At 37.5% G+C, this 113111-nt stretch overlaps 1 protein-coding gene across 2 annotated transcripts; it reads left to right on the top strand.

Moving 5' to 3' along the window:
* Positions 1-19126: 19126 nt before the first annotated feature.
* Positions 19127-111465, top strand: CDK17 (cyclin dependent kinase 17). 2 transcript variants are annotated; one of them, XM_065670858.1, is made up of 18 exons: positions 19127-19614; positions 55203-55351; positions 59873-59911; positions 69554-69718; positions 76425-76558; positions 92687-92812; positions 96670-96726; positions 99329-99443; positions 99966-100060; positions 100486-100548; positions 103261-103384; positions 104354-104474; positions 104998-105095; positions 105381-105486; positions 106264-106306; positions 107512-107602; positions 107823-107900; positions 108268-111465. In XM_065670858.1, the coding sequence occupies exons 2-18, from the start codon at positions 55234-55236 to the stop codon at positions 108303-108305; spliced, it is 1611 nt and encodes a 536-aa protein (XP_065526930.1). In that variant the 5' UTR covers positions 19127-19614; positions 55203-55233; the 3' UTR covers positions 108306-111465. The 2 variants fall into 2 exon arrangements, with proteins under 2 accessions (XP_065526930.1, XP_065526941.1); XM_065670869.1 differs by lacking the exon at positions 59873-59911 and having other exon boundaries at positions 19129-19614.
* Positions 111466-113111: the final 1646 nt, after the last annotated feature.

The raw sequence follows: 113111 nt of genomic DNA, 5'->3' as shown, positions 1-113111 counted from the left end.
GAAGCAGAGATGGAGCATAGAAGTGAATTCTATTTTAGCTGCATTCAGCTTAAGCTGATTGCTATGCATCTAAGTAGTTAAGATTTGATTTTGGAAAAAAAAAAAAGTAGTGCCATGTTTTGTATAAAAAAACGTCATGCATTTTCTTCATTTCATAAAGATTCTCAAGACAAACTTTAAATGAGGGGAAGTATCGCCTATTCCAAGAAATAAATTAGTTCTGAAGACCTTCCCAAATCTCTCTTGAATGTGACAGTGCATTTTTATTCATATTCTGCTGATGCACATCCGCTGTTTTAATTTTGAGCTGCTACAAACGTTGTAGATACAAATCAGCTTGGGGAAATAACACTATTGTTTTGATATATAACTCCTGAGTAGCCAAATGCATCCTTATCACAACACTTTCTCTGTGGTGCATTCAGTCTGGGAGTGCTCACAGGATCAAAATAGACTCTTCTAGGAATTAACACTGGCAACAAACAAAGGGAGACCTAAAATAACCAGGTGATGATGTCCAGTATTTTTAGATCAATGCATTTCTCTTCAGGCCATCTCTTATTGCACTACAATATGAATATTGAAACTTTCCAAAATCATACTTCAATTTTCCATTCTTATTAGCTTCTCACCCACTTGCCAGAATTTTCCACTCCAGGTTCAAAGTATCTGCTGATTGAGGTTTGTTCAAGCAGCTGACAGAAATTGTTTGGGCAATAACCTGACCTTGGACTAAGAGATTTCGCAGTTGGGAAGTCAGCAGTATGAAATTATGGAATGGGGAAGAGTAGGTATTAGTTATTAAGCCTTGCTTATTCAAGAAAGTAGAAAAAAAAAATCTTTCTCTTCACATAGTTATTTGGACATTTCTTATTTTTCAACAATAATTTTAATAATTCTATGTAATTACATTTTCTAAATTATTCTTTCCAATATATAACATTTTTAGCTTTTGGTATATATTATTTCTAATGACTACATATGTAATTATGTAATTGTGAGTTTTTATCTCAATACTTTAGAATTTTAGAAAATTAATGTTTAAGAACAAGTAATTCCTTCACATTCCACATACATGTCTAATTTCTAGAACAGTAAAACATGGGCATGTTTGCTTTATTTCAGTTTAAGTAAAAATTAGAATAATTTGTTTTTAGAGCAATTGCTGCTGTTGACTGATTATATTTTAATAAATAAAAACTATCCAGAAACAGGATTATATGTTTAACAGTATAGCTATAGAAATGCAGACACGGGCTCATTAAATCCCTAGTAGGGCTATAAGAAAAGTTACAATACCAAAAAGTACAATGACAATAAAGAAGAATAAATAGCTGGTAGAAGTAATATTAAAATCCCCGACTCACTTCTAACAAGCAGCTAACAAGAATGGGTAGAAGTGCAGGTGTTTCCCACAGGGACTCTGACTTCTTTTGGTGGTAAACCAGTGATTGCCACTGATATGTAAGCCTTCAGAAATCAAGCTGGAGATCGGAAACAGACATTAGGGCTAATATTGTTGAAGTAAGCCTTCCTTTAGTCTTTTTTTCCTAAACACTTTAAAGGACAGACCATTATTTTCATCATTAGTATACAAATAGTAGTATGCAAATGCTTAATGGGAGTGGAGTGCATTTATTAGATTAAAAAAATTACTCTTCCTAGTGTTTGGTCTGCACCTCATCATCAAGTTGTTTCTTTACTAGAAGTTTTGGCTAGGGGTTATATTTAGCAACATTTAGTCTACTGTAAAAGTTCTTTAGAGTTTCATAATACTTTATCAAAATTACATTAAATGTCAATAGAGTAACCTGGAAACACTGTTTCAGCAATCAGAATGAGATAGTTTAATCCTTATTCCTCAGACCGAAAAACCCTTTACAAAGTTTTAAACATACCTCTCATAATAGGCAAACTAAGTGAAGTTTATTGGCTATACATTTGAACTTCTCCCTAACTCAGTGAGAGCTTGAATGGAGTAGTATTCTAGGGCTGAGCTGGACTCACGAAACTTTAGGCTGAGAGCTTTCTCTTTTGAGATGAACAAAAAGGAATGCAGAGAAAAGGAAGCAGTAAAAGATACATACCTACATGAAATACCAACCCAATAATGGAATAAAGGTCTTAGTTAATTGTAATTTGATAAAGTTTAGCTTGTGTGCCTTAACACAATTTTATCTAGCATCAAAGTGTAACAAAGAAAAAAATTAATAAAACAGTATCAGTAAATCACAGAATCACAGAATCCCAAGGGTTGGAAGGGACCTAAAAAGATCATCTAGTCCAACCCCCCTGCAAGAGCAGGGTAACCTACAGTACATCACACAGGAACTTGTCCAGGCGGGCCTTGAATATCTCCAGTGTAGGAGACTCCACAACCCCCCGGGGCAACCTGTTCCAGTGCTCTGTCACTCTTACAGTTTTCTCCCCGCCCAACTCTCCAGCCTGTCCAGGTCTCACTGAATGGCAGCACAGTCCTCTGGTGTGTCAGCCACTCCTCCCAGTTTTGTGTCATCAGCAAACTTGCTGATGGTGCACTCAGTTCCCTCATCCAGGTCATTGATGAAAATATTAAACAGCACCGGTCCCAGCACCAACCCCTGAGGAACTCCACTAGTCACAGACCTCCAGCTAGAATCTGCGCCATTGACCACAACACTCTGCCTTCTTCCTCTCAACCAGTTCTCGATCCACCTCACTACTTGATCGTCAAGCCCACACTTCCTTAGTTTATCTGTGAGGATGCTGTGGGAGACAGTATCAAATGCCTTACTGAAATCAAGAAAAACTACATCTACCGCTCTACCATCATCCCTCCACCTAGTCACTTCCTCATAGAAGGCTATAAGGTTGGTCATACATGACTTCCCCCTCATAAAACCATGTTGGCTGTTCTTAATGACCCCCTCATCCTTGATATGCCTAGTGATGGAGTCAAGAATAAGTTGTTCCATCACCTTTCCAGGGATGGAGGTAAGGCTGACCGGTCTATAATTACCCGGGTCCTCCTTCTTGCCCTTCTTATAGATTGGTGTGACCTTTGCCATCCGCCAATCCTCAGGCACCTCGCCCGTTTCCCACGACTTACCAAAGATGATGGAGAGTGGCCTAGCAATGACCTCCGCCAGCTCCCTCAGCACAAGCTGTAATATAGTCTGTTGGGAATCCCTGATAGACAAACAGTGATATGATTTTTGGAAAGTTATGTACATGAAGAATCAACCATCTTATTAATTTGAAATCTTACATATGCAATTTTTCAGATTTGTTTTCAATGTCCCCACTACAGTTTTTTAGGGAAAAAAGGCAATAGGTCTTAATTCTTACAGTTCCATCATTCTGTTAAAGTCTTAAACCACGAAGCTGAAAACTCTTACAGTATCCATGTACAAGAGACTTCCCATTCTCCAAAGATTACTCTGAACCCATGCAGCCCCTTACAATTATATCAATATTACTATCTAGTCCTTTAGCATAGCAATTCGTATTGCCATTTTATAGAACACAAAAGACAATTATATACATTATATATACAACTACGCATATTTCTGGTCACCATATTATCAATCTGTTTTTTACAGTTTGTTTTCATCCAAAAGATATTCTGAATAATACTGTAATCGTTACCCTTTTCTGCCTCATAATTTCAAATTATAAAGATTGAACTATTGCCTTTTCTCTACATGATGGCACTTCAGGAAAAATAGAAATTGCTATCAGCACTCTGCCATGTTTAATTGATGCAATAATAAAATGCATGCAGACTGTGGCCATAAAAATGTAGATAAAACTTAGTTAGCAAGTTTTGAAAATTTTGCTAAAATGCTTTCCTAAGTGGACATATGGCTCTTCATCTATTACTTATGGATATATTAGAATGGTTGGTTTTCACTCAGTGGATCTACGTTATATACTCTGACATATCGATTACATTTAGAGACAAAAGCATGGTATTTACCTTTGCAGAATCAAAGTAAGCAAGGTAGATTTTATTCCTTCTTCTGTATTGTTAGCAATAGATTTGCTTAACAAATTATCCCTAATGGCGCAAATTTTGTTATGTTGTACCTGTACAATTCCATTATAAGACTGACAGAATGATTCCTTAGAGAAGGTAGACACAACCTCACTGAAATAAAGCATTATACTTCCATCTGAGTTAGTATGAAGGGAACTTAAATACAATTTAGTCATCAATCACTAGGTATCAAACATGAATAAAAAAATAAAACAAGCTAATTTGTAGGTCTGAGATTATGGCTGCATCTACATTAGCAATTTGGTTGTGATCAAGAGCGCACTTTTGAAGCTTCCTGCAAGCTGCCTCCCTAACTCCTGCTCCTGTTTCATGTAATGGAGTTACCTTGAGTGTACAGGTTGAACTCCTCCTGAATGGCACTAAACTAAAATGGGCACCCCATGAACACACCTGACATCCTCCAAATGGTGCTGGAGATTCAGTCTCTAGGAACAGACTAGAACAAGTTCAAAGTAAAAACCTCAAAATGTTCATTATATGAACTTGTGCTTCACAGTACATATCTGTGCTGACTGCACTGCTTTCCTTTTTAATATAGCCATAGCCTACTTTGCTAATTAGGAAGAAAATTTTTTTAAGCAATATGAAAAGCACTCCATTTCTGGAGTGTTGCTTTTTAAAATATCTATACTTGAAGAAAAAGCCTTCTACAACACCACTGCTACCTCCACTTTTCTTTGCAAAGTGAAGAGAAAGAAATTGCTTACAGACTTTGACACAAGTTAAACATTTCTTATTTGTCACAGAACTATATCTTCTGACTGTCTTAAAGAGCTAGAGAAGATTTTCAGTATCTCCTCAGGGATATTTGCATCAATGACAAAAGTGTGGTGATTAAAAACACCTAACAAAACATGCCAGCACACTGCATATTGTATAGTCTCTGTCTCAAGGTTAAAGTTTACAAATATGGCCTATGCCCCTGGTTTGCGGTTTGTCTCATGATGTAGTTAAGAAAAATGGACCACGTCATTAAGCTGTGCTACAAAAAGTGTTCTGCAGCTCTGGAACAAAAAGGTTGTTTTCTTTAGATCTTTGGTTTATTTCCTTAAAATAACAAACAACGCATCATGTACTTTTCTAGGAGCCTCCGTTTTTTTCAGGCTACTCTCCATCATCCATCTTCATGTAAATGCTGTCCCTAACCCAGAGATCACTTGTCTGTGCAGCTCAGTTGGTAGGCGGCAAATCAGTCACAGACTGGAAGATTCATTGTGATGGCTCTGTTCACACTGCTTTACTACTATCATTTGCAGGGACTGAAAGAACAGAGAGCCCATGCTGCTGATATGCATGTTTTCTCTAGAGAACATACAATAATTTCCTAAAACACATATGAAGAAGAAAGTCTAAGGAGTAATGTCTGCCCTACAATAACACTGCTCCTGTCGTTCTTTCAGATATCCCAGCAATACCCACTTAGCCCTCACTCAGCAACAAGCACATGCCAAAGAACGTGCTCTCCTATGTGACTTTTTAGCACCTTTATGGTTGCCAGAGCCTTATAGTTCAGGGAGAGTGAAAACTGGTGTGTTTTCAGGGAAATACAAGAAAAGGAAATTGGTTGACCAGTGCCATAATGCCAAATCCCAATTTCAGTTACAAGTCAGATGATTCTCTTGCCAGTCTGATCTGACATGAGATGCAGCATCTGAGCCAGCTCTAAACAGGCTTAGCCACTTGGCATCATGCTGTGCTGTGTGGAAATACCAAAACAATGTAATTACAGCAGAAGGATGTACCGGAACAGTCTGTCTCTGAAGTTAGTGTATCTAGGATCACGCTGTATATTTTCTGATAGGGTGCTACTTTGCATAGTGTGGGTGCACACTGAATGGCTAGTATTCATAGTGCCACAGGTGCACAGAGCGAGGGTTCTGGGAACATAAAAATATGGAGATAACAAGAATGGAGAGAGTGCTGCTGGTGAGATGCAGTAAGACACTAATTTGCCTTGGAAGGCTCAAGGGCTGTAAGATGTGGCATCTGGCCTACAGGGAGAAGGAAGTGTAGTAGATGATAGTACAAGCACTGTTGTAGTTGTAGGGGACGGAAAAGAGGATGTGAGTTATATTCCCTTTGGGGGGGAAGAAGAGGAGGGAGCCCAGCTAGAATATAGGAATCCACAGAAAACACTGGGCAAGGAGGCAAAGACAGAACAAAGGAGTGAAGGGGAGAAGTCACAAGGAACAAAAGTGGAAAGGAAATAGGCTGCAGCATCCTAAGTGCCTATGATGTTTAAGAGTAGGGTCTCAGGAGGAGAGTCTTCCCTTAAGAGAAAATAAATCATGCCTTAAACACAGATGGAAGTACATCTCTCAAATACAGCCATGGAGGCTGCTCAGAATAGTGAAAGAGAGTCTGGACAGAAGAGGGAAAGACATAAAAAAAAAAATAATAAAATACCTTCTTCAGAATTCTTCCTAAAATATATATATATACTTTCAGTTTCACATATATGTTTGCTGTGATTTGGGTTTCTGGTCAAGAAACAAGACCAAGTTAGCTGTGGCAGACCCTAGGCCTCGGTTTCTCATATCTGAAATACAGCAAGCTTCCCTTTGATGACAGCAACACTGACTAGCATCTAGCTCCAGCTCCCTGTGTGATAGTGATCCTGGCTGCTTTCAGACATTAAAAGTGGGGTTTCAGTTTCATTTTCTAGGAAAAAGAGCCTTAATTTATTATTGTGAAGAATATGACATCAGTAGCATCCTGAAGTGTTGGAGGGTTTTTTTGTCTTTGGAAAAACTTTTACACCATTTAAAAAACAACTGAGATTTTCAGCAGATGCAAAGGTGGCTAATGGTCCTGCTCCTAAAATCTGCATTATCTAAGATGTTTTTAAGAGAAGCAGTTGCAGTACAAGACAGAGAGTGGGAGTGCTGAATGAGAAGGTGAGGGGGTCGGGCAGATCATCAGAGCGGGTGGAGCTCCCTCAAGCCTCTGACTTACATTTTCTGAGTCAAAGAGTTCAGGGTTGATGGTGGCAATTATGTATGCTGGGTGCAGCAGAGATCTGAGATAATGGTCTTCCTTAGGAGCAGAGAAAGGCAGTAGCTGAGAGCAACAGATGAGAGTAAGAAGAAAGGAAAGCCTTGAAGTGGGAGTATGTCAAGCCATGTGTTTTAGCAATGGTGCTGGAATTTCAGGTCTATAAACCTCTTCAGCAGGTGATACTTCCTCTCTGGGGCTCTGTAGCTATTAATATGGAAGACAGATATTAACATGTAGAGAGACAGTCTGGCGCTTAGTCCCTGAGAAGTTTTCAGACAGGGAGCTGTGGGAAACTTCCTCGAGGAAAAGTGTTTTGCCCTGGGGGTACAAATGATGGAGCATTTTTTCAGGGTTGCTCCTAAGCAAAGGGAGCTAGGGAGATTCAGGCCAAGACAATCTTTTCATTAGTGAGCTGTAAGAGATCCCAGTGTGTTTTGGAAGGCTTGAAGAGATGTCTGTTGGTGAGTGTCATGGGATGACTTTTCAGGTTCACCCTGTTGTACCCTGAATGATTTGATAATGCCTTGTCTACATTTCACTTCTCTGACAGTCTAGGAATGTCTCTGTACTGTGGTAATTTTCTTGGTAATACATTTGTTACCCAGCTTTGCTCTGGTGACTTCATTTTGATTCCTTGTTTAATTTAATTTAATTTTACCTTTTTTTTTTATTTTGTTATCTAATGTAAGGTGATTACTGCATTTTAATAACTGAAATCATTGCAGCGTTTTTGGAAGTAAACAGCTGATCACTAGCTGGGCTGAATGCAGTTCCCTTTAAAAGGCTGGTTACCCAGTGACAGGTCACATGTGGAGTTAAAGACTATCAGCAGCCACCTGAAGTTCAATAAGTAGATAAGCTAGTTAGATTTCAATACTAATATTTTCTCAGGCATAATCCAACCTTAACCATTTTATGGTCATTATTATATAGGAATTTATTAATCTCTTTTTTCCTGTTCTATGCTTTTCTGTAGCACTTTTATTGTTACCACAATTTAGTATACCTCTGTCATTTCCTTTAACTACTATTTTCAGTAGAGAAAACCTGAAAAGTGGACACAGACTACTAAATAATGCAAACCACAAGAGAGATTTACAGAAAAGAAAAATAAAATACAAGCTAATGGCTAGTTCAACCCTCACTAAATACAAAATGTAACATTTATGATAAGGTTTCTAAATTCCTTAAGCATCTTGCATAGCCTTTAGCCTTTGTTTCAACTCTGGAGCTGTGCATCCCCTCCATTTAAAATGCACAATGACTGTTCAGAGGAAAGAGTTTTGCATTTGCAGATGCATATGCATTCAGTAGAATAGTTTCCAGTAACTGGTGAATAAAATTCCAGGTCCCTAGGTCATTTCTACTGCAGCGGGACCCACAGAGCTTAGAAACACACCAATTTCTGAATCCCCTTCTGAAACCCACTTTGATGTCAGAAAAAAATGTCAGATGCTTTTTCTTTATCTCAACTCAATTTATCCCGATCAGCACCTCAGCCGTCTTCCTTTTAGTGGTTATTTGACATCCATCATTATTAGCACAGGTGTGTGTATGCTAATTAGAAGACCTGGTGCAAAGGAAGATCTGGTGCAAAGCACTAAAAATCATTATGGTGAATGTTTGTGTCACTCCAGAAGGTGTTATGATTTTAAAGACTGGACCTAATAGGTAAAAAAAAAAAAAAAAAAAAAAAAGAATGCTGCTTCACTGTATGCATAAGGAGAATTATATTAGTGTGTGGAGAATCAAGCTCTACAATCATGCTATTTCCTGATATGCATCTCTTCATAGCACACCACATGAGTATGCTTTAACAGGATAAACCGAAGCAAAATAAATACCTGATTTTTACTTTTCTGGGTTTTGAGAGAAACAGGAAATAAAAAAAGGAAGTTAATACAGCCAGCACTCCTGGGTAATAATTATCATAAGAGTTTGAAAAACAGTCACACAGAGAAGAATATATGCACAGTCAGAGACCGCAGTGACCTCCCACACTGTGAAGTTCTTTAGAATTACTGAAATCATAAACAAAGTAAAAGCTCTTCTTTCCCAAACAGCCGCCTCAGTGTTACTTGTTTCCACATTCTGGCTTCTGTCATTGCATCCCACACTCTCTCTGTTGCTAAGTGCTTTAAGCTTCTACAGTATGTTCCAGCAGCTCCTTGTTTCTCTCAGATCTCCAAACTTGCTATCATCTGAGAGCAGAATGTCTAGGTTTATCTGACATGGCAAGAAAAAAAGATTAAACTATACAAATTACATGAGAATTTTCCATATGAAAAAGTGTCTTTGTAATCTTGCATGCCCTTTCATAACATTTTGTTAGAACATGTTTTCAATTCACAGTAGGATATGTGAGGGATGGGGGCACGTTATTACTCCTGGGAGCCACTGTAACCAAATCTTGACCGTAAGTGACAATAACAGCACAGAGCACAGAGGTAGTTGGGTAAGCTTAGATCAGTGCTGTCACTGTGCTATGCAAATAATGGAAATCATAGGAAAAGTGGAAAAAAAAAAAAAGACAATACAACAGTTAATTTATATAATTTTGTAACTATATTAGTAAGTATTGACTGTTGCATCTATTCATCATTCTGGATTAAACGTTGTTTGGTTTCTTCTACCTTTCTAGCAGGCACATATGATATTGTCACAGTTTTCAGCCCATGCGCCTTTAATCGATCCTGGGGTACAGTTCCACAGCACTCTCTGCATCCTCGGCTATGGTACCAGCATACCTACTACTGTGACTGCTGGCAGGTTTTGCTTTATCTCTTCCATTCCAGTTACAATGAGCAACATTAACAATGATTAATGAGCTGTCTCAGAAGCTAATATATGCAGTTAAACTGGGTGCACATCCCCCCTATCGGATACAATAAATGTTCTTCGTACATATTTATGTTAGATTCGCCATACGCCAAAGCCAGCTAAAGGTACAGGCAAAGTAAGCAGTATTTTCATGAGAAAGTAATTCAGCACATTAGGAGCGGATCAGCAGAACAAAACAGTTGATACTGAGGCACCCCATTTTTCCATTATATGTGTTTTGGGGGTTTATGCAGCATTATTTTTAGCCTAGTCCCCAGAACCAAACACCTCTGCTACACATGTGATTCAAAGCTTTCTGAGGAGAAGAAGTGTTAGGTATGTGCTAGAGGACTTTGCAGTGATGCAGCTCACATGCTACTCTGGAACCTACTGTCCCCATTAGCACTAGGGTGCATGTGGAGCAGATTCAAAGCAGAGCTTCTGCTTTCTTTTCCTCCTTAAGGAGTTTAGTTTGTATGCACCAAAACCACTCTGAGAACCAAAACAACACATGGTAAATTGAGACAATGATAGGATTTTTTCATCCAAACTGTGCTATTGCTTTGAAACAAATTGCTATTGTAGACACAGGCTATGACAGCTGCTGAGGGCAGCAATCTGCCAGCTCCGTTAGGGCCCAGGAGAGGAAAACAGCTGCTTTAGGTTGCATCTCTTCCCTCCATATAGACCACCCTTCAGCATCACTGCATGCCTCCTGCTCTCCTATCAGTGCTATGTCTTCTTCCTTTTCACACGTCCATTATCACCACCAGGAAAATATCCCTGGCCTGTCTCATTACCACCTATGCGGAAGGTAAGGGAAGCAAACTGCAGCTGCAGAAAGATGATGCAGGCTGTAGACTGGGAACTGACAACTGCATGAGACCTCATGAAGCCATAGCCAAAGAGAACTGAGGGAAGGGTGTCTCTAGGGTAAGAAACAGGTGTTAAAACACCCATGGCTTCTAAAACTTTGCTGCTTTTTTGACACCTCAGCCTCCTTCCATCCTCACTCAGTTTCCTAAAACATCACTGGTAGCTCATAGTACCCCAATGTTCTCCTGAAATAACAAAAAAAGACCCCTCCCAGCGTCCCAATTTCTTATTTTGAAATAGCTCACCCTTTAGTGCTGCAAACGCAGACAAATGTGGAATTTTTAAAACCATGTTTCAGCAGATGCTTTCTTCCTGCCTCATTCTCCCCACACAGAGGGAAATAGAGTTTATTTTTAAATGTGCCTGGTTTCTCCTGGTTCCTAGGCCTCTCTCTTGCCTCCAGACATGTTCCTTTAATAACTGCATGCCAATGAGAGGTATCTTGACTCTGTCTTCATTCCCTCAGTTAGTCTGGACCTGAAACTAAACCTGATAACCAGTCTTGCCCTTAATCAGAACCCTGGATAAGATGTTCTGTTGGGTGACAACTTAAAAAGCCTCTGTGGGGGGAGAGACAACAATTTAACAATATTAGGTGCCAGAGAACAAACAGGTGCCTTACAGCAACCACAGGAGGGCAAAAAGGAGAGGCAAAGCAGTAAGAGGGCTGATAAAACTAGGGTCATCTGGAGCTGTCCAGCTGGTCTGTGGACATGGTGGAAAAGCAGTGCCCAACAGAGCAACTACAGACCTGCATGAGGTGACATCAGCAATTAGATTTTCAAGATTTTTCTACATAGACAGAAGGGGGGGGGGGGGGGGGGGCAAAAAACCCCACCAAACCCCAAAAAACCAACAAAAAAGAAAACAGGGCAGTAGCCAAAACAGATTTGAATTCATCTTACAATGGCCAAAAGCAAAAAGAGCTTGTGTAGCTCACTGGCTAGCAGCCAATTAAAACCAAAACATAAAACCAGACAGCAGTTTGCATCTTTGCTGATATGTGTCTATGAAGGCCGAGGAATAACGCAGATAGAAGTGACCTGTATCTCATGTGTAAGGAGGTCAATCTAGGAAGCACCGAGCCATGTTGTACTGAAGTCATGTTCCTGCTCAACTGCAGAAAGACAATTCTCATATTCCCTTTAACAACGACAAATGTCTCTTTAAGGGTAGCATATACAGATGCAGTGTATTCCCTGAACTCTATTCTTGTTATGTTACTAAGATACAACTGTTTCTATGGAGAGCTTATTGGTGGGCAAAACAAACTGTTTTGATGAATTATAAAAAAGGTAAATTAATTTTTAAAACAAAGTATTGCCTGAGCATGCTAATGATATGAAATCACACTAATACAGAATTTCAAGAACATACCTCCCTCCTCTTTTTTATTGTTTTTAATTTCTAGTAGACATTTATCCTAATTTCTGTATGGTATACGAACGGTTATAAATAAATGTCCTGCAAAATACCTAACTGTAACAGCCACCTAGGCAGTGGCTACAAAAGCTCCAACTGAATATTTGTTTGTTTTTAAAAGCCAAGAATAATTATACAGCAATTTATTGTGGATTATAAGTATCTACATGACCATGAATATGCCATGTTGTGAAGTGAACGAAGAGCTTTGAAATAAGAACGGTAAAGGCAAAGAAGGAGAGAACAAATAAGTATGTTAAATAGAGCTCAGCATTTAATCTTAACATGCTTCTGTGGTAACAGCTAGACTCTACACATGGCAAGTAATAGATTTGTGGGGGTTTGTGGCATTCCTGCTTCTTTTTTGTTTATAGCTCTAATTACTTTATACTGTGCTGAAACAGACCTAGAAAAATGCCATGCTTGACTTAGAGAACAGCTTAGTTGATCAATCAACAATTTGGCAAAGTAAGTAATAAGAAGCTACAGAAAAAGAAGAAAAGAAATCAGTGGGGAATTCTACAATTAAACCAATTTGAATTTACATGTGACATCTTTTTCTGTCTTTACATTTGTAGAAATTATTCATCTCATCTGAAGATGCACCTTGATATTTTCAGTGTCAGAAATATTAATCAATTGTCCTTTTTCTGGGGTTCTTCATAAGAAAGCCAGCCCAAGACAAAAATTCAACCTTAAATGCACATGCAGAAATGTGAAGTTTCTCACTGGCACCTAAGAGGAAACATTTTTTTCCGTGAGCATAGAAGCTGCCATATAAACCCTTCTGGTTTTATGCCACCCTTTTTCTGTCTCACTTGGTTGCAGTCTTCCAAATCTAGCACCAACGTATGAATATACACACGGATGCCTAAAGCAGGAGGATTCACAGGACAGCAAAAACTAGTTGAGAGAAGCCTGACTGATCTGGCTGTGCTTATTTAAGACAGAATTACAGACTACACCACTTTGTCACTCCCATCTGCCAGAAGGTACTGTCCTTGTAGGAGTCGTGGCAGAAGAAACTACAGGCATCTGACTCACCTGCCTCAATGTCCTCACTGGTGGTTAAAGCTAATTGCCACGCTATACAGGGAAACAGGTATGATTCCTGTCTCCTCTCCCTCAGGGTGTAACAACTATCAGCAGAAGGGTAGGGCAACTAGCTGGGGCAGTAATGCATTAAACAGTAACATCTTAATTCCACCTATCTACCTAGCATAGTTAGTGTTGATAAGATTATAAGATAGTAAAAGCCTTTGGCCTAGACTGCCAAGTAAAGCCCTACATCTACATAACACCTAATTTCCTGCATTCTTTTTTCAGATCATCATGCATTCTCTTTCATCCATCCCAGGTTTCCTCCTGTCCCACTTCTCTTTCCTTACTGCTTGTTTTGCATAGACTGTCTCTCACTGACATCTCAAAAGCTACCATTATAAATTTACAAGCAATCCTGACAGCCAGCTGCCAGTACAAAAGCTCAAAAATATAGTTGATGTTAGCACAGAATACATAAGGAACATTCTGCACATCAACAACATGTCATACACCCTTGACCTATGGTGCACAGAGCAATGTGTGAAGCACTCAGTCCTTCCTACAGTAGCCTATGTTCCCCTCAACCCATTTCATTCAGATTTCCTGTATTTCCTTTAATCTCCAACATCCACTATGCATACTGGTTCCATTTTCATGTGCCCTTTCTTACACTCTTTGTATTCTCTACATTGGATTTTAGCTCTGGTCCCACTTATTTTATTCCTGTGTCTCTCCACACCTTCCTGTCTAGCCTTAAAAACATAAATTTGAGAATCATCTGGTTTCACCTTTGCTGGAACAGATACCATCTTTTGTAGAACAAACTTCATTTTTATGTAAAAGGATTACAGATAAGTAACCAGCTGTCATGACTGAAAGCAATTTCACTTAAGTCCTAAAACTCTCTGGAGAGAGCAACCATTACAATAAGGAAAAAACCATAAGTGTGACGCCTATAATCTTGTAACTGCAGGAGTCTGTGTATTTTGTGCTTTATTTTCAAATCCACTAAGTACTTTGAATTGGCAGTCATACAAATGTTCTGAGACTCACTGATGGCATTTCTAATCAATTCAGTGAGTAATGACTGCAAATTTCTATGCAGCAATTTACTTGCAATGAAGAAGAGATGCTTGCTGTTCTGTCCAAGACACTGAGCCTGCATGAAAGAATCAGAGAAGAATAGGAGCCTCTTCCCCTGCCATTTCAGATCTCTCTTTCATGAAGGGATAAATGTATCCCTGAATGGTACTTGAAAAGGAGAAGCAGCAGACGTGTGCATACACAAGTGACCTGCTTTCACTACCTGCAGATCTTCACAGTTTCTCTCAAATTCTTTTAATCTGTTTTAGTCTCCAACACAAAATGTAAGCAAAATATAAAAAAATCTTTCACTAGGCTAGAGTTTCATAGTGAAACTCTATCGTCTACTGTAGAAAGCTCATTTTTAGACAATCTATAGAAAGTACTTCACCATTTCCTATCTGACTATGATAACTGTACTGGGTTGGGGTAGGCCTAGTATCTTTGGTTTTGAAAAGCAGGATGCCCTACCTTTCAGAGCAGCAGCAGAGAAATAAAGGAGTGTCTGGCCATTTGTTTGCAAACCTGGGCAGAAATGTACAGAAAGTCTCTCTCCATGCTATTAACTTCCTTCTAAAAGGATTAACCTGACTCTTGCTGAAGTCAATGGAGACATTATTTATACTAGAATTGAAGCAATCAAACTAGATTTCCCACTAAACCAATGACACATATCCAGAAAATATGCACAACCAGTAGACACTTTGTATGTCCAAGGCTCAGAAATGCTGGATATAAATAAAAGCATCGACTGAGACATTGTAAAGACATAAATTCTTATCTACATGAATGATAAAATAATACTCAAAATTTAGTGATACAACATGTAGGGAAGCGAGAAATAATATTAGAGTATAATTTTGATGTTATGAAGTTACAGAAGGGAACTGAAAGGTTAAGCAACATAAAGAAAACAGGAAGAAGAAAAGAATGACAATAGTACGTCATACATGACTGTACGTATGTCATGTGATATATAATAAATATATATATGCTATAAAATGAGAGAGAGAAAGGAAAAGCACAGGATTACACTGTAATAGTACTTTCTCCAGCAGTTAATCAGTCTCCAAACACCAGTGTAACTACACAAATGCAAATCTCAAGTGCAGATAATGAACACCCCAGTGTTTGCACTTCGGGAACTCTTTCTGCTTGCCAAACAAGCAAGGTTAACAAGAACAAATAGTTGCTTTCCCTGTTTCTATTTGAAATATACAGTGCAACTAAGACAATGACCAGTTATCAGTTTCTCAACACATGGCTACAGTTCATGTTAGGAGAAGTAGCATATCACTCTTTGTTTCTCGCAAGAGTGACCTTGTTGCTACTTCCTGCTTCCATTCATTCAAAGAGGAAGGGGTTTGTTCCTGCAGTGACATTAAGAGAATTATTATTTTTTTTAGCCTAAGGGCCTCAGGAGTTACTTTGTACTAAATCTAAGCAACCTGGAAAATACTTCATGTGAATACTAGCTTGGTATAAGAAAGCAAGAAAGTATCTTAATTTGATTATTTTAAATGGATTGGAGTTTTGTGTAGGTGGTAGCTGACCATCACAGAAAGGAGTGCTACACAGACTAGTATATAAATAGCTCGTGCTGTAAGCAGAACAATAGCTCTGTTTCTGCTCTCAGAGCACAGATACAATTAGTTAGAGGATATTGCATTCTTCGGAAATTTTTGGCATCCAATAGAAAAAAAAAATTGTGTTTCAAAACAAAATATTGTATTTTAAAATCACTTCCTCTTAATTACCTGCCAAGTCTTTCAGTCTTTCCCCTGCAAAGGAATACATCCTTCATAGTGGGGCACATTGCTTTCCCACATTGCAGCCCGGTTGAGTGGTTGCTGACTCTGGCTGCTGTGACACAGAATCCTGAACTTGGATCTTGGCAGGAAAGTAACTGCTTTCCACATACATTGGGTTAAAAATACATAAACTCCTGTAAAATTTCCATCATTATGTGAACTCCACTGATTTAACTTCTATACGTTCACTGTCACAAAATAACTATGTCTTTCTGTTCAATAAATGCAGAGGCAAAGCCAGTGTATTCATATTCAAAGCAGGAAATCTTGGTCCCCTGACAGCACTCTATTCCTACTGCATGGCTGATGTAGATTTCATCAGATTGTCCAGTGGCAATAACTCATTCCATGTAACCTGGCATACTCCGTTTTTGCTGGCTTAGAGAGCAAACCTACTGCACTCAGCAGCCAATATATCTTAAAACTACTTTAAAATATTAATAATCATGGTTAGCTAGATGGAAGTGTGATTGATTGCTACATATTCCACTAAATAATAAAACAAATCAATAGCTATAGTAATAAAACCAGACTCATGGGATAAATTAATCAAAATTGGTGCTTATGTTTCAAACTTATGTCTGTCACTCTATCCTGCTTCTGCACTGTTTTTTACCCAGATGTGGTAAATACAAAGGCCAAATGGGTGTCAAGTGTTACAATATTATCAAATGTTTTCCCTCTTAACAACTCACTATTCTCCCCACTGAAGATGGAAAAACTTAAAGTACTCTTATTGCACCACAGTCAGTGTTGACCCCTTATTTCCCGGGCCAGTTAGTCATCCTAAAGGTTCATTTTTTAGTTTCTTCTTTTGTCATGATTACTTTTCCTACCATAACAGAAGTATCAATGGCAGACATGAATATGTCTAAACCAAGCATATTTTACCGCTATTTTTAATACTTGAAGATTCATAAACTTTCAACTCAGTTTCTCTCTATACCTCATTTATGGATTATAATTTACTTGGATATGCTACAGTAAGTGGGCTCACTGCTGCACCATCTCAAGAACTTGTTTTACAAATCATGTATGTAATAACATAGTTGCACACAATCATTTATCATGATATTACTTACCCAGAATAGCCTTCAAATTGAGTAAGATAAAACAAAACACACATCATCTTGTTAGCATTAAACGATCAGGAGAACTGGTAGGTCTAGCAAGAACTGGGAGGTCCTGAGCTTTAAAGGAGATCTGTAAGGGATTTCTTTGCATTACCAGGAGGTTAAAAGCTGGAGTGTCTGCTTTTTGTATTAGAAATCCCACAAGTTTTGCAAAAATAATATGTAGCTATCCTGCATCTCAAAAACATTCAAAAAGACCTCAGTAATGACATTTTGTCTCTATAAACAGCATGTTTGGTTTTGAGTCATATTTACTCATTTTTATCCTAAACTGATTTCAACAAAAGTCTATATCAGCATGACCAAAATCAATTTGTGTGTGTGTAAGAAGTGGTTTCATGCTTGCACCCCTTTTTTAGGCAAGCACAAGTGATTTGTGTTTACTTTTCTGTTTACTTGTGCTGCTGGAATGGTGCAATGGAGCTGGAAGAAGGGGAATTCTCAGCTGGCACTGCTCCTGCAAAGGCAGCTCCCACTTGGCCCTACCGTGGCTAAGGACTGGCTAGAATGAGCTAAACGTGCAGTTCCTCAAGATCAGGAGCTTGTCGCTGCTCCTATAAATTAAAACACACTCTGGTCTCCACCCAGACACAGCATAGCACAGACCCATGTGCAGAATGGTGAAGCCTTGGCCTCCCTCAAGCAAATACACGAGTTCAGCAAAGCAAAGACTTGAAAGACCTGTTAAGTTCCTCTTTATGAGCCCATGACATAGGCTGGCATATTCAGCCAGTAGCCCTGCCCTGCACAATGATGGGGAGACCCATTTGGATGGAAGTCCTGGTGCTTGTGATAAACTTCAGCTGATAAACTGAAAGAGAAAGCAAACAGGAGGAGCCATGTCTAAAAGGGGGGAAAAAAAAACCCAAACCAAACCAAAAACAATTTGCCAAATTCCACCCTAAGTGTATTTTTGACTGGTACCTGAAGCTCAAACTCATGTCACTAAAATCACTTAACATTTGGCCTGTTATATTTTGTCCTTTGTGTGGTGGAAATACAAAAATGAAGATAGTGCAGAATAACTGGCTCCTAAGACTAGCTTTTAGGGGGTTTGGTTGGTTGGTTTTTTGATTTGGTTTTGGTTGTTTTTTGTTGTGGGTTTTGTTTTGGTTTGGTTTTGTTTTTCCCCCAGTAACACACTACAGCTAATAAATTTATGGGTGGAAGGGGCTGAGAAGCAAGAGAGCACAAACCAGATCACTGCGAGAGGAAAAGGATTCTAAGCACAGGAAGCATGGCTGTGCCCGCACAGCCATCACAGAGTGGGATGGTACACAGGGTGAATGCAGGAGACAAAGAAAGAAAACACCGCAAGAATAAACATGGAAGGGATGAGTTAGAAATCGACCTCAAAAGCCACACAGCTTCCCTTAGCTTCAATTACTGACTTGCCAGCCGGAGGGTGGGGGACAGCAGACGTATGCTACTTCATAGATCAGATAAATCACCAGCAAACCCAAGGGAAAACACTGCCAGGAGCCGGAACACATGAGGCGAACAAACGCCCCCTCCCACAGTGCTCTCCCCGAAACCGTCCAGGGAGACCCCTCAAGACACCGCCTGCGGGCAGGGCCTCGGGGCGTCCTGCCGAGCCTCGCCGCCCTCCGCTGACCAGGTCAGCTTCCTCCCGCGAGAGGCGGCGGCGGCGAGGCGCCGCTGAGGAGGGTGCCGCAGCGCCCCCCTCGGCTCGGCTCGGTTCGGTTCCCCGTCCGCGGGGCGGGCAGCCCAAGGAGAGGCTGCGCCACGAGCCCCCCCGCCGCCGCCCAAGGCATTCCCCACGGCTGGCTGCACGCTCCGCCTCCAACTCCCCGCACCCCCGGCCGGGCCGCCCCGCTCCTTCCGCAGCCGCAGGCTCAGCTTGTGGCGGAGCCGCTGCGGCCGCTAGGTGTCGCCGGTGCCCGGGCCTCCCGGCCGGCCCCTCCTGCGCTCCGGCGGGGCTGGCTCAGAGCGAGCCTCCGCGCTGCGAACGGGCGGAGGCGGCAGCCCGCGGCGGAGACGCGCAGCGCGGCCCGGCCCGGCTTGGCTCGGCCCGGCCAGGCCCGGCCTTTCCTCGCGCACCCCCGCAGCCCGACCCGGCTGACTCGAGGCCACCCGGACAGCTCTCAGTACCGCCAGCGGCTCCCGAGCACGGCCTGCGGCCGCTTTCCGTCGGCGGGGAGCCGCGGCAAGGCGAAGGCTGCGGCGGCGGGGGGAGCAGCCATGTTGGAGCGGGGAATAAAGTGACTTTCCTCCGGAGGGAGCGTGGCCGGGGCCCGGCGGAGGCTCTCGGGGCAGCGAGGGACAGCGGGGCTCGGCTCCCTGCGGCCGGATACTTCTCCTGGGCGGAGGAGGAGGGGAAGAGAAGGGGGTGAGGAACCGCCCCCGGACCCACGGAGCTCCGGCGCTGCTGGTGAGTTGTAGCTGCTCATTGTCTCCCAGCCCCGGGGTGGGGGTCCGGCCGGCAGGGCCGAGGGGGGCCTCGGCCTGCGAGTGCGTGGGACTCCGCGTTGGTGTGAGGTGAACCGCTGTACCGGGGGCAGGGGGAGGGTGATGGGAGCTGGGGCGGGAGGCGCCCTGCTGGAGCGCCGGAGGGTACCAGGGGAGCCCTCTTGGGAAGAGGGTCGGGACTGGCTGGGCCGCTCTGCCGCTCCGAGCTGGGCTGTGGGGATTTCCGTTGCCCGGTGGCGGCTGGGAGCGGCTCCGCCGGGCCGGTGCCGCGGCTGGGAGCGGCTGGGGGCTGAGCTCGGTCTGCGGAGGGAGCCGAGGGAAGCCAGGTCTGAGCCGTGACCCGGCGCTGGTAGCCGGTGGGCACCGCGGGGTTTTTTGGTGATCCGGTATTTTTGGTGATCCGGTGTTGGTAACCGTCCTTTCCCCACTGCTTCCTCGCCTTCAAACGAGGCTGCTTTCTCCTGACAGCTCTTCTCGCAGCCTCCGCAAGTATGACACACTCGCTCTTATCGCAGGTCTCCCCTCCTCCCTCTGCAAACCTAAAATGTGTAGGTTTCTGTGCGTGGCATAAGAGTTTTTGTGCCCCGAGCTTCGAGTTCGTAGATGACAGGATATGTGAGCATTTGCTGACCCTGAACTTCTGTGAACTCCTCCCTCCCCTTCCTCTCTCAGATATGTAATGGCTTGAGTCCAGAGAGAGGAAAATGGTTCTTCTCTCCAAAGGACAGGAGGAATTAGGTGGCATTGGATATATTTTCTATTTCGTGGAAACTTTCACGCCCACCAGTTCCAGTACCGTGTTCAGAGGAGTGAATTAGCTGCTGCGTTAGAGGAATGCTGACCTTGATCCCCTTTGTCTTTACTGCAACAGTTTCGGTAGCTGGCTTGAGTTGTTCTAAACTCATTGCCTGTCTCTGGCACTTCGCTAATGGTGGTAACAGTATTATGGGTGTTGTAAGGGAAGCAGGGATGAGGTATATCATAATCCAAACTCAGGAATTTAAAAAGCATCAGTTTCAATTTTTATATATTTTTTTAAATTTTGGTGAATATGTGTTTTCTTTTTTGTAATTTAACAGGTCAGTAGCAATTTTCTCATAGCAATCATGGCATAGATAAGAGAAGAGAAAGTCTTTTTTGACATTCTTCCATTCCCCCCATCCTACTTCCTTTTTTAATTGTATTAATTGAACTGGATAGTAGATGACCAAAGGTTAAATACGTAGAAGATGTGGGTCAGAATAATGTATTTGTGAAATTAGACTTGGTACCAAATTCAGTTTGTTTTCTTGCTAGAATTGGGTAAAAGTGAAGTAGGTGATCTGGTCTTTTAAGTACTTAAGATGTTAAATTGCCATATTGCTTTGTTGTAGGAATTCTGTATCCTCATATGCAGCTCTTGTTATTTATATCTGCACTTAAGTAAATGATGTGAAACTTGTTTTAAGTAATTAACACAGAAGTAACAGATCTGAAAACATAAAAACATATGTTTGAAATGCATAGTGAAAAATTTCCTTAGAAATGATTTATACTTGAAAGAAGAAACTGAATTTACTTCTCCAACATAGAGAAACCATTATAATATTAACTTGGCATTAAAAGGACCACTTAAATTTGAAAGATGAAAGCATCTTCATGGTGTTATTTAAATACTGCTTTGACTGTAATGAGTCTTTAGGAAGGATCTTTAATAAGGATAACGCAGTGAAGTTCGTGCTTTACATTTGCATATTGTGTGGTGTACCCTGTCTTTACTGGGGCTGGAGCTCTAAACAGATCAGTAGGTGGGGTCTGCCTACATCTATACTGAAGAGTTTGCAAATTGGAGCCTGTGCTGTCTGTAGAAAATTACAATTTGAAAATGGCGAGTCATTTATTTTAAGCTTGGCTAAGGATGTAGCGCATTAATTGATCTTTTTAATGTGTAAAATGCCTGTAATGTGTAGTGGAATACTGGATTTATGATTCCAAATATAATTAGATTGAGAATAACTGAAAACTAGAACAGGGCTGTTTTTCTGCCCTGCATGGCTCTGGCTTCAATTTTAGTCTAACGCTGTAGTGTGAAAATATGATACAGCTTATGACATGGATGTTAAGATATTCTCTATGCCTGTGTTATTTTTACAATGTGGAGCTCTTACAGTAAAACTGTGCAGAATGTTTTTGGATGGCTTACTAACATACAAAGTCTTCCTCTTTCTTAAATGCCTATGTGCCGTTGGAAAAAAAAAATAAGAATGTTTCACTAGTCTTTAGTTTTGGTTCAGTACTGTATATTTGAGCAATTGCACCTAAAAACTGCTATTAGGAAAGGCTTCATTGGAAGCTGATTCCATGAACAGTCTGCATTAAAACCTTTCCAGGAGTTTGCTCTTTACCCTTTTTACGTTTAATGGAAGCTGTTGATATTTCACATAATGATCAGCTTTTATTTGTTGGCCTAAGGTTGTGTCTTTATTGAATGCATAATCTAGTGCGCAGTGAAGATGGACTAGATCATGTCTAAAAATCAAGCTAGAAAAGCTTTGTTATTATTCAGCATAAACTCCATTTGTGAACTAAGTGTTGCTTATAGGTCTTAAGTTATGGGCATCTTCAGCTCTTAGCTACATGCTTTTCAATACCTGCTTTTTTATTTTTTACAGCAAGCTCTGAATGTGTATCAGATACAGCGGCTGGACACCAGTCTAATCAGCGGCACTTCAGAATTTGATATAAAACAATACTCAACCACTTTAGCATGTAAAAAAATGCTTTTAAAATGCTAAATGTTTCCCTGACATGCTTCATGGCTAAAGACCAGACTAAAACAGTGTATTGCTAGTGATCATTGTCTTTTTTGCAATGCACATAATTATTACTATGGATTTTTCCTTCTGCATGTAAGAATTGGATTCCCCCCCTCCCCCGTTCACATGCTGATGTAGAGATTATCTTACTTGGATGTTAGAGGTAAAAGCGTTTTATATTTATATATTTTGATCACTAGACAATAATTTTCATTTACTTTTTAAAAACCTTTAAAAATTCTACGTCTGAGGGATTTTTAATAAACATATTAAATGTTTTATATCCTGCTGTAGATACTTCTTGGGGTGTAGGAATGCTTTTTCCCATGAAGCGGGAGAAAACAGATACTGCTTCCTTCAGAAATATTAGACAACTAGAAATGCTCACTAATGGTGTGGGGTGTTTTCTGATGTGTATTTTGTGAAGAGTCATGAAACACTCTTGACAGCCTTTTTCTGAAAAGTGGGAGTTAATGCTTGTTCAGGCAAATGACTATTTATAATTCTGTATTGAATACAAATCCAACACATATGCACTCTTAACTGACCCGATGGATTGGCAATTCTTCCACAGTTGGTGGTTTCCTGAATTCGTTTTAGTTCTAACGTCAGCTTCAGAGTTCAGTAGAATTGGCCAATTAGAACATCTACAAACAGCGATTCAAACCTTGTGCATTTAACTACTGATGTTGATAGCCACAAGGAGTGAACAAAACTGGAACTTGAGCTAGTTTGCAAACTTGGAGCATAAGAACATAGATGCATAGATCAGGTAATTTGCATCAGACTAGCTTTTCATACATCCATCAGTCCTTGGATAATAAGGCATTTGCCACTTCCTTGGAGATCATTGTACTCTATATCTGACTGTATTATAAAGTAACTGTAGACACACTGATACTGGAAATCATTGAAACTGTGTTTTACTGGCATGTTTAGGCTCTTGTGGTCTAGTGCCTGTTTTTTAAGGATTATAAATTTCCTTCAGGAGGGAACATCAGGTTATCGGGGGTGCTATATATAAGCATGAATGTTGGAGAAAAAAGAAACGTGAGTAGCATTGTCAAAAAATGCAGCAGCAGAAGAAATAACTGTCAAATCATGTTTTAATTTTTCATGTGGGGCGGCAGATTTAGGCATAATGGTTTTAAGAACAGTGAAAATACTAACTTCATAATGTTTTTAAATAAACACTCAAAGGCTTTGAATTTCAGCCCAATTTTCTGTTTTTTTCTGTAATACCTTGACAATACAGTAAGCTGAAGAACAGTTTCATCCTAGGTTTTGATTGGGACTTTTTTTTTTCCTTATTTTTTTTATTCATCTTTTCTGGAACAAATAGTTGTGCATATATTATGATGAACAAGGCTGTGTTATACCAGAACAAACAAATGACATATCTTTCATTTACATTCCTAGCTACAGTTCTTGCCTGACTTGGTATTTTAGGTTGATCTTGCTAAATAGCTTGTATAAGTGAACGTTACTCTGTGCCCTCTCATCATATTTTAATTATAATCTGTACCTCTTAATTGTACTCTTTCTCTGACTGCTGCTGTTTTCAAGGCTCGATAGAGTTGCATGATGGTCTCTGATTTTTAACATCTGTGCTTTGTCAGCTTCACTGAGGGTACTTGCATGCTTTCAGTTTTTGTTAAAGTTGTCAGGATCAAGACTTTGTGCTCAGTGGATTAGGGCATTTTGCTGGCATGTAGCTGTACTGATATGCTTATATGATAGTGAATGGGCATAAACTCCATAGTCTTCTTTCAGAAATGTCTCTTTCCAAGTATTTCTGACTTCCTACTTTTACCTTACCTATATGAAAGTATATTAATTTATTTGCATTTTGTTCCAATGTATGTAAGACTTTTTTAATGCAGAAGTCATTAAAGGTAACATTTAATGTGGCATACAGTAATGGGTGCTAAATGATGTTCACTAAAATAGAAATCATTGGAAAATATGGATTACTGAGAATTATTGAAGAATATTACTTACTAGTAAACCCGTTGTCCTGTAATTGAGAAAAAAACGGGTGCAAAAGCTACAGTGGCCTATAGGATTAAAGAAGCCAATTTTTTTTAAATTTAAGAAGTTAAAATTAAGTGAATATGATTGATAAGGGAAGCTAAAGAGGAAAACACATGCTGTCACAGACTATGACAATAAGGCAAGGCGTATTTTAAGAGGAAAAGGAATTCTAACAGAGCCATTAGCCTGTTAGATGTGTTAAAGAAAATGTTAGAATTTGGTGATCTTCAGAAGAGGCTAATGTTCAGTAAGTACTTCTCTATTCAGAAGTAGACCAGATGATAGTCATATGTGATGCTCCTGAGACTCCTCCTTAAGGGAACCTGAGGGTGTTAAACAGCTGCCACTGAAATTGTATGGTAGGAATTGTCAAAGTCGATAGGGTGCTTTTTGGGTTGTTAATGCTGATGGAGCTTTTCAGTATGTCTCAGAACAATGAGAAATAATTTAATTTTAGCACAATTTAAGGTTTCTTTCCATGGTTTTGAACGTTATTAATATGCATAGAAATGGATATTGAGAGAGCAGGACTCTGAAAGCAATAACTGTTGTTCAGTATATATTTATAGAAGACTGATCTTACAAAGTGAACTTATGGGTTCTCTTGATAAGGTTAAAAAAAAAGTTGGTGTAATGATGTTGCAGATAGGCTTCTTTGAAACCTTTTACTTGGCTGTTATATGACATTTTGATTAAAGAACTAAAATGGTAGATCAAGTGTCTACACATGAAATGGTTTAAAACCTGGCAGATAATATGGATCAAGTGGTTAGCTATAAATAGTTACCGTTACGTAACTGGGTGTGATGAGGGCTTCTCCTCGTCAAAGTACATTCACGAAGAGGCACTGTGAAACCTGTGGCATTCCCACTCAGGAAGTGAAAGCCACTGGAAGTTGCTGATCATTTCTGTAGCTTACAGAAAATTAGGAAAACAATAGATACTGCAGGACGGGTCATTAGCGCAGGTGGATGCTTGGACAAATGGCAGTTTTGATGTGGCATTTTATATCACAGTTTACGAGATTGAATACATATTAACCTTTTTAAATAATTAATGATATTTTGTAATTAAATCAAATATAAGCAGCTATTAATACTAGCTTTTAGTTTGGGAATTTATTTTGCAAAGCTTTGGAATAGTTTGTCATTTATAATACAGAACAGATACTGAGTGTTTGCATTTGATATGTGGGGTTTAGGTATAGCTTTTATTTTAAAAATATAATATAATTAATAATTTATTTGTGATATAAAGAAGGAGAATCAGTTATAAAGTAATAGATTACATTTTATTATCTTTCCACCAGTTTTCTGTATATCTTGATGCAAAGTTTAATTTCTATATGTAGAATTCATAAACATTATGTGTAGGCCCAAAAAGTTGTGATCATATATATGTTAAACTGGGGAAAATGAAAAGCCATTTTTTTCAGTTTGGCCTTAGTTTATTGCCAGAACTGCTTCCTCTGTTCTTTCTCTGCTCCTCAGATCTGTTTGTCATAAACAGCAGTAGAGTATTTACATTTGTAGGGAGCTTGTTTCCCTCTTAACTACTGTTCAGTCTGAAAGCTTCATCGTAAATATCTTACTAAATTGTTTAAGTGTCTGCTTGTAAAATGTGAAACTATTTCATAATTCACCTTATTTATGTTTGCTCTGAAAACTAAATATAAAACTTAACTCTTCCAGTACAACCGTGAGAAATTAAGGTTGGGCTGGTGCTGCCTGTGAATGACTTTGCTGCTCCATGAAGGGTTTGAACTGGTGTAACTTCGGCACTGTTGCTTAAAGCCCTGTAGCAGCGGGTGTTCTATGACCATTTGACTATGTCAGAGAACTGATGGAGGTTATAATGGGCATTTGTGTTAAACTTTACTTTCATTTTATGTGCGAATAATAGTCACTTTCTGTACAATCAATGGAAAAACAACAGTTTGTGATATTTTTTTATTTATTTTTTTTAAAGTATCCTGAGCAGATGGGAGTGGAAACTTCCTGTTGTACAGAAAGGAAAGGAGGTCCTCAACTGCTAAATATATCAGCCATATATGCTGTACTCAAGTCTTTAAAAAATGATGTGTAAAACAGGAGCTTGGAAACTTTTTTGGTACTGAATAAGAAGGGACAGTGGGAAAATAATTAAGAATATATCTTATAAAATGCATTCTTAAATATGGATAGGTCTTTGAGGTTGGAGTTATGAAAGGAAATGGTATTTTTGGTCTGGAAATTAGTAGTGTTTGAGGAAAGAAATGTAAGGAAACTGAAGATAGTATTTTTTTCTTTAAAATAATATCAGAAAACTGAACTACATAGCTGAAATAGGGCTGTGGTAGGAGTTGAAAAATATTTGGAATAGACAACAACAAAAAAAAGCCCATTTTTTTTTTAATAACTATAGTGGTCGTATTTTGGAGGGGCCCTGTTAAATGAGTTGTGCAAGGTCCTTCTTTCTTCTGAAGAAGTAATCACCTCTAGAGAGACAAGATGAGATCTTTGGCTTCATTGAAGCTACAATTTGGATTTAAATCACTGAAATGTACACTGAGTGTTCTTGAGAATAATGTCCTGAACAGTACTCAGGTAAAACAATTTCAACGGCAGTTCCTAAAGTTTAAGATTCTCCATAGTACTTCATAACCTTTGTTAACAGGATTCAGTAGGTTATGGCAAAGAAGCAAAATATTTTAAAGCTTATGCTGTTTGCCTTTAGGATTAAACAAGATAAACAGCTTACAGTGTTCCTATTTGCACGAGTCGCAGTATTTTTAAACCTGCTGCTTGTAATTCTGGGTTGTTTATCAGGGAATGCAGTTAACTTAAATGTTCTATTGTGGCTTGTTCCTGATATATCTCAATACAGTTCTTGAAAGTAAAATGTTTGCTCCATAAGCCAAAAAAATAGCTTTGAAATGTATTTAGGCAGAAGTGGCCTTTTGTTATTAAGCATACACTTTTGGGTTTTTTTCTGGACAGTAGAGGAGGAACATAATGGTTTGTAGCAATTAGTTTGCTCAGTAGGTACGTGCTTTTCTTCTTGCATTATGCAATTTTAGTATTTAGGAGCAATATGAAGTAGAATATGAGTTCTGAAAAAATAGATCTGATATGCTTTGGTAGTAAGCTTTGTTACTGCATTTTAAAATGTGTTTGGTTTTAGTTTGCTAACACTCAATGATTTGCATTTTATACACAAAGTGTTCTGAAGCTGCTTCCTCTAAAATGGACCTTTTTTATTTTTTCCTTATGGTCTTATATAGCAGAACTTTTGGTTCCCTTGTATGTGTGAATATTTGTGATAGTGGAAGAGGTAAAAATTACTTGAAGGATTCAAGTTGAAAGTTGTTTGTCATTATTAGAAGTTATTTTGGGGATTGATGGATAACCAGTGATGATACCTACATTCTTTTTAAATCATCTGTTTCCAGGAGTGGGTAGATGAAACCTGGATTTTTTAAAATTTTTTTCCAGCAAATAATTTGTTCACATCTAAAATATGTATTGTGCCGCATTAACTGATTTGGGGTTTGGCCTTTTTTTTTTTTTTTTTTAATGCTTATTTCTATAATCAGTAGTGAGAAAGAGGTTCAGAGGGTAATCTAAAGATCTTAATATGAAGCTGCTTCTCTTTCCATATCTACCTTTGAGAGAGCCCATCATAGTCATCGTTTTTGCATTACAACATTACAGTTTGAGCTGAATTAGATGCTTGCTTCAGAATAATTTTTCTGCATCAGTAAACTGAATAGAATGGGTTTTCACTACTAGTGGAGGGAAGAAAGAGGGCAGGAATTGGATGGTTGATGGTGAAGAAGGAAGAAAGGGTGTCTGGCGGATGGAGCCAAGCATTTTCTTACTGGTGGCAGGAAACTGTTAATTGACCTGAAAACTGTTATGAAACTTTCTCTTAAGTGCCTCAGATGCATAAAGATGAATAGTGTGAATCCCTCCCCCCCCCCCCCCGCTGTAATCTAGGCAATTCATTTTATTATGTAAGCAAGAAAACATGCAGATTTTTCTTTATTCTTCACTTCTGCTTGCAGGTGCATTGCGTGACTTAAAATTCCAGTCATGAGTAGTAACTATAGTAAATTTTAATATCAGAATAAGTTGCTGAATGATCTGTTTTCGTTTTATGTTTCATGGCAATTTAAGACTAGAGTTGTGAGGACAAATAAAAATCACCTGTTTTTTTTGTTTTTTTTTTTTGTATTATGAGAACCTGCTTCTTAGAATATATTCACTCCATGACAGAATAAGCCTAGTGAAGATTTGAGCATACACACTTGCAGTTGATGTTCATTATTGACTTTTTAATGACATTACACCACATTTAGTCATAAAGTTACATTTGTACATGATTGGATTGTCATATTTGCTCTTGGTAACTAAAATGGTATCCTAATTCAGAGATTTTTTGGTTTTGCTTGGCAGATAGGATATGAAATCTCTGTTTTTGCTTTTTGAGAATTATTTCCTTGGATTGATTAATATTATTTGCCAAGTCTTATGCTAGTTTAGATAACCTGTTGAAGACATTACTTTAGATATAATTGCCTTTTGGGTAATGGCATTGGCCACTTCTTGTGTTAGGTATTTCATCACTAGTTAAAGAAGTCTGTAGGGATGGATTATGTCAAATTTTGATTGCTTAACTTGAGGCTTTATGATACTAATCTTCAGGGTGTCAGTGCTGAGGATGTTTTGAAAATCAGCCTTAACAGAGACCTGTTAACAAAAATAATAGCCCAACAGTGTCGGAAAACCTAGCTGTGTAGATTCTGGTAAAGATTTCTAAAAAACAACTGAAAGAGAAGGTGGTGCACTTATAAAATACTGGTAATCCATCTTTATACTGACATAGTATGATAGCTATTCTGTGACTAGGCGGTATCTTGCACCTCAGTCTTTTTATACCAATGTAAATGAATCTGTCCTGGGCTATAACCTACATTAATGCTTTACAACTCAGTCTAGTTAATTGCACTGGGCCTTTTCCAGTGGTACTTCAGACAGAACTAACACATCATACGTAACCTTTCTGCTTCCAGGCAAGCCTGAAACACACACTTGGAAAACAGTCCTGTTGACTGTCTTCTACAGAGAATATTCTCTCTTAACTACATTGGGTATACAGAGCTTCCAGTACTAGATTAGTAAAAAACAAAACAAAAAACAACAAACAAAGGTCTTTGTCAACTAAGGAGGGAAAAAACCTCAAACCTTTGTTAAAGCACAGGAAGCAAAATTGTTGACAGAGAAAATTCCTTTTCTGTATAGTCACTTTTATGAGAAAAGCCACACCCCAAAGGTAATATGTTTAACTGTTAGTGGATCCTAGTGACATAATGAATTTTTCCCCTTATATTCAGAAGTTTAAAAGGGATAAATAAAATTATCTGAGTTAATATCCTTTCAAAGTTATTTGTGGTAGTTGCCACATTATTTGTGTTGCATTCCAATTTAAGAATACTTGCCTCTCTATGATGGTAAGAGGCTTTAGAAATATAGCATGTTCTGTTTTGTACAAAAGTGGGAGACATTTATAATGGTCCTTTCATCTTGTTTAACTCCTGCTAAAGCTCCTTCAAACAGTGTCCATAAGCCTTGCTTTTTCTGCTAGGCAGTCACATTATTCCAGTTAGATTGATTTATCATGGCTCTTTATCATAAAGTCTAGGAAGCTGTTTGATTAAGCTGTCTGAAATACAGAGAAGCTGCACTCTTTTACAGCACAGGGTTGAATTTTTATTTTTAATAACGACCTTTTCGCCTTCTTAGATGAGTAGCTCTGCTGTATTTTTGAACTAAACCTTAGGGTAAGTAGTGGTTTTTGTTGGACGGCAAAGGGGATGAACTGAGGTGTTAGAAGTGAGGGAAAGAGTACATAGCTGGGACAAAAGGTGAGCTTTGCAGGCAGGGCATGGCTTTCTGGCATGCTGTGTCCAGAATCAGGTATTACTGGAGTGCATTCTTGTGAAATACTAGGAATCTAGTGGGGGTTTTTTATTGTGTTTTTAAGCCACAGGAAGGCCTAGGGGTTGTCTTAGGGCTTTGCTGTTTGTGCTATCAACAGTATTTTGATCTGAAAAGTCAGACATCCGTGCTTATATAGTGCAACACAGCATATGTAAATGTGCTCTTAGATCCTGTACTGCAGGTTTTCTTTGAGAGACGCTGTGTACAGTATTATTCACATGATACACATGGATTATGTATTCTAAGGATAATTAAATTTTTTGAACTTTTGTAGGCCATAGGGCTGTATACTGGTATCTTAATTAATTAATTAATTAAAATTCCTGACATGAAACACTGTAGATTGAATAATATAATTTTTGTTTGATTTATTTTAAATTACTCATTTTAAAAGGATAGTGACATTTCAGTAAACAATAATACAGTATTTAGGGGTATTTGTTTTCCTACAGTGTAACACAGTGTATAATGTGGGCTTTAATTCATTCCATAGGTCCTGTTTGGAGCTCTGCTCATGTGTGTGCTTTTAATAGTATTGATGAAGGCTGGAGTCTTCATCTGAAAATTACGTATTTTAAACTTAACTTTAACATTTATTATGTGTATCTCTTGCACCTTATATAATTTCCTGGAATGGGAAAATGATGTTTGAAAAAAATAGAGCAGTATTTAGAATTATTTAATTCTGTGTCATTTTGAGGCACTACTTAGAGACAGCCATTTGTTATATTGAAGGGATTTTTTTAATTTTTTTTTTTTTGTGTTTTTTTTTTTTTTAAAGCGGTGTGTAACCTAACTCTGAATGCAAACCAAAAGAGAAAACATAATCTGTATTAAATGTTAGTTAAACTGAGAAAATAGAAAGGCAGTTGATGAATAGGACATTATGACCTTGTAGAAAACAGAAGGTATTTAGGATTATAATAAGCATTACTAGGCTTTCTGCACCATAGGCCTTTGTATATTTTGTTTAAGAGATCTGGAAGTAACTTGCATATGTGTAACCTATTTTTTAGATTTAGTTTGTTTTCTGGGCTACAGAAAATCCTGTTTATGAACTACTTGAAACCATTCTTACTTGAAAGGTTCAGGTATTTCTTTAGTAAAGCATTCATATATATTGAGAAGAGGAGATTAAAAGTACAATTTTATGGGTGAGTGAAATTTGTATATAGCAAATGAGATGTAAAGAAATGTAACCACATTTTCTTTACACATGTGAGAGCACGTTCTCTAAGCAATTTCTGCAGTTACTTTTGTTGAGCATTTAATGATTATTTAATGTACATTGGGCATGTTAAAAATGCATGTCTGCCATATCAGAGTATGATTTATATTGTGTAAGTCATAAATACTTCATTCGGTATTTTTACTACTCATTACACAGAATTGTCTAGCAGCACTTGAGAGAGTAAATGAATTCTCTTAAGACCTAAATGCTGTCATCAGCAGTATCTGTGTGTTTATAGTCTCGATGGCATGGGCCATACAGGGGCCACTTTCTGAAATCCACTGTGTGAATAAAGACTACTCAAGTCATGCTAAACTGAATAATTACAAAGAGCTGTTAAAAAAGCAATTTTCTATTTTAACTCTACTAAATGATTAACACTGTTGTTTTGCGACAGGATGTCTAAATTTGAGAGACAGTTTCACTATCAAGAAGAACAGTATTTTTAATATAGTGCTTATATTAAAATTTCAAAGTTAAATGTTTAAGCTTTCTTTGTATGAAATGATGTACAGTACTAAAAATTAACCTGATCTGTGGCACGTGATGTACTGTTTATCAAAATGATGCACTCTAATTTAGGATTGTTTAATAATAATAGCAGTATCTTCAAGGTGTTTTATTTATACAATCAGATCAGCATAAAAAATTTGAATTAAAACCAACAGTTTGAAGATTTTTTACAAAGGTTTTGCCTCTCTAGGAGTACAGGGAGCTGGAAGTGGCATTCCTGTCCTGAGGTGTGTAAGGCTGGCAGGGGTCAGGACATGGCAGGGACTGGGCTCTTGGTAGCCTGGCTGTGCGAGGGAGAGTGGCATGGACACCAATGCTCCCTTTTTGATGGCTCTAGCAGGTGCATTCTGTAATCATAAAACTAGCTTGCTATCTCAAAGCTCAGAAAAGTATTAAGCTGTGTTAATCCTCTTTACAAGAGCAATATTTGGTCAATTCCTGTCTTCTCTTGTCTATATTCTCACTAACTTTGTCATTTGGTGGTCTTAGTTGGCATACATACACTATAAAAAAATTCATGTTGGTACCAAGATAGAGGTTTCTGTCTGTAGAGAAGAGATTAGGTTGAGAATATTGTGAGCTACATGAACATTCATTTGCAGGCTATTTTACCTGTTTGTGTCATATCTTTTTAAGGATAAAAAGAATTTGTGGCTTAAGAGTAAAAAAGCTTTGAAATGAATATGTATTTACTGTCAACTCCAAAAGTCATTACTGACTAGATTATCTGCCAATATGGACAGGATCCTTTTGTGGTAAAATATTTCCTTAGTTAACTGTACCTGTTCATATAAAAGTGTGTTCTTCTGACATTTGTTTTAGTTCATAAAGTTGTAATGTGAAACAAAACAGAAACAAAAATTTAGCTTTGATACTCTAAAAAGGGTTCTTGAACTGAGGATTTGTGGCTGGCATTATCCCCTGCTGTTCTACAGATCCAGCAGAAAAACTGATTGTAAGCCAGCTCTGGTTTTTATAATATGAAGTCTGGAGAGGTTTGTGTGTGTTCAGTGCCAGACAGTTCTGAAGCTGAACCTATTTGAGTAAACTCTATTTTCCCCCATGTTGCACTGTACATGAGGTTGAAAATAAAGGCAGACTTTTTAAGCAGAAAAAATACACTGGAAATGGGCATGCGTAACAGTAACTCCAGTTGCTTTGGCTGTGTCCCCAACCTGTGTTTTCTATGCAATATGGTGGTCATGAGGATGGGGTAAAAAGATGGCTTTTCCCATTACCTGGTGCTCCAGGGCAGCTTTCCTGCCCTGCAGACTTCACCACAGGAGGATTCTGACAATAGGGCTGCCAACAGGGTGGTAAATAAGGAGTGCTTTTCTCTCTCTCTCTGGCTTAATTTAATGCCACTTAGAGGAGTTTGTGATTAGTCATCTCTTCTCTTATGTCAGTTATTTGCTGTGAAGCTATTTGCTGTAGATGCTTGTTGACCTAAACATTAATGTGGTGAAGTGCTGTTCATCAAACATGAACATTCCAAAAAGTTGCACATTTTCACTTTGGCCTCCATGATGCTCTGCAAAGTACATGTAGTGTTAACATAATGAAGGGAGATGGTTAGGGCTTTCAGTTGACTCAGTGACTAAATTAGGTAGTTATCACAGAGGATACTTGGACACTGGTTATAAATTAAGTGATCACATGAAACCTGGTCATTACAACCTTAATTAAGAAGAAACATTTATTTTACACTTACACTCATATCCTCATCATGTCTTATTAAATGTCATTTAGGATAATACATAGTTAAAACACTTTGAACAATTTCTCAAGTATCATAATAAATTGTGAAACAAATTACGTCAATCCTGTAAGTCATAACAAAACAAGCTGCTTTTTGAGCTTCAATACATTCAATAAGATTTTTTGTTGGTGGTTTGGAAAACATCAACTGCAGTAGAAGTGGTGTTCCAGAAGTTTGTTGAACAGTAGATAGAATAATACCGTTTTGACTGTACTAGAAAGACTTTGATCCTTACTCTTGCTTTTATTTTATTGTGAAGACTGAGTGGTTGAGTACAAGGGGTTCAGCACGGTACTTACTACAACCAGATGTGGTTTTGCTACGCCTGAGAATGGAAGGTTTAGCAGGGCTTCTTTCTAGTATAAAAGGCAGTATTTGTGTTTCAGTTCTTTGCCTCCCCTTATTTTTCGATGTTCCCTTTGCTCTGTATTACTGTGAAGAAACTATAATACGTATTTTAAAGAGGTGATACAAGATGTGGAGAATATTTCAAGTGCTCAGAAATCAGTAGATTTGGCTTATAAAGTGTACTTGGCCTCTGCTTATACCAGTTGCATTGGGATGCCACATGTATGTAGCTTAGTTTAGATTACAGTTTGGTTTTTCCCTCAAAAGTTGTGTCGCTTCTATCAAATAAAAGAATTAGTTTAACCTACTATATTTTGATATTTTACATCTTTCTAGGTTACACATGAGCCTTTAAAAGGTTAATTTTCTTTATATTGGAATTTCTGATCAACTAAAAGTCTCTTCTGCTTGGCTTTCCTATTTGTCTCTTATGCTGTCCTGTTTGAATGGTAAGCAAGAGCTAGCCTAGTCTTGAAGGAAGCAGGATACCTCATTTATGTGACTGTTGTAATAAGTTTGTGCAACATACAGAGAGTATGTGTAGCAAGAATAGGCGTAAAATCATTGGTCCCAACTTTTCTTTGTTTTGTAAATCAGATTTGAATTTTTAACATACCAGTTAAATGATAATATATATATGAAAACCAAATCAATGTTAATTTAATAAACCTGTAAATCGGAGATGTTTTAATAGGGTGGTAGTTTTTATTATGGAGCCTTGTTAGACTAGTAGCTAAGCATGGAATGCGGACGTGGGAAAAAGGACAGCTCTCATATAGACGTCAGTCTCATCCCTAGGGCACCCCTACTGAGTGTGTGACATGCAGCATATGAACTTTGAATTTTTTTCCCCTCTGATGTCTAATATGGGGCAAGTAGTAAATTTCATGCTACTTTAAACTCTTCCAAATTCAAACTTTAGAGCTTTTTCCTGACAGGTTGTCCGGTAGTTGTATATTTAGTTGCTTCAACTCAGAAGTTAAATGTACAAATATGGTAGTTTGTTCCCTGTTGAAGGGAGCAGGTGCTCTTTAGGCGTCACTTTGTCAGGTGTGTGATAAATGTATCTGCATGATTCCTGTTCTCTACATGACTCTTAAGATCTTGTATGTGTGTGTGCCTGTAAGATGCATATAGTTGTGTTTGCATGTTAGGTGTTTCGTTTGTGATTTGTTGTTTGGTTTTAGCTGTTGTGTTTTGGGTTTTTTTCCCTATAACACTGTGAAGTTCTTCAGGCTTATTCCAGGTACAGACTGATTCTTGGGAATGTAGTTGATCGGTACCTACAGAATTCATATTGCATGTAAGAGATGTATGATCTTTGTTAAGGAGCTGGTTAGACTTTATGAAGCATGTCATGGGGAGTCAGGGGCTCGGAAAAGAGGTACCTCCATGTTTGGTTTGTTTTGGAGTTGCGCCGGAAATGTTTGGATGCCTTTGCTTTTTTCCTATCAAAATGTCATTATTTGGATCTTTCCCAATGTTTTTATTCAAGTGATAGGAAACAGAAGGGTAGGAACTAATTGGTATGGGTCTGGAAAACATGCTCTGAATACACGTACAAGCATTTATGCTTTCTTATCCAGATTTTCAGCATGTGAGATATGTGACAGCAGAAGCATTGTTCTGGAAATGTAGTTCGAGCTCTTGGGGAGTCCAAAATGTATTTTCATCCTTATTGTCACCAAGGGAAAATGTGGGTACTTCTGTCCTTGTTCAGAGTCTCTTAAATTCTTGCTTTATAATGAAGAGCTTGTCTTGCTAGTTCATTAGTAATTGCTACCTCCTACCATCTCTTTTGTCAGTGGGGGGTAGGATTTCCTCCTACACTGAGGGGAGGGAGAGGGAATCAAAAATTAGTGATGGAGGCTAAAATTAAAATTAAATTTTAGAGGAAATAGGCCAGGTTAACCTCTTATTCAATAAGACAGCAATCCTTGCTTTACATTTTACGTGAAAAAAAAAATAGTTTTTTTTTCCGTGCTATCTTTAGGGGGCCAGGCAACACCAACGTTGCTGGACAGAGAATATTTCCATATAGGTCATTTGCCTGTACTTGGACTAGCTAGCATGTATTGATGCTGCACACTTGATTAAGGCATTTCTAAGTGGAAAGCTACCTGCGATACAGAAGCAGTTGCACTTGATACCCTGGCTGCCTCCCAGCAAGCAGCCAAGGCACTTCTAAAACTTTTTAAAAACCTAAATTGTGGAAGCATAGAATTCTATGTGTACCTGGGTGTATTGCAAGGACACTATAGGTAGCAACAATTCAAACAAAAACATAAGAGGAAATAGTTTGTCACAGCTCTAATGTGTTGGGTTGCATGTCTTTTCCATTGTCTCAGCTTCTGTCTGCACTACAGTCACAGCAGCAGTGATACCTGAGCTGGCTATAAAGTAATTGGTTTGCATACTGCTGCCAACAGCAACAGTTTGTTGGAATTAGTTGCAAAAAATGTTAGAAACTTTCTATGAAGTCTTTCAATCATCTGCTGCCATGACTTGAAGTTTCTCACTCCCTGCAGGTTAAAAACCTTCCCTTTTCACTTTTCCACAATCCATTTAACTTGAATCCATTGAACTTGCAACTGGAGTACATGGGGTTTTTTTTTTTCAGCAATTAATATTTCTTGGTCTGTGATTGCAAGTGATCAGTGAATGGGTTTTTTCCCCCCTTCACACCAGGAATTTGCTATACAAATTGAAAATACAGTCTAAATACGCAGAATAAAAATAGTCCATGTCATGCTGAAGTTGAGATGTTTGCTGAGGCTGCATGAAGCAAGAGCTTGTTTGGAAACCATGTGTTCTGTTGGACGGTCATCAGCGTTGTCATGTTCCAAGTTTTCAAAGCTAAAGTAGAAGTATTCTACAGTCAGTGCTGAAATATGCAATAACAAAATATTTCATGGGAAATAATATTTTACAATCCTTGTAATATTCCTTTGCCTTTGCTGTTGTTATGCTAGTAGGTTTTTTTTTCTTACGGGGGTAGACAGCTTATAACTTCCTTATGTGTTCAGTAAAGTGTTTGTGCTTAAGTGGTCATGATCTCTGTTTGAATCATCAGTAAGAGTTATGTTATAAAACAGGTTGTGTGGCATTACTGATCCTTTATTCTACTGAACTAGAAAATTGCTTGCAACTTGTTGCCTTTAGACCCTCACCTCTGTCTCGAAAGTCAAGTAATTGGCCTCAGGAAATCTCTTTTGCCTTTTTTTTTTATTTCTTTAACAGCTTGATTATTTTGCTTATTCCCCAGGCAACAGGTGTCCACAAGCATGATGACTGTTAGCATTAATTGACTTTCATATTGTCAAGTCCAATGGCAAGATTGAGATATAACTTCGTATGGAAAACAAGAAGAATACTCCCCAAAAGTAGAGAGGGAAGAAACAGTAGTGCATTTTTAAGCTGAAGGTTATGGAGTTAATTTATTTAGATTCAAGCAACTGCTAAGATTGTTAAGGTCAAGTTGTAATATTAACACATTTGTGTCGAATTTCCAGTCTGTATTACAAACAAGTATTGATTCTTGAGGATCAGTACTTGAGGTGAATATTTTGATGGTTGGTAAAGAAATTGATTTGATGTTTCAGATTTGCTGTTGATGTACAAATTACAGAGTTTAGCCAGGAAAGTTAAACAAATGTGATTTTTTTTTTTTTTTTTTTTAAAGGACTTGATAGTGTATATCCTTACTGTGATCCCTCTTCGTTTCTTCAGCTTTTCTTCACAATAACTTATTTTCAGTCAAGTTTAGGAGCTTCAGAAAAATGATACTTTCATATGTATCATGAAAAGAATAAGATTTCCTACGTAATTCACTTGGCATTTCTCAATGTTAAAAATAAATCTGTGAAATTCTTTCTCTTTTTTTGGCAATTTCTCATTGTAAACATGTAATGTTGGATATTTTGATTTCTAATAAAAATTGTAGCCAATGTCTAAACAAACTAGCTTAGCTTGAAAGTGGCAATTTTTAAAATCAATGCTAGAAGAGAAAAAAATAGCACTAAAAGTATTTGCCAAGATTTGAGCCTTTTAGTATGGTAATTTATGATGCTTTCAGTAGAATCTTCAGTCACAAATTACTATTTTGTTCTTTAGATTTCAAATCTTCATGGTAGGTTGTCTTATTTGACTGTTTGTATCTATAGCAGAAATGTTACCTTCAGCAGAGCAGGAGAGCTTAATGTCTCATGTATCTATTGCATTCAAGAATAAGCTGTGACACACAAGGAAGAGTAAACTAAAGAGCAGAAATGCATATTAAGTGCATTTATATAAGGAGAATATTTTTACTCTGTGCTGGCTCAGTGGTGTGGGTTTTGTAAAGGCGCTTTCATACGGTTTTGTAAACACATGCAGTTAAAAACTGAAATGGTCTAATCTTGAGCATGAGACTTTTGATTCTGTAGAGATCACTGAGGGTTGAGAGACTAAATCTGTTGCCAGTGTTCTTTCTTTTTCAGTGTTTGAAAGGTTTGAGGATTATTTATTGAGATTTTTTGTTGTTGGAGAGAGAAAGATGAACACACACATACAATGTCACTACCTCTGAGGCATACTCAATACTCTGAAAATCCTTTTCTGAGTGGTGTCCGTTATAATGGAATCTGGATCAGACCAGAAGTAGTTATAAAATGCATTTACTTCCTTCCATTGTTAGAATGGAGCAAAAATGGGAGCTTCTGAATTAGTAGTTGATTATACTATTACATAAAATAATCATAGATTAGATAATGGGGAAGAAGATGGAGAAATTGATTCTAAAACCACGTTTAGATGTTATGCTTTCATGTCAGGCTTTTAGTTAAATCTGTAGCAAGGAAATCTGTCCTCAAAATTGTCAGGAAAAATGGGTGTGTTTCTGTAGTATTGACTTATTGACCACTATACTGCTCATTGTTTGATTTTTTTGATGCTTAACTATTCTGAACATGTTTCATTTTTCAATTCCCTGAAAACTTTTCACCCTAGCATTGAATTACAGTTTCTGTACTGCATGTCTTAAATGTTCCCTACAGAGAACTGAAGATTGCTATGTACATTTGTCCAGAGCAAATCCTTCTTTGAAGTTCAGTATGTTGGCATATTGTTTACGTTATTTTCTTTCAGAAGAACTGTTCTTGATGATATACTTTTCAACAGTAGCTGTGCAAATACTGTGAAGGAAGTTATAATTTTTTCAGTGTTCATATTTTTCTTGTTAAATATATCCGTTTAGGCCAAAATGGTGAGTCTCCATCTTCAGTGGTGAAAGCATCAAGTAACTGGTTAATGTGTCTGTATTGCTATATATTTTTTTTCCATTCTATTAGATATTTATTGTTTAGCCATACGTGCTCTTATATATAGTCAAATACAGTAACTGTTTTAAATAACTGAACCTTCAGTAATAATACCTTTATTCCCAGTCAGAGTTGTTTTGTCTCCTGTTGTTCATAGGTTAAAATAGAAGTTAAGCATTAAGAAAATGAACGGAAAAATCAACATTGATCACCATATAGCCTTTAACTGTAGCATATTACATTTCATAGTAAATAAGAATCTTTTGCTCCCAAGAAATCACTTCTGTCATTAATATTTAGTATGAAGGACATGTTATTGTACAGCTGTTAGTGTGTTTATCTGATTTTGAGGATTGATTAAAAAAAATGTTGTGGGTTAGTAATTCATTGTATTAGAAATTTAGTTGTGATTGCTTTAAAACCAGATATGAATACGTATTGTGGGAAGTGTGAATTATGTAAAATATCAAACCTTCCTGTCAAATTGGCTGAGTCACATATTTCTCTCAACTTTTTTAGCTATTGCAAATTTATGGAACTGCAATGCAGGGTACAGGGTAATTAGAAATAGTAGCACACTTCAGTATCTTTACTTGAATAGTTTCAGCTGCTTGAAATTTAAATTGGTGATCTAGACTAAGGGGCTTAACACAGATGGCAGAGTTATGGCTGGCTAGTGGTTTACTTCATAGTTGAAAGGACTACTCTGATTTTACAGGCAAGTAAATAGCTTTAAAATCCCAGACTAGAACAATTCAAACATTTTCAGAGCAAGCTGTTTAAGAGCAGTGGAATACATGATATTTAAACTGAATTAATAAATCAATTGTTTTGCCTTTGTTTCAAGGTATATCTGATTTCATAAAAATAATAAATTTTTGTTGCTGCACACGTAGAAAATGTTAGCTAGACCATGTAAATAAGAAGTTTGCTTACTGCTCTGTTTTTTTATTGTCTCTAAGAGTTGTCTGTTGTTTTTCTGCTAGCATCCTCACATAAATCACACAGCATTTGTCTTTTCCTGTTTCTGAAAAGGAAAGAAATTGTTGGTTTACCTGCAGGGATGAGTTACAGTTAATTCTGTTACAGAATATTACCTTATTTCTGCATAGAACAAAATTCCCTTTTGAGTTTTGAGGACTTTTGATAAATCTGTTCTTGGACTTCATTCTTTACTTAAAATTTTTCATGGCCTGACTTCTGCTTTTACCATACTTCTGGTCTTCCCATTTTCTTTGAGGGTGGGATAAGTGAAGAGAGTACCAAAATAGAGCTTGCAGAGGGTATTTGCATCTCTGAGGAATTAGACCAATTTCTGTGGTATCACTAGGCATCATTCCTTTGACTAAATGTTCAAATGATTTTTGGATAGTAAAGCTACAGTAACTTAAGGCTTCCTTTGTACAGTAAAGGAAACAAGAGATTTTTGAAGCTCTGGAGATCTCATTCCCTTTTAAAGATTAAAGCCTGCCATAGGCACTTAAGGGTTTGCTAACTGGATGTGGCAGATCGTTAGCATATTTTGTGGTAGAGCAAAAGTGATGCTAAATCTTCAGCTTTTCTTGCATTATTTTTGTAAGAAGACTTCCTAAGTACAAATTAGCCCAACTTTGTCCTTTAATCTTGTGTGTCCTTCTTAGGAGTTTTTTTCTAAAGGGGCAAGCCCTTGAGACTAGACACTTTGTAGATACCTGACTAATCTTTGCAAAGTCAAGTAAAAAGTAATAATCATGCATTGAGTAAAGAGGGGAATGGTACTCAATTAGAAGACTGAATGCTTAAATTCTTGCTCCTATGCAAAACAAAGCCTTAGTCTATTGAGATGGTTCTGTGAAATAACAGATTGGGTTCTTAAACTTTTATTTCTTGAAAACACTTGAGAATTGGGAAAGTGAAGGTTTGGAAAAAAGAAAATTTCGTATTTTAATATAAACGTTCTTGAGCTGAAGTAAATTTTGGAAAATTTACATTCAGTAATGAAATTTAAAGCAAGCCTTTTGGTTTCTGAGCTTACATTGGACTAATGGTTCTCATGGAAGTTGATGGGAGTTTTAATGTCTTCAGTGTGAAAGTAATTAGCTCAATGATAGAAATAAATAAAAATACTGTATCAAGTAATGGTGGAAGAGATTTCTTTAAACAAAATACAAAGTAAGAATATTACATGTAATTGGACTTTTTGAAAACTTGTTTTGTTGACGTCTGGAGTAAGATTGTTCCGGAGGCTGTAGGGTGTTTTGGTTGCTGTTTTACTCTGGAGTGCTGTGCGTACAGCTAGTTTTATGCAGGCTCCTGTACCTTAGATCACAGCTTCACCTCTACCAATAGCGGATTTGTTCATTACTCACTGCAGGATCATCCATCGGTATGAGCTTGATCCAGATCAAGTGTAGGCAAATAATAACACTTCTGTTGACTCTATCAGAACATTTAACAATGCTGCTTTTCAGCATTGGTAGGACAGCTGATGCTCTGTTCAGCATAGGTTTGGAATAGAATTACACTTCCAAAGTGTTTTGAGAAGGTTTGTGCAGAGAACCCAGGTTGCTGTGGTGCTGTGCATTGCGTGAATGTGTGAGGTTTTGATCTAGTAATTAGGCAGCCTAATACCTGGTTTACTGTCTGGGGATGTAGATCAGGTCTCTGTCATCATTTTCGCTTTTAACTGGTGAGAGAAGTTGTTGCATGCAGCTTAATCCAGTCCTTGCTTTCACTTCTTTTCAATACCTTGAGTGTCCTCTCTACTTCAGTTTCTCTTCTTTGGTCATTTCATAGTTTGTATCTCTGTCATACATTGTCCATTGCAGTTCCTTGTTCAAACTTCCTCTTCCAGTGGCTCCAGTTGTTTTTTCATGGAAACATCATTATAATTTTAGCCTCAAAAATGGTTTTGTTTTAATATTGTAGATTCCAGAGTAAGTTCCCTAACAAGAGCAAGCTTGCATGTACTGCTACTGATATATAATTTGCTAACAGGATTTTTTAGTAGTCGTTTAAATACAGTTTCTTTTCTATAGGAACAATATACTAAGATAATACATTTTTTACGTGCTACTTCTCTGAAAACTGAAATGGATTTTCTGTAACAACCCTCTTCAATTTAGCAAATTTAGTCTTGATTCTTGGAAACCACTTTTGCTTTCATTAATTTGAGTATGTGCTTCTACTGCAGTTTTAGTCAGACAGAAGGCACTTTATGCCTACCACATTTTGCTGCCATCATCAAGTTTCTCCTGCAGCATGTCTCTCAATAAGGTTGATGAATTCAGAAGGGAAATATTTCATAATCCTGTAACAGTTTGTATCTGTTTTTTTTTTTTTTTTTTTTTGTTTGTTTTATTTTTGGGGGGTTGTGTTTTTTCTGGTGGGGGGAGGGGTCAAAACCTGCAGTTTGGATCCTTCTTCCAACAGCAGAGATAGCTAAGTTGTGAAGAACCAAAGGTCTCTTGATTTCTGAAACAACTAATTAGCATAGTATATTATGACATGTAGTTCTGTAGATGGTGGGTGCTATTCTCTACTTTTAGGTTTTCATAACTAAGTTGATATCCTGGGCTCCTCATCTGCACTTTGTTGGAGTTTCTCCAATAAGAATACATTCATAGATATGGAAAGTATAGTTGTTGGGATAGTCATAAGAAAGAACTGATTGTAGTATCTGTAGTGACTCGTTGGAGGTGCTGAGATTGGCTTACTTGGGTTTCATGTGTAGCACAAAGGATTTTTTTAAACTTATTTATGAAAACCTACTTTAGAAGCAAATGTAGTTTGGTTTTAATAATAAAAACAAATTAACAGCTCTTTTTATTTACTTCACAAATCTAGCTACCAAGTGTTGCGCTAAAAATGCATCAAGATGCACAGCTTGAACTTTCAGTATCATAGTACTTGATTATTCTATGCTTTTACAAATTACTAATGAGACATAAATAACTAGTCCTTTTGAAGACATTCTCTTGGGTTCCCCTTTTATTAAACAGAAATGTAGATAGATTTTAAAGCAAGGAAAACTATAGATCTGAATTAGAAGTACTACAAGTGAAAGCTAGAAGCTTCTTGGAATATTTAATTTCAGGCTTATGGATCCTAGTTATCAAAAGGAAGTAAACTGCCGTGGGAGGATTCTGCTGGTTACTCTTCAGTATACTTGGGTATGTTGAAAAGTAGCATAATTGTGTGGTAAAAAAAAGAAAAAATTTGCTTAGAATGCGGATAAATTTATTTTTAAATAAATTTATTGGCCCACTTAGTTCTAGGCAGGATGGGACTGTGTAAGTGTTAGGCTATAACTTCAGAACAATGGTAGTGTTTGTAATTCAGAATAAATTATTTTGCAGACAAACATAAAATTTCACTTCCTTCTTCTTCCAGAGAAACAAAAGAGAGCAAATAGGTTTGCTTAGCAAGAAAACGTATTTGGGAACAATGCTCTGTATATATGTGTGATCCTTCTGCTGTTTCTTTACAGGGATTTCATCGTAAAATACCCAGCTATTCTTACTCTGCCTTTCAGCTGTAGCTTACTAGAGAAAGTCTGCTTTACTCTTTGTGTGTGCCTGCTTCTGTTGACGGTTATCAGTGTTGCTTGCCTAGTATTAGTCACAGTTATTTTACTTGTTTTAATTCTGGTAAAAAATAATCTGGCGACTCATACTACTTGTCCTTTAGGTTTTGTTTGCTAATTATTCATGTTTGGTTTAATGTTATTGACTGACATTAATAGTTGTTACTTTTCCAGGTTTCCTATATACTAATGCTGTCTTAATGATCTGTCATTTACTTACAGATACGTATTTTTCCACTTTTAATGGTTGCCATTTGTCTACTCTTCATTGAGTCTAGCTGACATCTTGTCCCTGCCTCAATTCCGTGTAACCTTTGTTGTTGTTTCTTAATCTTCTGCTGGTCTCTGTTCAAGGTCCAGAAAACTTGCTTGGATACTTTCAGGTAGAGAATTGGTTATACTAAGATAAGGTAATGTCAAGCTTCAGTGGTGTCATTTGATGTGTTAGACTGCTTGCTCAGTCTGGTAGGGGAGTGGCCTCTCAAACTGATAAACTGGAGTCGCCCAAATTACGTTTGTAATTTAGTTCTTAGAATCATAGCATCATAGAATAGTTAGGGTTGCAAAGGACCTCAAGATCATCTAGTTCCAACCCCCCTGCCGGGGGCAGGCACACCTCACACTAAACCATCTCACCCAAGGCTTCATCCAACCTGGCCTTGAACACTGCCAGGGATGGAGCATTCACAACCTCCCTGGGCAACTGATTCCAGTGTCCCACCACCCTAACAGGAAAGAATTTCCTCCTTATATCCAGTCTAAACTTCCCCTGTTTAAGTTTTAACCCGTTACCCCTTGTGCTGTCACTACAGTCCCTGATGAAGTGTCCCTCCCCAGCATCCCTAAAGGCCCCCTTCAGATACTGGAAGGCTGCGATGAGGTCCCCACGCAGCCTTCTCTTCTCCAGGCTGAACAGCCCCAACTTCCTCAGCCTGTCTTCATATGGGAGGTGCTCCAGTCCCCTGATCATCCTTGTGGCCCTCCTCTGGACTTGTTCTAACAGTTCCATGTCCTTTTTATGTTGAGGACACCAGAACTGCACACAATACTCCAAGGGAGGTCTCACAAGAGCAGAGTAGAGGGGCAGGATCACCTCCTTCGACCTGCTGGTCACGCTGCTTTTGATGCAGCCCATGATACGGTTGGCTTTCTGGGCTGTGAGCGCACACTGCCGGCTCATGTGCATTTTCTCATCGACCAGCACCCCCAAGTCCTCCTCTGCAGGGCCTCTCTGAATCTCTTCTCTGCCCAACCTGTAGCTGTGCCTGGGATTGCTCCGACCCAGGTGTAGGACCTTGCACTTGTCGTGGTTGAACTTCATAAGGTTGGCATCAGCCCACCTCACAAGCGTGTCAAGGTCCCTCTGGATGGCATCCCTTCCCTCCAGCATATCAACCGGACCACACAGCTTGGTGTCATCGGCAAATTTGCTGAGGGCGCACTCAATCCCACTGTCCATGTTAGCGATGAAGATGTTAACTTCTGCTTAGTTTCAGAATTTGGGGACCTTTATCTGGACAGTCTTCAGTTACCTTGAGGAAGAGCAATGTGTAAGGTTATGTTTAAAAAGACACACGGAGAGCAATTACCTGAACAGACAAAAAAATCTCAAATCAAAAAAATCTCAAGATCTGTTAGCCTGTATGTAGGGTTCTTATTTTTGAGCTAACAGTTGTGACAGCTTCATGCCTGGCAGTTGCCTTATTTTTTATGTTTAAATGAAGACGTACCTTTTTTTTTTTTTTTTTTTGGTTGGTTTGGTTTTTTTTTCTTCCTGCTCCTTGAAAGTACCCTGAAAAATACCTTTGTGAGGCTTGGCAGGACAGCTTAATTTTGGAGTGGGATGTTGCTGCAGGAGAAGTATAGAGACAAAGAAAGAAGCATCTGCATGTGGTTGTGTAGTGAGAATCATAATAGCCTAAACCTATTTCAGAGAATGAAGGCACTTGTGCTGAATGCTTTTACTTTATTTCATATCCATTTGTTCTTGTGTTTTTGTGTCATCTTTCCTTAACAGCATTTGCTGTTGCCTTTTATTTTGTTCACCGATTGCATTTATTCCAGATCTCAGCTTTTGTTTAGCTAGGCTAAATAAGCTCAAGGCAAAACTCTGCAGTTTTTCAGGCTACTTTTCTGGTACACGTCAGTTGTATCACACTGCTCCCAGTGAGCAGTCTTACCTTGCATTTGATGTGCACTAGTGATCAGTGCTCTACTTCCGTGGAGGTATTAAATTGGCTTAAGCAGGCTGCTTCTCTGCCTTGTAGGGCGTTTTTTTGTTGCCAGCATAACTATTTGTGAAGCCACTTGGCAAACATATGTCAAAGCTCTTTTTTCTTTCCCAGGTTGTCAGCTAGATAATAATTTGCATTAGGAATACTGTCTTTCTTACGTGTTTAGTATCCTTGGCAATGAATACTGACATGATCCATGTGTGCATATCCAGTTGACCATTAAATGGCAGCATGGACACTTCAGACAGATGAAGCAACATTTGTCTGAATGTGGTAATAGAACAAATTGGTCCCATGCTGGGACATCTTGACTGCTATGTAAAAAATAATACAGTAGAAAAATTTGTGAGTGCCTTATTGTTTAAAGATTTTTTTGCCAGTGAGGAATCTCCTCAGAAATTATACCAGTTACAACATTGGAGAAGGGAAGAAAAGACAATAATTAGTGAGTTTTAAAAAAATATCTTATCAGAGGAATTTATAAGTTTAGGTAAAAGGTGTTCATTAATTCAAACAAATTTTTGAACCAGGGTTCAAAAATTATTTACTGCAAGAACAAGTTTACTTACTGCCACTTTGAAATTGGCTTTAAATATCTCACTGGAGGTATTACGCTTACTCGACCCGAATATGAGAAACTTGTTTAGCTGTTGTTTCCATCATTAGTTGCTTTCTTAGTTGTAGCCAAGATGTTCCATTCCTGTATTATTTCAGACATAGTAATTGTGCCACAGCCTATTATTGTCAGAAATCTCCAGAAAAATACGTAGTGTGGAAGAGACTGATAAATCTTATGCATTAAATAAGTCTCCAAAGAGTCTCTTGTATCATACCAGTCTTTTCTCAGTGTCTTTTGTGGCACAGTGTAATACCTTCAGTGCATCAGATCTTAAATGTTGCCTGTTATTTTGAGGAAAATTATTCATGTATATTGTCACTACTTTAGAATATTAATCTATATCATGCTGCTTATAGAGACTTTTACTTGTGTATTTGAAAATTCTTCCTGTGTTGTTACATTGTGGTTTCTTCCAAAAAACATCCAACAAAACAAACCCCTCAATTACTGTGAAACAGCTTTGTTTCCCTTGCCACGTTTATTTTATTCTACGTATGCAGAGCAGTGCAAGAGAAATGCATCCAAAGTCTGGTTTTAAACCATTCTTCACTCTTTGATATTATTCATATGTGCAGATGTATATGCATGTAATAATTATGGAAGGATTTGATTTTATTTTTGCCATGCAGGTTTTAATGTAAAACCTTTCTATGAGTTGTTTGGCAGGTTTTAATATGTGTTCCCACTATGCAGAATGTGTATTGAGGTTCAACAAGCAATGAACACAAACTTTGACATTTGGAAGAAAAATTGCGTGCTGTAAATTTACAGCAGTTATACCAATTAACCATAGAAAAAAGAAAACATATTACGGTCTTTGTTTTGTCTGCAGTTTTAATAATTAAAAAGCCTTTTTGCGTGGATGAGCTGTTACAGCTCTTGGTTGTTAATTCCCAGGCAGGCCATGATAAGGTTTCCTCAACAGTTTCTCCAGTGTAATTAATTTCTGTTTTAAGGGAAGAAGGCCAAAACTTCTTTTAATTTTGCTTAGAAACTTGTACCACTGTCCTCTGTTTATCCAAATCAGGAGGGTCTTGAGTTTTTCTCTTATTTTATATTGCTATGGTGTATTCATTGTGTCTCTTGGTGCTTGATTCAAGAATACTGAAATAAATTGAAAGCTTTTTGTTGCCGTACGCCTTGGATTGCAACTATACCTTTTATGTGAGCACAGCAAGAAGCAAATGCTGAAGATTCATGGGAGTTCAGATGCTTACAGGCCAGGGGGTGCTGGGCTAAGACCTACTGGAGACTGAGAGAAGGTTCTTCACTATGAGAGTCTTTGATTTGGTGCGTGAATTGTTGGGCAGAGAGGAAGCAAGCCTTTAGGCTTTGGAAGTCTAAGTCTTTTATTGACAAAATTTCTCAGGCTCTCAAAAGGTTGCAGATGCTTTTCAGTCTTAGAATCAACATTTTAACTGACATGTCAGCTTGAGCCTAGTAGAGGTTTTCTGCTCAGTTTTCTTCCAAAGGCTGGCTCATTTGCAAAAGGAGGATGTGGTTACTGCAGTGTTGTGTATCTGTCACTAAAATAATCTCAGTTTTAGGGAGCAGCAAGCTTTGTGTGCACAGCTTTTTTTCTTTAAGATTTTTTTTTTTTCCCCTGAAAGCTTTATTAAGGCTTTCTGCTCATTAATCAAAGCTCATAAAATTACAGAGATTGCTTTGGTTTCCAGTGCTCAGCATATTTTTTGAGATGGAAAGTTCCATGGCTCATTGGCAGTATATATGCTACATCCATGTAACCTTCTGGTTTTTGCCTTCCCCTTCAAGAGAAAAAAAAGACTTTTCAGTTTATGGGTCTGACAGCAAATTGAAGAAGCTTTGCCAGTCAGCTCATTCATTTTGTTAGCTTAAATGTCAGCCAATATAACAAGACTCATAGTGTGTTTTTTTTCACTTGACTGTTGAAAGAACAGAACCTTTGATAATTAATGTGGAGCTATTCATCAGTACAATATCTTATCTAGAGAGTTCTATAAAAAGAATGTCTCTTGATTTCACTGTTCGATATTGCTTATATCTATATGGCAGAGGATACATGTGTATTTTAACGAATGCAGACTTGTCCTGATTATTGAAATAAAGCTTTATGAGTACAAGAGAAAGAAGATAAGCATAAGATATGGAAAAAAGGGCTGCAAGATTTGACCTTTTTGGCAGATTTGATGTTTTTCTTTCTTTATGAATTCTGTACCATTAGTAAATATGCCTGTAGTAATGATCAATATATTTAAGTTAAAAATTATTAAAAAAAAAAAAAACAGACTCCTTTTGCTGTCCTTTGGTACTCTTTAAAGGCAAAGGGTTTGGGGGGGGGGGGTAAAGATAAAGAAAAGTATTCACAACCTAAATTAAATTAGGACATGCCAATTTCCATCTATTCCTTTGTTCGCAGAGGTTCTTCTAGTTGATGATCTAGACCAGAAGCTGAATATAGATTCTCTTACTCACTTTGGGAGGAATCTCTTTGCCTGTATTAACTAGGAAAACTGGCCTTGAATAAGAAGTTAACCATTGTGAATGCCTTTCTGTCTTGTGTTCAGTAACTGGGTGCAATTCTATAAACACATAAAAAAGGGCTTAACCCCAAAAGTTCAATTCCGTATTGAATATTGATTTATTCATAAGGAAAGGCTGTGAGGCTTCTTTTGCCTTTTTTTCACTAGGAGGTCAAACTAGGCTGTAATATTTGACTTCTCAATTATTTTTCCTTCATCTGTAACAAAGGCCTTGTTTGTCAGATATCGCTTATATCTGTACAATGTCAGTTCTTTGACCTAATGCAGTATAAAAGGTAATAACTTTTTAAATAATTCTGTTCCTGATAAGAGTCTAGTTGGCCACAATGATGATGTTTTTAAGGATAGGGCGTGGAAAAACGCAATAGAAAACTTCTTCACCGATGTGAACAAATGGAGTTGAGACAAAGCACAGATGTAGTAAGATGCCATATTTATAATCTGTTCTTGTAGAGTAGAATTGTGATTGTAAGACAGTGCATCTGTGTTAAAATGAATTTTATGAGTGCTCCAACTGATGGTTGGTGATCTTAGATAAGTTAGCCATATATTTCTCATTAGTGTAATTAATAGATTGCTCTATATTTGATGTGCAACATGCTTATGTGATCAGTAGCTGCTTTTTTTTTTTTTCCTTAATTCAGGTAGATTGAGAACAGTTTAATAAATATAAAAGCTGTGTAAAGCTGGTTTTCTTTTTAGATTAAGGGGACAATATCCTTGACAGGTTTTTCCTGTTTCTGTTTTTAATTAATATTGTTTGCAGTCCTCTGAGCTTTTTCAGACCTCTTCTTTCTAACACAAGCTTGGATTTTCACCTTCAGAAATACTTACTCTTAAGTTAGATGAATCTAAAATTATTAATCAGACAAACAAATGATCCACTGTTTATGATATGCTTGAAAATGTTTAATAGACCTGTAACTGATATAATTAAAATGTGGAAATTTGGAATTTTGAATTATTATCTCTTTAGATTTTAATGATACAGTGAATGACATCATGGCTTCTGAGAATCATTAACTGTAATGCTGAGTGCTGTATAAGAAAGGATTTCATGATTCTTGTTACTCTATTTTCTTGTTGGGTAGAGACTTTTTATTCTCCAGTTGATAATACCTCATGATTTTCCATCTTAGATCCTAAAAAATAAAAATCCCTTGACAGAATCGTCAGATCTTGTCAAAACATTCACCTGTAGTGATTTTATTAAATCAGATTGAGCATCCCACATGTGTTTACAGCTCTTCCTGTCCTAGGTCACATGCAGTGCTGTTGCCTGCTTTCCTTGGTGTCTTATGCCTGTTAACCCATCCTTAAGGACCATGCTGTGTTCACACTGTTGTTCATGTGTTGCTGTTACGTAGGGTTCCTGTTCCTGTCCTTTCCTCCCACTTTATCTGAGATGACAGCTAATGAGTTTTTCAGAACAAGAACTGTAGATGTTTGGAAAACACCTACCGTGTTGTAAAGCAGGTTGTAAGAACAGTCAAACAGCTACTTTGGTGTGTGTCTAAGTGGGAAAGTAATTTTATAATGCTTAATCTCTATGTAGGTGCATTTTAATGCAATAGAACTTCTGGAAAAAGAACAGTCAGCGCTTAGTCTGATCCAAAGCTTACTGAAGTTGAAGCACAGGTTCCCTTTGACTTCAAAGGGCTTTGAATCAGCAAAATCTGAGTGAGTTTTAGGTATTTGTGACCGTCCTGAAATAAACTGGCCGAAATGTAAACTATTAAATAATTTTATTGCTTTTGAAACTTTTTGTTTAAATTCAAAAGGATTCAGCATGCCACATATCTTAATTGTGTATAAAGATCTTATGTATCCCTGTTTTCACTTTCAAGGTACCAAAGGTCTGGGAGCTTGAGGGGTTTATTGAGAATGTTAGCCATTGGCATTATACCACCTCTGATTTTTGGTGAATAGATGAGTGCAGAATCTAGTTGAGTTATTTCTTTGGAATGAAAATGCTTTAATGTTTGTCTTCTGCATAGACAGGGTGAATATCTGTGTTTGCTAGCTGTGAAGTGATCTGCATTGTGGGGAGGATTGACTTGCTATAGAGAAAGGGAGCCAAAACCCACTTGTTTAAGTGTGATCTCACATGGATGATTTAGAATTGTGAAGTTTGTTTTCAGAAGTCTGTTATAAAGATCACTTTTAAATGACATTGAGAGCAAAGTAGGAGTTTAAAATTATTGAAGCAAACTGTGTTAATGACTGAATGTTGGAAAATACTTTTTCTGCAGGTTTTAAGGAGAAAAAAGTGTATGAAAGGTAAATTTTAGTGGAGTTTTCAAGGATTAACTGGTTTTCCTTTTAAAGACAAAGACACCAACTTTTCAGGGTTAGACTGGAGGTAATTTATAAGAAGCAGCAGTTACTTTAAAACATTGCCTCTTCTTACATTTCATGTCACTGTAAGGACTGAATCATAGAATGGTTTGGGTTGGAAATGACCTTAAGATCATCTAGTTCCAACGCCCCTGGCATGGGCAGGGACACCTCACACTAGACCATGCCACCCAAGGCTCTGTGTGGCCTGGCCTTGGACACTGCCAGGGAAGGAGCATTCACAACTTCCTTGGGCAACCCATTCCAGTGAACAAGTATGTCTCTGTTTCTGGGTTGTATCAGATAGTATTGTATCAGATTGCTTGTCCTCATTCTGTCTTCAGAAGACTAGAACTTGCATTAGTTGCGTTCAAGTGTACGCATCTTATCTGCTGTGGCATCAAAAGTATTTGATTTGGGTATGACTTACTGAGAATAAATAAATTTACAGAATAGAATAGTCAAGCCCCAAGCTCTGTTCTGAAACTCATAAATAATAACGTATTCTTCTCACAATTGTTAAGAACTTCAGGGAACATCTGGAGTCTTACTGCGTATAATCATAGCCACTAGATGTATATTACTAATCAGTAATGTACTAAAGAAATACATGTGTTACGAATTGGTGAAAAGGAATAGCAGACTATTTCCCTTCAGTTTTGTTAAACTGAATTGAATTTTCTGTGAAATTGCTGTCATTTTAGAGCACCGATGGTAGCTTTGGATTGAATGGATCATATTTTCAAAGCTTGTTCCTAGAGATCTTGTCTGAGACTACCAACATTTAGTAGTTTCTGCAACTTTAGCTGGAAATGAGAATAAAGAAGGGAAAAAGATTGGAGATTAGGACATTGCCAAGTGCTAAATACTGGTCACTTCTACTTTTTTTCCCTTTTTTTTTTTTCCTTCCTTTTTCCATTAAATATATTCATCCTTTACACATCTGAATTAGCAAGAATACTGATGCTTTTAAGGGAGGAAAATTTGTTTTCGTTATCAGCGAGCATCTTTTTGTGTAAAAAAAAAAAAAACAAAAAAACACAAAAACAAAAAAAAAACAACCCTGAATTAGATTTCAATAGAAAGAAGTGTTCACTAACACACAGATTTCCACTCACAACTCCTTTTTACTGTTAAATTGTTTCAAAATCAATCCCTGAACTTAATTCAGAATCTTAGTTAAAATGGTGCTTCAGCACTCTATGAAGCCTTCCTTTAATAGGAGAAATTTTGTAACCATAGTTAGCAAAATGCTTGCTTTTATATTAGCCTGAGATTTAGAATGTCTCTTGGGTTCTCTAATCCATGTGTTTGTTAATTTATATGTAATATTTTCTATCAGTAGACCTTTTTGATTAAAAAATAGTGTAGGCTTAAATCAAGATCAAAAGCCAGGAAATGCCTGTTTTCATATAAAGACATCTGTTTTTTCAGTTACTACCAAGTGGAAAATGGAAAGAAATTGTTATGCTGTCAGGTAGCTTTAGGGCATTACATGGCTAAAAATTGCATGTATCCTTTTTGAGAATAATACATGTAGGATGATGCAGGTTTCCAAGGACACTGTAGGAGAATTAAGTAAAACCACATATAAAGGATGTGTCCTCTTCTTTCTTTCTTTCTTTTTTTTTTTTTTTTTCTTCTCTCTCTTTTACAGAATCTTATGGTTTAAGAGAAACGGAAGCCATTGGTTTGGAAAAATTAAAAGAAATACAGAAATAAACCAGTTTTAAGTAAGGTCTTTAAAGCAGGACCTGAACAGGAAAAGTAAATGTTCCCCTTGGAATGTTCTCTGAATGCAGTTCCTTAACAATAAGAATATCCTGCTTTTGAGTGAGAGAGAGAAAAATTACTCATAATAAGGTGTGGCTTTCTTGCACACACAGCAGTGCATTAAAAGGGCAGTTTAGAAACTGCTGGCTTAACATTGTCTCTGGCATTTATAGTTTTTTCTTTCCTATGTATCTTTACCTGGTGCCTGACTACTTTGGCTTAGAGTAGCTGTGGTTGTCTAAGATGTTATCCTGTTTTGTAATCCACTGCTTTCCCCTTGGATGCAGCTGCTGCTTTGCCAGGGATTGTACTGTTCATCTCAGACTTTGGGGCTCAAATTCCAAAGGTCTTTTATCCATCCTTATGTGTTACTCACTGTCCTGTGTAATATAGTCTTGTAATGATTTACTGTATATATGCGTTCTCCTACCACCAACAACCACTTCCAACTTGTTCCACTGATTTGTTCTCCTTTTTATTACATAGCATAAGTAAGCTACATAGATGAAGTGCATATATGTAAAGGGGCAATGTCAATATAAAAGTAATCGTATTCCAATTTGTTATTAAATACAGATCTTTAGCATACTACCTTTTGCATTTTTCTGTTTAAAGGAGAACTTTGAAGAATTTTTTTTTAATTTTGCATGTGAATTGTGTGTTTTGGAGTGCAAAGAGGCTGATGCAAGAAAAAAAGTATGAACAGCTCAGGCTCAAAAGTGTGCCGTGCTTGTGTTTGACGCTGCCTGTGTGATTCTTGGAGGCTATGAGCAGATGAACAAGTTATTGTGAAATAACATCTAGAGTGAATTGCCTATATGGAGTAGTGAAAGACAGAATTGTGTTTCTTGTCGTGCAAAGGCAAATGTATGGCACACTGCAAAATTCACTTACCAGATTAGACTTGTGGCAGCATGTTCACAGTGTGGACCCTAGCTGTTATTGTTTGCTTACTGCTTTCCATGGAGAAGGTGCCTCCTGCTTTGTTCCCAGTTTAGTCTTATTGCCTGACTGTAGAGAAACATCCATTCTAGCTGTTGTTATCAGGCCCTGGCTATCCATTTCCCTAGGTGGGATCAGGCTTGAGAATTGCTTTTGTTTTTAAGGCTTTTAGTATTGTCCCCTTCCTCCTTTTGTGAAAAGAGCAAAATACAGAGAAATTCAGTACCTTCTGGTCCATAAACAAATGGGCTGAAAGAGAGAGAAAGTTCCAGCCTCTTCCTCCTCAGTGGATTTGATGAAAGAGGCTGCAGAGAAGGCAACAGAATACTGTCAAGTTTTCAGATGACTGTATGTTTTATTATTGGATTGTAAAATTAATAATCAAATTGGCTGTTTGGGGGGTTTTGTTTGTTTTGTTGGGCTTATGGCACCTACCTCTCAAGACATTCTTCTTCAGTCCAGTAGAGCAGTCTTGTTTTAAGGATATTGTTTTACGGATGACTTGCATATTAATTAAATTTTCTGTAAGCCTTCCTGCATTTTTATGTGAGGTAATTAAATATTGCTTTCTGAACTCATTTTTTCTCCCCCTTTTTTTCAGGCTTCTTTAAGCCAGACTTAATATTGATAGAATGAAAAAGTTTAAGAGGAGACTTTCGTTAACCTTGCGTGGAAGCCAGACCATTGATGAATCTCTGTCTGAGCTAGCAGAACAAATGACAATTGAAGAAAACAGCAGCAAAGATAACGGTAAGCGTATCTTTCACTTCCCAGAAAATGTAAGAATTTTGTGAGTCCCTACTCAAGTGGGCATTGTTGGGTTTTATTTCAGTTTTCACAATTGCATGGATTTGCTGGCTCAGCTTTTCTTTTGATTTGTCTTACATTTTATATCCTAGTTCTTTTAACAGGTTGATATGTTGTTACATATTAGTTTGCTTTGATATTGAACTGTTGTAGAGCTATTTATCAAAAGCTACCTAAATCGATATTTAACGTGGTGTGCAGCAAGGATCATAGATGCCCTTTCAGTAAACAAACCAATAATTGTATGAATTTAGTGGGTCTCACATCAACTTCATATGGCTTCAAATTTAGTTTTTTTCCCTCAAAATCATTATTTGGTAATATGATTGATAGTAGTTGCTTAAATATTACAAATAAAGCTGTTTACCTTATCATTGGTGATGCAGTGTACGAGTCTGAGAACTTTGTCACCTCTTCATGTCTCTCAGTAGTACTTCAGCAATATGGAGGTGACTAGAAACATTCAAGATAACCAGCTTGCCTGTGTATTCTTTTGCAAGTCTTTGGCTGATCCCATAAATGTACTGGCTGCTGTAAAGTCCACATTAATGATGATACTGCTTTTGAATGCAATCTGCAATTATAATGACTGGAAGAGATTTTTGTTGCTTTGCTCTGTTCCTTGGGCCGCAGCATTTAAGTCATATTTCATCTTCAATGCTGATTAGTGTTATTTATTGCTCTGCTGACATCTAAGATTTTCTCAAGTATCAAAGGATCTGATTTTTTTTTTTTTCCCTCCCCCACTTCACACCAGTAAGTAATTCTGAATTTTCCCACTGAAAACTGACAGGGCTGAGAAATTTAAGCAGAAGTAGAGGCAATGGAATTTGCCCTGCAGACTTTTAAAACCCCATCCAAGATCTGTTCCATACCACGCTTTTAAAAGCTTAAATGTACCTTTGGCAAAACAAAGCTACTCGTGTTTTCCTTTCTTACTCTTAACCCCTAGTATATTTATTGATAATTATTTGTCATCATCATGGGCCATGGACAGTAGTTTGGAAAATTATATTTATTGCACTTCTTATATGCTGATGCAACAGCATATGAAACAATATTAGAGGTATTTTTGCAGTGATATCTACTAAGTACTTTCTGAGACATTAAGCAGTTGTCCCACATGGTTTCAGTTGTATTACCCTTCTTACTGATGCATGTTTTCTTCAGACCTGCATATACTTCTTACAGATTTATTTTATTATGCAAGTAAGTGCTAAGAATGTTACTTTCACACTGGGAAATAAGCATGAAAAATTGTCACCTGTATCAGTGAATGTAGTGACCTTGGTTGCTGAATTGACTCAGTAGAAAACTGGATCCAGGAAGAATGAAAAGATTTTACTTGAAACTGGAGCATGTGCTGGATGCCAGCTCAAGTGACAGAGGACACAGTAACTTGTTTACAGAAGCATGAGTTACGTCAGCTCAAACCATGTATGAATCTGTTTGCAGTTTGTAATATTTATCTGAGAAGTACCTTAAACCGCAATACTTAGATGTCTTGTGCGTTTGTTGCCAAAGTTTGACAAACTTAACTTCTCAGTAGATACTAAAAGGGATAAAAATACAATTTAATAAAATGTTTCTAATTCATTATTTAGCTTTTTGTGCTCCTTTTATTTTGCTGCCTGCATTAGTACATTGGCCAAAAGGAAGCTTATATGCTAATATTGTGTGATATAATACATGCTATGCTTACAGCTGCTAAATGTCGGTGCCTTAGTAAAGTGTCTTTGGATACTGAGGTGGTGTTGATCCTCTTGAAAGAGGAAGAATAATAAATATAAACTATACTTTTGCTGTGTGTAATCTCAACTCAAAATTTTATGTAATTTAAAAAAAGGTTTGATGACATTTGCTTCCTTTTTCTGATACTTCTAGAATGCGTATGTTAGTACCTGTTCTATCATTGATCTTCCAGAGATGAACAGGATACCGCTTTGTGGATTTTTGTTTTCCTTTGGTTTTCCTTTCCAGCTCTACTTTTCTTAGAAAGTAGGGTTGGAAAATGCTTGCTACACCAGCTAATCCTGCTTTTCTAAGGAAGCTCTAACTTTCCCACAGATCAAAATATTTTGTAAGGAGTAGTTTGCAGGCAGACTGTAGGAATTGGGGTTTGGGCAAAAACAATTGCTGGAAGAAACAGGAAATGAGTTCTCTCTTTTGGTGAAAGACAGGTTTGGTAGAGAACACAGACTGGGGGGAAAAAAAACACCCTTCAGTGGACATTATTTAAAAAAATTACTTACAGAGTGCTTAAATAAGAAAGGTTTGCCTTGTAAAATCAGAATACTAGTTACTAATTGTAAGTCTCCATCCAAGACACATGAGAGGATGTAGTCTCTTGAAGAACAGTTTTAAGATCTTGAAAGTGCATCTTTACTGCAGTGGTGCTGATCTCAGAAGGCAGGAGTAACAATCTCCCTAGTTTTGCTTTAAGAGTAATAAACAGCTCCTTTACCCTGTGGAACAGAGAAACAGAAGTGTGCCCAGTTTGCAGGCTTTGGATCTGATCTTGAAGGAACTCTAAAAAGCACTAGTAAATCAAAGGCAAGCCAATATCTTGATCTACAGAGAATCAAAGTCAGGGACACAAACAGTCTTCAGAAGGTGGTTCTTCACATGTGGTTTGTTTTCAGCTGTTATTATATCATGAACTTGAGAAATGATGGTTGAAGGGCATAGCAGCTGGTCTTCTCGCTCCAGAAGGCAGAGATAGACCCTGAACACTGAAGGTCTTTATGACGGAATTTTCTTCCACTGTTGTTCTATTTTGCTTTTTTTTTCTTTCTAGCAAATCACCTGTGTTGTTTCCTCCTCTTCCATTCTGATGCCTGTTCACTGAAGGCTATAATTTGATACACACAGCTTTTTTTCTTCCTGGAAAATTGCTGTGTAACTCAACTGCAGCTGTGGAGGCTACATCTGTAGAAAACCACATCTGTGCTTGCTTAGAATCCACGCTCATCTCTTTGATTTTCACTTACATGTCCTGTAAAATCTGTTTTATAAAATTCCAGTTTAGCTCTGTGATTCCAGATGTAGATATGTAGATCACATGCACATAGTACCAGGGACGTTTCCTTGTGGTCACCCTTTTTTAATAACCTGTCTTGTTCAGCCCCCTACCTAATGTTTCCTCTCCCAGACTGTTTGCCTCCTATTTCAAATAACTGCTGCTGCAGTCCAGAGCCCCACTTTGTCATTAGCTCTAGCTTTGAGTGCGTTGTTTGAAGATTTGCTTTTAAAGAACAGTACCACTAGTGCAGAACAGATTGTCCCATTAGTAGTTCATGGACATAAAAATAGATGCATAATTTTTAATTTCTTTGCAGTGCATCGATACCACTGAATCAGCTAACTGCTTGTGTGCAATCTCATTTCATACATAACCTCCTTCATCAGTCAGTACAATCTCAGTATGCAGCACTCATCCATCAGCAGCGAAATGGGATTAGCAGGAATTAACCCATACTGTCTGATGCAGTAGCACAGAGCTACTGCACTGAATGTAGAATATCCAACAGTTCTGGGTTTGGTTTTGGTTTTCTTGAACACCGTCAAATTATTTAGTGACCAGAAACCTGTGTATAATTGAAGCTGCCTTACAAATTATGTTCATCATAATTGGCTGCTGGGTGAGGAAGCATCACCAAATCAGATGCATAAACCATAAAAATAGAGGGTGAAATGCCTAATACACATCTGAAGCCTTATGAACTGTGGACTGTATGAAGTATACTTTGGGCTGGTCTTTTGTCTAAGTACAGACGCTTTTCATGATCTCTAACGTTTCAACATATAAAAGCAATTAGTTGGCTTTGTTGTTTATTTTTTATTCTGTCTCGATTCAAGCATGCTAACAATGTGCCAGCTTACTTTTTTAGTTCTAGGTTCTACCTTAATACGTGTGATATGTATTCAGATTAATATTAAAAATACTAAGTGGTAATTTGTAGCAGTTGACAACTAAATTTGTTCCTGAATTTTTTCCTTGCCGATGACATACTAATGAAATTTGGCTAGAAGTAACATCCAAATCATGCATATTTAAAGCCCAATTAACTGTGAAATTTATGCAAATACTTTAAGTACATATGAATATGCTCTCTAATGAAAGGGAAAAATACGACTGTATTGTCTAATATTACAAAATACATTATCACAAACTCCAAGCATGCTTTTAAGAATAATGACAAGGTATGTTCAGAAATACATCCACAGATCTCATGTTAATATATAAGTAACTTGGAAAGCCATTCTATAGTGGCAAGTTTAATTTTTATATATAGAAAATATGTATGCACATATATACTAAACCAAAAAAGTGAGCTTCCCATAGAAATGGCTTCATTAATTTCTAGAATAATATTTATTTCCATTTGGTCTGTTCTAGCTCAGTGGTGTGATCATGGGATCCAGTCTCACAAACACTTGCATAATCTTTTTGTAATTTTACAGGTGTGAGTAATAATGGAAGGATCAGCTACAGTAAAGTGCGTAAGTGTCTTTTAGGTTTAAGGCCTTAATGACTAGTTAATACTCTGGTAAGAGGAATGAATGTTTATAAAAATTGACACATTGCAATACTGTCTCAGAACATCCAAATGTCTTTGTAGTTGTAGTCATTTTGTATCATCTTCAGTACAGCTGAGAAACTCCCATTCCATCTGCTATGTGTGAGTATGGAAAGAAAACTGTGTTGCAACATATTTTCAAGACAGTGTTCTTGAATTGAAAATATGAGCACAGAAATACTTGCTGGTAATAAATCAGAAACATTTCTCTGTTGATACTGGAGGAAAGTATCACTGTAAAAATATCGGTGGGGGAAGAAATCCCCAAAATTGCTAGAGCTCATTCTAGAGCTACAGATTACTGGAAATAACTGGCAGCTGTCACAGCTAAGTATCGAATCAGGTACTGTCCCTTATACCGTACTGGTGATGTTTTTATTACAGTCTGGATGTGCCCTTTTGTGCTGTGGCATACATCAGTTTTTGTTATTACTGTTCAGTATGGTTTCTCCATCCCACGTACACTGCTCAGCATAGTGTTCTTTCTTCCCTTCTGTTTTAATTTGCTTCTTCCCACAAATGCTGGAAGCTCTGTTCATGTGTGGAAGTGCTTATGAAGTGAAATGAGCATGAAAATTCAGTGCCTGAAAGCATGCTGCAGAGATCCGTAGTCTCAGGGAAGGGGGGTTGTTGTCCACTCATAAATGTTTTCCTTCACAAGCAGAATGCAGTTTTGGCAGGAGAGCGTGATACTTGGATGCAGAAGTGGACTTGGTAAATAGACCAAATTCCTGCTAGCGTAGGCTCACTGATGGATATGTAGAGTTTTATTCTCAAAATGGCATTCTGGTGGACTTGTTAAGTACAGAAAAGTGAAATGCAGGTAACTAGTCAACACAGTTATTTCTGAAAGTAGGGTAAAAAGCAGCCAGATTCTGTTTCTGAATTTATTTGGCAGTCTGGCCCTACAAATACTTGCGCTGGGAGGTACAGTGTAGTTGTATGAGGGGATGCAGGGATACTTGTATATTGCCTACTATGCTGACTCACTTTGTTTCAAATTGTACTTGAAACAGTATTTTGAAAGATTTGGTGTAGTGTGATGCCTTCTGGAGTTAACGCTTTTTAAGGGAGGATTAGTAGCCAGTGGTGTGTCATGTATGTATGATTGGAGGTATGGGAGTGCCTTACTTATGTTCCAGTACATATTCTGATGACCAGAAGTACTATCTTGAGAATTCTCTTTTAAACAATATGAAATACATAAATCTCAAAGGCAGCTTTTAGGCTTTGAATATGTTTCATTTGATTGTGGTCTCGTTTGCCTTCGTACGTAAGCTGAGGGCAAAACCTCATTATATGTGAAGTTAACTTTGAAAGGCTTTTTGTAGTGTCTTTTAGATGTTTTGATCTCCTTTTTTTTGTTCCCTTCTTTTTCTTCTTTTTCTTTTTTCTTTTTTTTTTTTTTTTTTTTTTGCCTTGTGTATTATCTCTTGGGTTTGCAGTTTAAACGGACACCTTGGGAAAAATCTCTGTCCTTTCTGCCTCAAATTAAAAAAAAAAAAAAAGTTTAGAGTGCCATTGGGAAAAATCTCTGTCCTTTCTGCCTCAAATTAAAAAAAAAAAAAAGTTTAGAGTGCCATTTTAATCCTTGAGGTACTTCATTTCTTGGGGAAACTTGAAGGCTGTTTCTTCAGTTTCTGTCAGCATATTTCTGCAAATATGCTACCAATATCTTTTGCCCTGTGTCTTCCAAGTGACGAATGTTTGCTCTGGACATGAGCGCTGTACTCGAATGGATTAATTTTGAGCAATCGGGGTATCCCTTGAGGTTCTACTAGGTTTTTAATATTGCAATAGTCAACAGTTTGAAGGTTTCATCTTATTATTTAGTGGCTAAATACAGTTTTAAGTGGTATTGGCTCTACTTTTAGAGTGACTTAATGTTTTCCTGAGTCTCATGGAGTCCAAGGAAGCAACTCCATAAAATAATATATAGAGTATTTTCTACAGTGTTCCTCATGCAGCCCCTTGAAAGTACAGGTATAGCAAATGTATAGCTGCTTTGGGTTACTTCAATATTTCTTCAATGAGAGCCATCACCTACAGTCAAGTGATTTTACTGAGTGGCTCTGACAGCCTTATAGCCAAGTCATTAAATACTGTATAGTGCAGCTTACCAGCTCTGAAATGTCAGAAATTCACCTGCTTGCTTTCTATGATTTCTGAAGAAATAACAGGCTTCTTGACAACAGCTGCTTCAGTGAGGCAGTTGGTTCAAAATATTTTATATTGAAAGTCAAAAAAAAAAAGCAGTCTTTTTTTGCCAGAAGACAGGTAAAATTTGACTAATTATTAGCAGAGCATACATTCAGATTAGTTAAATGGATGCATAGTAGATGATGCCAAAATATGATTAAGCTGTAGCACAGTAGCATTTGAGACAGTCAATATAAATAATTTTAAAAGGTTATTGTGATGCATTGCAAGCTTCATGAATGGAAGGCTCTGTGGAGGGTTTAATTTCACATACATAGAGTTTTGACACTTCCCCATTTCCTATAAAAACAGAAAAGTAAAAAAAAAAAATCAAACTAAGCAACCTTGGAAGTTTTCTGGAGCAAGGGTGAGGTCAAGGTGGATGGAAAAGAAACTGTGTAGAGACCTGTTCTATAAAAATCAGTAGCTGATTCTCAGGGTGTTCAGTGGGATTTAGTTACAGGTGAGCTAGTCCAAAGTCAAGCTGCAGCTAAAAGTCATGAGTGAGGTTCTGCCTCCACCCTTTTGTCAGCACCAGCACTCTGCATGCCTGGGATGATCTAGTTCAGAAATCTAAACCAAAGTTACACTTCTTTTTTTGCCAAGGGGAGAACCTTGAGCCACCTTTTTGGTAGCAGCAGTGAATTGTGGCAGGCTTGCTTTTGCACAGAAGTTCATCCTTACTTAGAGTATGGAGCATGCCTGGATTCAGTCTGCTTATATACCCAAATCAGGTCTCTGATATTTCATTTTGATAAGAAAAAAAGGTCTTGTTTACTTTATTTGTATGAAATTACAATATAATATTTATGTATTTGTACGGTTTCCATGATTAGCCTGGATAGTGTTTACTGAAGAATACATTTTCTTACAGACTTACTTACCTCTGTCAGAGATGCTTGATTTAAGGGAAAATGTCACCATGTATGACAGGTGATTTTGATTCTTTATTAAAGCTAGCTGAAGCAAATATCATTCCAGAATTTAGGCAGTGAAATCTGAAAGCCAGCTTGGTCTTTTTGTCATATGATAGAGATACTCATGGGACATAAAAATAAAAAAAATAAAAAAAAAATAAAAAAAAAAAAAAAAAAGGAAAAAGAAGTAGTTGAATACGTGGAATTACATATTCATAAAATTTTAAAATGCAGTTACATTCCTAATGAAAACACTTTCTTTAATGGAGCAGCTGACTGATGTGTGACAGTACGTCAGTTGCTGAGGCCTTGCATAGAAATGCCAGGCAATTCTGCAGGCTCTCTGGAGCTCAGATGAGGTAAATCCAGTTAAGTAAATCCAGCACAGGAAAGAAAGTGGTAGCATGGCTCTTTAAGATAGAGGGACAAGTGAAAGAAACATTGGGGATTTATTTAAAAATCCCTTAACTTGGGAGTAATTTCAGGTCAGAATTTGTGCCTAATTTAAATTGCAGTTAAAGGAAAAAGAGGAGTTGTCTTTATAACCTCATAAAATAGTCAGTTTTAAGTAATTCCTCAGACAAGCTTCTTTGTTATATACACTATTGTTCTACTTGACTCTGGCAGTTCTCATAATTATGAAATAAAAAAATCAGTTCCACTTACATTCAAGCATAAATTTCTGTCACTTCACAATTGAAAGATTTCAGCAGCTGATTTGAGCAATTTTCCTTTCTTGATGTTTATTAGCATTGATGTTGGCATTATTTTGGACTTTGCAAAGCAGTGATACCTTACTGGGTACTGTATTTTCTTGAAATGTATGTGTATGTTCTGAAACAGATCAGCAGCATGGTCTGGCAACTCATACAGCATTAGTAAGCCAGGCTGGTTGTATTTTAAACAGCATTTTCCTTTTAATAATGCTGTTGTAGTTATTTTGCATTATGCCAGTAATAACAAAGCTTGAATGATAGGATGCAAGAAATACAAGAAAATGATCCAAATGAAATAAACCAGCAGCTCATTATTTGCCAGTCCTGAAAATCAAGTAATACAGCAGTCACGGTCACCATGCCTTGCCCAATTTTAAACGTTGCTGAAGATGTGCACTTAAGATAACATGGATGTAGTATTAAAAATAAGTGTGTATGTATGTATATATATATGTGCATGTGTTTGTGTGTATGTGTATATAGATACAAAGTAAAACCAAAACCAAAACCAGGACACATTCATATTTCAAAAAGTGTTCAGGGACATTGAAAGGAAAACCATGTGTTCATTTGTACACCAGTGTAATAGAAATATTCTCATTCAGAAGGTTTGAGTTAACTTTTTTCACATTTAAAAGACTAGATTTGCATGGTAGCTTAGTAGGTTGCATAAGAAGAAATACAAGAATTGAAATGGCACTGCTTGAAAGATGAGTCAAAGGCATTTTGTAGACAGAATAAGAAGAGAATACAGCAGCAACTAACCAAATACAATAAAAAAAGAACCACTAGGAAGTGTCTTTTTCATCTTGCTATCCCTATTTAACAGTTTTATCAGTTTGGAATTACAGATTATAGAGCAGAGTGAGGAAAGAAGAGATAGGCATAAATAATTAGGAAGGCCCTGGCTGGAATGGTTGTGGCAGCCTGAGCCAACCTGATCAGACAGCCCAGGTGCTGCAAAAGTCTTGTGCTATAAGGACAGCTGGAGTTCTGCCTGTCTGTTCTCCAGTCTCTGAGGATGACATTTGAGGGCAAGTCCAAGATTGGAGCCCAAAATATATCACTCTTTCCCCAGAGTACTGTAACAGTTTCTAGTTCAGAGACTTCCTGAATTGGCAAGTTTCTGTACTGTTAGTAGCCCTGAGCAGATTTCTTGTTAAGTCTCCTCTTGAGTCTTGTAAGCTTCTGATAGTCATTACATCCTGTGGTGGGGAGTTTCCACAGGCTGCACGGTGTGAAAAACCGCTTTGTGTGCCGCATGCAACCTGCCACAGCTGGCTTTTTCCATGACCCTCACTCTTACGCTGAAGAAGGAGGTGAATGCAGCTGATTACTAGGTGCCCTCTGCGGCCCTCCTACAAGTCTGTGGGCTGTGAGAGAGGAAGACCAGAGCTGTACGTGGTACACAAAATGCAGTAGATTCATACACTTGCATAGTGAGTGGCATAGTGATTTTCTGATGGTTTTCTACTCCCCTCTAACTTTGTATCATTCGTTTTGGCTGTGGCCAAATATTAAACCAACAGCACCATGAAAATACCTACTGTAAACACCTATCATGTCAGCTAAGCCTTTGAGTCCTTACTGAGTTTTATTTTCCAAGTACAATGACACTAGTATAAGGAATATGTGTGTTTTATATAGGGAAACAGTTTTTTAAAGACAAACCAAGTCTATAATCGTGGAGTTAAAATTATAAGAAGCAGTATGTAGCAGCATTTAACTTTTACAGTTTTTACTTCTTCTATTCAAGACAAATAGTTGCACTTAAAAAGTTGCAGTGTTACCCTTTAATGATTCCACGTATTAAGAATCCTAAAAAAAAAGAATTCATTAAGTGGTAGCTTCAGAAGAAGTACTTGGGGATCTTTGAGCAGAGGGAGTTAGATAGTTTTTTCAAAAGCACTTTCTTTTGATCTTATATCTGATAAATGCATAAAGCCAATAATAAACAGTTTTGTAAATTCATTTCCTGTGAGAGTTTGCTTGTCATTTTCACTATATGTTCCAGCTCTTAGCTGTTATTCTCATGTTTGCAGGGAGCAGGTAACACAAAATGGAGAATTCTTGTGAATGTTTGTCTAAAAGTTTCTAGCATGCAAACTTAGCTGTATTTAACAAAAATACTTTTCAAAACCATAAGTCTATAGGTTATAATATCATAGAACACCATATGATCCCTCCTTTATGTAAATCAATGTGTACTGGGAATTTAAGAAACATTTATAAGTACTAATAAAACTTCTCTTAGTCAGAAGTATACTAGTAGTCCAAGAGTTTTTGTAACCTTCGTTTCATTGTCTGTTGGTAATTATGGCTGTCCTGCTACATGACCTAAATTACTGGTGCTAAACTTCATAATGAGCTCCATAATTTAGAACAGTCCTTACGACAGTGCAGGTAGGTAGTAGTTGCCTATGGTGGCAGAAGATATTTCTGTGTAATTGGATCTTACTTCTTAACCATTTGTCTTTAATTTTTTTTATATACATTTGCTGTTTGCTTATTAATGTGATCTGTGTTTATCCTTATATTTGAGCCAAACTTCATATGTTAGGATACTTTAGGAATTTTGTTCAAAACTGTGCAAATCTACCAGTGCTATTAACAAATTTTATCTATTCATCCCACTGTCATGTTGGTAGTGAGCATAAAACTCAGTCTCAATATTTGTAAACTCTGGCCTTTTTTACGTGCTACACAGGTCATCGAGATGGATTCATTTTAGCATGAATATACAAAAGCCGTAACATATAAGGTAGATTATCACTTCTGTTCTCTCTTAATGCAGCTATAGTCCATATGTGTGCATGGACTCCAGTGGAGTTAGTGGTACAAGAACCCTTAGCAACTGTGAATGTCTGAGAAGTTGGTATGGTGGCCAGGGTGGCTGAGGCATTTACTGACAGGCTCACAGGCATTTAGCTTTGAGCCATATGGCCCTGCCCCTTTCCTGTGCTGCCTTTGGTGTTTCTTTGACCTTTGTGGAGATGTATCCTGGCATCTTTGGTTTTTTATTAGGATGAGGAAAGTTATTTGCATTTTTGTGTAAGACAAACCATGGGAGATGCATTTTCAGTTACCAAGCACCAGTCTCTCTCAGCACTTTGTTGAGGGTTTAAGTTACCCTCCAATGTGTAAGGCTTTTGACACTAGTGGCACAGCTAAAAAATATATGAGGGATTTTTAGCAGTACATTTCTGTACTAACAAAAAAAATTAATAATCTGAGAACATTTTTCCTAGGTTTATATTAGGGCTTTAAGACAAAAACCTTGAGGGACTTCTGCTTTGCTTGGTGTGTCAAGGCTTGGTTAAAGTGAGGAGAGTTTTATTTCCCAGAGTTTCCCACAAAAATCTGAGTTGGCTCTCTTCTTTAAAAAAAATTTAGTTTTAGAAACAATTAAAATGAAGTAGAATTTCATGCTTAATATGTACTATTTATTGCTTAGGTAAGGAATACAAATGAAGTAGTAAGTTTAAAATTATACAAACTAGCCACTAAAACCTACCAAGCATCATAGTTTTAATAAGTGAGATTTGTCTCAACAGAACAGATTATGCGATCATCAGGTATTTGGATTTTCAGTTTTAACCATTCATTTGTTCAACAGTGTGTGTAAGCTCAGTGTGAAGTTTTTGTTTTAGAAACTAGATCAAATTCAAGTCAAAGATCAGTAAAAGTTAAAAAGCAAAAAGCAGATTTTAATATATAAGAAGTCAAAGCAGTAGTTGTGCTGTGTGTCAGCCCATTTCTTGTCATGTGGAAGTTGTAATATATTCTATTTAGAAATTTCTGCCACCTGCTGCCCTGGGATAAATCATCTGCTGTTGAAGGCACACAACAAGGAAGCTCATACCACTGTTAAATCAGAAGGGATGATGCAGTGTATTAGAAACAGAAACAAGAATTTGGGACAGAGATTTCCAGAGTTTTGAAGGTGAAGACACTGATCATGCTTCATGAACATACACATGGGCATATGGTTCATTTTTTTTCTCATGTTCCCCCACTTTGAAGCTGTTTTTATGAAGGATGCCAATTGAAAGATGCAGTCAGATTCGTAACAGTGTTGATGTGTCTTTTCACATTCTGTTTTCTGCCTGAAGCTTTGTTTTTGTTTTATTGTTTTCCTGCAGCAGCTGAGTTAAAGTGATTTTTATTTTTTTTTCTTTGTCTTACCGTATTATTCATGTGCAAAAATCCCTTGCATTATTATTCTTTTAAAGCCACTGGCTGATCTTTGAATAGTTCTGTCTGTGTATTTCTCTCTGCTTGAGACCAGTCATAGTAATATATCCAAAAGGTTTTTGGGCATGTGGGGAGGGAGGGGGGTCCCTTCAGGATCCCATTTTGCTTCAGTTATTAAGTGTTTGTTGTTGCTATTTTCCTTTTGTGTCCCTGTATGTGAGGATATAAGCCAGGGTGGTGAAATAGGGTCCCAGATTGCTCCATGTCCCAGCAGGTGTGAATGAAGCTCTGAGCAGATCCCAGCTGTGCTACGCCCTGAGAGCAGTGGCTCCAGAAACTCCTCAGGAAATGGTGCTCCATTCAGTAGCGCTCATGCTACAGTTGCTCACTGCATGGCTGCTGCCTTTTCTTTCTTCCCAGTAATGCCAAACCATGTGTATCTGTAATGGTAATAAGAATCCCATGATGGAAATAGAAAATTGCTTGAATCCGAAGTTTTCTTCGGGCGTATCTTCTGGTCTTTTTCCTAGTGCGGGGACAATGCTTGTATATAGCTGCTGGGTGAGTCTGACCTCTGGGTATTTTTTCTGTAGTTGAGGGTATTTTGTCATTAATTTCTTCTGTGAATGATTTAAACAGTGGTTCTGATAAGGGCAGTTTTGTGACAGTTAGTACAAGCTGACATATGTTCTTCTTGCTGGGGTAAAAAACCCTGTGTTTTTAGAATTACACTGTTTCTAGTAGCATGGCGATCCTTGAGTAGTCCATATGTGCAGAATAAGGTTGCTGAGAGACCATGGACACTCAATTTCTGTACACATTTGTATATAAGATTTAATGTTTTATCTTTTTTGCAAAGTGTTTTTCAACAAGAATAATTCTCTTTAAAATCTTACAGTCCTGGTTTTAAGTCTTATGAACAGTGAACTCTTTGAGACGCAATCCAATAGACATTGAGTACTTAATTATTCTGAATATCCTTTAAGTTAATAACCTTAATTATGGCATGACAGCTCTGCTGGGTATAGACGTGTATGTTTCTGTGTAAGCGCTTCCAGTAGCAAGGCCAAGAATTTTCAGAGGAAGAGTATCTCCAAAAGCTTGTGGTTGAATTTGTTCATCAAATGGGTTGATCTAACAGCTGGTCTGTTTAAATTATAGTAAAGATGAAACATTATTCAGTAAGGCAAATCATTAATTCACAAGAAAATAATTATACTGATATTAAAAGCTACATTCTGGTTTTATTTACATTTTTAAACTGTATATTCAGGTCATTTACCGATCCAGCAGAGTGACAGAATTTAATAAAATGAAATTTGGGTAATACTTAATGCCATGTTTTGTATTAATTTGTTAATGGAGAAATGGCAGCAGTATGATGGTCTAATGTTAGTATGAAAGAGAATATTACCAGTGGTGATTGTCTGTTTAGTAACTGCTTTTTCCTTTTTTCTTTTTTTTTTTTTTCCTTCTGGCATGTTCCTGACACTCCTACTTGCTTGTTGGAATGAATATTTTGACCCTTGTGAATTGTAGAGCCTATTGTGAAGAATGGCAGGCCTCCAACGTCTCACAGCATGCACTCCTTTCTTCACCAATACACAGGATCTTTCAAGAAGCCCCCTTTACGGAGACCGCATAGCGTCATAGGGGGCAGCCTCGGCTCTTTCATGGCAATGCCCAGAAATGGGAGCAGATTAGGTAATTTACTACATTGTTTGTTTAAGTTAATTTTTCTGTGTCTGTATTGATTCTTGGCAAGAGATGGAGTTATTCTAATGCTTTACTTAATCCCCAGAGATTTATTAATCTTTTTCTGAAGTTGTTAGGGAAACTTGTTTTTAAGATACTGAATGTCTAAGATTTTCAGGAAGAAAGCAATTGCAAGAACACACAGAAGTCACCCATGAATTTTTGACAAGTTGCAAAGTTACAAAAGTTACAAAATATTCTTTGTTAATACTCTGCAAGAAACCTGTGTGTCCATCTCAGCTAAGCATTGGTGGGAACTACAATAAGTTAGATATGATAAAAATAAGTTAATCATTCTACATGTGAAATGTAAAAAGAACTGGTATATTTGTATAAAATTTGTATTCTTATACAAAATTACTAAGATGTTATCTTAGTAATTAATTTGGATATTTTGTTTATTTATTTATTCTCACTAGCTATTTAAATCTTTTTTTCTTAACCTCCTTTGAAAAACCCTATTCTAGTATGCTGTCTTTCAACCTTTTGAGTGCTAAGCCCCATTGATACCACCTGTTATCTCAAAGAGTAAAAGATGATGTTTTGATTTATATAAGGCCTGTTTCTTTAAAATTTTAGGATATACTGTTCTTTCACCAAACTACTATTTCTGTGTCAGGTACTTCATAGAACAAAATCATAGACTGGTTATGGTTGGAAAGGATCACTAGTTCCAATCCCCCTGGTATGAGCCCGGACACCTTCCCCTAGACCAGGTTGCTCAAAGCCCCATCCAACCTGGCCTTGAACACTGCCTGGGATGGAGCATTCACAATTTCTTTGGGTAGCCTGTTCCAGTGACTCACCACCTTCACAGTAAAGAACTTCCTTATATCTTTATGTCATTATTATGAGGAGAAAAAATAAAAATAAAAAATCAATGACAGATTAAGGACACTTAACTGTAATTATCATTGTTGTGGTGCCAAGCTATTTTTGTGGTTATGTGGGGCAAATAAGTTAGCAAAATTTTTTTCTTCAAGTAATTTGTCATATTGCTGCTTCCAGTCACAATGAATGCTTTACCCTGCTTTTATGTTGTTTTAAATTATGCTTCATTAGTTGATGCTAGAAAATAAGAGCAAGTCACAGTTTAATTAGAATTCTCTGAATTTTACAATCTTGTACCCACCTTTTAAAGTATGTGACAAAGTGATCTCCTTCAAGATTAAGGTATAAGTCTTCAAGATAGTGGTCAAGCTGCTTAAATTCTCCTCTGCTGTAATATCACTCATCATGTTCAAAATTTTGCCTTTTTGCTGTTAGTGCTGCCATTCAATCTGAAGAAGAGAATTCTGTCTTGAATGGTCTTTTAGCACCTGTTATCACAGGAGAAAACAGGTTTTAGTGTTCACAGTTTGACTAGTGTACCAATTCCTAATTTCACTCAAATGTTACACACTTCTTTGTTTCCTAGCCAAGCTTTGCTTATGTTGCCATGAATCTAAGAGGAAGACAAAGGCTTGTTTGCTTGGGTTTCGGGGGTTTTTTAATATTATGTACTTAAATCTTTGATTAGGAATATTTAGTCATTTATGGATTACTTGTCAAACCAGATGTAAATCAACTGCTTACAGGAACAGCAGAAATGTATACTTTTGTACTGTTGCTCTTGTGTGCTACCTTTAAAAACATTCTATGGCATTTTAAAATTATTTCTTCCTCCTCAAAATTTCACTATGAACTTTGCAGAAGTAAATTAGCTTTGCAGAAGCAAAATTAAGGAACAGGTTTTGGGTTCCTTTAATGATCTTTCTCAAAGTTTTTTTGCAATAGTAATATGGAAGTATTGCAGAAGAATGCAATTGGTTTTATTCTTCTCAGGTGATCAAGTCTTACAGGTGATCAAGTGTTTAAATAGCACTCCATTTCAGTGTTAGTCTGTATGAAGTTATGATAACATGTTTAAATAGCTACAGAGTCCTGTAGAATTTGTAATTTGTTTGAAGTGGTATGGTTTACTGAGGTGTTAACAAAGTGGTATGATTTACTGAGTGTATGCATTTATATGTTAAAGAACTCTGCTTTGGATGTAATGATGCTGTTAATGATGCCTTGTTTCTTTACTCAATTGATGAAAATTTCAGCTACGTGTACATTTTATCTAGTGGTAGGTAACACAAGTACAAGCATATACAAATGTTATTACTAATGCTTTTTCTACTTCTTCATGTCTTTCCTTCTTTTGTTCCAGCCACATGAGAATGGTTATTATTCAGCAGGATGCTAAGATTTTCTCCATGGGGATAATGACATCAGAAATTAAACAGTCAAATATGCTATACTACATGAGACTTTTTATTTTCTTTGCCTTCTTCATTCATCCTCTTTCCACTTTTTTCTCTATTCCAGTGGTGGAAAAATACTTTTGGAGAGAGATCCTTGAAACACCACAAAATCATGGCAGTTAAGGAATGGCTACTTGCTTAAAATCATGATAAAATGAGACTTGCCATAGGTGCATCTTCATGCTGCTTCCTTTAAAAGAGATTATTAGTATAAAAATTGGTTGAGAAGCCCTGGGGGGTTTTGGAGGCTTTTTGCTTTCTGAGCACTGAACATGAATTCCTGCTATTGTGGTAGTGTGTAAAATTCCAAATTATTTTTAAAGCATTTCTAGTTGGAAACATCTGTGTTGGCTCTAGGTTTTGTAAAATGTTCAGTAAAGACCAAAAATCTGAACCAGTCTCTAAAAAGTGTGCATTTGTTTAAAATTTTATAGTAATTTTGAATTTAATGTTCAGTTACCATGATGATTTTAAATATTACAGATGATTCTCAGGCCGGATTGTGAATCAGCCATGCCACTGTTAGGAATGAAGGTCTGGCTGAGGTTTTTTTTAGCTCACATATCTCTGTACAGCTTCTAGAGTCTTGCATCTCCAGAAACATTTAACTGCTGCAGTCAGTGATGGATCTAGAGCTAATAAATCCTTTTTGGACCTGACCTGGCAGAGCCAACTTAGTTGTCCTTGTTCCATATTTGTATTACTGGCAACACTGGAGAGGTGCTTAGAATGTGCAAAGCCAACTGAAGCTGACCCTCCTGGTGAACCTCAGTAGCAGCCAGGGAAGAGTTTTTCCCTGCTTTTGCCAGTTGTGTTGATACAGTTATGGAGAAGTTTTGTTTCTTTGTCATAAATATTGGAATTTAAAAGAATGATGTTTCTGTACGGCTTTCATAGTTTGGTAATGTTAACAACAAAGGCAGTTTCTCCCTATGGGCTTACTCAATTTGAATTGTTATTAGTAAAACTGATTGTAAAATGCAGCCACTGTGCACCTTGGAAGGAATCCAGCATGCAAGTCACATGATTATTTTTGTGATCATTTGAAATGAGATTGAAAAACTGTGCAGTCTGACTCACTGCTGACTACTTAGTGGGTGTTAATTTAGCTCACTTGGAGGAGTTCTCATTCACTGCACTGTAGATTCCCCGTATGAATTTCTTCTGTGGTGTTTTCCTCACAGCTGAGATGAGGATGACCTCTTCTTTTACATGTACTTCCATAGTTTTCCTGTTACACTGTATTCATCTACAGCTTTTTATTACAAGACCATACTGGGTATTTAAGAGTACATTAAAATAAAAGTCTGTGTAAGAGAATGGGTTGGGTATTCAGTAAAAGCAATTTAATAAATTATTGAACCATTAAAACCTCTGAAGACGATGCAAAAGCTGGCTTTAGTGCAGGTGAACCTGTGTATAGAAGAGCTTGGTGAAATTAAGGAAGTACTTGCATCATTTTTGTCATTGCTTAATCAAATATTATCATCATGCACCTGTGTAAAATGATGCAGACAACTAGGTTAATGCCTTATTCCTGGGATTATGCTGCTAAAATAATGAACATAAGGCTGTACTAATACCTCTTTAGTTGTATAAAAGGACACATTTATATTAGATGATAACATAGTCAAGATATTTAAAAAAAATGCTTAGAAGTATCCCTCTATAGACTATAATTAAAACATCTGCAAACCCTTGTAGATAGGGTATTTAGCCCATCAGAAATTCAGACATGTGCTTAATGATAGATTTTTGGATGCTGCAACCAGTATCTTGCATAAACTCTTTTGTTTAAGAGTATATAGCTTTACCAGAGTTACCACATAATTAATCATATCACAGCAGTATTCAAAAAAGACTGACTGTTGTCTTAAGTGTGAAGTACTACATTTTTAGACTTGAGTGGTACAGACCCACTTTGTATTCCTGATTTATAAAGAGCAGATCTCCTTGCAGATGTTATCTGCCCCAGATGTATGTGTTTGTGTTACTAGGTGTTGAAATAGTCCTTACGGAGGTCTTCTTAGTAGAAGAATTATCTTTGTCAACTAGGATACTCTTTGTAGTTTGGAGCATTACATTTCAAAGTGTCTTTTTTTTAATAGTGATTTTGTAACACGTACACTTTTGTGAATTGAACATTAAAGTATGACAGTATCAATCACATGGTTACTTTAAGAAGTGTCAGTCTTTTTGAAAAAGAAATGATGTAATTGCTCCATGGCTTAAAATACAATAGTTCTTTAATTTCATCAGTCTTACTTTGTATGATTGCCCAGCTAACTGTCTCTTGTCTAGCATCTCTAAAGAAAATAGACTTTGGAGCCCTGTAAGTGAGCTTGTACTAAGATGCGGATAAATAGATTGGGAAGCAATTGGCGGTAGCTGTTACACTTAATTTTACAAACAGAATCTTGAGAGTTGTAATTGCTAAAATGGATTACATGACCTTTCAGAAAAGCATTTTGAAAGAGAATCTGTATTAAGTGATGTGATGAATGTGCCATTTACCAGATACAACAATGCTGGCATAACAGCTTTGCTGCAAGTAGTCTTTTCAATAATACTTTTATATTACTAAAAATAATTTCCTACAGTTAGAGATTTTTAAAAAGACAGCTATCAAGTGACTACGGAGAATAAGAGAGATTTCGTAGAGACTTGGCAGAAAAGTCACATTTTGTCAGCTTATGTTAAGGCTGATCTCCAGGGAACACTTTCTGAAAAATCTTTTTCTCTGTCTCAGTCTACCATGCCTTTTATCAATCTACTTATCAGTCTAAGATTAATAAGTATTTACTTTGTTTTAAACCAGAAGATTGCTTCTTATTATGCATGGAGTGCAGCTTATTTTTTTTCTCATTCAGTCAGAATTTGAGCACAAATTGAAGGAAAATTCTGATGCAATGTGGATTTTTAATCAAAATGCAGTATGGATCCACTTGCTGCTGGAAAATTTGCTTTGTGCATGAGATGCACGGTTACTTTGTGTGTTCGATTTCAGTACTTCGAGTTAAAATACATGGTGCAATATATTACGAGTTATTTTTTTTTATATCCATTATGTTTTCTGTAAAAGGAAATTCTTTGTACTGAGGAAGAATTTGATCCTTTGAAGTATACATGATTCTATGTGAGCCAAACTAGACCAACATTTTTAAAAGATGTGCTGATAACCAGACTTTGGCCTAACGGCTTTTTTTTTTGTCTATAAAGTCCAGCTCTCTTGCCTGCTGATAGCAACAATGCTTGCATTTTTTTCCTCACTCTCTTTGTTTTTGTTTTTGTTTTTTTAATTGCTGCAAAGTTGTGTACATATTAAACATTTTCAGGTATGTTGGTGGTTAAGGCTGAATTGAGGTCTGTATGTTTTGTTAATATTAGCATTTCTAATAGTTGCCTAACACCAAGGATCAGGAGAGGGAAGGGAAGCACCTCCTTTATATGTGTGAGTGTTTAATCTCTATAGTAATTTGGAGTTCAAATATTTCAGAGGTGATGATGCATCATTACTCATAGTGAATTGGTTGTATGACCAGTTTCCCATTGTGTGTCCTTTTGCAAGATGTTTGACTTTTGCTGCTATTAAAGACATCACCTTGATCTTCATTCATTACGGTGCTTGTCTTCGGAAGTCTGGAAGATCCTGTGGTGCTTATAAGCAATATATATATATGTATATATATATATGTATATATATATATGTATATATATATGTATAACTCTTTTGTGTGGATGAATCTAAAGGATTGTGTTAAAAGCACCAATTTAAGTTGTCATGAAGATCTATCAGGTCCTCTGCTGAATCCACTTGTACATTTAGACAGTCAGAATACATTCCCTTCTTCTACACATGCACACCAGGTTTTTTTATATCTAAAGTTTCCATATTTGGCTTTTCTGGAAATAATACCTATAATTCAAGTTTTTTAAGCTTTCTGAAGATACACTCAGGCTAACATCAGGTAGTCTGATTTGAAAAATGTATATATTCTCAGTAATATTTTATACCGAAGAGCAGCTTAAAGAGAAGAGGTAGTGAAGCAATTTGGGAAATTAATCCATTAGGGGAAGGTGTCTTATAGAAATTAAAATTGGGATTGTACTGTCTGTCTTTTGGTTTGGAAAGCTGAGTTCTGGTGCAAGTTAAATAAGAAAAACAATGATACATTTGTGTAGAAGTCCTATAAAGTAATCCTGTTCATTCTGTGATTCCCAAGCCTATGTATCAAGACTACCATGACTGTGATGTCTGTCGTATAACCCAGTGAGCAGTAATGATACAGTTGTTTTCCATCTGTACAAGAGAGATGTTTGGTGGAATACCAGTTAACTGTTTTGAATTCTTTGGATTATTTTTTAAGATATTGTTCATGAAAATCTGAAAATGGGGTCAGATGGTGAAAGTGACCAAGCTTCTGGAACATCATCTGATGAAGTTCAGTCTCCCACTGGTGTTTGTCTCAGAAACCGGATACACAGACGAATCTCAATGGAGGTAATTTACTTCTCATATAATTATCATTTAAATTGAGAAGAGAGTTAGGGGTTGCTTGCATTGTTTGTTTTAACTGGTGGTTGTCTTCTCAATTAACCATCTCCATTTGTCACACAGAAATCAGATGGTTATCTTGCATTCTTTGAGCTGTTAATTTCAAAAACCTGAATATGTTTTGAAACATTTTGGGGGGGAATGATTTTCTAAGTGTAGGGTTTGAACATCTTTCTGTCACATTCTGTCTAATTCACTGAGTATATCAAAAGAAGATAAACTGTTTAGACATTTTTTACTTAAGACTGCTTTCTAATCTCTGTAAAACTATTACTACAGCAGCGATGGTCCTGACTGCTTCAGCCTTCCCTTCTCTTCCTGTTTTTTAATGAACGGAACTCTACAGGATGGTAAACAAAAGGAGGAAAAGTACCTTATGAATAACTGTGCACATAATTTCCTTTATTTATGAGTCTTATTATGAATACTAGCCACCCTTGTGCTTGCTTTGTTGTCATTTCCCTTGGCGAAGAAAAACAGAACACTTCCCTGTTTCTTGACTGTATAAAACTTACAGTTATAATGATGCCTTTGTTACAGGAGCATTTAAAATTTTGTAGTTGCCGTTTATAGCATGCATACCAATAGGCATAGTTCGTTAAGATTTTAAATCTTTATTCAAAGCCTGGTAGCAAATACAGGACTGAGAGAGCAGATCTGAATAAGTTACAGTAGGGTGTATGCGCCAAAAATTTTTCATTTGTGAGGCGTTCTGTTATGCTTGGAATTCCAAGACTCCAAGCATGTAATGCTGATATGGTTCCAAGAACTTGTGAATTAGCTGTATTAGTTATATCATTTCTTGCAGCTGGTGGTGGGGGGGGGGTTTGTCTTCAAATTCCTACATTTGTATGTTAATCTCAGGTTGACTGTTAAACCATTTCCTTGGGGGAACTAAGGTGGATCTATTGATTTACGCAGGATACTTACATTAAAAAAAAAAAGTCATTATGAAATTTGCTCATCAGAATGTGTGCCGGAGAAACTAAACATCAAAGGGAATGTTTTTAAGAAGAATTATTTACTTCTTGTTCATTGTCTTCTTCCTCTGCATTTTGAAATGCGCATTTAGAACAGGAATAAGGAAATTAATGATACATGCAGAAATTAACAAATTGAAATGGAGCTATGTCAAGTCTTGCAGAGTAGGGTAAGAGCCATTAAAGGATTATCTGTTAGATTAGGATTCAAGAAACTCTAAAAGAAAAGTCACAGAAGAACACAGGAATAATCATTGAATTTCAGGAAATTCCTGTGCATTTATTAGCCTTTTTAATTGTAAAACAGTTCTAACTTTACTCTTTAAGAGGCTTTGGGAAGCTTTTGTTTAAATTTTGTTTATCTAATACTAATTTGTTAATTTTCTCCAAATTACAAATGCTTGTTTCTGATGATTGAAGTTAACATTATTTCTTCGTTCTCATTGACTGTCTTAGTCAATGAAAGCACAATATTTTTGGCAGCTATTCATGTGTTTTCTGTATGAGTTACAATGTTTCTCTCAAATTGCTTCAGTATTGATATGGTGATTTCTCCACTAAGGTTTCAAGCTAATGTCTGCAAACACTTTTACATCTGAATTTTAAGAATGCAGTCACTGAGAGATATTTTTTGTTGATTCAAGTTTATTTCTTGGAAATGCTTTGTGTCAGAGTAGGTGAGCGTTTAACCTGTTTGTGCATTCCAGGGGAGAAAAAACTGTGACAGTCTTTTTAGCTTCAGTTAAAATACCTTTCTAATCATAATCTTTCTGCTTGAATTTCTCATTTCCTAAATGAAAAGGCCTTAAAGTGATTACACTGTCTGCCTGTCCTTTCCTCCTCCTGTTTTGGTCATGGGTCATTTTCTATCAGTTTTAACAGATGGATAGAAATCTCAGATGCTAATTTTTATTAATTTCTGTGAAAAAAGCTCAGCATCCTGAGAGATTGCTAATGCATCTGCTAGGAAAGATGCAGCCTTTATTAAACTCCCTAGTATCCACATGAGTCTCAAGACATACATTCGTAGAAAACCAGGTTCTACTGGGTTTGCTCTTCATGGAATGGGATCGCTTGCTTCCTTGGCCTTCGAGGGAACCAGGTAAAGGTTTCCTCTTGTACCAGATCTTGCCTGCATGCCTGGAGTGATTTGTGCCATGGAGCTGGCTGGTTCAGTAGTAGTAATTTGATTACATAAAGAGAAGAAAAGAACTTACTTCACTTTGTTGTGAAGTAAGTTTCTGTTATTTCAGTTTTATTTTGCTGTTTTGTGGGGATCTAGTGTCTGTAGACATCATTGTGTAGCCTGAGGCCATATTCCCTGTATAGTCATTTAGGATGAGTTATAGCTGTATACTATACATGCAGTTTGGAGTAAATTAGTATGTGTTTGACAATAAAGTTCTTGCTGTAGTCTGCTGAAGTCATTAGTCACACTTGAAATCCATTGTAGAAGGTACTTAATTAAATATACAAAGTTGGATAAACTCAATAAAGCAACATTCGTCATTCCTCTGCATTAACATGAATGTGCCTGTCATACAACCATAGCATACAACTGTATGGTTTTTTGTGTTTAGTTTGGCCAATATTCACTGTATTTGTAAAATCTTGTACATTACTTCTTTGTTTCCCTGCTGAATTGACAAACCTGATTCGTTTTGAAGGTAACTAATCAGGTAAAGCTGAAACCTTGGAACAGTCCTTTTTTTCTTGTAAGAACTTACGTATGTAACCAAATCTTTCATGCTTCATTTGAACTTCCTCTAAAATTCTGAAAAATAGCAGCCCATCAAAAAAACCCAAATGAAAAAACAAAAAACGGACTTCTCTTCTGCCCCCCCCCCCGTAGATGCTTGCTAAAAACATGTATACTGTAATCAAAATGCTAATTACCAATACTGAGTATTAGTATTCCTGGGATGTTTTGTACATTAGGATACACATTTTGATTCTTAGTGTCTGTCCTCACTGTAGTGATAATAAAGTTATTTCTCTGTATTCGTTTAATAATTCAGAGCCACAAATAAAATTGTGACATTGTTGAAAAGCAGACAGATTCTTTTGTCTAGGGTATATGGAAGATTTTGCTGGAAAAGAAAACTTTCTAAAATTTTTGTGTAGGGGTATCGTAGAAGAGAGGAGAGTGCAAAATAGACAGTGGAGATGCAACTAAATGCAGCAGAATCTCCATAGCAATAGAAAGCTGAAATTTCATAAACTTAAGTTGGCCTGATTTAGATAGGTAATCACCAGACTGCAATGTAACCTAATTATGAAGCATTTTAGATCTGAAATGGTAAACTGCAATGTGAGAGAACCTTGATCTGCAGTGGGAAATCTGCTGCGGTGAAAACTTTCCATCCACAGTAGTAGCTGTAGAGATTCACCAGCTTTCAATCTGTCATTCCCTCCAGACGACATAAAATTTAGGCCAATATGACTGTTACAGACAGGGAGATGATGTGCATTTGCTTCTGAATTCGGCAGCACTGCACTTGTGAGACTAGATTTTCTTTTTTCCTAAATGTTTGTTCATTGTTACCTTGTGCTTAGAAAACAAACAGAACATACCAGAATCTCATTGTGTTGCCTAGATCAAGTTTATTTTGCCAGTAAGCCACAGGCCACAAATGGTCCATAGAGCAGTCGCTTGGATGTTGTTTTTTTTTCCCCTCCTTCCTTCCCCTCATTCAGGAGCCGTGCTGATGGTAGGTATCTATTGTGTGAGGAATTTGGCTTCAAACAGCTGTTAGGTTTTAATTAAAATGTCTACTAATCTCATGCTGATACCACTTATTACTTGGTAAATCAGTACAACTGTTTATCAAAACAGATATATGGAACCGTGGTTTTTTCAAACGCCAGAAGCAAAACAGCCAAAGAATGGATATATGTGTGTATTTTGAGTTTAGGTACTTTCATCTCATGTAATGAGAAACGCTTCTACAGACCACAGAGTTACAGCTTAAAGCATTTTCATTTTGATTTGCTGGAAAAGATTACATGGGCAGTAATGCATTGATATAAACTCATGTTTCGAGCCAGAAGTGTTCACTGGGGGTCCTATGCCCATGCACTGGATAGTGAATGCTTCATTAAGACTGTGGTGGATAAAAAACAGGGAGATACAGTCTGTGCAAATTGAAACATCTGTTTCCCTTTCCCAGAAGTCCAAGGTCTGTAAGCTATCTTCACATGTGAACTGGCAGAGGGCCATAACCCACTGTTCACCAGCCTGTTTCCCAGATATTTTATCCTGAGAAACAGTTCTTATCCGTCCAACTGTCACACTAGTGACAGGAGTGTGTTCCAGATCAGGCTGCTCCTACCACACTGCTATAGAGTATAATTTCCCCCCCGGGAGGATTAGCTACAGGGTTAGTGTTTTTAGCTGAACAGGGAGAAATACAAAAGCTAGGAAGTAATCTTGTGGTCATGTGTGCATTGAGCTGGTCACCTACTGAAAGAAAGAACGTAGATGACAAGTTTTTGGCGAGCTCCACCTTTTACCCCAGGGGTGTGATGGTTTCAGGAGTTTTGACACAGCCTGAGCAACTCAATTGATCTGCTGTTGGTCCAGCTGGGCAAGTGTACTTTCTCCAGAGAAAAACCCATAAAAATTAGTTGATGTTTCTACGGATGAAGTACTAAGGTTTTCTGTTTGTAGATTTAGATCAGAATGTGGTTCTTACGTCCCCATTTGCATGGGTAAATATGGCACTCTGAATTCTTGAGCAGCAAGCTGGATAGTAGTGGTGACCCAGGTTTTCAGTCAGGGACAGAACAGTATTTTCTCCTGTCATTTTTGGAAGCCGGAAGCATTGTATCAAAGGCAGCCTAAGCATTCAACCCTACGTCTCTTGCCGCTCAAGAGGCTCCCTTGGATACCCAGCAGGCGTCACTGCACACAGCCTTCTCTGAGCAAAGGTTCTTCCTTCCTCCTTTCTTGTGTGCCTGGCAGCAGTATATCTCCTTCTGCCTTATTTACTGGATTTTGTCTAATTTTGTTCTCTGCACCTCCTGAGAATGTGTAGCTTTTCTTCTGATTGTCTCTTCTGTGACTCTAATCATGTAGTCACCTACCAGAAGATTTCAGTACTAGACAGAAAAGAACTGAAACTGATCACAGTCAAGACTTTTTGGTTTTCAGTGTGTTACCTCCATTCAGCCTGGCAGCTGCCTCAGCCTTTTGCAAGGTTACACTAGAAAATGCGCAGTTACTTTTGTGAACTCCTATTTTCAAGTTCACCTGAAGCTTGATGTTTTTCAAATCCCTTTCCTAATAACTTAAGTGCATGTTCTAAATTACTAGTATGGTTTTGATGAAACTGATGGACCTTCTTTTGATCTGCTTGGTTGGCAGTTTTTCATTTCTTCTGCTAAAGAAAACTGACACTGCACTGAGAAAAATTACTTCAGCTTGGATAACGGAAAGACTTCTTTAACCAGCCTTTTACTAGATTCACTAGGGGTAACTGTCTGTTCTCAGCAATTGATGCTTTTTTGCCCTTCTGCTAGGAACCTTTTTAATCCTGATGCTTAAGTTCTTGCATTCCACTTGCAAATGCTACTTCACATAGAAAAGGTAGTGCCCTAGGCAGAACCCTTTTTAACCCTAAGGATGGAATATCTACCTTTGTTTGTTTTGCTTTTTCATAACCTGATTTTCCTTTTAAGTTCCATTTAAGAGTTTTGTTATCATATTGGATGTGTTCAGCCATCTCCAAAACACATCTCTAGTAACCACTGTAATGCAGCAGATGTGAAGTCAGTACTTGGGTGCGGTTTCATACCCTGCACTCACTCCAGCCTCACAGTCCTGTCCAGGAAGGTCAGATTTCCAGCTTCCATATTCAAGAAGTTGGTCTATTTTGAATTAGCAAGTTTTTCATGGGACTTTCCCTTTGGTATTCGCAGCTTTGTGTTGATGTGAATGGCTCATGTTAATAATTAATGTTATACAGAACGGTTCTAAGGGTCCAGGTTTGCATTTTTATAGTGGTATGTTCTGTTTTGTTTCTCATGATACTTTTTTCTAGTTCCCTTCCCCTCCACATCATTCTTTCTGTATCTGATAAACTTAAGCTATCTTTTTCTTTCGGGCAGTTTCTCCTATGACCCTGCTATGGAAACTGATGAAAATGTATGGAAATCTATGTTTAAAAATAAGGAAGGTGTAGTAGTATGTTAGGGAGAACTTACTTTATTAGCATCTGTTACTGCCCAGCACCTACCACTGAGTCAAACAGCCACCAGACCCTGGATTTCAGCGGGGTTTTTGTTGAGGTTAATGTCACAGAGTGAAATCTTAAGTGATAATTTAGTTAGGCCGACAAAATCAGACGTGATCTTTTTATGGTTGTTATTATTTTTCTTGTTCTTCCTTATAGTCTCTTCCTTATAGTGGACTTAAGTCCACTTCCTTAAGAGCTCTCCAAGGTGCAATAAAATAATAACAAAACAAAATAAGAAATATACCCAAGAATAATTTTGAAGTATTTCTGGCATAATTTGTTCCAAATTTCCTATGTATTCATACACTTAATAAAAAGAAAGTAATAGCTTGCACTTGAGTTTCATTCCTCCTTATGGTTTTATGTCACAGAGATTTGGTTTGGTTTGGTTTCATTGGTTGTGAGTAGAAGCTCCTGGAATGCAGTTTCTGAATACCGTATTAATGCTTAACAGATAGGAAGTAAGTAAAAAAACGCTGTGAGATTTTTTTTCTGGAGGAAAAAAAAAAAAAGGATGAAAGAAAAGTTTTTATTCAGCTGGTCGGGAGTTTAAACCCTATATCCAGGGAATTAAAATTCTTGTGAAAAGTATGTTCAAGAAGTTGTTCAGAATTCATTTTTTTGACTGCTTAAATGAAAAAAATCCTACTGACCTGTAATTCTAATTTTGTGGGTTCAAAATTACCAATTGTTACAAATATTACTGAAGAGATACTTAGAAGCTTTCTTTTCATAGGTTTTCCATTGTGCGAGAGTAGATAAAAGCTGTCTGCTTGCAATTCTGGTTTCTGTGCTTTGAAAAAAAAAATATGTATATATAAGTGGCCACAGATACTGGCGATAACTTTCTTGAGCTACTGGCAGTGAAGTCCTCCTTGTGTTGTTGATTGATAATAGTAAATGTGCTGGGAAAACGTGACTTAGTCCCAAAATAGAGATTAAACCTTAGAATTATTGATAATACCAATATTTCACTCATTTCACTCACAGTTGATTCCTTGTCTTTTCCTAAGATCTCAACATCAAATCTGGCAAACTATGTTTATGTTTGGGAGGGGGCAGTGAACATGCAGTATCTGTGGTCTTTGGTGTTTCTTCTCAGTCTAAAATAGCCTGTAAACTTAATCTCATTATAAAGTCACTGAAAATAGTCTTGATTTAATTGATGAATGAATTTCATATTTTTGTCCCCTTTCACTTCTGTCGTTTCTGTCCCACATGTAACAAGCCACCTGATTTAGTGCTCAGAATTGATGCTCTCTTAAATTGTATTGCATTTCAGTAGACTGGCTGAAAAACAGTATGGATTTATGGAGTGGGAGGTAGCAGGGTTTTAGGATTATGTTTTCATTATTGCTTCTAACATAAGAAAACGTTCTTTGTTCCTTTCCTCAAATTCAACAGGATTTTTATTAATTATTAATTTATTAATAATGATTTTGTTTTCAGTAAAGTAATAACTTTAAAGTATAACGGGAAAAATGTAGTATTTAGGTATAAACCATTCTGCAGAAGGCAGGAAAAAAATGCACTTTCTGCATCACAAGGAAATTATAGTTACACTTGTCAGATGAATGGGGGAATGATGATGATTCTGTATGCCTGTAAGGAAAACTGGTATAGATAACTCAGCTGTTAAAGTAGTCTTTTTGGTTACAGTAATCGAGGTTTATTTATAAAGGTGTTGAAATAATGTGCTGCAAGGATGCTATAGATTTCTTTTGATGGGTGGGTATGCTGGTGGTTTTGCTTCATGACCTTGGACCAAACAACAGAATTCTCTATAAATATGTTCTCTGATTTGGGGTTGGGTTTTTTCTGTTTGCTTTTGCCTCTAGCAGTCTTGTATGTCATAGTTCTATAGAGGTTCCAGGGGGCTTCAACTGTGCTGTCATTTGACAAAAATGCACTGAAATTTGATAAGGCAGCCTTCAGAACGCTGTATTTGATACTAAAGTGGTACAGTAAGTACATGCACATAAGGTTGCGTATTAGAAAGTTTAAATTCTTATTGGTATAAGAAAAATGGTTTTTAATTAATTTGCTTTGTGTCATGAAGTAGTGCAATATATAGATTTTTATTTAAAATGTGCAAGGAAAGAATACTATGAAGAGTAGATTTTTTTTTTTTTTTTTGCAATTAGCATGTCATGAAGTTGAACTGTGTTGCATAAAGGGTTATATGATATCATTTTAGATCTGATTAAGTATTCTCTAGTGAACAAAAGCACTATGACTTATTAGTGAACAGCTTGTGGCTGCAGCTGACATGTCTTGCTGGTGCTTGCTAGAGCTGTTGAGAAGGCTAATTCAGACTGATGCTTACACAAGACAGCAAAGCATTTTCATTTGATCTATAGTGGATTGTTTGGGCTGTCAGACTGGTGTCTGTAGACTTAGAAGAACAGTTTCTTTGTGAGGCTGTAACAAAAATTTATTGATGGAATTTAGCAATATTAACTCTTAAAAGATAAGCTACAATTTCAGGGAAAGGTGGAGAGAATGCTGTTTGCTGTCATATATTAAGTACATACCTTAAGTAACGATTGGTCTGGAAATGTAACTTGCCAATAAACTGAAGAACCAACGCAGTAAGGATTGGTATTACAATGATGTAGCTTGTCAATATAGTTTGCGTCATCCGCTGACTACCTCCTTCTGACAGAGCCAGCTTCCTTCTCTTGTCTCCTAAACTTGCATCAGTGCATTCTCACTTTGTTTTGAAGGGGCAGTTTTTTGCCAGTTGACCTTCTTACACCCCATCACTAGATCATTAGCTTAGGGCTCATTCTCCTCCAAAAAAGCAATGGGAACATCTGGCCACAGGCAATGAAATACTAGATTTGAAGGTAGTCAGCTGTTAGATGAGCTAAATGAAAGATTCAAGGAATAGTGAACTGAGGCTGATGATGTCATGATTTTCCCTTCAAGTTTTTCTGACAAGTCATTTGGTACTAAAGGATTCTCCCTCTTTTATGCTTCCTACTGCTTCACTGGCAGAAGCCCAAACCTTTCTTCTCTTGCTGCAGTTGCGAGTGCGGTAGCAGCATGAAACAGCCTAGCAGTTGAAAGATCAATGGCATTTGTAACCCAGTAGACTGGAGAAAGATTTATTGTTGCTACTGCAGCAAGAAAGAAACAGCCTGCAAATTGGTACATTTGTTAAAGGATAAAAATAAAAGTAGTCTCAGTTTTTCTTTTTCTGCTTTTTGTACCATAGTGAAAATTGGACTTGGGAAGACCTCAGTAAATCCTTTCTTGGGGCAATTTTCTGGTTATTTTTGATTATTATTTTATTTTGTGGAAAATATTAGTGTTTGTTCTCTAAGTGGCTACATGTCAGATGTAATGACTTGGGTCATCAGAAGGCAGACTAAAAAATGTGAGTATTTCAAATTGCTTCTTTCTAGATCAGTTTTAATATGTAGAGTTCAAACATTCAATATCCTGAGTTACAGAATCATCTTTATTTTACTTCAGTTAAATTTACTGAAGCGTGTAGCACATCTTGGCAAAAAATAAACGGTGAGTTAAGGAAAAACAGAAGTTGTTGATTTCAATATCTGATTTAAAGTGTGAAAAGCTAACAGTGTTGCTTTCACAAATACAAATAGGTTCTGTGTGTGAAAAAATGTACATTTTTGACAGGGCTTAAGAGAAGTGAAAATTGATCTGTTGGCCAGGAATGAGACTTTCTGAAAAGCGTAATGCTATGGCTGTAAAGCCAAGTCTAGCAATTATGAATAGCTGACAAGTTTGTATTATGGGGAATAGGAGATGAGAACAGGATAAGTAGCAAAGGAATAGAGTTGTTTGAGAGTCAGATGGAAAACAAAACAAAATGTGGTAAGAAAGTTCTAGTGTTAAACTTTTGTGAATGGCTTACTATGGGTAGGAACTCATGAAGCTGGTATTTGCAACAGTATTTTGAGCCATCCAAAAGGGGCCAGAAGTAAAGAAATCAAAAATGTTGGGATTTGGTGGGTTGGTTTCTTTTTTACTTACAAGTATGTGTGAAAAGCAAAGGAAAAGGTGTTTTGGTTTGTCTCTTTTAGACATGCTTGTTTACTTAAATTACTCAGCTCACAGGACCTGCAGGATTGAAGTTGAAACACCTTTTCTTGTGCCCAAGCGTATGTAAGGAGTCAGTGTAGACAGTTACAGCAAGTTACAAGTTACAGCAAGGTGGTTGGATGCTAGCCAGCCGAAAGACAAGGCTCAACAAAGTGTAGCTTTTCTCAGAGCATTTGCTCTAGTTAGTGATAGAAATAGATGGTAAAGATGAGCATGTATTAGGGTAGTTTATCTCCACAGCAATCAAAGTGGTGTTAGCATTGCAAGTGCTTACATGTTTATCTGCCGTCAAGCTTAGTAGGACAAATGTGATTCTCATTTCAGGCATATTACAAAAATAGTATGCATTTCTCTGCCAGTAATACCAGTCATAAAGCAAGGCTGAGAGTAAGTATGTACATGAAGGTAGAAAATGTGTTTTCAAGTTGTAGAAGGAGGGGGAAATGCCACAAGCATTCTAGTTACCCTAGCAAAGCAAATGGTGCCTGACTATGTTCTGCAGAATATATTCTGGAACTGGATCAAAAAATAACTCATTAAGTGACATACAGTTACCTGTAGGCACTTGAACATTTTATAGTACCTTTACTGAACACTGGTAATACTTTTTTCCAAGTTGACCCTAAAGATAACCATAAAAGAATCAAATTAGGAAATGTTATGAATTGACAAAACCTTTTTTCATAAGTTAGACCTCATTTGGAAAAATAAATCTTTAAGTGGCTTACAAGAAAACACTTTCATTTTAATTCCCTAAAGGTAGTTTGTTCTACCTGAAGTACTTTCTTGTCCCTGAAAGCTAAGATTTTGAACTTCAGTAAACCATTGCTTGTTAAAAGTTACAAAGGAATGTGCCCACATTCCCTCTGCATAGTTGAGGGTCTGTGTACACCACTTACACACCTGCTGTGTTTAAAAAAGGATATGTAAGATAACAGAGGGAGTTAGTCTAACTTGCTGCCTTCTAAAGCATGAAACAACAATTTAAAATATTCATAAAGGCATGCAGAATTCATTACTATTAAAAATGGACATTTAACTCTGTTGTGTTGACAAGCTCAGAAGCTTAATTAGTAAAAACTAAAGAGTGAAGGGAAAATTCAGTCCTGTCATTAGTTTTACATGCTTCCTTGTTACTTCTTTAAGCAGCATTGTAGCAGGATCTTTTAACAGCCTGCCAATAATTTCAGTTATAAAAGGTTTCTTGATTTTAGTCATTTTCCTTGGTTTAAGGTAGGTTTTTTTTATTTCTGACATGCTAACCTGTTATTAGGTTCAGCTGGTCGTTGAAATTAGCGTGGACAAAGTCCTCTGTCCAGAAAGTGTCTTTTTCATTGTTTCATGAAATTCCGCAGAGGCTTAAGAGAATTAGACATTCTGGAAAGTCACTTTTTCCTACTGCTGCTTGCTCTCCAGCTGGCATCGTGCCAAAATCACAGCAAACCATGCGGTTCAGATGAGCAGGTTTTGTTGCTGCTAAAGCATCAATAGCAAGATTGCAGTGGGGTAGCTGCACTGGCAGCTTGTAGAATAGGAGATGGTGACTGCATCCAGGTTACGACTCTGGGCTTCATATGCTAAGGCCAGCTTCTCCATAGAGGCCATTCAGCGCCAGTGGGGAAGTTGGTTGCTTCCCCTGGGCTTGACAGCCAACCCAAACTGGCCAAAGGGCTATTCTCTACCATCTGATGTGGTGCTTGGGAATAAAAGTTGGGGGAAGGAGAAGGAAGGGGAGACACTTGTGGCTATGTCATTTGTCTTCCACTCCCGAGCCACCACCAGGCATGCTGAGGCGAAAGTGGCCGGGTACTTGCCTGCCAATGGGAAGCAGTGGATCAGTTCCTTTTTCCACTGTCCTTGGGCACACAGCTTTTGGTTTCCCTATTAAACTGTTGCTGCCTCCACCCACAATCTCCTCACCATCCTTTCGTCTTCTCTGCACCCCGTGGGAGAAGGGAGCAAAGTACTCAGCTGGGTGTGAGCTTGGCTGTTCACCAGGGTCAGCCCACAGAGGGGGAATAAGTCTTCTGCTGCCATCAGCTGAACAGGTTGCCAAAATGTCAGCAGACTGCCTGGCCTTAAACAGTCAAGGTTCAGAATTGTTTGGTGTATGGTAGGGTTCTTGCTTTTCCGATAAATAATCCCAGTTAAATTAACTGGTTTTTTAACTATGTCAAACTGATGGAATTTTAGTTTCCACTTTTTCTATTTATCCTCTAGGAAAAGTGCTTATTTATGTCATGCAGGTCTAATGAATCCTGTTTCATGTTGCTGTATAGCATTTAATTATGATTGCTTTCTTTTCCCAAGAGGTGGTTGCTTCACTTGTTGCAAGAACTGGGAGGAATTAAGGTGGTACAGACAAACAAAATACAGTAATTTCTGTCTTTCAGTTATTTGGTGTTACAGTCTTAATGACTTTCTTTAATTTTGCCTAATTTAGGCAGTTTGATAAAAGATGATTATAATACAAAGATGACATAACTTTATAAATGTAACATTTACATATAACATAACATCTTTTAAACATTAGTGTCGTAAAAGGTTTCTGACTGGTAGCTAACAATTGTAATATATGGTTTTAAAAAGGAAGTTGTGGCTTGGTTGACATTTCAGCACATCCTAATATGAATGAGTATTGAAAGAAGAATACTCGTGTAGACAATTAGGAGGAAAAAATCTATCAAGTACCTGCTGCAGTTTCCATGAAATCATGTTTTCCTCAGAAAATAGACTTTTTTCAGCTCTGTGAAGTTAAGGAGAATGGATAGTGGTTTGGTTTTATTTGCAACATGACAAAAACTTACAGTAAATATTAATTTATTATTAAGTGCTTTTGAGGGAAAAAGAGTGATTACTGCTGTGTATTGTCCGTTATACTACAAATGTAAGAGAAGTTACAAATATGGAGAAATTGTATTAAAAACAGATCCTGGAATTCTGAAAAGATTTTCTCCCTACTTTACCCCTCAGGTTGTGGTGTGTCTGAGTTTTTTTAAGACAGACATTGTAGGGGGGTGAAGGTTGTTGTTAGAATCATAGAATCATAGAATAGTTAGGGTTGGAAAGGACCTCAAGATTATCCAGTTCCAACCCCCCTGCCATGGGCAGGGACACCTCACACTAAACCATCTCACCCAAGGCTCTCTCCAGCCTGGCCTTGAACACTGCCAGGGATGCAGCATTCACAGCTTCACTGGGCAACCCATTCCAGTGCCTCACCACCCTAACAGTAAAGAACTTCTTCCTTATATCCAATCTGAATTTCCCCTGTTTAAGTTTTAACCCATTACCCCTTGTCCTATCACTACAGTCCCTAGTGAACAGTCCCTCCCCAGCATCCCTATAGGCCCCCTTCAGATACTGGAAGGCTGCTATGAGGTCCCCACGCAGCCTTCTCTTCTCCAGGCTGAACAGCCCCAACTTTCTCAGCCTGTCTTCATACGGGAGGTGCTCCAGTCCCCTGATCATCCTCTTGGCCCTCCTCTGGACTTCTTCCAACAGTTCCATGTCCTTTTTCTGTTCAGGACGCCAGAACTGTACACAGTGCTCCAGGTGAGGTCTCATGAGAGCAGAGTAGAGGGGCAGGATCACCTCCTTCGACCTGCTGGTCACGCTCCTTTTGATGCAGCCCAGGATACGGTTGGCTTTCTGGGCTGCGAGCACACACTGAAGCCGGCTCATGTTCATTTTCTCATCGACCAGCACCCCCAAGTCCTTCTCTGCAGGGCTGCTCTGAATCTCTTCTCTGCCCAACCTGTAGCTGTGCCTGGGATTGCTCTGACCCAGGTGTAGGACCTTGCACTTGGCGTGGTTAAACTTCATAAGGTTGGCATCAGCCCACTTCACAAGTGTGTCAAGGTCCCTCTGGATGGCATCCCTTCCCTCCAGCATATCAACCGAACCACACAGCTTGGTGTCATCGGCAAACTTGCTGAGGGCGCACTCAATCGCACGGAACTGATGGACAAGGGTAGAGCAGTTGATGTCATCTACCTGGACTTCTGCAAAGCGTTCGACACTGTCCCACATGACATCCTTGTCTCCAAACTGGGGAGACATCAGTTTGATATATGGACCACTCAGTGGATAAAGAACTGGCTGGATGGCCGCACACAAAGAGTTGTGATCAATGGTTCAGTGTCCGGCTGGAGACCAGTAACGAGTAGTGTCCCTCAGGGATCGGTGTTGGGACCGGTCTTGTTTAACATCTTCGTCGCTGACATGGACAGTGGGAGTGAATTTTCTGAAGAATGCAATAAGTTATAGGGTGAATTTATTTATTTATTAATCATAATCTCAATCTCTCTTCAGTAGGGGAGAGTGCTTTCTCTTTTCAGATGACTCTACCTTCACTGAATTTCAGTTGACTGTTACAAAAATGGCTTTAGCAGAATGTGTCAAAAGGAAGAAAATTCTTTAGTGGAAAATACCATTTTACTGTAGGGATTATTCCTAGTTCCTGTTATAATTTAAAACTTCTGAGCAAAATAAGAAACACAGATACCAGTTTTTTTCCAGTTAGGCAAAGAAGCTGATGTTGGGCAGCAAAGTGGAAGCTTCCAGACTTTGTGCTCTGCATCTATGGAGGTGTGAGGGGCAAAAGGAAAACGGGAGGATCAGCTGCCAGAAGTTAAAGCTTTGTTGGCGTCTCTCCAAAAATTTCTGTTTGTATCCAGTGTCCAGAGTGAATAGCATAATGTAGATCAGTCATCCGGGAGGATGCATATTAGCACTTCAGTCCTGCCTGAAATTAAACTACTTGCCAGACTAGGTTAATTTTAATATATGTTTTTAACTGATATTTTTGCTTAGTTATTGCTTTAGGTAAATGTACAGATCATGCATAGATGTGGTTCAAATACATTATCAGCACTGAAAGCTTAGCAAGTTGTCTCCCAAGATCTCCAGTCTTGAAAGTCTGATGATCCAGTTCTGTAGCAGCCTAAGCCAATTTAGCTGTCGGCTTCTCAGGCTTGCCTTGCTGCTTCTCTGCTCTGTGTTCAGTCTGTGAGCTTGTCTGACCTTACACTGAACCTGTTCAGATCACAAAGCTGGCAGGAAGCTATGTACTTCGCCTGAGATAGTTTCTCTATGATATAGCATGCAGAAATAGTTCAAAGCTGCTGCAAGGACGCAAGTAGAAACACATGGCCAAGCCTGAGGGGAGCCGAATTGGGGACGTAGCTGCCAGTGCTTAGGTTAGCTCAGGATGCCCAGAAGTCAAAGCTGCAGGTGATAGGTAAGATAGAATAGGGTAACATCGGGAAGAACTTAATGCCTTCAGGTGAGTATTTATTAAACTAAGGTCCACCAACAGAAATCTGGAGTTTCCCCCTTCTGCTGGAGAAAAGTGTGAAAACGGTGGTGGCTCCAGAGATATCCTCCTAACTTCATTGTAGAATCTGTGGCAATAGATGGTATAGTTTGATGCTGAGCGTGCTTTTCCTTTCTTGGATACCTTTACTGAAAAACTGCCTTTATTGAAAAACAATTCCTACTGTTTCAGAAATTACTTCCCATATTTTCCATGTCTCTGGATGTGTAGCCCTTTTGTCTCTGTGGTGGTAACCAGCCCCTTTAAGAGAGTATTTGATATTTCATTTTCTGGCAGGTTTGAGATTAGAACCAAACTAAAAGTAAATAAATAAAAAAAAGGAAATGTGCAGTTAAAATAGTAACGCTGTGAAAACAGTAACACTACAGGTATTAGAAGATGTTTTAGGAAATTCTGAATTATATTTGAATACCTGACCCTTCTTTTTTAACATTACTTGCTGCAGGATTTGAACAAGCGCTTGTCCCTGCCTGCTGACATCAGGATACCAGATGGCTATCTTGAAAAGTTGCAGATTAACAGCCCGCCATTTGATCAGCCAATGAGTCGACGTTCTCGTAGAGCATCACTAGTAAGTACATGCATCTGCCTTGCTAAACCAGACTCTTGGGTCTTCAGGTTCCATTTGACGTGCATGTCTGTATACCATAGGTGTGATTCAGCTTGGCTTTTACGTCCTCAACTTCACCAGCGTGCACCCACCAAAATCTGTTGCAGAATGTCACACTTTCTTTCATTTTTCCTCTTCAAACTAAGCCCAGTCATTTCTTTGTGAAGACCCATTGAAATTGGTGGCTAAACTCAGCTCCCACAGCATATACTTAAATTCTTTTGCTTTTTAGAGCAGGGATGATCTGTTTGAGCAAATAGGCCATGTAGTCTTAGATCAAGGCCAGGGTTCTTATGTGATATAGTAGGAATGCCCTAAAGCAGTATAATATAAAGACAGATCATCCTCACTGTTTTTTTCGTATTTGATAACAAATTTTGTCTCTCAAAATTGCTATTGAGATGATGGGGGTTTTGTTTGTTTGTTCATTTGTTTTAAAGCGTATGTGAATTCCTGAGAGAATGAATGAATGAATTCGCATACACCTTTTTGGATGATTTTGTTATTTTTCAAAAATAAGGCTTTTCCTTGGAGGTTGCAGAATGATGGTTCCTACACTGTAATTAGAGTAAAAATGCTAGGAATCTTTGATTCTCATATAAAATATACACATCCCTGAAATAGTTAAAAAAAAAAAACCATTATTGTCTTATTTTACCAAAATTGCTGTGTTTTAATCATAACTTGATCTATCAGCTTTCTTAATATTAATTGTGGTCTTAAAGAGTTGCAAGACCATTACTGATTTTCTGAGCAAATTCATAGTTCAGAAATTCTATACAGAGAAAAACTGTATAGGTTTATGTAATCCACATTGTTCTTTGTTTTCTTGATTTAATGGCTTATTTGCTGAAAAATAATTATGAGGGTACTTGCAGTGAATTAGTTTTAACAACTGTGAATTATCTTTATTGTATTGTGAATTACTATTGTCTGTAACAAAGTGATGGTTGAATTTTATCATGTATTTTTCCGCTGAAAAAATAGAATTTAGTGCGCTAGACTGAAGCTCTTAATCTGCATGTCGCCTTCTACAAGAACATTATTAAAAGAAGAAAAGATAGGATCAAAGCACTGGAAGTAATAATAATGTAGCAAGCTTAAATATTTGTGCCAGAATTTTGTAGCTCCTTAACCACTTAGTTGCTGTTGCGGCACTGAACTGGGGAATAGACTTCCCAAAACATTCTCTTTTCGGATGCTGGTGAAGTACCATTTCAGTACTTGGGGGCTGGGGAATTTTCCTGTATAGCTAAATCCCCTTACTCATTTAATATTGACCCCTGAGAGCAGTTCAAGTTCTGTCCTCTTTACCTTCTACAAGACAGATAGAAAAACAGTGCCCTCTAATGAGTATGGTGTGTGTATGGAATCAACTTCCTGTCACAAGGTTTTTCAGTTTGCCTTTACAAAATGCTTTCAGGGCTTAGAGGTCCAAAATGAAACCCGCCAGCAGTGCTGTGGTACGCAGGCATGTGTTTGCTGCTTTGTCCTTTCATGATTTCAAGCTAACTTTTAGAAGAGAGAAATTGAAGGACTCATAATCCTAAGATTGTCATTGAAAGCTTGCTACCAGACTGTTAATTACAATATATGAACACTGCACTCTGCTTCAAAGGCATGTCTCTTTCCAAGGTGTAGTACGAATCAAAGGAAAAAGGCTATAAAAAGTATCAAGTGAGGACTTGTTATACTTCAGGCTTGGTGTTATTCTTTGAAATACAAGGGAAAAATTAGCTTTTATAGTGTTTTGTGTATACATGTACAATATTGCATGCACAGTAGCATAGGTGTAACTCATGCGCCAGCCATTAGAAATGAGAGACTGTAAATACGGTGCATCAGTGTTTTTGTGTAAGTCGAGGCAGACAGATGTGTATTGTAGGAAAAAAAATAAATAGTTCAGAAATTATTTTGGGGAAAAAAAATCTATGTTAGTTTGAGGAATGTAAAAATTAGTTTTTTCTTCTGAGTGGTAGGCAACCAAAATGTGATTAAAAAAATTAACATATTGAAAGATAGCTCTTGGAGAATATCTGTCCTTTGTATGTAGGAAATACTGTATCATTTTATTGTCTAAAGAAGATCCTGAATTTATTAGTCTTAATGAAAAATATTGAGGTGTCTTAGAAATCAGACTTTTAAGTTGTATTCCAGACTGTCTGGCAGTAATAAGGCTAGTGGCTACGAGTTCTCCTTTAGTTTCTCCTGTAAACTAAGCAACCTATCTTTTTAATTCTAATACCATATAATACTTACTCCAAGATACTTGAGTAGGTCAAAATACACTTTGGAAACATTTGCTTTACTAACATTGTACCTGTATCAGTGGTACATTTAAAGTCTCACTGGAGTTATAAGGATTGCCGGATATCAACTCTGCTTGTATTTTGGGATAAACAGCATAGCGTCAACCAGGTCCTAAATATGCTTGTGCTTAAGTATCTTTATGCAGTTGTGGGGTTTTTTTATTTCAGTTCTAACACTAATTTAATAAAACAGGTTTACTCTTAATTCTATGTTAACATAATTATGTTCCCATTTTTTACCTTAGATATGTCAGATATGTTTAAAGGCAAGATCTTAAACATACTTCAGATATATTTTCATGCATGTGTTCTGAAAATTAAGTATTAATCCAACTTTTATTAGTATACCTTCATATTGTTGTCAAATCTTAATGCAGTCAGCAGTGTTTGTGTTACACTGTGTTACCCTGAAATAACATAAAACTTTAATATCCATCAGATTTTTAGGAAAAAATCAAGATAATTCTGACTGGTGGACATAGGTGCCAAAGTCAGTTCGGGGTCAAAGTATCATTCCTTAGACAGAAATAGCAAGTGAAGAGCTGTGTTTGGAAGTGGAAGGAGGAGGTGGTGCTGGAGAGAAAACTTTTTGTCTTAGTATATGTTTAATTGTCAGTAAATCAAAACCCAGTGAATTGCACTGATTTTGAGTTTTGATGGGGCACAGGCTATAAGGCTTTCTAAATTGGTTTAAAATTTTGTGGTTTACATGTCTACTTTCAGCATTCTTTACACTGTAAGAACAGTACAAAGCTTTGGTGTAATTGACAGTGGTCTTTCATGAAAATAACTATAAGAGATAACCATATTAAATACGAGAGTGGATTTGAAAAGAGTAGTGATCTTCCAGTCTTCAGGAAAAGGTGTTACATAGACAAGTAAACCCTCCCGGCTCGCATTGCAGAGCTAAGCTGGTGACGAAAAAAGAGAAGGTGAATAGATCCAAGTAAAATACACGATGACATGAAGTTATGAGCCACTAAATGTAAATTGTTGACAAAGCTCAAGCATGTGAAGGAATAATGTTAAGGGACTTTATTGGCAGAATTTTAGGCTGAAAAGCAGTGGGAAGTCAGAATGGGAGAAGGAAACCTTGATCTGAGATCTTGAACATAGCAAATAAGTTATTTTCAAAGAAGCAGCAGCACATGGTTATGCTGAGCAAAAGAAAGGATGGAAGAGTTGAGATGACCTCATTCATAGTAATCAGATCAGAATAGTAGAGAAGACCTAAGTAAGAGGCAGGCTAATGTGGGCTTTTGGGCCACTTGTAACTCGGTTCATAATCCTCCTAGGATACACAGTAGACTGGGCAACAGGCTGAGTGTTAGGCCTGGGTGCTGGGACATATTTATATCATGATATGCTACATTGTTTTTAAAACGGAATTATGTGGTGCTTGATCAGGTACTATAAGGTATTTTTCTGAAACAAAGTTTAGCTTGCTGATTAAATTATATATAAAGTGTTCCGGTTTAGTGACCAATTTTCAATTTCTTTTCGTTGCAGTCAGAAATTGGATTTGGAAAAATGGAAACCTATATCAAGTTAGAAAAGCTTGGAGAGGTATGTATAGCTTTTGAAATTATTAGTGCTTTGGTGACAATGTCTTATGTAAAATTCTACATAAATGTTAGTGGAAAATCTCTGAATCCCTCAAAATATTCACTGAATTTATCTTTTCAGCTAACCAGATATAGTCCACATGTGTAACAGTGTCGCAGCCACACAAATGTTTTATGCATATAAAATAAGGAAAATTAGTCATAATTATTCTGTCAGTAATAGAACTAGATAAGCCTGGTGTCCTCCTGCCTTACAGGGGAAGTTTAGATTGGATATAAGGAAGAAATTCTTTCCTGTTAGGGTGGTGAGGTACTGGAATAGGTTGCCCAGGGAGGTTGTGAATGCTCCATCCCTGGCAGTGTTCAAGGCCAGGTTGGATAAAGCCCTGGGTGGTATGGTTTAGTGTGAGATGTCCCTGCCCATGGCAGGGGGATTGGAACTAAATGATCTTGAGGTCCTTTCCAATCCTAACTATTCTATGATTCTATGTCAAGAAACATTCATGCTGGACAAGAAGCCAACAGTTGCAGAGTGCAGGCAGTAGCTATGCATGTTCTCTTAGAGAAGCCAGTATATACCTGAGCTGGGCAACCAGCTGGATGCTGCAAGGTGAAGTATGTAACACTGAGCTTGCCTGTCCTGGGAGGGCAGCGGTACAGCTTTCTACCTCCACTCAGCCTCTGACTTCCAGAGAAACAGTGGAATTCAGGAGGAGGCCAGGTGTCAGTTCTGTCCAATTTGATTGAAGTTGCCCAGTGGGATCAAAAATTAATAAGGAGCACAGGAGCATTGGGACGCACTGAAAACTGCAGAAGAAAGCAGGGCTGGTCAGCATCTTTGTTGTGAATATTGCTGCTAATCCTCCATTTGAAATATTTTCATTTCCAAAAACATTTATTTTTTATTTTGTCTCCAGTACTTGTTAGGTGGATCACTATACATGACATAACATTGCATATCTTTGGAGAAGTGTTAATCTAGTAGGTTTCAAGTCATAGTCATGGGTGTACATATCTCAGTTGTTTACAAAGTGTGGTGGACAACACCAGGTATGTAGAGTCATAGGATCATTTACATTGGAAAGGATCTTTAAGACCATTGAGTCCAACTGTTAACCCAGCACTGCCAAGCCTACCAGTAAACCATGTCCCTGAGTGCCACATTTACATGTCTTTTAAATATCTGCAGGGATTTCTGCCCACTTACTTGGGCAGCCTGTTCCAATGCTTGACAGTCCTTTCAGTGAAGACATTTTTCCTCATATACAATCTAAACCTCCCCTGGCCCAGCTTGTAGTCATTACCTCTTGTCCTATCAGTTGTTACTTGGAAGAAGAGATGAGCCACTTCGTTGCTCCATCCTCCCCTCAGGTACTTGTGGAGGGTAATAAGGTCTCCCCTGCACCTTCTCCAGGTTAAACAACTCCGGTTCCCTCAGCTGCGCCTCGCAGGACTTGTGCTCTAGACCCTTCACCAGCTTTGTTGCTCTTCTTTGGACATGCTGCAGCACCTCAGTGACTTTCTTGTGGAGAGGCAAAAAGCTTGAACACATTATTGGAGACATAGCCTCACCAGTGCCAAGTACAGGGGGACAATCACTGCCCTAGTCCTGCTGGCCACACTATCTCTGATAAAAGCCAGGATATTCTTGGCCTTCTTGGCTACCTGAGCACAAGCTGGCTGATGTTCAGCTGCCTGTTGACCAAAACCCTAGGTCCTTTTCCACCAGGCAGCTTTCCAGCCACTCATCCCCATGCCTTTGGTGTTGCATTGGATTTGTTGTGACCCAAGTGCAGGGCCTGGCACTTTGCATTGTTGAACCTTGTACAATTGGCCACAGCCCATAAATGCAGCCTGTCCAGATCCCTCCGTAGAGCCTTACAGTACTGTACTGTAACCTAGGGCAGTTTCTGTAATTTTATTGTGTCCTCTTTCATTTGCTGGGATTAGTTGTACCTACTTGCTGTTTTGTCAGAATTCCTTGCCCTTATGTAACAAGTCCTGAGAATTTGGATCTCTTCCTGTCCAAACAAACAAAACAAAACAAAAAAAAAAAGGGCAAAAAAAACCAAACCCAAAAAAAAAAAAAAAAAAAAACTTGAGAAAGAGAACCTTCATAATATTCACTGTTCATGATGTCAAGAAGCTACCAAAGCAAGTTACTTGTTTTCATAAAAGTAATGGAAGAGTATGGAGCCTTTGGAAACGTAATGGTAGTGTAGTTTAAAGATACCTGAGCTAGTTTTAATCAAATAGAAACTTTCAAGAGGGTAAATGATCCCAGCAGTGAACTTAGTGAATTTAATGCTACCTGATCTGGCTTCTTTGGCAGCTGTATGGTGTATAGCTTTCCATGTCATTTTCAGACTTGTTAAGCATATACATCCTGTGTGTCTTTTGTGTGTTCAGACCTGAACTTAATATAAATAATTAAAATAATTCTGTACTTTTACATGTGTCTAAGGAAGACAATGTAACAAAAACTATTTATATCCAAAATTTAACCTACTAGAACCTCAAGCAGAAGTTTATATTTTGTTTATTAACTGATCTTTAAATGAAGGAACAACATGTAAAAGTAGCCTTCTTTTTACATTTTGAAGGGTACTTATGCAACAGTTTATAAGGGGAGAAGTAAATTGACAGAGAACCTGGTAGCTCTGAAAGAAATCCGCCTGGAACATGAAGAGGGAGCACCATGTACAGCTATAAGAGAAGGTGATAACTTTGGTTTTATTTATTAGAATTTCAAATTCTTCTGGATTTTTTTTTTTTTTTTTTTTTTTTTACCAAAGTTCTGTTAGTACTTGGAAATACATAGGCTACATGGGAGATTAATGAAATTGGTATTGGTTTTTATGAGGAAAATTTTAGTCTAGATTTACGAAGATTTAGTGTTTCAGATTTATTTACAGGGGGTGGATGTGTTCTCAAATGGATGATTTTGTACTGAATTAGACTATTGTTAATGAGTAACTTTCAGGGATTCAGAATTCATTTTACCAAATGGCTACTGCTCTTTGAAATGTATAATGTAAGAAATATTTATGCTTTGTTACTCAAATGTCTGGTGTTTTGATTAAATACCTTTCTTATTAATTAAATCTGTGAGTATTATGTTCTTAAAAAGTGGCTTTTTAATTATTAAAAAATATGAATAGCTTATATATATGAACTTACTCGAAATGCATTTACTGCTTGTGTTTTGCATTTGTTTATACTTACAATTCTCTTTTGCAGTGTCATTATTAAAAGATCTGAAGCATGCAAATATTGTTACATTACATGATATTGTCCACACAGACAAGTCTTTGACTCTTGTTTTTGAATATCTGGTAAGTGCTTACACAACTAGCGAGCTTTACATTCAATTTATTGTTCCTAAGTAACACAGACATAACAAAGTAAGAGCATAATAAGAGGGATGAAGAAAAACTCTTTACTTCCCATGTAATGTGAGAATATAGCAATTTCATAACATACTGTGCCACACACAACATGGAGAAGAAGGCAATAATAAATGATGTTGCCTGAGATGATGCAGGTTGCTGGAAAGCATATGGTATTTGTATACATTTATGTATATATTTGAAAAGCCAGAGTTTTCTGCATGTTGAGGCTTTTTGGATTTTTTTACCATTGAACATTTTTTACAGAAAATTCAGTTTTCTGATGAATTATTTCAGCTCTAACAATGAATAATACTTATATAATCTGCTGTCCATTATTTTATTGACTAGTGATGATGGTGTTTTGACAGGACAAGGATCTGAAGCAGTACATGGATGACTGTGGTAACATCATGAGTATGCACAATGTAAAGGTGAGTTGGTTGAGCAGCAGTGACTGTCTTCCAGCTTTCTGTTCTAAGAATTTCAGAGAACTTAATAATCAGGAGCTATATGGTTTAGGGCTTTTTAAAAAAGAAAAAAGAAATGTAAATTCCTTTTTGACCTTTGGCTCTGTCTTAACTACATTTGACATCAAATGGAGTCTTTCTTTTTGCTTTTGATGGCTGAAAACAGGAGATCATATAACTTTATATGTTTTCATTCTCTCTGAAGTTATATATTTAAAATTAGAAATTTCCTAAAGAATAATAAATTCTTAACTCTTTTGACTTCTTTTTGTCCTTCCATTATTTTATACTCATTTATTAAGTTAAGGCTGTAGTTTGGTATATTCTCAGATAAAACTTACATATGCACACTGTGGAAAATCTAGCCTCAATTGTGAATGTGGGTTTGGATGTCATTGCCTACCACACAAGTAAGAAATTGAAAATACATATTTAAGAATGAGTAATGCTCATCTTTCTATTGATAATTAAATGGTAATTATTTTCTTTAAGGTTTGTGTGTTCCTGTTAACTGTGGCTGTGTCCAGGTCAAATGACTCAGTTGCCAGTCTAGCCTGATGAAATTAACTCATGTTCAAGTGTTACTTGTCTCCTAACTAGCAGGTTTTGATTTAGAAAACTGGAATAACTCTTTGTGTTCTTTAATACTTAAGGCTTTATAAACAAGATTCCAAATAGGAGAACAATACTATATTGAAATGAATGAAGTTGCCCAAGAAGGCTGGGTTACTGATAGCACCCTGCTGTGTTGCAGCCTGTGCTGTACTGTACCTTCATTAAGCCATATATAATTCATATAAGGATGTTATTTGTATAGCAGATATGTTTGAGAAATTCTTACATGCCTCTTTAAGAAAATAACCGGTGGTCCTAACCAAAAAACCACATCAGTCTGTATGCATGATAGGAAAACTACATTTATTCTTATACAGTAGCACGTGGCACAAGCAGGGTTGACAGTACAGTATACTGAACATGTGGGCTTTGTGTACATTCCAGTACACTTGTCATCCTTGGTTTTGGCTTAGGTGCATGTTGAGAAATCTGTTTGTAGTTGAATTACAGATGGAATTCCGTCTACATGCTGGTTACTATTTGCTTAGCTTTTCCATTTATTCTGTTGTTGCGTTACAGTACATATCTTTAGGAAAAGACATCTGCCCTTAACCTACTCTGTTTCTTCCTTTGAAAGTGTGTAAGGGGAAATTCTTTAGTTTCTATCTACTTCAGATAGACCACAAAAAAGCATAATTATGCTTGTGTTTTTAATTAACTGCAAGTTAATAAGTGGGGCTTTAAGCTTAAAAAAGTAAAGAAAAGCTAAAGTGGGATGCTGACTCCTCTAATAAGTGCAGTTAGAGAACAAGCAGGATTTGTTTGTGGTAATATGAGCTAAGCAGAGGAACTGTTTTTTCCTTGTTTGCCTATGGTTTAAGCTATGACCTAGGAGCATATTTGTACGGTCAGTACCTTTGGCACTGGGAAACCAAAACAGCTGCTTAACCGTGGTAGCTGTAGGTGCTTACGTTAAAATAACTGGGAGAGTTGGGTCATTCTTTACATTTGAGAGACCTTCCTGTCATCACTCTCCTCACGCTCCTCAGCCAACTGTAGGTTTTTAGTTTTAGCAAAATGAAGATGTATAATATAAAAATGTGCGTGATCTGTTTCAAACAAAATTTTGAGCTAATACATGTCGTCCTGTGCATTTCCAAAAGGATCCCTGCCAACTGTGGTGAATATCCACAGTTTGTGTGGAATGATCTGTTTTGCCTTCTTGACTAAGCCTTGCAGTCCCAGTGTACACTAGAAATGGCTATCAATTTCCACAGGAGTGTGGTTAATATCACTTGGGACTGACTACCCCTGCAACAGCATGGACATGAGTAGACAGAAAAACACTTGTTGCTTCCTATCCTGCTCTTCAAAAAAGAAAACAGGAAGAAAAATATCAATGCCAATTCCTTTTTTCTAGAACAGATAAATTCCACTTAAGCATACTGAAAGCAGAGGCATGTAACTGCACCTGCTGTGTATTTGTCCAGTTTACAAAAAAGAATTTGGTGGTGCCACCTGGCACAAAAATAAACTGATGTGTTAGAAAATGGTCATATAAAAATATTTTGGTGTTTCTCCTTGAAAGTTCTGCTACATGCTGAATTTGTCACATTGGGAAACATTGCTTTCTGTAATGCTCTTCATTTTTTTTATTGTACATTCGATCACCTATACTGGCTGAGGACTGTTGTATGGTAAATGCCAGCAATGGCTACCCAGAAGTCCCATTTTCAAGATCAGACCTTTTATACATACATAAATTGCAAAACAGTAGTTCTTAATGCAGTGATACAGTAACTTGCTTGACTGCCCTCTGCTAAACCTTTCTTCTTCCCTTACTACTTTTATGTCTATGTATGTGCAGCCTTAATATGCATGACTGAAGTTGTTTGCTTTGCTTGCTGTTCCAAAGGACTAAAATAAACCTGTGTGTGTCAAGGTGAGGGGATGAATTTAAATGCCAGAGGCAGTTGGGCTGCTTTAGTAATCCTCATTTCTCATTTCTCCATGTTTCATGAGCTTGTGAATCCCAGCACAGTGCCCAAATGGGCTGTTACAGTCACGTAATCTGTACATTAACATTTTTAGTCCCATTTATATAAATGTTCTCTTTTGTAGCTATTTTTATACCAGATTCTTCGTGGTTTGGCGTACTGTCATAGAAGAAAGGTATTACATCGAGATCTGAAGCCACAAAATCTGCTCATTAATGAGAAAGGAGAACTGAAACTTGCGGACTTTGGTATGGCTTGAAAATATTCTGTAACAAATGTTTTCCTTCATTTAGCAAAAGAGAGGAATCCTTCCTTATAAAGGAAAGATGAGAACATCAGGTCTCATTTGTGCATTCTCAGATGGAAAATGAAAGTCAGCCTTTTACAGGATGTTAGTAATCAAAGTAATATGTGTATAGGCAATAATGTCACTTGAGTTGTTGTTTGAAAGTAGTCTTATGGCTTTCTTTGGAGCTGACACTTAGTCAGATCGTTAAGGTGGAGCTCAGGTTGCTTTTCCTAACACTCCACTCTGAATCAGAGTAACCATGTCAGGAAAGAGAAAGGATCTGTCCATGTGCTAAATTGTTAGGTGTTACTTCATCACTGATACACCAAGTTCATTTGGGATATCCAGTAGAGTGGGGCATTCACAGATTCCTGTTACCTTCTGTGTTAGGAAGGTCCTTTGAAAGTCGTGCTACCACTGTGGTTTTTTATCCCTTGTGCGTGAGTGAAAGTTGCTTAGATTGTATCTAACACAGTAGACCTAAATTTCATTGAAGATAAGACTGACAAACACTGTTAGGATGGAAAACCCTTGCTGATCCAACACTGATTTAGTCCGTTTTCAGCTTTTCATTGTTTTCTTATTGCCATCTGCCTTTTGCAGAAATATTTCAGAAGGGTTTTTGCAGGAGGGAGGTGTCATATTGATCTAATGTTTAGTTGTTTTAATGAAATCTATAGGATTACTGGAGGATTTTATCTGTTTACCTGTCTTCTGTGCTTAAAAATGCAGACCACGGGATTGCTGTAAATACTAAGAAGCAAATCGTAAGTTGTAGAAAGGTACTTAGTAGGGCTTTTTAATGAACATTAAGGGAAGGTATTTAGCAAGTACAATAAGGTTGATTTAGCTCATCCTGAATTCTTTGTCATGCAAGAAAAGAAAGATTTCAGCAAACTGCACATGACTTTATTTCCCTTTTATCAAGGATTGGCTAGAGCGAAGTCTGTTCCTACAAAGACCTATTCCAATGAAGTTGTCACATTATGGTACAGACCACCTGATGTTCTCCTTGGATCTTCAGAGTATTCAACTCAAATTGACATGTGGTTTGTATAGCTTTGTCTAATTTAAATTTTTAATCTCAGTCAAGATGAAAAATGTCAACTCTTTATTATTATGTAGTAGCATTCAAATGCTCATCCTTGGAACTATTGAAGGTTACAAGTGAGTTAGATTTTTAGAGAAAGGAATGGCAGCCAGGGAAGATGCTATTATTCCTCTCAGCGCTTAGAGTAAGCAGGCATTAGGCCCACAGTGTTAGGGGGGAGAAAAACAAACATGTTCTCCTAATGACATTATAATGAGATATTTTACTGTGAACTTTAATAGAATTGATAAACTTGACATCTGAAGGAAGAGGATAGAATATAGCTATGACAGGTTTTGTTTAGTCTTTGACAGTTCTTTTGTTACTACATATCTTTCAAAACAACATTTTTAACAGCAGTGTGTAGCTAACAACTAATTTAATTTGTTTTAATTGAAGAGAAATCACGGAAGTCTTCAAGAGCTGAAAGCTTCAGCTGGGAGATGGTTTCTGATTTATCTTTTCCTCTGTGCTTTTTAAAGGGGCGTTGGATGCATATTTTTTGAAATGGCATCAGGAAGGCCGCTTTTTCCTGGTTCGACTGTTGAAGATGAACTGCATTTAATTTTCAGACTTCTGGGTAAGAGTCCTTTTAGCAGTAATGTTAATGCTATATGTTTGTTCTTCTATTCACTTTTTCCATGAGAACTGTAGATCTTGAGGTATAAACAGTGATATTTTGTATTGCATTTATATTGTAATTAAGGTGAGTTACTCTTGATGAAAAATGATTGAACTCTTTTGGGGTGGTTTGGTTTTTTTTGCTTTCTTTCCTGTTTAAATGACAAGATTAAATGCTTACTTCTTGTCAAAGTTGTTACTTTACGTTTTTTTAAGTTGAATTTCTTTCTTTTTTTAAATGCAGGAACCCCATGTCAAGAAACATGGCCAGGCATTTCTTCCACTGATGAATTTAGAAACTACAACTTTCCTAAATATAAACCACAACCCCTCATCAACCATGCACCAAGGTACTTTACATTTTATTAATAGACAGGATGCATCCCAGTGGTTTGCATATTTGTGAATGTGAACACGTTTCCAAGTACAGTCTGCTACTGAATGCTGGAAAACTGTGCATCAGGTGTGTTACTGTGGGCAGATAGTAAAGCAAAGCATAATTTGATACTATGTGTTTACTTTGTCTAGTAGCATGCAGGTCCTTAATGTCCTGTAGAACTATAAACTCTGATTAATAGTGCCTGCATATTAGGCGTACTCACACAGCACTTCCTAAATAACCCCAATTCTCTTCTGTTATATAATAGGCCCATTGTTAAAATGGCAAAGTTTTCTTGAGCAGTCTGTTGAAATCATGCTAAAATCATTATGAGGAACTTGAAGAGATTGTACAGTTGTTACAAACAAACCTTATAACAAGGACTAAAACATTTTTTATCAACTTTGAAGGAAAAAATGTAACATTGTGGCCTTCTACTAAATGAATGGTGTTAAGCTTAAAAGCTTTTTTGCTGAAATAAACAATCCAGGTCAATCTAGTAAACCACAGTCCAAAGCTCACGATTTGTCTGTCACTAGTGTTTTCCAAATAGTCTTGTTCTGAAGTGTTGGTGCTTGTATGTACATTAACATGTAGAGCAGTTGATAAGGTGAAAGTATAACCATGTTTAAATTTATTTTTCAGGTTTGATGTCATGTATTGTAATGAAGTCAGTTCCTTCACAGTTTTGTTCTTGTAAATATAGTCCAATAGCTCTTTTAATTTTTTAAAATCTTTTTATTTTTAGGCTAGACACCGAAGGCATTGAATTGATAGCAAAGTTCCTTCAAGTAAGATGTTTTGTCTTTTTGCTTCCTAAAAGTGCAAGTTAAGAATGTTAATATATTATTTTAAAAATGTGTTAGAAGCTGTAGTATCTGTTAGATCTGTCTCAAAGTGGAATATGTAGCTGAGTCTGTAGGGGATGACAGATTTGGGAAGAACGTCAGTTTTGGGAAGCCTGTGTACTGTAAGAATTGAAAACCTGGTGTTTAATTTCTTTACATTTCTGTGCCCCAACCTCAAACTGATCTTACTACTTTTTGTAAAAGTAGAACCAATCCTATGTTAGTGATTCCCTGAAAAAAAACCCAGACAAATCTCTTGTGAAATACGGCGTTAAAACAGAACTTTTAAATACAAATACTAAATTCCTGTAACAATGAGAAGCAGTTACTAAGGGGTAATATTACTCTTTGATCCTGCAAAATGCATTCAGAGTGTGAAGTGGTTTTAATGTTGTAATGTGTTAAAAATGAGCCAGAAGCAAGATGGAAGGCCAGCTCTTAAGTCTTTGTATAGTTGCAGAAGTGCTGTAACTTCACAGCATTAAAAATTCCTAGTACGTGAGGTGGAGTGTAGTTACCCTGCTTTGCAGCCTATGATTTCAATTTCTACATCAGGTCTTCACGTTGTGTCAGAACAGTACTTGTAGTCCTTGCTAGGACTTTGTTCTTGCTTGTGTACAGCTTTTTAAATGTAGTTGTGCAATTGTGCATGTACACCAAGCAGGAGACGTTTGATCACAAACTGAAGACCGTGCTTAGTTGTCTAAAGTTCCATTTTATGCACACCATTGCAGTATAGTCCATCAAATTAAAAACTCTTGTGATCTCATGTAGTAGCATTTTGGTGCAATTTAGTATCAGAACACAGTGTAGACAAAAGGCTGACATCTAGTCATTGTTACATTTAGAAATAAAGAATATTTTTTACTTGCATCCATTTACAGCAGTTATTTTTACTATCTTAGCCGTCTTGGTATATGTCAATAATACCAAATTAGATAACATGTTAGAATAGAATAGAATAGTTTGAGTTGGAAGGGACTTTCAAGATTTTCATATGTGAGATAAAAGTAATGAAACCAAATTTGTTCTAGTGAGCTGGTAAGAAATATTTAGCAAGTAGAACTTTATATCTCCCTTTGCTGAAATCATTTGATTCAAGGTTTTTTGATGAAGACTAACACACTTGTTTCCTTTTATGTTAATAGTATGAATCAAAAAAGAGAATTTCAGCAGAGGAGGCCATGAAACATGCATACTTCAGAAGTCTTGGAACAAGAATACACACTTTGCCAGAAAGTAAGAGGAGACGTAAAGTAGCAGAGTCTTGTTAAGATAGTGCATTAAAGCTGAGTACATCGCTTAATGTCATCTACTAAAGAAGTCTGGTATATATTGACTTAAATATTTGGGAATTGGAAACAGTTTTTTAGTCTAAACTGTGCAATTAAGACTAGAACTTTGTTCAGTAAAGCATAGTTATGTTTGGATATAAATCAATTTCTTTTTTATATTCCAGGTGTTTCAATATTCAGTCTAAAAGAGATTCAGCTGCAAAAAGACCCTGGCTTTCGAAATTCCACTTACCCAGAGACAGGTATGGAAAGCTTAATATTTTCTCTCATCTGTAAAGGGAGTGCTGTGCCAGAGACATTTGGACCTGAAAAATACTTTCTTAAGTTGTTCTGTGTGTACAGATTTCTGTAGAGACGTGTAAGCTGAATGCACAGAAGGAGGTGAGTTTCACTAGGGATGGGCAGAGGGGCTGTTAACGTGAAGAAACATCTTTGAGTTTCAAACCATTTTCACAAAAAAACAAGCCCAGTAAGTGCGGTTAAAAGAAAGATGCTGATACTGGTTTAATCACAAAATACGTTACCTTAAAATAGAAAATACAGATGATAACTGAATATGCTGTTGTGCAAGTGCTTTGGTGTCTTACCATGGTCCTTGTTCTATTGTAGGACATGGGAAGAACAGAAGGCAGAGCATGCTTTTTTAAAGTGGGTTACGCAGAGTCAAGCCCAAGCCTATCCTATCAGTCAAGGACTCGGATCTGAAGGCAGTGCTCTCTGTTGGTGGACTTGGAATCGCAGTTTGTCTACACTGTCCTCTTCACAGTGGAGTCTTTTTATTTCCAACCTGCAGATTATGTTTTTATATTTGTTGTCACAGTGTGACAAATTTTTGTACAGTTGGTTTTAAGGTCTCCTCTGCCACTAGAGCCAGTAGGTTACAGCTGTTGATGTAACTGTAGCTGCAATTTTTGTGCAGGACTGAGAAACACAGTGCATTATTTATTGCGGAATCATTGCTGCTAAATAACTACTGTCTGTATAGTTAACACAACAGTTCCATGCCTGAAGAAGTTGCAATGGCTTTATGATATGTGAATGCATCTGTTTCTCTTCATAAAATGTTCTACTGCTGCGGGGTTTTTTTGTATTTCTTAAACTGCAGTGTTTCCTGGAATGTAAACATAGCTTTGCTTGGCTATAGGTGAACCATCTTTAATGCTCTAAGTTCATGGCACTTAATTCCTTATTTAACATTGGAAGTATATGTTGAAATAGTTGAAAACTTATAATGCATATTATGTTTTTGAAAAGCACATGGTGTGAAAGTTGATTCAAACAAGTGAACAGTAACCATTATTTGCTCTCAGATCCTACGTTAGTTACTGATAAACTAGAGCATGGAGACTGGATCATAAATTTTGTCAGGCTTACTCCAGCATAAGATATTTGCACATTGTTGTGCACATGGGGCCTGCAGAAGCAATGACTTTTTTACCTTGTTTTTAACTTAAAATTGCAAATAGTAAAACAATGATTCATATATGTTGGACCCTGGCTTACTTTTGAAGTTTAGAATTTTGTTACAGAGGAACAGGACAACTAATTACAAGAATATGGGAAATAATGGTGCACTTTTCCCACCTTGTTGCTCTCCCATTTGTGCATTATTCACTTGAAATCAACTGGAAAGATGCAAGTTTGTACTTGATAAGAACTCACTATACTACAGAGCTTTTACAATGGGAACTTAGAGAGTTTTTCAGATCTTAGATGTTATCTGTTTACCAGAGATAGTAAACATGTTACTACTATGCTTATGCATCTCAGTGAGTATCATAAGTACACCCTTGGTGATGGTTACAGTATTTTTAAGCATTTGTGTTCACCTTTATGAACCTATTTGTTTAGTGCATCTTAAAGAGACTGTAAATCTTTATTGGTATATTTTGAAATGGTCATGTAAATCTTTGGCTGGTATATCAAGAAAATAGTCATAGGTAACTTAATTTTTTCCTGACATTCACTGTAAAACGTTCAGGGGTCCTACCATTTCTGTTCAGGAAATCTTGTAGTTTATTGTTATTTAACAGTATTAAGTGAATTTTTGTATATTTCATTTTAACTTTATTTGTGAATAGTGATTGTGGCATGTTTGGGGGTGTTTTATTAATATTTCATTGAAACTGGTAAATTTGAATTGGGATTTTTTTTTATTATTATTATTATTATTATTTTCTGGAAGAGAGAAATTCATGTGTAATGGTGACTATTGGACCACTACTGCTTTTCAGCATTTGTAAACTGGTTTTACGTTAAATCTTGTAGACCTAACAAACTGCTGTTATTTCTAACTGACCGACCTGTATTAATATTGTACTTTTGAAAGTATAAATATTATGTGGAATTCTTTGGTTTTGTTTTGAAATTTATAACAACAAAGGCCCTATGTTGTTAAAAATACAGACTAAGTGAACTTGCGGTTCTTGGGCCATTGTTGGAAACGTTTAGCTAGGTCTGTGTGTTGTGGGAGTCACCAGTTTCAACTTTGGCTGCTTATTGATCCATGCAGTGCAGAGATAGTGGCAGTGAAAAGTAATGTGGCTTATCCATGACTGAGGCCATTCAGGATCTTAGCATCAGCATGGTCCACAGCCTAACCATTGGCACGTGAGTCCTGCATGTCACACGGTATCAGAAGTCTTGCCAAGGTCTAGGAGCGTGGTACATGTCTTGGATACAAGTGTGGGTCTCCCACTGATTCCAGTGGGATCGTTCTGTGTGTATCAGAGGCAGATTTGGCACTGATGAAAAACCTTTGTCCTGAAATAGTTGTTATATATTTTTTTATAGTTGCTATGGATCTGATCTAGATTTTATACTGATTAACTTTGTAGGCGTGGTGGTGTTGAAAGAAGACGTATCAGAAAAACCTCTTTTTTTACAGAAGTAGCGAAGATACAGACTAAATGTTCACTGTGGATAAATGTGAGGTTTAGCATTTCTAGAACAGTAATATTTTATAGGTCATAAAAGAATAAGTAATAATGTGACACTAATGAGTAAAGGACTTAAAGGTTTAACTGGTCAAATGAAGTGCATTAATATATTTAGAAAGGGATCAGCTGCAGCTGACAGAAGGATGTTTCCATATGAACTTGGCATCCATGGTCAAGCCAGTTTCTTTTGGTTTGTTTAATTGTCTATAATTGAAATTCCTGCATCAGCAGAGACAGTTCTGTGACAGCTGCCTGTTTGGGGCGATAGTCAGTGAGTCTGAAATTGCTGGGCATTTCTCTTGACATCCTTCTCATGCGATTCAGTGTTCTGCCTCCTGTCTGACAGCATCAGGCGCTGCACACTTGGTGTCACTGTCCCCAGGAACTGTAGGGAGTGTTGGCCTTTTGGAGAAGACCTCAACCGTGACAAAACCAAGCAGATAGTGGCTGAAAATGAATGACTTCCGAGATTTGGTATGACAACCTTTGCTTGAAGATGAGTGACCGGTTAATGAGATGGCCTGCAAGTTGTTGCTGATTTTGAGTAGATATTTGTCTAAGATACCTGGTGTATTCCTTCTACCCCGGGGTTGGAATGCCAAGGTGCATGGATAGGTTTGTGTAGGAACAAGGTGGGCTTGAAGACAGGAAGGAGGCAGGTGGTGATGAGGTTGCAGGGGAGAGAGGGTGGACAGGGCAGAGTGGGAGATGGAAGGGGCAAATCAGCTGCTCAGCAGTGCTCTAGTGGAACATGCATCTCAACACAGTGGTGTTATTTTTGTGCTGCTTTAACCACAGCATTAAGTAGCCGGAGTGTATCCCTGAATTGGGCAATAAAAGTTAAAATAAACAGTTGTTGAAGAACCAACATACTTTGTATTTGCAAATCATTTGAAAACACTGCAAGGTAGCGTTCTTTGGGCTGCTTGCCTGTTGTTTGTGTATGGGTTTTTCAGTGTAATAAAGGTACATTGTTCCTGTTTCGCAATGTTAAGATGGAATTAAGGTTAAGAACACATTCAGTTGTTGAGGACAAAATGTATGAAAGGTATGTTGTAAACATCGCCAAGCCAAGTATTATAAAGCCAGGAAATACCCAGAATTAAGGTCAGACTTGAATGAAATCCAAATGAGGGTATGGAAATGCACAGCTATAGCACATAGAGACACTGAAGAAATACTGGGATTTTCCTTGTCTGTGAGAATGTGTGGTCACAGACATGTGGTCATTTGGTCTGGTCACTAACAGGCAGAGCTGAAATAATTCATGCACCTCCTTGCCACATTTCAGTACCTTTTTCCCCTCAGTAAAGTTTGGCTTTGAAACAAATGCAACTTTTCTGTGAAATTTCTTAAGTCTGGGGGGGAACTTGAGCACTGCCTTTCTGCAGATTGTTTGTGTTTGTCATTTTAGAGGCACGGGTTTTAGAGATTAAATGCTACTGTTTGGCTTGTATGGGGGTCAGCAGCATCCAAGTATCTCACCAACATCCATGTCGGACCAATTTAAGAGATAACAGGTATAGCTAATAAAACCCAAAGGAAGCACTGTGCAAGTGTTGAGCTAATTACTAAATGGTAAAGTAAGCTCTGGCTGTACAGTTTGGATGATTTTAAAAAGTATAAAAGCCCGGTAGATACATGGGCTTTGTAATTCGTACCATGCAGCCTTTTCATCTGTGGGGTTCAGCTGCACAGAAATCGCACTCTTGTTCTAGGCCACAGTGGAAATTTGTGTTGTCAGAACTAGGATTAGAGTTTAGCTGTTCTAGATCTATTTGTCTTAATCTTTTGTGTGTGATTCTCAGTGGGCTCTACTGTGCCTCTCTTGTTTAGTGAAAGAAAAAGATTGATGTCAGTGGAAAAACGTGTACATTACAATTTTCCACTTTTCATGTTTCCTAAAATCCCTCAACTCATTTAAGTTCTGTCATTTTTGAGCCAGCTTAAATTGTGAGTGCACACATATGCACATACTGTTGTAAAATAACTGCTTAATTTATTGTCCTGGCCGCATCCTCCAAAATCACTTAAGAAGTGGGCCTGCCTGAGCAGATGGCTTTTATGGTCCTCCTAATGAAATATGAGTCTCGTTCAGCTCAGATGCCGTATGCTGAAACACATTTTTCCCTAGAGAGCTATGAAGTTCCTTCATTTGTTGCAGTGGGATCTTCCTGCTGATGGAATTGCCATCACTGCAGACTGCAAACTGAGAATGCTCTTCCCTGTCCCTGCTCCAACACGCTCTTGTGGAGCGCCAGTGCTGCCTGCTCCTTCCCTTTCACACCCCAGGCTTCTTTTTCCAAGACTTTGTTTTACCCCCATTCCGTGTCCCTTTCTTTGCTTTGCAAGAGGAGGCAGCTGGCCTGGAGCCATGTTGGGAATCATTAAGGTTACTTTTACTCATTTGCACTTCTTCAGAGTGAGCACCAACTGATGGCAATCTTTCTAGAAAAGTAACACAACATATCCTGTCGTGCTCTCCTCAAGGACGCTTTTCTACAGCTACCCCGC

This window comes from Lathamus discolor, chromosome 1 (assembly GCF_037157495.1).
Source record: "Lathamus discolor isolate bLatDis1 chromosome 1, bLatDis1.hap1, whole genome shotgun sequence".
Lineage (NCBI taxonomy): Eukaryota > Metazoa > Chordata > Aves > Psittaciformes > Psittacidae > Lathamus > Lathamus discolor.
This window is presented reverse-complemented; position numbering and strand designations above follow the sequence as displayed.

Bases quoted from the DNA above. Each gene is read 5' to 3' on its own strand.
- CDK17 (XM_065670858.1), top strand. From the start codon at position 55,234: ATGAAAAAGTTTAAGAGGAGACTTTCGTTAACCTTGCGTGGAAGCCAG. The intron at 69,719-76,424 runs GTAATTTACTAC...TTATTTTTTAAG, and splicing joins CAGAAATGGGAGCAGATTAG to ATATTGTTCATGAAAATCTG. The intron at 106,307-107,511 runs GTAAGATGTTTT...TTATGTTAATAG, and splicing joins TGATAGCAAAGTTCCTTCAA to TATGAATCAAAAAAGAGAAT.